This window comes from Onychomys torridus, chromosome 20 (assembly GCF_903995425.1).
Source record: "Onychomys torridus chromosome 20, mOncTor1.1, whole genome shotgun sequence".
NCBI classification, from domain to species: domain Eukaryota; kingdom Metazoa; phylum Chordata; class Mammalia; order Rodentia; family Cricetidae; genus Onychomys; species Onychomys torridus.
In genome coordinates, this window is record NC_050462.1 from 39,843,987 (window position 1) to 39,968,481 (window position 124,495).

A 124,495-nucleotide genomic window follows, 5' to 3' on the forward strand; every position below is an offset into this window, starting at 1 on the left:
GGGCCATACCCTCCCATAGGATAGAGTCCTGACTGATTAAAAAAAATTAAATTAATTAATTAAAACAAAAGGAAGAAAGCTGAGCAATAGCATTGGCCTTTTTTTTCTGAGTCCCAGCCCATTGAAATGTGAACAGTGTCAGCCACACTGGCTTAAACATCACCATGCCTACCTTGCCGTATGTACTGTACCCCGAAAACTGAAAGCCAAAATAAACTGCTCCTCCTGTGAGCTGCTTGGTCACAGAAGTAACAGAATAATGACCAACACACTGAACAGCTGCCCAAGCCTAGGTCACGTGCCTGGTTCCATGAGGGTTCCCAGCAGAAGGCACCTCCACCGGTCTTCTCCAAAGAAAACCCCATATGATAGAAGAGATGTCACTCCCTAAGGGAGAGCGGAAGTATTGTGTGAAAGGCCAGACATGCTTTGAAATGAAATGAGTAGCAAGAGACTGAGCGCTTACTCTCAAGCAGACAAATTACGGAGAAGTATTTTATAGTGGACATAAAATATGTCCTGATGACTTAGAGGAATGGACTAACTGAATTGGTGGAATAAATCCCTTCTCAGTTGAAGAACTCAAGTGGAAGCAGGAGCTGGAATATTGTTGTTGGTAAGTAGTATTGGAGGAGGTGTCTACAAAGGGTTTTATAACTGGCTATTTAGGGTTCTCCATAGGAAAAGACATTTAAAGTTCTTAACTATTTGACAACATGGGCTATTGAATGTATATACATAAACATACAGGTATCAATGATAAAGCAACTTTGTCTTTTACTCATCTTCAAATAATTGTCTCAAATTGTGAACTGCCACACTTCCAAGCCCCTGGATTCCTCTAATTGTCATCGCTAAGGTAGCTTCGTCCTGAGTGAAGGGATGGTCTTTCTTGGTCACGGAGCACAGTAAAGATCATTCTGTTCTTTGAGGCTAAGTGTGCTCTGAGGCACAGGAGCCATGGGAACCTTAAGAGCCCCTGATGAAGGTTTCCACCTCCACACAAAGCCTGTTGTGAACCGGGGACTCTGGTACCATGGTCACAGGGATAGTGCTTTGGCTTCTCTTTGAGACCCTGGTCAGCCTGTCTCCCCATCAGTTCAATTATTATTATTTTTAACTAAAATGACCATTTGTCTTTATCTCTGCTAATAACTGGCTACCTAGACTTTTGCTAAATAACTGTCCTGACCACATGTATTAGTCAGAGTTTGATACTGGAAATCGAGACTAAACTATTTAAAACATATTCAATAACAAGAATTAGCCAGGCATGGTGGCACACACCTTTAGTACCAGCACTCTGGAAGCAGATGCAGAGGGGTTTCTGTGAATTTGAGGTCAGCCTGGTTTACATAGAGAGTTACAGGCCAGCCAGGGCTACATGGTGAGACCATGCCTTGAAAATAAAAAGTGAAAAAATAAATACATAGAAAGGAATTAAGTCATTACAAAAATCACCAGAAATGCCAGAAGACTGGGTGAGAAGTCAAGATCAAGGATGACTCATATGACAATACTCTCTCTGGGGAGCCACCACCCCCCCTCTATAATTAGGAAGCTAGGGAACTGAGATTCTACCCTTAGAACTCTTCAAGTTAAAAACAAAGTCAACCAGGTGCTGTAGCTGTAACACAGGAAGTTCGAGCCTGCTTCTGCTGCCACTACAGAGCCTCTTAGCATGCATGAAACTAAGAACTCTGCATTGCAGAGACCACCGTGTGCCTGCAACCACACCTGCCCTCAGTAGAGAACTACAAGGTGGAGGAAGAGCGTGGCCGCATCCTAATCTTGTGGAGCTGGATCTCACGGATGGTAATCCATCAAATGTAGAAATCTGGGGACAAAAATGTCCGGAATTTTTGGTATTTAGTTTTCCACCTGCCGGACTACAGAAAGCCACAGGAGAAAGAAATGGAAATAAATGCAGATTGTCATGTTCTGCACACCATGCTCATGAGTAGTGGAAATCCTAGTGAGCATATTAATGTAGAAGGAGATGGTAGCAAAGCAAGAACTTGGGGTAAAGTAGATCAAAGTATAACGGTGCTAATGTATGCAAACACCATAGTGAGTCCCATTGCTTGCTATACTAAAATATTTAATTTTTTTCTTCTTTTCAGAGCTGAGGACCAAACCCAGGGCCTTGCACTTGCTACGTAAGTGCTCTACCACTGAGCTAAATCCCCAACCCTAAAATATTTAATTTTAAAAAGGAATAATATGATTCTGTGCATGACAAATTATCTGGAACCCCCAAGGACAGAAAACATTTCAAGTACCAAGTAAATACAGCAAGTCCAAAGATACAGGGACAATTTTCAATTTTTTTTTTTTTCCCCATGAAAGCCATGAACGGCTTTCAGAAAGTAATGTCAATTGTAACTTAAAAATACCATTTACAATATAGTTAGAGAACATGAACTATTCAAGGACAGATTTTTTTTGAATATACATAATACATGAACACTTAACATTTCCAGGTAGGGCTAGTGATATGGTTAGCAAATAGAGGCACTTGCCACCAATCCTGAAGACTGGAGTTTAGTACTCAGAAGTGATGTGTGGAAGGAGGTAACTAACTCCTGAGAAGTTGCCCTCTGACCCCCACATATACTCTGAGATACATATTCCTACACACACACACACACACACACACACACTGAATAATAGCTTAAAACAGAAAATTGTGAAGTATTTCTAAGAGAAGACCTAACTAAATTAAGATTTCATCGTGTTCATAAGTTGGAAGCCATTAATATTACTAAAATGTCTACCCTTCCCAAACGGGCCTTTAAAGCCAATGCAGGCCTAATCAAAATCCCAGCAGATTTTCTAAACTGAGTATTTCTAATCTGATTCAAAATTTACATGGAAATTCAAAGTCTTAAAGTACTCAGAATTATGCTGGGGGTCGGGGGAACCCTGTGGCATTTTGAATGATGTCCTTCTGTCTTGGCATTTAAATGCTCAGTCACTAGTTGGTGGCAATTTGGGGAGGATAAGAGGTGTATCCCATGCCACTTGGGAGAGGGCTACCGGGATGACCAGCCTGGTGTGGTGGTGATACATCCTTGTAATCCCAACACTCAGGAGGCAGAGGCAGGCAGATCTCTATGAGTTTGAGGTCAGCCCGGTCTACAGAGTGAGTTCCAGGCCAGCCAAGGCTACACAGGCAGACCCTATCTCAAAAACAAACAAACAAACAAACAAACAAACAAACAAACAAACAAAAGGCTCCAGCAGTTTCTAGTTTGCACTCCCTGCTTCCTGCTGGCAGTTCAAGATGTGAGCTCTCAGCTGCTCCTGATACCATATGCCTTTGCTCCGCCATCATGGACTCTAGCCCTCCAGAAACATAAGCCCCAAATAAAGCCTTCCTTCTACAAGTTGCCTTGGTCACGGTGTTTAATCACAACAATAGAGAACCTAATCACCCATAGCATTGGATGCCTTATACTACCTGAACTGAAGACATTACCGGAAGTTAACACAGCTGATACCGTGTGGCATTGGCATCTGAACAGAGGCAAAGATCAATGGAACAGAACACTGTTTCTGGAATTAGAGCACATGCATGGTACATCGATTCTTCAGAAAATTGCCAAGGCAATACAATGGGGAAAAGGTAGTCTTTTTGACAAGTTCCACAGGGACAACTAGATATGCAGTAGCTAGCTCACTATTGGACTTTGATAAGACTTGCCTGGATGCTAAATCTGCCCCACAGTTGACAAGTGTCGAAGCAGCAGACAGGCTGAAAGCAAAGCTGAGCCTTGTGTTTTCTTAAAGGTAGAGTTTTTACAGCTCTGGTCATTTCTTAAAAATTGGCAAATTAAGCCAGGTGGTGGTGTCTCCTGCCTTTAATCCCAGCACTCGGGAGGCAGAGGCAGGCAGATCTCCTAGTTTGAGGCCAGCCTGGGCTACAGAGTGAGTTCCAGGACACCTAAGACTATGAAGAGGAACTCTATCACAAACAAACAAACAAACAAAATAGATAGATAGATAGATAGATAGATAGATAGATAAGTTAGATGATGCTATAGCTAAAAACAACCCTATCATTTTAACATCACCTTTAATAAAGTGGAAAAGCAAACCACAGGCTTGGAGAAACTACTCACAGTACGTGAATCTGATAATGACCTGGCATCTCAAATGTCCAATAGTTCAATAAGAAGGTGGGTAGCCCAATTAAAATGAGCCACGTATTTGAACACTCTTCACAAGCTGATATACAAATGGTCAGTAATCGAATAGCAGTATGAACATTACTAATTATGATAATAACACAAGTTAAAGCATAATGAAATACCACTGGATAGCAACTAGAATGGGTAGTTTTAAAAATCAGCCATACCAAATATTGGTAAGGATATGGAACAATAAATATTTTTGTGTGTTGCTGGAGGGACTGTCCAATGCTACACCCCCCTCTGACGCCATTATGGAAGTTACTATATAGCCTAGCAGTTCTGCTTCTGGGAATTTGCCCAAGAGAAATGAAAACAGATATCCACACAGAGATTTAACTAGGAATATTCACAACAGCTTTATTCACGGCAGGCAAAATGTGGCGGCAGTGTCTAGCAACGGGATAATGTATAAATAGATTTTAGTGGAACCACTAAACATAACTTTGCTTCAGCCACTCATTAATCCTAAGTATTTACCTACTTATATATGGACATTGCTCTAGACATATTTCAAAAGCATTTTAAATTACATAAGCCCAGTGTAAATGAGTAAGCATCGCATGATTCAATGTAAAAAAAAAAAAAATTTAAAGAAAAATTAGGCCAAAAAAGCAGAATGCCTTTGGTGATGGGTACAAAAAGGCAGAATGCCTTTGGTGATGGGTAGAGGAGTAACAACCAAGGGGCATGTTTGGGGATACTGAAACATGTCTTTATTTTGATTGGAGCAATGGGTACATTATACATGATTTTTTTTTTTTGGTCAAAATATATCCAAGAAAATATTTCAATTGCTGTCTTTTATTATATGAAATTTCTATCTTAATAATGTTGATTTAAACTACAAAAGACGGGCTGGAGAGATGGCTCAGAGGTTAAGAACACTGACTGCTCTTCCAGAGGTCCTGAGTTCAATTCCCAGCACCCACGTGGTGGCTCACAACCATCTGTAATGAGATCTGGCACCCTCTTCTGTGTACATAATAAATAAATAAATATTTAAAAAAAAAAAACTACAAAAGACCCAGCTACATAGTATACATGTTTCCAATTATTAAACTATGTCCCAGTTTATTAATTTGTTTCATTGTTGTTGTTGTTATTATTATTATTATTATTATTATTATTATTATTATTATTATTTTGAGGCAGGGTTTCTCTGTGTAGTTTGGTGCCTGTCCTGGATCTCTTTCTGTAGATCAGGCTGGCCTCAAACTCACAGAGATCTACCTGGCTCTGCCTCACAAGTGCTGGGATTAAAAGCATGCGCCACCGCCACCAGCAGCAGCAGCAGCAGCAGCAGCAGCAGCAGCAGCAGGAGGCTTATTTTTGTATTTTGAGATAGGGTCATGCTATGTAACTCTGTGAATTTACCACCCTCCACAGGCATTTGCTATATCCCTGCCTAATCCCCGGATGATACTCCCCCAGGAGCAAATAATCCTATCACTTTTTTTCCTCTACTGATATAAACCCTGGAGATGATAAACACTTCAAAACTGTTTTCCTAGTTGTGGTGATATTTTATCTGTGTCCCCTAATAAAGTTTATCTGAGGATCAGAGGAAAAAGCCAGCCACTATATTAAACATAGAAGTCAGGTAATGGCAGCACACTCCTTTAATCCTATAACTTGGGAGGCTCTCTGTGAGTTCAAGGCCACACTGGGAACAGAGCCAGGCATGGTGACACAAGCCTTAAATCCTAGCACTAACCATAAAGGTCTGGAGGTCTGTACAGACAGACAGGAAGTGACAGAGCTGGGCTGAAAGAGGAAGTGATGTAGCTGGGTGGAGAGAGGAAGTGAGATGCAGAACAGAAAGGCATATAGGTGTGGGTAGACAGGAAGTAGGTCTCTTTGGAAGCTGAGGAGTTGGTAAGGTGAGGTGAGCTGTGGCTTTTCCTATTCCTCCAATCTCTCAGGCTTTAACTCCAATTTCTGGCTCTATGTTTTTTAATTAATAAAATCGTTTAGCAATTCATCTGCACCCAGTTACTATGGGGCACCTAGTCAAGACAAGAGATGTTGGTAAGGTTATTTATTCATTTGACTGCTGTTAAAATAGACTTTTCTTCTCTCGTCTCTTACATCTTCCCAGTTTTATGTCAATTTTTCATCCTTTGCCCCTTTCAAAAGTTAGTATTTCAGACCATTCCCTAATACTTGGGCAACACATGTCAAATTGATAATTCTTCATATATAAAACTGAGAAATCTTTATTGAGTCCTTTGACAATTTCTAGTCTGGCCATTTGGTTTTGAGTTGCTGGGTCATTAAGTTCCAGATATATTTCACGTATAATCACCTTAGAAGATAAATAGCTATAAAATAGTGTCTTATGCACCATGGGCTACCTTCTTACTCTATTTATTTCTTCCTTTGTCTTTTAGCTCGAGACAATCCCATTTACCTGTTCATATTTTGTTGAACATGGTTTTAGTGCCAAAATAATAGTGCAAAAGTCATATGAAAAGTGAGCACCTTTAATCACATCACTTCAGAAGCAGAAGCAGGAGAACCTCTGTGACTTCAAGGTCAGCCTAGTCTATATAGTAAGTTCCAGGCCAGCCAAAGTTACACAATGAGACCTTACAAAAAAGCTTTCTCTTATGATTTATGCTAATATTTATATGGTTTGGAGTCATATATTTAAATTTTAATTCACTTAAAGTATATTTGCATGTATTAAAGGCACAGGTCTCCCTTCATTTTTGGGCATGCAGACAGCAGTGTTCATAGCATCTGTACTTGGAAGAGGAATCACTTGGTCTTTAATTATGGAGTCTTTGTTACAATCTACAAATATCTATTGAGAGCAATGCCATGAAACATGTTGTACTAGAGTAAACAGGACAAGTATTTTACAGTCTTGTGAAAGATTAAACAATTCTAAAATTCTATAATCTGTAAAATATTTTTATCATTATAAGAGACATATGTAATGTTATAGAAACTTAGGGAAAGGGCACACCATAGAATGCCATGTTAATCAAAGGTTTATGACTGAGTTGTGTTTGCGGGTTTGTTTGCTTGCTTGTTTGTTGAGAAAGAGTCTTACTCTTTAACTTAGGCAGGCCTTGAACTCAAAGCAATTTTATTGCTTAAACTTCTTATCTTAGTTAATTTCCATATATATATCTCACTATGATCAAGGCAACTTATAAAGCATTTAATTTAGGGGTTTGCTTACAGTGTCAAAGGGTGAGCCCATGACCATCATGTCTGGGACCAAGCCAACAAGCAGGTAGGCAAGGCCTGGTACTGCTGGAGCAGTAGCTGAGAGCTCACATTTTATCTGAAAGTTGAGGCAGAGAGAGTCAACTGGGATAGGAGGGTTTTTGAAACCTCAAATCCCACCCCCACTGACGTGCTTTCTCCAACAAAGGCCACACCTCCTAATCCTTCCCAAACAGTTCCACCAGCTAGGGACCAATCATTCAAACATATGAGCCTATGGAGGCCATTCTCATTCAAAACACCACATCTCTCAAATGCTGGATGACAGGCATGTGGATAGAGAGCTTTGAAAGGAGATCCTGGAAGTTTGTTCAGGGTGGTGACAGGCAGAGATGGCTCTAGAAAGCTTTATGATCAGAGTCAGATGAATGATAAAGTCCAGGAGTTGAGAATGCATTGGAGGATTTCAGAAAGGAATCTGCACATCTAACCTAGGCAGAGCATTCATGAAGCAGCGTGATTGCTAGTGCAGGTTAGATTCAGGTCCAGAGAAATGTGGAGTGGAAAAGCTGAAGGAACTAAACTTGTGTTCAAAGCAGGAAGCCTGTTACACAAAGTATAACAGATGCATGTTTGGTCTTCTGTTTAAGGAGGATTGAGCTGCAAGGACAGTTGAAATGGAAAAGGAACCCCCACCCCAGATAAAGAGGGAACCTAGAAGTCTAACTCAGTACTAGGTAAATAAGCAAACAAGACCCTAGAAGGGCTGGAGAGATAGCTCCGATGTTAAGAACACTTCTTGCTCTTGCAGAGGACCTGAGTTCGATTCCCAGAAGCCACTTGGCGGCTCACAACTGTCTGTAATTCCAGCATCAGGCAATCTCCTGACCACCGAGGGCACCTACCGCACGCATACATACTTTTTAAAAAAAATTTTTATTCATTGATTATGTATGCCTGCAGGCCAGAAGAGGGCGCCAGATCTCATTACAGATGGTTGTGAGCCACCATGTGGTTGCTGGGAATTGAACTCAGGACCTCTGGAAGAGCAGTCGGTGCTCTTAACCACTGAGCCATCTTTCCAGCCCCCACACACATAGTTATACATAATAATAATAACAAAACTAACAAGTCACTGGGGGGAAATTGAAAGAGGAAGGTGAAGTGGCACCTTCAAGAGTTTTCACAGGACTTAGCCGTGCATGACAGGCACAGTAGTAGAGGGAAGAATGCAGATGTTAACTCGGCCTGGTACGCTTCAGTCCTGGGCCCACGGGATAGAGAGGGATTCAGGCAAGAACAGGAGAAGCAACGCTGTCTGGAAGAAACAAGGAGAGTATTTGTTTTGTCAACAGAAATTAGGAATCGGCTTCATTTAGATGCGTCAAGCTTAGTGCTTGGGTGGAACATTTAGATGGTGAAAGAATCTGAAAATAATCAACGGAGCTGGCAGCCACCACTAGTCATAAATCATCCAGATAGCAGCATTAGCAAGAGCTATTGAGGAGTTCACCAAAATAAAGCCTGTAGAGAAAAAGCCCCTGGGTATTGATGGCCCTCACCATCACCTTGTAGACACTGTCAGTTAATTAGTGTGCTCAGGGAACCATGCCAAGAATTGTCCATGTATTAATTATCACAATAAAGGAAAAGGTGAGTTACAACTGTGACGAATTAATTATTGATAAACACTATAAAAGTTAATTTTCCAGAAATAGGAGCCTAGATGATTTCAAAGTTGGCAGTAATGAAGAGGAGGCCAGAGGAAAGGAATGGAAAGAACCCCTGATTTTACTATCTTCTTCAAAGAATGGTGAGTCACTGCAATTGTCAATCATTAAAACAGAAATTCACAATGGGTTTTCTCCAATGGAGTGACACCGGGTATATCAACTACTCTGGGGCAGGCCTCCTCTTCAGGATTATATATGGACTCCAACATATAATGGACTCCACAGTTTTGTGTGTGTGTGTGTGTGTGTGTGTGTGTGTGTGTGTGTGCTTTTATTTGGTTAAAGTTTACTGTCTTTTTATTTTCTTTTGGGGTATTTTTTGCTTGTTTTCTTTGTTTTGGGATATTCTGTTGTTGTATTGGTTTTTTTGTTGTTTTTAGTTTTAAGAAAGAACTTAAATATGGGTGGGTAGGAAGGGGAGAGGATCTGGAAGGTCTTGGGGCAGGGGAAGGAGATGATCAAAGTATATTTAAATTTAAAATTGTTTTAAGTAATAAAAAATATAATAAGAAAGAAAGAAACAGAAATTCAGTATTATGAAAATCTTTTAAATAAATATATGTCCTGTAGTGGGCAGCCATCCCAGCCTTGGCCTGGAAGTTCCAACCCCCACTGAGGCTTCGGTAATGGTCACGCCAACAAGGCGGGGCTGAAGGAGGAAGCGGAAGACCCAGGATCGAGAGGAGAGGTCTCTCTCTTGGTTCCAGGACCCTGGACATGGAGGTAGACCGAGCAGAGTTCTCCAGAGAACACTGCCGGACTGCGCCATACCTTTCCCAGACCCTACAACCTACCCCTTCATTTGTAAGTCACCCCACAAAATAAACCTCCCTTTTAACTACGTGGAGCGGCCTTGATAATGTCACCGATAATGCCCTCAGATCACTGGATTAAAAGAAGCCTAAGTAGCTGTGAAGATACACTAGCTATATGGTGATAATCTAAGCACACAGTTCTGAAATACATACAACTTGTTACATATAGATTCTGGAAAATGCACTACAATGAAAACTATAAACAACTCCTTTGTACAAATTTACATGTAAAGGAAAGAAAAATGCAGAGATTTTAGTGACATCATTTAAAAGATAACCATATAATATATATGTTCATATATACACATAAGCGATTATAGATTTTTACTTTCAAGTATCTTTGGGCATTATTAAGTACATGGAGATGATTTCAACAACATTTAAACAACAGAACCATGAAGTCATATATTCTAGCCACATTATAATGAAAACAGAAAGAAGGACAAAATACTTCTTTTTAAAAAAAAAAAAAAGATTTATTTATTTAGTATACAGAAGAGGGCACCAGATCTCATTACAGATGGCTGTGAGCCACCATGTGGGTGCTGGGAATTGAACTCAGGACCTCTGGAAGAGCAGTCAGTGCTCTTAACCTCTGAGCCATCTCTCCAAGTCCCAAAATACTTCTTATGTTGGTTTATAGACTTAACATAAGCTCTATCAAAGTCTCGAGCCTAACCTAAGCTCCTATGAAAATGTGAAGAACCCAAAAGGGTCAAAACAGTATTGAAAAGACAAAACCGAGTAGAGGAAACAGACATCCCATTCTCAGAATCATTGCAAAGCCACAGTAATCGCAGCCGTGTGGTGACATTAAGCACAGCCACACACAGCAGGGGAATGAATCCAAACATCTACAGCCAATTTTTAAAAATCAGGGTGTCAACATCCGTTAATATGAAAAAATAATGACCTCTTGAGTACATGGATTTGGGTGGTAAATTATAAAACTATCACAAGAGACTGTGTTAGTTACTTGAGCATCACGGTGACTAGACACTTTGCAAAGGTTTCATTTGGCTTATTGTTTCAGAGAAGTGTCAGCCCACCACGTGGTGAGACGCCACAGTTGCATCTGTGGCAGTGGGATGAGGAGGCAGCCACTGTTGACAGGCCATGGGCCACAAAACCGAAGGCCCAGGCAGGCGAGACCCTTGAGTCGGTCTGCTCCCAGTGACCTGCCTCTGCCGTTCAGCCCCCCACCCCCACCCCTGTCTTAAAGCTTCCACAGCTTTCAAAACAATGTCACAAGACGGGAACCATCTTGTGATGGTCATTTCACGCTCAAACAATAACCTTCCGCCTCCGGCCTCCAATGCTCACGGACATATGATGCAAACTTCATTCAGTCTAACGTCTAAAGTCCTATAGTCTTAGCTGTCTCGACACTGTTTAGAAGTCCAAAGTCTCCATGGAGCCCCTCTAAAATAAAAAAGAAAGTTGTATACTTCTAATACATAGTGACATAGTATGCCCATTCCAAAGGCAGGAATGGGGAAATGCATGAAAAGATTGGACAATGCAAGGCTGAATCCAAGCAAGACAAGCATTAAATCCCGTAGCTCCACATCTGGCAGATGGGACCACGCGGAGGCATCGTCTGTACTCCGAACAGTCCTTGGTAGATCCTACCACCCTGCTGTTGGCAATACACCCTCGGCAAATCTGGCTTCACTTTTTGCCTACCGCTTTCCTCAGCAAATGTCTCATGTCCTGGCATCGATCATTTCGTGGAGTCTCTTTTGATGCTCCAGCATTGCCTTCAAAGCTTCACGTGTAGTCCACTCAGAAATTCCCTGGAGAGATTCTAGCCATGCGCTTTCTGCTCAGAGGCTTTTCTCTGGAACCTTGGTGCAAGGCTCCCGAGCTCCATCACTCTGACACTCTCCATGCCCGAGAAGCCTGCAGCACAGGAAGGATACCAGAGCATCACGCCGCTGCCGATGCAATCATCGACCTTCTTGGACTGGTTACCATGACTCTGCCTTCTAGTGCCTGCATGGCTGAGCCAAGGAAAGCATTTCCCTCAGTAGAATCCCTTCGCCTCTCCCTTTTTTAAATGAAAATCTTTCAAGTGGGTTTTCTTTTTTACATCCTGGAGCCTTTCAAAGGCAGTGTGCGTGTCTTTCCCTCGGAAACCCAAATTTCCTATTCTAGTGCAAAGTGAGAGGTTACTTTTTTAATGGTGCTCGTGTCTTCAACAAGTACCACCTCTTTGTTCCTGGTTGCTCTGTCTGGAACTTGAACCATATACCCAGCTCTCTCCTCCCCCAAGCTGTACATTTTCCACGTCTTTTCGGCGTCACTTTTTTTTTTTTTTTTTTTTTTTTTTTTGCCAGAACTGAGGATCGAACCCAGGGCCTAGCGCTTGCTAGGCAAGTGCTCTACCACTGAGCTAAATCCCCAACCCCCTGTGTCACTTTATGCTCCCCTTTCTCACTGTCCACCTGACCAGATACTGAACAAAAGCACCACATGATAATAATGCAACAGCCTGAAGTTAGACTTTCTTGAAATATCCTCCAGCAAAGTAAAACGCCCATGACTCTGGAATTCATTCTCGCTCCGTTTTCCAAGACAGAGGACACAGGTTCTTTGCCACGGTGCAGCATGGATGGCCTCCGGTTCACTTGCAACAGAGTATTCCCATCTGAAACTTCCTGCAGACAGTCTTTACCGTCAATATCCCTAACAGCACTGCTGTCCTCTGAACTCTCAACGCAATGGCCCACTAAGTGTTGCTTGCCGCATTTGTGGAGATTCTCTAGCAAATGGCTCCAAATTCTTCCACGTTTTCTAATGACCCAACCAGTTCCAAAGGCACTTAAGACCTCCGAAGTCAAATTTATTGCAGCCACATCCTCATTCTTTTAACAGTTTTGATAGTAGTAGTTCATTTTGTAACACCATCTTCAAATACTCAAGGGAGAAAAAGGTTGTTTTGGTTCATCACCGTGAGGTCAGTGGGGCATGGAGGCTTGAGAGCTGTGTCTGCGGCAGCAGGTCTACGAAATAACAAATTTTCACATAGAGAACAGATCAGAACCATGCACAGGCATCCTCTTCTTCACTTTTTTAAAAAATATATTTTTATTTTATATGCATTGGTATTTTGCCATGGGTGCCAGATTGCCTGGAACTGGAGTTATGGCAGTTGTGAGCAGCCATGTGGGTGCTGGGAATTGAACCTGGGTCCTTTGGAAAAGCAGGCAGTGCTCTTAACCTCTGAGCCATCTCCAGCCCTTTTATAATAGGTGTTTGCTTTACTTTGGGGGGGGGGGCATCATCTTCTAATGACCTACGTCTACGGGGAAAGTCCTGTTTCCTAAAGGTGCCACAGCCTTCAAAGCAGTACCACAACTAGGGACTGAATGTTTAAAATGTGAACCTGTGGGGGACAATTCATGCTCAGATCATAATAGAAACCAAAGGTGTAACTCTCCACCATCTTAGATTTGTGTTGTGGAATATTATTTTAAGATGTGGTACATTTGCTTATGCTGCGGAAAATTTGTTTTAATGATGCAAAGATGTGTTGCATTCTTTTTATGTTGTATTTGTTTAACTCTGTGCAGCTCTGTTCCTGTGCCTGTCTAAAACACCTGCTTGGTCTAATAAAGAGCCGAATGGCCAATAGCAAGGCAGGAGAAAAGATAAGCAGGGCTGGCAGGCAAGGAGAATAAATAGAAAGAGAAATCTGGGAAGAGAAGAAGGAATGAGAAAAAGAGGAGAGGAGAGGATGCTAGGGGCCAGCCACCCAGCCACACAACCAGCCACGGAGTAGGAATGAAAGTAAGATACACAGAAGTAAAAAAAGGAAAACACCCCAAGGCAAAAGGTAGACAAGATAATTTAAGTTAAGAAACGTTGGCTAGCAACAAGCCAAGGTAAGGCTGGGAATTTATAAGAAAGAATAAGCCTCTATATGATGTATTTGGGACCTGGGTGGTGGGCCCCCAAAAGAGTAAAAAGAGAAAAACAGCCAACTATAGATTAGCTCTTTTAATATTTTAATATGACATTAAAGTCATGTGGTAGTTTAAAAGAAAATGGCCCCCAAAGGAAGAGGCACTGTTAGGAGGTGTGGCTTTGTTGGTGTAGGTATGGAGGTATATTGTTGAAAGAAGTGTGTCACTCCGGGGGCTGGGTTTAAGTTCTCCTATGCTCAAGATACCACCCAGTTCACTTCCTGTTCCTGCTAGATGCAGGACTCTCAGCCACTACTCCAGCATCATGTCTGCCTGCATGCCACCGTGTTCCCTTCATGATGATAATAGACTGAACTTCTGAACTGTAAGCTGCCGCCTCAATTAAATGTTTTCCCTTATGAATTGTCATGGTCATGGTATCTCTTCACAGCAATAGAAACCTAAGAAAGACAAATCATAGAAATGAGAAAAAATGATGAGTTTGACTTAAAAAACTTTTATCCTTAAAAGAATACTATCAAGAAAGCAAAAATACAGCCTAACATAGGAGATAATATTTGCAAATTATATATCTGTTATGAATATATACACACTCTTATATGTATAAACACTGCGTATAAATGAATATATGTGCATATATATGTATACACAAATGCACATATATACTCAAGTTGCAAGTGGAATATAAAATGATAGAGTTAATTTGATCAACAGTCTGGAAGTTCTTCAAAACAGTTAAATATGAGATCATTGTAAGTAATCAAAATCCTAGCATTTCTTTACAGAAATTGGCAAGATAATTCTAAATACCCCTTTATTGAAAAACATGCTTGAAGGCAGTGGTTTGTATGTATGGCAGCCTCAGACCCAAATTGGATCTTCCTAACCATGGGCTCATCTGGATAGCGAAGGCCTATGAATAATGGGCATGCTGTTATATAATTCCTATAACTGGAGCTGACAGATATATGTTTCTACTAAAAGCAAAAGAAACAATTGATCAATATGTTCATGTTTCTTATCTGGAACTCACTAAGTGGAGATGTCATTCTGTGTTTTCCAGTGAATTTTGAAGCCAGGGTGTGGATGAAGATGTGAATAGACAACTTCCTGCTCCCCTAGCCATGCCATGTTTTCCTGATGTGATGGTTTCTGTCACTATGGAACTGTAAGTTAAAATCAATCATTTATTTATAAGTTGCTTTTGTCAGAGTATTTCATCACTACAACCAAAAAGTAACCATTACACCAAGTCAGAGTCCCCCTACAGTAAGTAATGATTGAGTGCCAAGGTTGTTACATTTCAACCCCACGTCATAGGTAGGAAGTCTTATTTTGTTTCTCAGCAGAATCTTACTAATTTTTTTTTATTTTACTAATTACTCATAGAAGATTTTCTTCATTCTCTGTAGTTTCTGGTTAGTGTGGAAGGAATTTGAAGGAGAACATCGTGGTATCATTTACCATCATTGTTGAGTTGAGTTCTATTATCAGCTGACATTAGTTCTATCATTCTACAGCCAAGAAAGGCAGCCTCAGAGTATGGGCAAAGGAAATAGATGTTAGGGGTTCCCCGCACTTGAGATTTTGCAAACCACAGAGGCTACCACAGAGGGTTATGTACTGGAGAGAGAGAGTCCAATTTAGTGCTTATACTACAGTACAATGATACATTACTGGCCGGGCCAGGCATAGAGACATACTACATGGGAAGATAAACGAGATTACCATAAGCAGACATCCTAAAACAACAGGGAAAGTAAAATATCAAATGTTATTTGGGCGAACAGGGGATCCAATAAGAGTACAGTGGTGTGGTAAACAGAACATGAAGATGCTCTGATCAGACAGGTAAGTCAGAAATGGAATCTTGGGCTGGGGATGTACCTAAGCGGTAGATCTCTCACCTAGCACATACAGGGTCCTAAGTTAATCCCCAGCATCACACCCACAAAATTTAAATCTCCCATTGCATCTTAGTTGCTCTCATTCCTCAGTCTGACATTCTAATTTTACCAGATGTGCAAATTTTATGTGAGCCCTTCCATCAATACCAACGTGATACCATGAGTCTGCTATTGTGTTGTCGTGTTTCTACTGTGTAGTTTTTCTCTATGATTTTCTCTTTAGCTCAAATCCACATGGTACTCAACTTCCCATGAGTGAAATTCCTAAACAGCAGGCCACTGAGATGGCTCAGAGGGTAAAGACACTTTTTTGTTTGTTTGTTTGTTTGTTTTTGGTTTTTCGAGACAGGGTTTCTCTGTAGCTTTTGGAGGCTGTCCTGGAACTCACTTTGTAGACCAGGCTGGCCTCGAACTCACAGAGATCCACCTGCCTCTGCCTCCTGAGTGCTGGGATTACAGGCGTGTGCCACCACCGCCCTGCGGTAAAGACACTTTTTGCACAGGCCTAACTGCCTGAATTTGACCCCCAGAACCCATGAAAAGGTGGAAAAGGGGAGAGCCAACTCCACAAAGTTGACCTCTAACCTCCACATGTTCTGTGGCATGACTTCCATAATTAATAAATAATATGTTTCTAAGCAGCCTTTTCAGGGATTTTTATTAAACATTTTCTTTTATATGAATATGTGTTTGGATTCAGTCTATCCCGATTCTCTCCCCTCCATTTCCTCCCCTGTCTCCCCGACTTTCCCCTTCTAACTTCATTCTCCATCTCCTCTCTCTCTCTCTCTCTCTCTCTCTCTCTCTCTCTCTCTCTCTCTCTCCTCTTCCTCTATCCCCCTCTTCCCAACCCACCCTTATCTCAGGAGCCAGGGAAAGTCACTGTCTTCAGAGATGGAGGCCCTGAGAAGCTAGCTAGTCCTTTTGAAGGGAAAACCACCTAATTAAGAGGCAAGTAAAGAATATTCATTTTCTCTTTAAGAACAGGACCACCTCTGTCTTAACCATCGGCTCTTGTTTTTCAATATTTATCTACATGTGGCCAATATGATAAAATTTATAATTATGTAGACGGAGTGAGAACAGCATGTGAGTCTATGCTGAACTAGAGGAGCTTTTACAAGGGTAGGTGAACGTTAACTCTGCATCAGTAAATGCATACTTACTATACCACAGAGCCCTAAGTTCCCCGATTACTTAATTGAACTTTATAATTTAGGTCTGCTACATCCCTTGCAAAAAATTTCACAGACCACTTAATCACAGTTATGACATAGCCCAGACCCAAATTACAGTGTTGTAATTCCAACTGTGCTCTTTCTCATAGCCTGCGTTCCATCACATGTGCCTTGCTAGACTGTAAATTCTTTCAGGACAGACTCTCGGTAAGTACTTGTGAGAGCTACATATTTAAAAAGAGATCTATAAAATGAGGCTGTGACATAATTTCATGGTGAGAATTCTAATTCTTCTATATTTAAGCATATTTCTATTTAATACTCAGCATGTATAGAAACGAGCCATAAATAAGGAGGGAAAGAAATCTAAATGAGATATGGATCTATAGTTCAAAATTATCAATAAGAAAAATATATCTGAACATAAAAATCTTCCTTCAGCCCACAGTATGTCACCACTGTCACTTACCTTCTCTATGCAATTTTATCTCAATTTGAACCTGCTGTGGAATAATCCTCTTGTACACTGTAAAGATTTGTCACTTGAACCTGTTTAATAAAGTGCTGATTGGCCAGTAGCCATGCAGGAAGTACAGGCACGAGACCAAACTAAGGATGATGGGAAGGAGAAGGGCGGAGTCAGAGAGTCTCTGGCAAACCTGCAGAGAAGCAAGATGAAAATGCTGTATTGAGGAAAGGTACCAAGCCACGGGGCTAAACATAGATAAGAATTATGGGCTAATTTAAGTGTAAGAGCTAGTCAGTAATAAGCCTGAGCTATCAGTTGAGTATTTATAAGGAATATTAAGCCTCTGAGTCAATTATTTGGGAAGTGGCTGCCAGGTATTATAAACAGGCAGGTGGGAGAGAAATGTCCATTTACATGAACCATATACAGCATTTACACTTACTTACAAAGTTAGGGGTACTCCTGCTAAATATGGGTCTGTATCTTATTGTTTGAACACTGAATCACTAACATTTGCCAGTTAATCAGTTAGGCATCCATGATTGCATAATGTTTCATCAGTCCCCCACTGTTTGATCATGTGTCTTGTTTCCAGTGTGAGTCTTAGGTTCTATCTTTATAAACCATCATTAATATTACCCACCTTACCAGGACTTTGTAAGAATTAAATGAGACGACTTATGTGCTATAGTCTGAATCTCCCAAAATTCATGCATTGAAACTTAATTATCAGTTGATAACAGTAAAAGAGGTGAAGTTAGAAGGCAATTGGGGAAAGGGCCCTTCTCTCATGAATAAATGTTAATATAAAATGGCCTGAAAGAACTACCTAGCTCCCTTTTCCCCATATTTATTGTTCAAAAAACAATCATTCCATAGTCAAGGTGCCATCTGGGAGGCAGGGAGCTGACCTCACCAGACACTGAACTTGCTCATGTCTTGACCTTAACTTTTCCGGCCTCTAGAACCACCAGGAATCAAGTTCTCCTCAGTCTCAGGCACTCTGTGATAGCAGCAAGAATGAGCACACTTGGTAAGTAAGGCTCTCGGATAGTGTGGCAGATTGTGGATCCTCAGAATGTGGCAAGCATTGATTGAACAGAGGGATGGGTTCTTCATATTACAAAGTATTAAGAGCCTATACTCTGGTGCCAGTCCACCTGGTTTAAAAATCAGTCTCCACCACTTACTGACTATGAGACCTTGATTAGAAAAATGGAGATGATAATGATTCTTATTTCCTAGGGCTGTCACAAAGAGGATGCGTTGCTAATTCTAATACAGCTGGACTACTTAGTGCCTGCCTTCTGGTAAATGCCATATGATTTTTGGCTATAATCACCTATTTCCCTGAACTGATGGTTACTCAAAAGCATTGCCGTTATATAAACTAATACACCCCATATAACTAAAAATTACAGTTTCTCAGCATAAGGTATTTTAGCCTTTATTAAAGTTTGATATAATGGAAAATGTTAAGCTAACTCACAATTATGAGCAAATCTGAACAAGGCTGGGGGGGGGGGGGTACCTTCCACCGGGAAATGCCATATCGATTTCTATCTAACCTAGGACTTCTTTATTAACATTTTAAGAAATTAAGAGTGCACTGATCATAGTTTTAATTCTGGTTACCAGACACTCTATCACGGACAGGCCACTTAATCTCATTTCCTTCTTTATGTATCTTTAATCGGAGAAAAATCATGTCCACAGCTCTTACCACAGTTCTAACTGTAGCCTCGTGAGCAGAGAAGATGGACTGCCGTTTTCGTTTGGGAAAAGTCTCTTATCAAAGAGTTGGAAATAGAAAGTGTCCGAAGTAGATACATTAAAGAAGTGGCAACGTTGCATCTGATGGAAAAATGAGTCGAAAATAATAATGAGGAAGACTGTGAGAGGGAGGAGAGAAAACACGTGGAGAGAGAACCTGGCAGGCCCCCCTCAAGCCTGGTGGGACAGACAGACGGACAGCTGCTGGGAAACTCAGATATCTGCCTTTTTATAGATATAATTCTATTTTTGTTTGTTTCTTTGTGTGTGTGTGTGTGTGTGTGTGTGTGTGTGTGTGTGTGTGTATGTGTGTGTGCTACTGTGTGAGGGTGCCCACGGGGACCAGAAGAGGGTATCACATTCCCTGGAGCTGCAGGTAAAGGTAGTGATGAGTCATCCAGCCTGGGTGTGTGGGAAGTGAACTTGGGTCTTTTGGGAGAACTGTTAAGCTACCGCTCTGGCCCTAATCTATCTACTATCATATGAAAGGAGTTGAGCAGAGAACAAAGACCTGGCAGTGGGAAATGTGGTTCACTCTCACCCCTTTCTTCCTGCGGGGAGCTTAGGAGGAAGCTTTGGTGGAGTTAAGAGCCACAGAAGACAATGACGACAGATGTGGAATTGCGGGTGGAAATGGGCAGCAGGATGCTCAGTGGGATAGAATGTATTTATCGCATACAAGAGGGAGATAACCCCAGAAGAATTAGGCAGAGGAAAAATATATATGGCAGTGATACCAGACAACAGGGTCTTATAACAGAAACAGTAGAAATAAGGTCAAACGATATATTATGAACAAGACAGGCGAGGCTTCTTTATTGGGGCTCGAGGTCTCAAGTAGAAGGGGGCTAAGACTGATCTAAAAGATGACCGGGATTCTTACTTAGCAGAGGGAGCAGGTGATGCTGACCGCTCTTCTGGTGTGGACAAAGTCTTCTCTTTGTCCACTGGTCACGGTCAGTTTTTCAAAAGACAGTCTTCTTCTTGTGCCTACTCTCCTAGTCATGAAGGTTTCAGGTTGATGGCGGTCGACTCAACCCAGGAGCTGCTTAATTGCTTTCCCAGTTCATGTCGTCCTCTGGCTTAAATGACCTGGCCTCCTGTTTTGCTCTTGGCTTTAAGATAAGAATGAGCAACTTCACATGCTCGCACTGCTAAGAAACATGAGGGCAGAGCAGAAGAAATGTTCATGGCCCCACAGGCGTTAGTGTCAGGATTCATCAGCATCATCAGCGGGTGTGGCGACCACACTTGCGTGGTCACACAATCCCCACCTTGAAAAGCCAGACGTGGGACCCCCACCCCTCTCTTTCTGTGTTCTCTCTCTGCTGTGCTCCCTCCCCCTTGCTTCCCTCCCTTACCAGACCTGCACCGCCACCACTGCCGTTTATCATAACCATCAATTAGACCTCACACACCCTGTACTATAGGGCAGGACAATGTGTCTACATGCAGGGCTGAGCAGGCTCTGTCCTGCGGGTTAGGAAAACAAAGGGGTCAGAGAGAACTTGAAGGCACAGATGCCAAACCTCTTCTCACAGTTCAGTCACCCATCAGCTACCTGAAGGCCTCATAGAAAAGACAGTATTTTCGACAAAGGTGACCTTCAAATTCCTGTGAAGTAACCTAGGCAACTGTTATCATAAGTCAGACATCAAAGGTATTACCTTACAGAAAAGCTGGTGGGAAGCTTAGAGGGTGTTGCTCAGCTGGGGATTCTCTGAAGCTGCTTTCAGGCCAAGGATAAGAGTGTCTTCTGCTCCAACAGGCTGTGTTAACATTTGAGTTGACTTGGGGAGAAGGGCAGTCTTACTAGGGGCATTTTGTGGGGTGTGATTTTTTTTTTCTTGGAAACAATCACCCCTTGATTTATTTCTTCCTTCTACTAGTTTTAGCGTGTTTTAGTCAGAAATCAATCCTACTTAGTAAATATTTTGGCCCCGCGGCTTATTTTTTTTTTCCACTGTGTTTTATGAAAAAACTGTTTAAAGCTGCAAAACACACTTTTAACAAACGTAGGTTCAGATTCCAAGATGTATTTGTATTTTGTCCCCTCTGCGGTGGCCCCGGCCTAGCTCCCTAGTGCAGGGATAAAGTCAACAGGTCACATGCTGTTCTTCCACGTGGCACTTGAAGTGGTAGTGTGTTTGTGCTTTTAATGCTTTTTTTTTTTTTTTTTTTTTTTTTTTCCCCCGAGACAGGGTTTCTCTATGTAGCTTTGGAGCCTGTCCTGGAACTCACTTGGTAGCCCAGGCTGGCCTTGAACTCACAGAGATCCGCCTGGCTCTGCCTCCCAAGTGTTGGGATTAAAGGTGTGTGCCACCACCGCCCTGGCTTAATGCTTATTTTTATTGCCTGTTTGTATTTTTTAATCCAATGAATCCTATCAGTGCTGTCTCTATGCAAGCTGCAAAAATATACAAAATAGGATTTCAGCTGATTATGACAAAGGGGATGTCTAATATCCAAGGAAGGATACCTGGAAGAAGCCAAGGGCCTTCCAGAGGTCAAGCTGAGGCTCAAGGAGTCTTGGTGATATTTGGCTTTTGATTATCAGCCGTTTCCTGCTATGCGTTTCTTGTGTGCTATTGTAGCTTTTCCATCATTTATTGGGCACCATTTCCCCTCTACTAAAGGAATATTTAGATAACCTGTGCTGACAGCTATGCACAGCCAGAACCCCAGTTCAAGCCTCCCCGTAATTATCAACATTGGCAGGATCTGGCCAGGTCCATCCCCAGATGGAGGAAAGTACCTTATCAGAGACACCTCTGTACTCTCTGAAAACAGACTTAAGTGTCCAGACTACCTGTTTGAGAAGGCCTGGCGGATGTGTCAATTAAGCTTCCTCCTTTCCCAAATCTTACTTCTAGTTCCAGATCTCCCTTTAACTATCACCAGACCTAGTGACTGAACACACCTTCCCCCACCCTGCAGAAAAAACAGCAGATAGCTTGAACAGATAGGAGCCACAGGGAAAAAGAAGGCAGTTTCTTTTTCTCCCATTGACCTAGCAATTTATAGAATCTTTTGTGTGTGTGTGTGTGTGTGTGTGTGTGTGTGTGTGTGTGTGTGTGTGTTCCTCTGTGTAGTTTTGGTGCCTGTCCTGGATTTTGCTCTGTAAACCAGGCTGGCCTCGAAACTCAGAGTTTTGCCTGCATCTGCCTCCCAAATGCTGGGATTAAAGGCATGCACCGCCCTGTCAATTTATAGATTCTTAACATTTTCTACCAAATATGTTTAAGACTATAGTTGAGCACATAAGAGCCCTCTTCTTAGATATTACCCGAGTTTAGCCTTTAGTGAATTCATTTCCCCATTAGTCACTTCCCTTTTGGGTTGCAAATGATAATTAACAGTTACTGCCCCTCTGTGGGATTCTTATCACCCCTCCATTTGACCCTGGAAGCCTGGCTTTGTGCTGCCAAGGGATTACTGCTTGTATGTGTATATATACCGGGACTCCCAGGGCATGATGGACGGAGAAGAGAAAAGTGAATGGAAGAACTAGATGGGTAAGAACTTGAGAGGAACAAACTGAGATGGGGAAGAACTAGATTGAAGGGCTAGAAGAGAGTACTGGAGGAATGAGATGGAAGATGAGGAAGAGCCAGATGGGGAAGAAGATGAGAGAGAAGGAGATGGGAGAGGAGCTGAGTTGGGAAAGGACTAGATGAATGAGAACCTAGAAGGGGCAGAACTAAGATGAAGGAATTAAGATAGAACCTAGAGGGAACAGCAGATAAATATAGAGAGAAATCAGGCAAGAAAGGAGCTAGGCATGAGAACAGAATAGAAGCTTGTAGAGAGAGAACTGTTACAGAATAATAAAGTGTATGAAATAAGGAGTTTTGTGTACATAGATTCATTTCTTGTCATAAAGATTAAATTATCAGCTGGTTGTAGATTCTTCCTGGACCCTGGGAGGGGACTATGGAGGGACTGGACCCCCGTAGTCTTTGATAAGCGACTGCCAATAGTTCCTCAGTTAGGGGTGGGGCCCGAGGAGCCCTTCCCCCTCCATGCTAGAATTTTTAACTGGTTTGATCTTGTGCAAATAATCAGAGCTGTGATTATCTGTGAGTTCCTGTAACAGCCATGTCATATCCAGAGGAGGCCACTTCTCACCACCCCTCCCCATCTTCCGGCTCCTGAATTCTTTCTGTTGCCTCCTCTTGGATGCTCCCTGAGCCTCGGTCAGATGTGGAGTTGATAGGGATGTTGTATATATGGCTGAGATGCTCCCCCTCCCCCCACAATTTCACCCACAATGGCTTATTGTCAGCACGTTGAGCAATGATGAGCCTGCATTAACCACTGCAAACTGAAATAAGCTTTTCTGACCAAGGTTGAGAGCAGCACAAATCTATGGAAATAAGTATGTATGTTTAGAAGGTAGTTTGACAGCCTGATGGTCTTCGCCAGGTTTACGATTGCTGTGATAAAACTCCATGAACAAAACAAGGTGGAGAGGAAAATGTTTGTTTGGCTTGTGATTCCACACAAGTTCATCACCGAACCAAGTCAGGAGAGGTATTCAAAGAGGGCCAGCAACTGATGCAGAGGCCATGGAGGGGTGCTGCTTACTGATTTGCTCCTCATGGCTTGCTCAACCTGCTTTCTTAGAGAACCCAGGACCGCCAGCCCAGGGATGGCCCCACCCACAATCATTCACTAATCATTCATTCATCACATCAACCATTAGTTAAGAAAGTACCCTACAGGAATCCTGCAAAGGAGGAGGATAAAGGAGTGTAGGAGCCAGAAGGGTCAAGGACACCATGGGAAAGCTCACACTGTCAACTAACCTGGACTCACAGGGGCTCTCAGAGACTGAACAGACAAGGGAGCCTGCATGGGACTGAGCTAGGCATTCTGCATATATGCTACAGTTGTATAGCATATAGGGTTAGGTTATCCAAAACTAAGGATGTATGAAGGAGCCTTATGAAACCCCATTCGTTTGTAAGCTAACCTCGTGGGACTCCTAACAGTAGGGACAGGGGCTGTCTCTGGCGTTTGGGACCTTACTCTTCATCCTCGGTGGCCTTGCCCAGCCTTAATACATGGGGAGGTGCTTAGTTTTACTGCAATTTGATATGCTGTGTTTTATTGATGCTCATGGGAGACCTATCCTTTCCTGGATGGAAATGGAAGAGGAGGGGATTAAGGGGTGGGAATGGAGGGGGGGAGAATGGAGGGAGGACAGGGGGAGGAACTGGGAGGGGAGGCTGTGGGGGAGGCTGTGGCCCAGGATGTAAAATACATAGATAAATAAAAAATAAAAATAAAACAAAAAAAAAAGAAAGAAAGAAAAAAGAAGAAAAAGAAAATGCCCTACAGGATTGCCTACAACCTGATCATATGGAGGTATTTTCTCAATCGAGGCTCCCTCTCCTCTCAGATGACTTTAGCTTGTGTCAAGTTGACATAAAAACAGCCAGCACGAAGGCCAGTTAGGAAAAACAAACAAACAATAGGTTCTTAGGACCTATAACTTCCCCAAACCATGTTTTTGACCACATTTACAGTACCAGGCATAAACGTCTTCCCGTGGAGACGGCCTCAAACTCAGCCGAGAGAGCGGTTGTTTACCCCCTTGAACAGTCTTGCCGATGCCGCTCAAGCGGAGCTGTCTTGCCTCACAGGTTGGTATTACTACGTGCAGGGCCTACCACTTGATGTCTTTTCTTTTCTTTTGTTTGTTCGAGACAGACTTTCTCTCTGCAGCTTTGGTGCCTGTTCTGGAAACCCCTCTGTAGACCAGGCTGGCCTCGAACTCACAGAGATCCACCTGCCTCTGCCTCCCGAGTGCTGGGATTAAAGGCGTGCGCCACCACCGCCCGGCTTTGATGTCTTTTCTTTAGCTGCATCTTGCGCAGTGCCTTCCAGCACTCTGAAAGCTAGCAATCAAGGAGAAAGAGTCCTGGTATATTCAAGATTGATTTCTCTGAGTCCTGCTAGCAGAGTATTCAGGGCCTTCAACAGTAGTGTCTTACCATCTAGTGCTATTGGTGGGCCACCAAAAACCAGGGCCATCACCTGAGTTGCTTAGGGTACCTCTGGGGCCTCCCAGACCAATAACTTGCGGGAGGTAGGTAACCCATGCCTGAGATTTTCGTTTAATATCCCATGACTTCTGGTAGTAGCATTGTTCACTAATATAGGATATTCCTGTTCACACTTATTTTTATTTAATTTAATTTATTTATTTTGGTTTTTCGAGACAGGGTTTCTCTGTGTAGCTTTGTGCCTTTCCTGGAACTCACTCTAGCCCAGGCTGGCCTCGAACTCACAGAGATCCACCTGGCTCTGCCTCCCGAGTGCTGGGATTAAAGGCATGCTCCACCAACACCTGGCTAACTTGATGCTTTTGATTACATTAAAAAAAAAAAAAAAAAAAAAAACACGCTCAGGGCCTTCCTTAAACATGGTGGGCAAGTAGTCTCCCACCGAGCCCCTTTTGAATCTGAAGTTTTGTTAGGGTGAACCTAGTCTAACAAGCTTTACTATAGAGCAGCAGTTCTCAAACTTCCTAATGCTGCAGCCTTTTAACACAGTTCCCCATGCTGTGGTGACCCCCAGCCATAACATTATTTTGTGCTACTTCATAACTGTAATTTTGCTGCTGTTATGAACCGTAATGTAAATATCTGATATGTGACCCGTGTGGGGGTCATGATCCACAGGCTGAGAAGCGCTGCTATAGAGTTATCTTTATCCTACCATTAAGAAAGTATTTTCCTGGAGTCCCTCCCAGCGCCTTCAGTATTCAGCGAGGTCTCTTTACAGGGCTAGTTAAGAGCTCAGTTTCTCCTAGCTCTGAAGGAGATCTGGGGACTTTTCATCTTACAGTATCCCAACCATAAGCAGCCACGTGAAGTTTCTGCCGTGTATTTTCAGCTTGGTTTTCACAGAGGCAAGACTCTTATCCTGAGTGATCTCTTCCTCTCTCCTTGCTTTCTTTTTTTTTTCTTTTCTTTTACATAGCTCTCTCCTCTAAGGCTTGTGTTATAGATCTCTTATGCCTCCGTCCCATCTTGTTCTCCTTGGAGACGTATTTGCTGTCTGTGGAGTCCATCGCCCCACAATGTAATCAGGGATGTGCCTTTAAAACCCTCGGATTTGAATAGGGTTCCTATTCTTCCTCCAGATCATTGGCTGCCTTGGTCCACGAGGGTGGAGGGAACAGGGTTGGAAGATGGCTGTGGGTATGATGGAGAAAGCCCTCCAGGAGTCAGACTTCAGTGGATCAGCTCAGCTTTATTCCAGAGTGTAAGGAACAGATAGGATTGGGGAGCCTGGGCACAAACCCTTTCAGTAAGTGGCACGTTCTATCATGTAGCTGGAACAGAGGAAGCTTGGCCCTATTGACACAGTGAGAGCATTTGCCTAATTACCATGTGGGTCATCAGGGGAAGAACGTTAGCAGGGAACTGTGTCAAGGATCACCCCTGAGGTAAGTCAGGCATCCGGGTCCTGGAGACATCCTCCAGATAAGGCTGGACAGGGAGCAGGCAGCTTTGCTGGGGAGGGACTCCTCCATGTTGCCGAGTTTAGAGAAAGCTGCCAGGCGATGGTAGACTGTGACCTCTGACCAGCCAGCAATGCCTTCCAACACTTAAATACGTTGTTCCCTTCAGTTTTCAAGTCCATAGCATTGTGCTATCTGTTGTCCAATGTCTTAAGACAATTAAAAACATTGTTTTGATTTCTAGTTGTTATCCATGGGGCGGTGAGCACAGTAGCATTTCCTCCAGTAGAGCTGACAAAGGAAGTCTCACTTCCATAATCATCTTATTAGTATTCATAACCGGTACAGTTTTGATACCTCCACAAATCCCTTCCCTTCTATATGGACGTGTATATCATAGAAACGACCGATTTTAAGTTGATGGTGGACAGAATGGCAAACTTATCTATGAGTGGTTGCCATAGGAGCACACCCAAAGAGTGACGGTGTGCCGTAGATGTCGGAAGCGAACTACCTTTATCCCACCTCGAAATCCATGGTTCAGTTTACAATCCACAAAGGAAGATTTGGGTTTTATGTTTCAAGTCATTTGACTTTTCACCCAATTCAAGCGGCAGTTACCATAAGCAAACTCATTAACCTAATGTATATTTGGTTTTTCTTTTAGAAAACCATGCACACTGATTTACACCGCACAATCTTAGCATACGTATCAGCCAGTGACTATTTACATGTTAGGTTATTTCTACTGATGTGTAGCTTAATTGATGGATTAACTGTTTGGCAAGAAAATTTAAAGAGCTGTTAATTTATCATTTTGACACGTATTTTTTGAATGCTATCCAAAAAATTCTTTTATGAATCTCCCTCCCCTTAGCTATTTTAATTGACTACAATAAGTGGACTATTTGTAGATGTTAATGTTTACCAAAGCCATTCCAGAAAGCTACATGATATAATATAAATGATAAACAACAACAAAACCAAACCAAGACCCTTTAACAGCGAAGTCAAAGCCCGGAACTGTTACAAACACCTTATAAAAACACAGGGGCGGTGTATTCCGCAGTCATTACAGTTCCCTTGCTGTGAGGAATGGAAACAGTGTTTTGTTTTGTTTTAAAGAAAGCCAGTTTTGTTTCATTTTTCTCTTTTCTTCTTAGCAAACACAGGTGGCACTGTAATGTGAGGACTGATTTTTGTTTTTTTTTTTTAACTTTAGAACTTTCATGCTGAGGATGAATGGAAAACCCCCCAAACAGCATCCTTCCTCTTTGACTTAAAACTTGTAGGCAGAGGGAAAATCAGTTTTCCCCAATAGAGTGACACTGGGTGTATCAACCATTCCATTCAGGCCTCGCAGTAAGGAGTAATTGACCAACATATAACGGACTTCACTAAATGGACTTCATGGTTTCCTTTGAGTGTTTTTAGTTGGTTACATTTTGGTGGGGGCTTTTGGGGTGTGTGTGTGTGTGTGTGTGTGTGTGTGTGTGTGTGTGTGGTTTTATTTTGTTTTCTTGGTTTTAAAGAGTTTATTATTGTATTGGGTTTTTGTTTGTTTTTTGAAAAAAAAAAACTTCAAGTTGGTTGTCTAAGGATGGGGAGAAGATCGGAAGGGCTTGGGGGAAGAGGAAGAACATGATCGAAATATACTTACATTTAATGTCGTTTTTAATGATAAAAATATAATTAAAAAGTTAAAACATTTTATGTGTAAAAAAAGTTATCCTAATTTGTTTTACTCTGTCTCTAATATCAAGCAGTGGAATCATTTCCCATTTCCCCCTTATCATAAAAAAAAAATGGTTTTGTTAAAATATGGGGATGAAACAGCATGGGCAAACAAGAAATTTTGGATGTGATTTGCAGAAGACAAGCTATGCAAGGTTGCTTGGCAATGGCACCAGGAGACGAGCAGAGCCAGACGGCTGGGGGGGGGGGTGATAAGGGGTGATAAGGGGTGCTCAGACTGTGTGCGCTTCGGTAATGAGCTGTCATGGGTGGGGATGCACAGTCCTCCGATGATCAAGTGTGTAAGAGGAGGTGCAACCCTGAGCAGGTGACAGCTGCCGACGTGGGGAGAGACAGACCAGCGGCAGCACAAAAGGAACAACACTTTTCTCTTCTCAAAAATATTTTTAACTAAAGGAGCATCTTATTAGGAAGGTCCTACGAGTGCATGAAGGGAAAGTCGTTTTCTGGTTCCTCTTCCATGCTCTAGAGATGCCCACTGGAAATTTCATGGGGTAGCATCTTCCAGATGGTATATAGAAATAAATGTGAGCATAGATTGATAGGTAAGTCTAGTTTATGTATTATTATGCATGTTATATATATTCTAAAAACAAAACTAAATTATGCATAATACTTGGCTCTTTTTTTATTTCTTTTGGTAAGACTTCCTTTCCACAGGAGTGTGCTACAAATGTAACTCAGGTATTATTGATGCCCAGTTTCCACCCCAACACCTGTAGCTACCAAGATTATTCTAGCCTGGCTACAGAAAGGCCACTCACCAGGAGGAAATCACCCTCATCTTTCTTTCAAAGTTGCCTTCCTATTCCTGTGCCTGAACAATGCACATATCAAACTTCTAAGGATGTTTTGAATGAATGATAAATGAAAAAAAAATGCTCAGAATTCTAGATGCCAGATTCTGTCTTCTAACTTCTGTCAAAAGCTGCTTATATTCTGCTTATTTATAGTTATGTGTGGTTGGGAGCTTGTCATTTCACTAATGCCGGTGCCCTGAGGGTGGCGCAGTTCTGTTTTGCCTGTTCTAGGTCAGTGTCTGTCATGCGGTGAGTGTTTAGTGAATCCTATTGGATGAGTGAATAAATTAATGAGCAAATAAACGAGGCTACAACTATAGACGATAAGCCAAGGGAGCATACTGGACTAAGAAATAAATGGGAGAGTTTTCAAAGTAAACATACTGACTCCCACATATAGACAACACTGATCATGCAATCCTGTTTTTTTTAACTAGAAACTGTAAAAACATACCTATTCTAAATGAGTAGTCTACTTTATCTTTGACTTAAAGGGGGTGGGGGGGATAAAAATTCAGCTCTTGGATGGATTTCCTATGAAGATACACTCTATTACTGTTAAAAATAGCTGATTTCATGTAAACAAAGTATGTTCTTTCCTCCTTCTTAAAATTTAAAAGTTATTCAATCACAGATTTCTTTTTTCTTCTTTGATACAGGATTTTACTTCATAGCCTGAGCTAGCTATGAACTCTGGTAATGGCCCTCCTCCTTAGCCTCCAGAGGGCTGCCATCATGGGGTGTCACGTGCCACCACATCTGGCTTAGATTCCAGATGTGTGTGTGTATGTGTGTTTGTATATGTATGTGTATATGTGTATATGTGTGTATATATGTATGTGTGTACGTGTATGTATGTGTATATGTGTATGTATGCATATGTGTGTATGTATGTGTGTATATGTGTGTATGTGTATGTGTGTGTGTGTATATGTATGTGTATATGTGTATATGTATGTGTGTATGTGTGTGTATAGGTGTGTGTATATGTGTGTATTTATGTATGTGTGTACGTGTATGTGAGTATGTGTATATGTGTGTGTATGTATGTGTGTATATATGTACTTGTGTATGTGTGCATATGTGTATGTGTGTACGTGTGTGTATGTATGCATATGTGTGTATGTGTGTATGTATGCATATGTGTGTATGTATGTGTGTATATATGTACATGTGTATGTGTATGTGTGCATATGTGCATATGTGTATGTGTGTACGTGTATGTGTGTATAAGTGAGCATGTGTGTGTATGTATGCATCTGTGTGTATGTGTGTGTGTATGTATGTATGTGTGTGTGAATGTGCACTTCATACACAGAGGGCAGGGGAGGACACGTCACTTTCCCCCTTATTTCCTTAGGCAGGTCTTCTCGCTAATGGTAGCAGTGGGCTAGCAGTCATACACCCCAGCGCTCCTCCTGTTCCGGCTCCTCAGCACGAGGCCACAGCAGCACGCTGCCTCGTCCAGCTTTCTCTTTGCTGGGGATATGAACTCAGGTCCTCATGCTTGATCAGCAAGGGTAAGAGCTCTCACCTGCTTAGACATCACATTTTTATATACCCCTAAAAATACAATATCATGTCTCCTGCGGGACAGAAGAGAACAGAAAAGCAACCATTGTTTTTGTTGCTGCTGGTGATGGTGATGCTGCTGCTGCTGCTGATAATGGTGGTGGTGATGATGATGGTGGTGATGAAGAGGAGGAGGAGGATGATGATGGGAGACAAGCTGCACTTGAATTCATTAGTAGCCTAACCTGGCCTCATTTTCATAGAAACCCTCCTGCCTTAGCCTCTGAGTGCTGGGGTGACGGGCACTTGCCACAACACCGAACAAAACAACTATTGAAAAAGGGGAAATGTCCTCATAGCGGGATAGGTCGTTGTTACAACTGCCACAGAAAATCCTCACTCTGAGAAAGCCCACTTAAGAGAGCATGTATTCCTTTTTCAGTTCTCGGCTAGTATTTCTCAAGAACAACCTGTAGAGGGCGTCCTTGCACCAAGAGCCATAGAGGACTGAGCCATAATACTACGGGAGAAAAACTTTCAACGAAAACCACACACTCCAAGCCAAAGAAAACGTCTATTCTAGCGTTTCAAAACTATTACCTGTGACTGAGTGAAGCTGGCTTTCCACTATGAAAGGGTTTTAAGTTTGTCTACTGCAGTAAGACATTATGAATATTCACTGCAACAATAAAACGAAACGTTGAGGAAAGCTCTTCCGTGTTTTGAGACAGGGTCTCAGGTAGCCCAGACTGACTTCAAACTCCGTATGTAGATTGTATTAACTCTGAGCTCCCGAAGCCCCTGCCTCTACTTCTTAGTGCTCAGGTGCTAGCCTGTGCCGCCGAAACCAGTTTAAATGTTTTGTTTTCAATGAGGAGTGGCTGTGGACTTCTGGGGGCAAACTATCTCATTTGCTCAGAACAATGAGGGATCCTTATGGGAAGGGGCTTTGAAGTCAGAGCGATCGGATCGTGGTTTGAACTCTGACGGCTGTCACTCAGCAGCTGAGTATCTGCGGTCAGATTGCCAGACTTTTAAAGAGTTTGTTCCCCATCAGTAAGATGGGAATGGTAAAGTAGCTACCGCAAAAGGAATAAACATACGGAGATAAGAAACATATGGAGAGTCTTCTTGTGAACCCTCCATCCACACATATACTCCTTCTTTCTATCAATTTGATTTTTTTTTTTTTTTTTTTAGAAACTGCACGTGACCAACATTTGTTGAACGTTGTGAAGTTTCTGTTTGCTTTTCCCTGCCGAGAAACCTGCTGCTCTACAAAGGACGAAGTGGAACACCAGCCCAGGCGGTGTGTGTGTGCGTGTGTGTGTGTGTGTGTGTGTGTGTGTGTGTGTGTGTAGTTGAAAAGCAAGTGGGTTCAAAAGCAAGCAAGCAAACAAACAAACAAATAAACGAAGCTTTTCCCGAGTCTGAAAATTTTCTGTTTTTGAAAAAAACAAACAAACAAACAAACAAAAAAAAGTTTGCTTCCACCTGCTTCCGCCTTCTCTGCACATTCAAGGAGTCAGGCAAGAGGCAAAAGCCTTCCCTGCAGGGCACTGGAAGCCACTGCCAGCTAGATGCTCTTCCCACAAGACCCTCAGTCTTGTCCCCAAGCTCCCCAAACTGGGCATGAGCTTCCATTTCCATCCCCCACCCCCCATCCAATTTTTATGAGAGTCCTACCCTGGTAGGGGGCAAGGTGTGTGTCTGGGCAGGTGGGGCGGCCAGGCACAGCTACAATCCAGGACCTAGGGAACGATCCTGGATGTCACTGGGTTGTTATCAGGAAGACAAACCACGCCACTTAGCGGGTATAGGTCCAGTGCAGAAACGAAAACTCCCTGCGAGGACCAGTTCCAACAGCAGCCCGCTAGCTTGCGGAGTCTCCGTAGTTAACTTCCCCGGAAAGTGCCAAGTGCCAGCTAGAGGAGGCAGAATTTGCAGACAGGCGCCCAGACAGATACAGTCAGAAAGTGAAGGTGGACCATGTGCGTTCAGTTAGCCACCCCCGGGATGGAAGACGGCGTTATCACCATCTTTGATGGCCAACCGAGCCCAGCTTTTTTTCCCCCCGTTCACCGCATCCCCGCGCCCACACATGTCTCTTCCGGCGGGAGAAGGATCCAGTGACGGTCCAGAAATCCCTCTGGGGGGGCTTTTTTCTCGGTGGTTTCCCCCATCACACAACCCCGGGGCGCTCAGCACGCTCTGCATTCACCTGGCGCGAGCGAGCCTGGCCTCCCCGGGACCGCGGCCCCGCCCACGCGGCCCCGCAGCGCCCCCTGGTGGCGGCCTCCCGCACCTCACCAGCTCTTAGTGCTCGCCCGCCGGTGCCAGCCGTGCGTTCCCGCGGTTCCTCCCTCCAGCGTGTGATCCACTAGCTGCTGGCACTGCGGGACGGACGTGCTGGCTCCGCCAGCTTTGCCAGCATCGTGTCTCTGCGGTCCTCTCTCCCTCCGGGGCCCCTTCCTTCGGTGTGGCGGCGCATCCACTCCCTCCTTGCTCCCTCCTCTCCAGCTCTCCCAGGCTCTCTCGCACCGGTGACCAGAGACTGCAAGCAGCCCCATCCGTTTTAAGTGGGAACGGCTCCAGCCCCGCCAGCTGCAGCCAAAAAAGAACCCCCGAGAACTTCACAAGCGCAGGTTGGGTCTCTGCGGCAGGAGTTGCACCACCAGAGAGAAGGTCCTGAGCAGCATGGCCCGGAGAAGTGCTGTCCCAGCTTTCGCGCTCCGGCTTTGGAGCATCCTTCCTTGCCTGCTCCTCCTGCGAGCAGATGCCGGGCAGCCAGAGGAGAGCTTGTACCTGTGGATCGACGCCCATCAAGCGAGGGTGCTCATAGGTAAGACCCGGGCATTTGCACCTTCCCAGTCAGTCCTCGGTCTCTCCATGAATGCACCGAGTGTGATTTAAAACTTAACTTCGAGGGTGGCTGCACCCTCCTTTTAAAACCAGTGTCTTCCATTGGGAAGTTTATGAGTTTCTTTCTGGGTTGGGGGCCGGGGGGGGGGGGGAAGCAAAGGCGACCAAATGTTCCGATCCTGGTGTTGCTTACGGGGAATCCAACATTAGCACTACATGACCTCCACTGTGTGTGTTAGCAAGCCCGGTTCTTAGCACAGACGGATGGAAAATAACTCTATTAATGTTGGTACCAAAGGCAGGTGCTTTGTGAAAAGCAGTGACCTACCCTGGTCCCCCCCCCCCCCCCCTGGCTTTTGCTTTCTGCATGAAACGCCTGTCTCTTCGAAATGCATCTGGTTTGATAAGTTTGTTTGTTATTTACACAACAGGGTTTGAAGAGGATATTCTGATTGTCTCAGAGGGGAAAATGGCCCCCTTCACACATGATTTCAGGAAAGCCCAACAAAGAATGCCCGCCATTCCCGTCAATATCCACTCCATGAATTTTACCTGGCAAGCTGTGGGGCAGGTAAGTTCTGATAAAAGAGAAACAGCGTTCTTTGGTATTTCTAGTCTCTGGCATTAAGTAGCAGTAATAACGGCGTGTGGTGTAGGAACATGTACAGTTCTATACCAGTTCTTGTCTGGTTGTCAAAGCAAATAATGGATCAATTCCAAAGTACTTAAAGTTGTCACATGCATGGAAGAATCTAAGGGGCAATGTGCCTCCGATCCCTATTTTAGTAGATTTGTTGGTGTCTTGGGGTTGTGAACATAAAGACCCCAAATATACATATCACTGTGTTTCCATAATCATTAGACAATTAAGAAAACATTTAAACATTTTAAATAATTTCTATACTAAGTGCTGATCATTTGTGACATTATTTCTACTTTACAACAAAATAAGTTTGTTAGTATTCTTGGCACACATTTTTAAAGGCTGATAGGTTGAGTTTTGTTCTGAGAAGTATGATGCCATACATTTCTGGTAGAGGTTCACAGACTCAAAAGAGGTAAATTAAAACCCTAAAAGTCAAGACTATGATTTTTTTTAAAGTGACCACTCAAAATGCTTTTCTATGAAAAAAGAAAAAACAATCTATGTTAATGAAGCATTCCTCTTAGTACTTAACATGTAATTGGCTTTTGTGTGTCTCCTTGTATACATCGTCATGATAATATTAATGGCCTCTAATTTGAGAAGGATGGATGCTTGTGTGACTTTAATGTCTGTGGCTCAATTGTCTGGAGGACAAATGGTAAGTAATACATTCTGCTCATTAGTTGGTAAAAAATTGTGTCCACTATGAAAACCATTGTAACTATAATTAACTGCACATTTTCAGGGTTTTTTAAAAAAAATTCTAAAATTGCTTAAATAGCCATTTTCAAGAAGAACGTAATCAAGAAAACACTTTATAAAAAGCAACTATGCTAAGTCAGGAAACCACTTTGGTTCCTTGAAATTGCCTGCTACAGTGCAGACATGAGCATTTCAGCTGCCTTCTTATCCTCAGTTTGTTCTTTTTTAAAAATCTTCTTTGAAAATAGATCACATCCAGATCTTCAATGTTTCTATTGCTATGCATTTTTTGTTAAGTGATGTTTGGTGGGTCCGGGCCATAGATGCTGTGGTCCCACTGCACAGATGTGTTCACTGAAGCCTCTGTTCTCTTCCTGGTGATGTTTGGTGGGTTCAGGTCATACACGCTGTGGTCCCACTGCACAGATGTGTTCACTGAAGCCTCTGTTCTCTTCCTGGTGATGTTTGGTGGGTTCAGGTCATACACGCTGTGGTCCCACTGCACAGATGTGTTTACTGAAGCCTCTGTTCTCTTCCTGGTGATGTTTGGTGGGTCCGGGTCATACACGCTGTGGTCCCACTGCACAGATGTGTTCACTGAAGCCTCTGTTCTTTTCCTGCCTGTGACTCTCTCTTCATAGACACTTTATGTGCAGTTTAGTTCAGAATATTGTGCAATCACTGATGAATAATTGGCCCTTCATTGTTTCCATTTCTTTTGCCCCAAATCTGTTTACTGGTGGCTAACCGCTTGTTACTGCACTCAACAGTCTATAATTTAAAGATACTTGTTCAGAATAATGGATCCATCAAGAGCTTTAGAAAGCTGCTCAACACTCACTTACTCCATCAGGTGAAAGGGTCGCCTAATTGAAAAATTATGGTAGAAAATGCCAAGCTCCCCAACACACACACACACACACACACACACACACACACACACACACAAAAGCACGCCTTCTGGAGAATTACAAGCAAAGGCTTAGTTCCATGCTGTCTCCTCTATCACCTGTCATTGCATATTTGCAAATACTGCCTTCTTGCTGAATATAAAACACGTTCACGACTGTCTTGTAAGGGGTTAGGGAGAAATGGCAGAAACAGCTAAAGATGAAGTGTCTAGTGTTTTATTTCCTTTGCTTAGGTGTCGATTAAAATGTATGGCTTATCTCTTTAGGTAGAACAGCATTATCACCCCAAGAAGTTAGCTTGTTCTCTGTGGAGAGGTAACTCCAGGTCATACAGCATCTGATGTGTGTTTTTCTTTTGTATGGGAGAATGTAGCATGGGGGAGAACTCCACAATGCCAAAAGAAATATATTTTAAAATCTTATTTAAATATACCTAATTTTGCTCCCTGAAATAACATGATTCCAGCACCATACATTTTGAAATGCCAGGGGAACGTGAAGATGGGAGAAATAATGACTTCAGTATCAATTAAGTGTTTTGAAAGGCACCTGTAGCGACAGCCAAACCACATCAAAACATGAAAAATGAAAAGTTAACCCCATTATCTAGTTATTTAATCCAAATGATATCAAACACTTAGACATTTCAACACCGCAGAGACAAAACATATCTGATTCATTACTTTTTAAGCTTCGGCTGTTTTAACAACATGTGGACCAAGTTTTTTTTTTTTTTTTAAAGATACAAGACCTAGTAAAAGCAACAAAGAATCATCTATTTCTAGCAAATCTTGAGTCCAGTCACCCAAAGTGTCGAGAGCCATTTAAAGCATACCCCATGATCGGCTCCAGAGATGTTCCAGGGGAATTGCAAAGAGCTTCATTTCCCCGTAGGAAACTGGTCAGATCTCACGCAAGTGTTTTCAGTATGGAGGGAATTATGCAGACGCTTATGTTGGGTGAGAGCATGAAGCTCCCGTCACAGCAGCCCCACCAGGGTGGGGAGTGGTTCTAATGCAGCCTTTACAGTGGCGCATTTCATTTACAGAAACAAATCTTAAGAAAACCGTTTAGCCATAAAGTCACTCAGAGACCCAGCGGTCATAGATGTCCTGCGACATTTTGGTTTCCCAGCATTGAGCATGTGTTGATCTGCCATCTAAAAACTCATTTTGTATTAGATGTGTACACACGAATGGATGAGTTTATATTGGATGAAGTTCTATGTCGTAAATACTTAATACCTATTTTCCCATATCATGTCTATACTACAAGAAAATGGCAGAATAAGTGGTTTTTATAGACAATCATCTATGGAGCTCAGAGAGCTCACTAATGTTTATGTGATTTCACCAGCTTCTGAGGTCCTCAATAATCTGCTTTTGAAGGCTCCCCTACCTGAATTTCATTTCTTTTGGCGGGGAGGGGGTTGGGGGGAGTAGGGTGGTGGGGAGGGTGCAGGGGGTAAGAACCTTTGCCCCCATTTTCTCTTCCATATAAAACACTCGTTTACTGGCTGGTCTTTTTCTAAAAGCTTTTAGTTGAGAAGAGTTTCCGCTGCAAAAGGTTTAGGCTGAAAGGCTTTGTAGTCACAAAGGGGAAAGCCTCTTTACTATTGTGTACAACTGTTTAACAGTTGTTACTTTTCAATGTGCCCATGCCTTAATCATGTTCTTTAAATTTGAGACAGGCAGAGACCATAAACAACCATTTTGGTTTTCTAAATTAGGCACAAATTAAACATTTTATTTGGAAAATAACACTTCCTAAACCCCAAGGCTTTCAAGTAAAAATTTTAATGGGAAGTTTGGTTAGACACATCTGAATTCTAACTTTAGGACATCAATGCTGATTTCCATATGAATGAATTTGGTGTAAGGCCAAAAAGGTTTATAAATGTAACTCCTGTGAGTAGATCTTCATGTATAACATTGACAAAGACTTGATCTTTTAATGATAACACAGCCAACATTAAGACACTATGAATCTAGTACTTAATGAGGTTTATTATTTATTTATTTATTATTTTTGGATGTATCTATTTTGATGTTTGTTGCTGGAGTTTTCTCCAGTCCCATCCAGCCCACAGTCACTCAGACCCAAATAAACACACAGATGCTTATATTACTTAAACTGGCCTAACTGCTTAGGCTTCTTACTATCTAGTTCTTACATCTTAAATTAACTCATTTCTAAAAAAAATCTATCCCTTGCCACGTGGCTCGTGGCTTACCAGTATCTTTACATGTTGCTTCTCATGGCAGTGGCTGGCAGTGTCTCCTCACTCAGCCCTCCTGTTCCCAGAATTCTCCTTTTTCTTTGTCCCGCCTATACTTCCTGCCTGGCTACTGGCCAATCAGCGTTTTATTTATTAACCAATCAGAGCAACACATTCACAGCACACTGATATCCACAGTAGATGTTGCTTTCTTTTTTTCCTTTTTTGGGGGGGGTGTGGGTGGCCGCAGTTCATGGAATCATGTTGAGACATCAACATTGGCTTTCATTCTTCTTTATGGCCAAAGGCTGAATGTCTTAGTTGGATGGCAAGGCCTGGGATAAAATTTCTGTCCATGGACTAGACATACTTTGGGTGAAGATAATCAACCAATTTGAACTTCATATCTATCATCTGAATTGTGGAGCAAGCTCTAGCCATCAGAACCAGGTGGTCCAGATCTTAGAGAAATATTTGGTAATGCACAGTACGTCAGTTCATATAGCCACTAGAAGCCAGTGGTGTGGTCATTTTCAAAATGTTTTAAGATGCCTGCTGTCCGAGTGATGTATCTATTTTAGAGGACCTCGACTGTATCAGGCTAAACTGTGGAAATGTGCTCCTTTGTGGTTTTTTAACTTATTATTATTAAGTGTATATAGTGTGAGCATACATGGGCACATGGGCAAAAGCCAGAGGACATCATGTGTCCTGCACTATCACTCTCTACCCAGGCCTTGAGGCAGGGTCTCACACAGAACCTGGAACCAGGCTGAGAGCCTGCACGTCTCCAGAAACCCTTGTCTCCACCCAGTACACACAACCACACCTGGCATTTTACATTTCCATAGATATGGATTCGGGTCCCCATGTTTGTGCAGCAAATGCTCTTACACACTGAGCCATCTCCCCCTCCTTTGCTGTTACACATGACCATTGAGAATAGAAAATATTGGACGGGATGGATAACCCAATAGTCAAGCACCAATTGCAAAAAAATTGGGGGGTTAGTCCCCTGTATCACCCAAAACAAGAATAGATAACGAATATGCTGAAGTCACAGTGCATCAAAGGAAGCATTTCTAGCATGGAAAATTAACTATAAATGAATCAATGATCCTCATTAGCTCCCTATGAACTAAAAACAGTCTTGAATTATTGAAATTACTAATTAGTTACTAATCACTTAAAATAATAGTGAATAAAGTACACAGAAAGCATGACCTCTTTGTACAGACTTGCCTTATAAACGAGTCCAATCAGTCACACCCAGATTCAGTTTTAAAAGGAGGAAAGTACCATTGAAAAAAGGTGAAAACAAAAACCGGGTTATTTCTTGGACAGCCAACTCAGGTGTTGGCTAATCGCTTTTAAGAAAAGAGAATGATTGTACAGATATGTTTTGGTAGTAACAGCTAGATGGCCCATTCCATCAGTCAAGTGCCGTCACCATGCCAGAGAGCCTGTTCCCAAGGCAGTATTGAGATGAAGCAACACTGGTCCCATGAAATCTTAGCTGCCCTTTGCAGCCTCGGGTTTCCCATTGGAGTGGCTGCATTCCAGAGATGTGTAGTCAAGTGGGGCTTTCCCCCCTGATGAAAATCAAAGAAGAGCAACAGGGGGTGAATTTTAATTGAAGAACATCCTTTCTATTTTCAAAAGACCTTCCCCTCGCTTCACCACAAGAACACTCTAAAGCATCCCTTTGCAACCCCACATTTATGATAATACTATTGTTTAGATCCCGGCATCTTCGCTGTGCGCATTTTCTCCTAATGGAGTTAGGATTGTGTGAGTAGCTCCAACCTAGTGGTTTCATGTCTTAGGACTCCTGGGACTTTACCAACCAATGTTAGTGTGTCTTTACATCACCAAATGAGGGAAATGAATGCCTTGTTTTCTGACCCCTGTTCCACTACTTCAAAAAACAAAAAGTGAATACATTTTCCATACCATGGGCGTGTTTTTTTGTTTGTTTGTTTTAAAGGAGGTACATGTCTCCAAAGGATGACTTTAAACCTTTCGTGTTAAGACTCCGCTGTGCCCTGGTCTTTTACGCTGTGTTGTGGACATGCCAGTGGGGATCAGAGAGTGACTCTGCAGAGATCCCGTTTCATTTAGCAAAGCAGGCATATGCCAGCCATCTGTTGTATCTGCTGATAGAAAACAGCAGTTCCTCAAACATTTGCCAGAAAAAAAAGGGGTAGGGGCTTTATAGCTTAGAGGAGATGAGTTACAAGGTACCTTGCAAGCCACATCTGGTTCTGTAGAGGTCTACATGGCATAAATATAAACTCTGTTATGTCTCCCTTCCACGGGCAGTGTGAAAGCGCGTAAACAAACACTTCACCCATCCTTTCTGCTCAGTCCTGGCTTTGAATTACTTGCGAAAATAAAGGTATTTTAAATTTCTATGGTGAAGCAGAAACGCCCTTCGTCTAATCTGTCTATCCGTGATGATAAGAGGGATGTGTGGAGGAAATGAGTTTGGGGAAGCTGAATTTCATGACAGCAACTCTCCTTCTGTGATGTGAGCTCCAGAGGGGTGCCTCATTGGATCAGGGCCTCATTGACTACAGAGGTCTAGCTGACTCACTCACATGCCTAGGGACCTGAAGGAATGGGCGTGGTTCTCCCACCTAGACTGAGAGCACCAAAGAAAATCCATCCCTTTTCCTTCTAGGGAGGAGTGAGGTGCTCTGAGCAGGTGCTGTGTGAATTAATTCTCTGATGGATGCGCCAGACCGGTCACTGGCAAAAGTACTAAGTGAAAAGTTAGGATTCCCAGATGCTTGGAGGTCCTAAAGGCAAAGGCAGGTTCCCTGTGACCATGCAGGACTTTACCTCATATCGGAAGGGTAAGGGGCACCCAGTGAAGAAGAGTTAAAGGTCAAAAGGTAGAGGAGGGAGCTTGGTGTGAAGGAACAGGAAGTAGACACCACTCACGTGGTTTGTCTCTCGTCTGCTTTCCCTTCCTCTGAGAGACATTACTTATTATCTTGCACATTTATGCTGGGGATGCACTGAGTACATTTTTTTTTTTTTTTATCTGCTGAATGATCGATGTCTTCTCCATCACCTGAATTCAGCTCTTTTCTCTTAGAAGCCTTGGGGAGAATTTGCAATGATTTCTCTTTTCTATCTTTCTTCCTCCTTGTCTCCCCCCACACTCCCTGATTTTGATGATATAGACATGGAACTATAAAAAAAAAAATAGTTTCTATGGGGCTGGAGAGGTGGCTCAGTGGTTAAGGGCAGTTGCTGCTCGTCCAGAGGACCCAGGTTTGGTTCCTAGCATTTACATGGTGGTTCACAAATGTCCAGGGGATCCCACACCTTCTTCTGGCCCCCTTGGCATGTAGTGCACATACATACATACAGGCAAAACACTCATACACCTATAAAAATAAAAATAAACAAATCTTTAATAAACTCTTTAAGGGAATAGAACATAATAAATGAATTTCCTAATGGATTCTCAGCCACAAAGGGGAGCGTGAATAAGGAAAGAGTGTGTTAATTTAAAGGAAACAAGTGAGCTTTCCTGCCTTTTCAATTCTACAACTATCCTGTACGTATAAAGAAAAGTAGACACAGGGCAGTAATCAAGTCTGGCAGGTGGCCTTCCCACTTAGAGAATGGGAAATTGAACACTGTATGTAGATTCATTTAACATATGGTTGACTCTTCTAATATTTGGGTTTTTTTTTTTTAATTTATTATTGTTGAAAACACAGTAAAATCACAGAACAGTTACTTTTCTTCCCCGTTTTTCTCAGATGGTCATGTGGATGGTACTTCTGAGCTGTGGATTTGATCTCTGTTTGGGATTTTATGGATGCCTTAGTCAGTGTTCTATTGCTATGAAGAGACACCAGGACCATAGCAACTCTTGGAAAGGAAAACATTTAGTTGGGGCTGGCTTACAGTTTCAGAAGCTTGGTCCCTTATCCTCAAGATGGGAGGATGGTGGCACATAGGCAGACATGGTACTGGGGAAGGAGCCTTCTCATCCCGATCTGCAGGCATCAGGAAGAGAGAGTGACACTGGGCCTGGCTTGAGCATCTGAAACCCCAGAGCCCACCCCCAGTGACACACTTCCTCCAACAAGGCCACACCCACTCCAACAAGGCCACACCTCCTAATCCTATCAAGTAGCTCCACTCTCCGATGACCAGACATTTAAATATCTGAGCCTCTGGGGGGTCATTCCTATCCAAACCACCTCAATGGATGTATTTGGTGAATCTTGGAAATGGTCAGGCAGCATTTAAAACCCAGCCCTCAGAGTAAAATCTCACAAGGGCAGTGGCATGGTACGGCCCAAGACAAAACAGTTGATGGGTAAGAGCTTAAGCTAACGATGTGAGAAAAGAGAGGCTATCATCTCTGTGGCTTGGCCAGAGTACTTAGAGCGTGCTTTGGGAGAAATACAAGATCAAGAACCCTCAAGAAAATTGAGCACCCACTTAAAAAGTCTGAAGTATAAACAGGTCATGTTGATGATACTCGGAATGTGGAACGTGATGTTGCAGAAGTTCTGAGGCATTCCCAAGGAATTACAGAGGCAAAACTACATCTGCTCACTGAGTTGACTGAGCAAAAAGAGGCCCAAAGAAACAGCTGGGGATGAGACAGAGACCAGAAATGTGGTCGTCTGGGTCTCTGGTATTTTGGGTGGCAAGAGTGTGCAGTATGATGTAGAAGTGGAGCAGGAATTGATCCTAGATGACTTTGTCCATCAGGCAACAGCCTCTGGGGCTTGGTCTATAGACAATGGCCAGCCAGTCACTGAAGAAGCATCGGGTACTGGACAGCCTCCTACTATCCTGGTAGTAAGTTGAGGAGAACTCAGCTGCAAAGACATCCGGGAGCAGAGGAGAAGATGGTGGATGAAGGGGAGGGAAAACAGATTGGAGAAAGATTTAGGTGATAAAAATCTGGAAGTCGGGGCTGGAGAGATGGCTTAGAGGTTAAGAGCACTGATTGCCCTTCCAGAGGTCCTGAGTTCAATTCCCAGCAACCACATGGTGGCTCACAACCATCTGTAATGAGATCTGGCGCCCTCTTCTGTATACATAATAAATAAATAAATCTTTTAAAAAATATTTTTAAAAAATCTGGAAGTTGTGGTGCTAATGAAGGGCCACTTGTCTTTTCCTGTCTCACTTAGGGGCCCTTCAGCCTCTCTGTGACACACACACACACACACACACACACAAAACCACCCCGAAGTGCCTGCCTTCCCCACCTCCGGACTTCCGTACGTGAAATTCCTTTCGCTCAGAATGCACTCCCTTCAGAATCCTGCACGGCCCTCTCGTGACTACCCCCTCCTACACTTCTGGTCAATAGTACCTCTTTGGAGAGGCTTTCCTGCAACACTCTGTTCCTACCGAGCACTCTTTCTCACCGTAGAAAGATGGCGGTGCTTGGTTGGTTATGTTTGGCTTTAATCACCCAGCTGTCCGTTCCACGAAAGTTCACCTAAGCAAGAACTCTGTTGTGTTTACAGTGTATCTTCCAGGGCCAGAGCATCTTGGCTCCTAGCCCATGGTTGATAATTCTATGCTGGACAAATAAAGGAGGCATGTCTAATTATCACTGTCACTGCACAGATAAGGCAACCGAGGCATGGAAAAGCAATGATCACGCCACTAACAAATGGCAGAGTAAGGCAGGATCCAAGCCCAGGCAGTCAGGGCCCAGATCCCTCAGGAAAGTACTTAAACTTTGTACGTCAGTATAAATACCAAACAGAGGTGTGACCACAGAGCTTTGGGAGCACTGAGGAGGGAGCAGCTGGTTTGGGCTGGGGGAGCAGGAGGGTACGGCTCGTCTGTGGAAGACTTGTGACTGTAGGAAGGATGTTCATGAAACTAATCAGTTGGGGAAGGCGTAAGGCTTGGGAAGAAGGGCTGGCAACAAGAGAGTCAAGGGAGTTGCAGACGTACATTCTGGGAGAGAAGCCCATTCTGCCTGAGTCTGGGTCTTAGCGCACGGAAGAGAGGATCGGGGCCTGGGAAGGGGCCCGTAGAGGAGGACATGAGGCAGGACGTTTGGTCAAAGTGAAATGGAGAAACATTGGAGAGGTCACACAGCCAATCTGGGGCTCTGGTGCTTTTATCTATCAGGACTGTGGTTTCAGTTACATCTAAACCCTCCCAAATTCTCCAGTGTGGGTCTATCTCTAAAGTCAAACATCTTCCGTCACTGAACATGAATGGCAACTTGTGTCTTTATATAAAAGACACACTCCAGCTCCAGTTTTGGAAGACAAGGCAGCAGGCTTCATCCCTCCAGTATGGTTTTATTTATTGCTAGGTTTCGAAGCATTTGCTTGAGGATCCCTCTTTGCTTATTCTGGATCAATAATAATAATAGTCAACAGTGGCCTAGAATGTAGCTTAGCGGCAGAGTGTTTGCCCAGCACCCACAAGGCCCTGGGTTCATGGCCAGCACCTAGAGAAACAGAAGCCAATCCTTAGTCGCATCCTGTGCCGGGCACTCTTGTGAACCCTTTCTGGATCACCTCTCACCGGATCCTCACACCACCCCTGCGATTCTGTACTGGTTTCTATTTTCATTACTGGGAGGGGGCTGTCTTGGCTCATTCTTGGCCTAGTGGAATTCCTGATAGCAGAAGCCCTTCCCATCTTGGCACATCTAGACCAGAGAAGTAGAGCTGCAACCAGAAGAAAATACCACCTTCCAAGTCCCCCTGCCACACACACACAGCAACCCACCTCTGCTAGCTAGCCCATAGTTCCAAAAGTTCCACAAGCCCCTGAAATGGGGCCACGGTAGGGAGGGGGGGGCGACGACTAAATGTTCAAACACAGCAGCCTGGGGAAGAACTTTGACATTAAAAGCATTACGGGTAGGCACCCTTGCTCTCCTGATGTTATAAAAAAGGACATGGAAGTATAAAAAAAAGTCAAGTTATTTACTTAAGAGCAGACTGCTAAAAATACTTCTGCATATAAGAAGTATAAATTTTTTTTGTGGTCCAGAGACTTTCTTCATATCTGCTTTGATAGTTTTTTTGGAATGTCTACTCATTCCAAAAATCAACAATTCAAAGGACACATCAATGCTTTCTGTGTCCAAGTTCAGGAAACATACATTTTAATTGCCACAGCTGCTTTCAAGAAGTCACCAGTTACAGGAAAGACACAGACATTCCTAAGGCAATTTTAACAATGGTGATATGTTCTCAGGGTCAACGTGGATAAAATGTTTCTTTGCACTCCAGAGTCTAATCTAAGAGGTCAGTGGGGGCTGAAATCCAGCCCACATTTCACTTCTCAGTCTTTATACTCAGACACAAAGTTACCCTGACCGGAGAAAGCTCCTTCATAGGATTTGCAAAGGAGTCCAAATGGGACAGCTGTGGTGTCTGCGGATGTTCTAAGGAAGGCGCTATGAGCGCATAACCCCAGATAATGTACAAGTGTCTACATTCTAGAGAAGACATTGCTGAGCAGTTTAGAGCTGAGTGGCATCTGGAAAGACACAGAGGAGGCAGGGAGTGTTCAAAGCAAAGGAGGTTGAGATGCGCACTCTAGCTGACATGCAGAACCCATGGGAAGGTACACAGACGTGAGAATACTTGGTGTGTGTGCAGAATGACAATTATCATGAATGGCTAGGGCTCATAGGATAGAAACTGAGGAATGTAGGTCTGAAAAAGTAAGCTTGGGAAAGGTTATGACAGTTACCTGCGTGCCATAGTTGACATTATCTAGTAGACAGTGAATGGGGACCACTGAAAATTTTAAAGTAAACAGTGTGGTGTTTGAGAGGGGATAATGGTCGATAGGTGGAAGTCTGACTGGAGATTTGGGGACACTTTGGAAGTTATTTGATAAGCTGTCACAGAAGGTGAGGAAGCCAGGCAGGCATTGGAGGGAGGGGCAGACTCCTGTCCTTGCTCAGTGTAACTAAGTGGGCATGGCATGAATGGAAATAAGGGGATGGAAGATTACTTCAGGTGGCTTAGTGGATAGCCGTGTAATCAGAGGAGCAGCATCTGAAGCGCGAAGACAATTCGGTTCCGTTCAGAAATTGTGGGCATATTTCAAACCAGATAGCAGAGTCTGGTAGAGCCTTGAGAATTTGAAACTGGAGCTAAGACGTGATGTGAATGACAAATACCAAGTTTTGAAGGTGACTCCTTCCTGTCCTTCCCTTCTTTGGACTTCAGGCCAATGTTTATTAAGGTCCTACCTAATGCCCATGCCTATAGAGAACACTAAGAAGATCAGAGTGAATGAATGTAAAGCTTTCTTCCATGGAGTTCACAGTCTAGTATGGAAACAGATATGAGACACAAAATAATAGCAACACACTCTAAACATTTTTTTAATTGCAGGATAAGCAAGGCCCAGTAAGTCCTGGGGAGGAAGCATTGGCCCGGCAGAGGGGGAGCAAATTAAACATGGCATTTCCAATATTCTTCGGGGTTATGTCCTGAGTTTCATAAAACCGTGACATACTATGTCGAACGAGGTTTGCTCCTCTTCATGACTTGCATGACCTTGAGCCTCGTGGATTCTGCCTTCCACTTATCATAAAATCTTGGACATGGACATGACCGGGTCACCGTTGTCACTAGGGGGCAGAGCAAATCAGCCCTCCTAGGGAAGCCATCTGAAACTACTCATGACAAACCAGTTTGTGGAAGCCAAAGATGAGCCTGAACACAGTGAGGTACCTTGTTTCCAAGGACCATGTCCGTCTTGGCCATGGTTGGCCACTAGGTAGATTCTGAAGCTAAGTCCAGGGGACATATTTTACTTCTGGTGTAACCTGCAGACTTGTAGAACACTCTGGTGTTGGTTTTACAGTTTTATATTAATTATTATTAATGAATACTAATTACTAATAATAATTTATAATATTCACTTCTATTTTTACTTAGAAGCTAATTAGAATGGAAGATTGTGTATATGTTGCCATCACTTAAAGCAATGTGAAGTTTTTTCTTGGGGGTTATTTTCCACCTTGACATTTTTTTGATCCTTAGGTGTGGTGCCTTCTGGCTAATAGACCCCTGTGAGTATTATGTTGTGTGTTACTCATTTCAGTAGCTCATTAACACCTTTAGTGTGTTGGAAGATAAACTTTCTCAAGTTTTGGCCACCAATATCTTTATAGCTCACGATATCTTCAAGAACTAATTGTCAACTAAAGACAGGAATAATTTCATTACATATTAATGACCCATTTCTTTGGCTTAAAAAGTGCTCTAATGCAGAGAGGGGTCAAATATAAGGTCATCTTTCCTTGTGCGTTTGATGTTTGCTTTGCCTTTTCTGACTGTATGATTCAAAGGAGCCAGTCAGCATCTGGAAGAGACTGGAGGGCTCCTCCAACCTTACCCCAAAGTGTCAGAGCACTCCACACTTAGGCTCTGATGGACATGTCCAGTGGCAGGGCTCTCATAAAGACAGGGCTTTTAAAAGGTTTGTGTGTGTGTGTGTGTCAAACACAGTTGCTTTTCATAAGGGATCGCGGTCTGTCTTCCTAGTACAAACTGCACAGCTCCAGCCTCTACAGCAGCTGTTCTCAACCTGTGGGTCACAAGCCCCTTGGAGGTCAAACAACCCTTTCACAGGGGTCACCTAAGACCATCAGAAAACAGATGTTTCCATTACTATTCATAATGGTAAAACATTTTAGTTATGAAGTTGCAATGAAATAACTTCATGGTTGGGGGTCACCATGACATGAGGGACTGTACCAAAGGGTTTCAACATTAGGAAGGTTGAGGACCATGGGTGTAGAGAATCCCATTTGTGTTTACACCCTCAGGTTGTTTAATTTCTTCTGCTTCTTCCCCAGCGGGGATCTCTGCTAGTTCTGAGTTGTTACCATGGCTCCACAAAGCCCCATCCTGGATGGAGATGTTTTGACCTCTTATCACAGTGCCAGGTGGCTTCCCAGGCCTGGGCACAAGCTGTTCTATACTCTTTAAGCAGTGATCTCACAGCAGGCCAAGCTGGGGTCTGTTCTTCACAGGCCTTTGGGGCCACAGAGCAACTCGCCATTCTGTGAGGGAAAACGAGTCTATCCCTTTCTATGGTTTGGCATTGAGCTTTGTCTCTTGGTACCTTAGAGCCTGCTCCTGCAGCTCAGGTCCCCATAGATGGCAAGCCCTTGCATTAGAATCGGGCCTTAACTCTCCTAGTTGTCTTTGTCTATCTTCCAAGCAACTGCATTAAAAAACAATTGTACTCTCCCATGGGTGATGAAGGGCGTCACAGACAACCAGAAGCACATCTGAACTCCAGATCCCAATTAGAGCTCTGCTGGGATGCCTGCATGGGTCCCATCTAAAATCCCTGGTTCCAATCTGCTCCCTGTTTCTGGAGCCCGAGGGTAAAAATTTAACCTCTTTCTCATTTGAGACTGGACCATAGGCTCCCCTTCCTTTCTAATTGTCCTTCAAATTCTCTGTGCCAAACATGCTACTTGGTGTAATCAGCTTTATATTTCTTCAACCTTGACTTGTATACTTTTATGAAAAGTACAAAATTCTCCCAGGATGAAACTCACTAGGACTTTACTCACTGTGCTCTGATAACCTCTTTTTGTTTGTTTGTTTGTTTGCTAGAGTTGGAGATTAGTTTATAGGATTTTGGAAGCATCTTTTGCTCTGTAATATTTATGTGATAAAGAAGAAGGTGGGAGCTGGAGAGATGGCTCAGTGGTTAAGAGTACTGGTTGATTTTTCCAGAGGTCACAGGTTCGATTCCCCCATTCACATGGCAGCTCATAACCATCTGTAACTACAGTCCCAGGGACTCTGATGCTCTCTTCTGGCCTCCATGTGCTTCAGACATGCATGTGGTGCACAGACATACATGAAACGAAACACCAGTACACATAAAATAAAAATAAATAAATCCCTTATAAGGAGGAGCCATGGAAGAAAAAGGAAGAAGTTAAAAACCAAAGAAACTGCCGGGTGGTGGTGGCACACGCCTTTAATCCCAGCACTTGGGAGGCAGAGCCAGGCGGATCTCTGTGACTTTGAGGCCAGCCTGGTCTACAAAGTACCAGGACAGGTACCAAAAACCTGTCTTGAAAAACTAAACCAACCAACCAAACAACAACAACAAAAACAAAAACAAAACAAAGAAACTGGCTTAGAACCATTTTTCATCATTATCTAATTTACTTCCCATAACCATACTATTATCCCCATTTTACAAAATAACAACTAAGTTCCACAAGGTTAGATACTGTGCCTGAGGTCACAGCTAGCAGTTAGTAGAGCCAGGAAACACAGTTAGGCAGTCAAAATCCATGAAGAAATTGCAGCGTGTGCTCTTTGAAACCCATATTTTCCTGAATCTTTGTTTTTATTATTTGAATATTAAATCACACTCATCTACTATCCTACTGTATGCTGCATGATTTTAAGACAGCATCCTGACCAGACATTATCAGAAGAGACTTTCATAACTTGGCTGATGATTTACTTGAATTTGCCATTTTTAGGATTTTTTTTCTAATTTTTATTACATTTATTATAGTGTGTGTGTGCGTGTGCGTGTGCGTGTGCGTGTGCGTGTGCGTGTGTGTGTGTGTGTGTGTGTGTGTGTGTGTGTGTGTTTGTCGGGGGAGGCAAGCCATGGTACATGTGTGGAGCTCAGAGCACAACTTTCAGGAGTGAATTTTCTTTTTCTGCAAGGTGGGACCAGGGGATCGAACTCAGATCGTCAGGCTTTGCAACAAATGCCTTTATCCTACAAGCCATCTTGCCGGCCAGGATGTCAAAATCAGTGATTTCATAAGACTTACTGCTATCATGATAACAATAACTGGCGGTCACTGGGCAGCAGCTGTGGGTGGGCTAAGAAGTTTACCTCGACTATTTCTCCTTAACACTTCAATCGATTTTATGGGTTGGAAATTTTATTTTTATCTTTTTACATTCAGTGCAAGTGAAGAATGAGGTCCAAGGAAATTGTGTAATTTTTACTTAGGTTACACATTGGCCACCTGCAGGGCATGGGTTTGAACCCTGGCAGTCAGATGAATGGGTCATAGGTATATATTATTTCAGCTTTTCATCATCATTGTATAAACATAGCACAACCTGTTCATCCAAACAATTTTAGTTTTGAAACAGTGTCTTATGTTGCCTAGGCTCACCTTGAACTCAATATTTAACTAAATTTCTGATCCTCCTGCCTCTACCTCCCAAGTGCTAAGATTATAAGTGTATACATCTGGTTTTATTCAAAGCTGGAAATCAAACTCAGGGCATCATACATGCTAGGAAAGCAGTCTATCAACTGAAACCCACCCGTAGTCCTCAAATAATTCTTTAAAAGTGAGCTTCCTTTGTAGTGATATCAAACTACCTGAGAAAGATGTAGATCAGAGGCCAAATGGATACATGATCCACTCATCTCCAGAATGGATGCCTGTCATTAATTCTGAAGATTTCTTTTTCATTGAGTAATAAACCTTCCTGGCTTTTTTAATATCTGCATCCTTGAGCTCAGTGGGTTAGTTTTACATGTCCCATGCTGTCTAGGATCTTAGGAAGCATCCACTCCTAAATCTAGGGGTAGAAATGGCTATGCTTCTCTCAGATTAAGAAGTTATATTATCAGGTGGTGGTGCATGCCTTTAATCCTAACAATCGGGAGGCAGAGGTAGAAGGATCTCAGTGAGTTCTTGGCTAGCATGTTCTACAAAGTGAGTTCCAGGACAGGCACCAAAAACTACACAGAGAAAAGCCTGCCTTGAAAAACAAACAAACAAACAAACAAACAGACAAACAGAAGTTATACTCTTATCCTGTTCATCATGGTAGACACCTCTCATGTTTATTATGCCATAGTTTAAATTTCACTTCTATATATGTTGTCTCATTATGCCCTTTCAGTTTTCTCAATGACTAGTTTTCACGATGCATCCACAAAATTTTAGATATCTAAACAGAAAGAAAAACCAACAAGTGATCACGAATGGCATTTAGCCAAAAGGAAAACAGTTCAAACCTAATCTTCAATAGTTGTACATCTTTATATGATGCACAAAAGACTTGTGTTTATGATTGTATAGAAATGCTTTTGCCTGCTGGCACAGTAGCTCAGTTGGTAAAGAGCTCGCCTCGCTTGGAGGAAGGCCTAGGTCTAAATCTCCAGTACTTCAAAAACGAGGCAAGGTGGCTCATAATCTAGGTCTATAATCCCAGCACCCAGATTAGAGAGATGGGAGAATCAGAGGTTCAAGGTCACCTTCAGTTATATGTTGAATTTGAAGCAAGCCTGGGCTACAATGGACCCTATTTTTAAAATGCATTTACCTTTTAATGAAAACAAACAGAAGCCTATTTAATGAATATTATTCCAATTACCAGGCAATTACCCAATAATTTTCAATTGAAAATCCAGTGGATTTCCATTCCATTCAATATAACGGGAACAACTGACAACTATCTTTTTTCAATATTTCAGACATTAAAAATTTTTTTTTACTTTTGCTATAAGTTCCCTGAAAGGCTTTGCATACCCAAGGCTTTGTTTGAATGGTATTTCTTTTCTTTTTTTTTTTTTAAAGATTTATTTATTTATTATGTATACAGAAGAGGGCACCAGATCTCATTACAGATGGTTGTGAGCCACCATGTGGTTGCTGGGAATTGAACTCAGGACCTCTGGAAGAGCAGTCAGTGCCCTTAACCTCTGAGCCATCTCTCCAGCCCTAGAATGGTATTTCTTTGACTATGGAAAGTTGTCTCCCCACCCCAGCTCCAACCCCCAACGTAAGAGAAATGATGGAATTCACTTGTTTGGGTAGGACACGGGGTCAGAAGTAAATTCGGGCCAGGGAGGTACTCAGGATGCCTGTATGAGCCAAGGGGATGGGTGCCTCTCTAAGCATATACCCTGGGGTTAGGGGTGGCTTCTCTTTCGCCTAGTCCAGTCCTGAGCATGCTAGCCAAGAGGTGTCATGGTTAATATTATGTGTCAACTTGACAAGGGCCGTGAGGTACCTAGAGATGGGCCCGACATTCTGGTGGGTATATCTTTGAGACTGTTTCTGGGTGAGATGAACATTTGAATCCATAGACAGAGAGAAGATTGCCCTTTCTAATGTGAGTGGGCCGTATCCAAACAGCTGATGACCCAAACAGAACAAGGAGACAGTCTACTTATAATTAGATCACAGTCTGCTGTTCCTGACTTTGTCCCTTCGTGATGAAACACTCTTGCTTCTTGGGTCTCCAGCTGCTGTCTTGCAACCTGAAATGAGAGTGTGGACTCCCTTAGGTTTCTAGCTTGCCAACTGCAGCTCTTGGGAATGACGGACTCTGTTTTCATGTGAGTTAATCTCTCTCTCTCTCTCTCTCTCTCTCTCTCTCTCTCTCTCTCTCTCTCTCTGTGTGTGTGTGTGTGTGTGTCTGTCTGTCTGTCTGTCTGCCTCTGTCTCCATCTGTATCATGTATACACACACACACACACACACACACACACACACACACACACACGAGAGAGAGAGACAGACAGAGAGAGAGAGAGAGAGAGAGAGAGAGAGAGAGAGAGAAAGAGAGATCTCCTTTTAGTTCAGTTTCTCTAGAGGCCCTGAACAATAAACCATTCAGAGATCACAGCAGTTGATCGATGCTAAGTCTTGATTAACTTCAACTCTCGGGGCCTCATATTCAAGTACTAAAATGAAATCAATAATTCACTTTTTTTTTTTTTTTTTGCGGGGACAGCAAAGTGCAGTCACATAATGTGTACAAAGTACTTGACACACAGAAGACAGCTGAAGAAGTGGGGTCTTTTCTTCTCTTGGTATTAATGAGCTGTTAGAGCTAGGTGGGAGTCATGGGGCCAGAGAAAGATCAGCTGCCAGATCCCAAGCTGGGAGTGTGCTGGCATGATGCCCAAATTCCACTGTCAGTGAATGGCGCCCTACCCTCTGAACTCAGAACGTTGCACTGAGCCGGCCTCAGGAGACCTGGCTTAGAGCCCAGCTCCCACACCCGCTATCTGGGACCTCAGACAAGTATTCCACTTGATTTCTCGTCTGTCGAATAAGGGGTTGTTTCTTTCTGGTCTAGAATGCCTCTGACTTCTTATTAGTCGGTGTTTTTTTTTTTTGCATTGTTCTTTGTCTTGTGTTTGAACTCAGATAACAATAATAGGAAACAGTTTGGACAGTACAATCACTTGTTGAAGTGATACAGCAGAGGTAACTCTTCAAACCACTGTTGGCCCATTAAATCTACTCAGCTCTGTTCAGACAACTTTTATGTCTTCTGTGATAAGCCTAGTTCCTTCAGTCTGACTAACGAGATGACTTCAGGAGCTGAACTCTCAGGCAGGAGGACAGAAGAGCCTTATTATTAATATTCAGCCTTCAAAACCATCCCCAAACCACGCCCCCCCCACCATGCTTACTCCTGGCTTGGCTTTTTGCAAAGGACTAGGAACTCTGAGATTTGTTTTCCTGTTACAAGTAGCGGCTTTCACATCTCTACTTGTCTTTGTAATAATTAGAACTTGCAAAACCCATTACTCACCGGGAACACCTCATTAGAGTACCATCCTTCACTTCCTGGGTATAACTATTTCTTTTGATGAATCATGATAGTTTTTTCTTCGTTAATTTTTTCCGTCATGAACTATTGCATTCCCTAAAGGCTTCTGGAAAATGTGGAAAAGGAGAAGGAAGATTGAGGAAAGAAGTCAGACGTGAGTAACTCATCTAGGGAAGGGCAAATTATTCGGTGCTCATCTGAGTACCATTTTTCCAGCAAGGTAGCAAGTCCAGTTTTCTCTGTTGGCTGCTTAAGGACACAGCACTCTCCTACATATTTGCCTACGTGTCTCGTAAACTTGATGTTTTAAAAGGTTACGCAACACCCCATTGCATATTTAAACGCTTTCCTGTCTAAACTATGTGTAACATTTCACTATTGTAAATAACGCCATGCAGAGCAGCATGGTATATAAAACTTACTCCGCATTGGGATTGCTTCCTTAGGACTAAATTCCAGAAGTAGAATTTCTGTGTCAAAAACTCCAGACCCACACACGGGCTTTTTGGCACACACATCACCACTGAACTTATAATGGCTACTACTCCATATACCTGCAGCAGAAGTGTGAAAGAAATGTTCTTTTTTGTATTCTTTTAATAGTCTTAAAAAAATACACTACAAGATGCTTTCCAACTGGTCCCCGGGGTTGTTGCTATGCACCTGTATTTCTGTTCAGGTATAGCAAACTCAGCTCAGCAGGATTTTCATGCTGTAGGGGGCAGCGAGAGATCAGTGTGTGGGAGGCAATTCCCTCCTGTTATACAAGGTTGTGGGTGTCCTTCAGGGGGAAGAGGCTTTAGAGCAGTGGTTCTCAACCGGTGGGTCACAACCCCTTTGGGGGTTGAATCACCCTTTCACAGGGGTCATCTATCAGATACCCTGCATATCAGATACTTATGTTATGATTCATAACAGTAGCAAAATTACAGCTATGAAGTAGCAACAAAGATAATTCTATGGTTGGGGGTCAGCACAACGTGAGGAACTGTATCAAAGGGTCGCAGCATTTAGGGAGAGTTACTGCTATAGATAGAGCACCCAGGCACTAGCAGGGTTGGTGTCATGTTTGAACCTTCCAGGTTCAGAGCCATCATCATCAACGACTAAACTAGCAACCTTTTAAAAGAGGAAGACTGGGCCGGGTATAGTGGCTCACCCCTGTGACTTTCCATTCTCTAGAGGCAGTGGCAGGGGATTGCCACAAGTTCAAGGCCAGGTATAGAAGGAGTTTATCAATCATACTTTATCAATATGAAGGAACTATGCACAAACACCCCCCCACACACACACACACTCACAATAAGAATGACAGTGAAATAATAAAAAGGCAAATATCATGTTGTTTCTCACTGAGGCGGGAAAGGGAGACTGACAGATTGGGGGGGGGGGATGGAGGGTAATGGTGATGAAAATAAGCAAAGTACAATGATACAGACATGAAATGTCATAATGAAATCTACTCTTTTATACACTAACCAAAAGAAATAGTTCATTAAGAAAATGGACTCCAGGGGTGTTCAGAAAGGAAAAGATAGGCCGGGGTGTGCGTGTACAAGATGCACAGTGTGTGATTAGTAGGGCCCTGTGTTCATTCTCCCACTACTCTTCTGCTCTACTCCCAAAGAAAAGACAAATTTGCCAGTTAGAGTCTTGTGAGCTGTCTGAGCTGAGGAGGGAGTAGATCTGGGAGAGAAAGCACACCCAGAAAGCAGCAGGACCAGCGGCAAGATTGAGCCTTCCCTTCCGCTAAGTTTACTCAGGAATCGGGGAGCCTGTCTGGTAGGGAGACACAATGGTTGTTGATCTGCCCCTGGCCTCTGAGCAGAGAGCATCTTCCTTCTGGGGCGGTCGCTTCAGAGAGCGGCGTGTCCTGTGGCTGCCATGAGCACAGCACACAGTGTAGACATGTGGTCAGCCAAGGCAAAGGGCAGTCGGCATAGAGAGAACTCACATTATTCCACTGGTTTATCCTAAGTTGTCTCATCCACAGGCTACAAAACTCACCTGTATATCCATCTGCATGGGGAACTGATAAAGGCCCAGAGCGTCTCCACAGGTATATGGACACTTGATTTCCAGCTTCACCTTTGTTTCTGAGATTGCCCATTAGATCATGCTAGAACAGAACTGATACGCTGGGCTTCAAGAACTGTGAGCTTATCAATTCTCTGTGTAGGCACATATTCAAGAGGAACTATATCTGCTCCATGCTGCAAAGCTCAGGACTCTTAGTTGAACACAGGGGGAGATTGCCAAGCACTTATACATTTCCAGAAGGTCAGGAACCTTAGGCATAAGTTCAAGCACCCCATTTTTCAGAGGAGAAAAACAAACATTGGACATGATGACAGACCTCTGGGACTAGCAGAGACTGCTACCAATGAAGCTGGTGGAAGACTGTGTTTTCTGACAGGCAGAGCCAAGCTCTCCACTTTATTTCAACCTTAAACTCTAGTCTGTGAGGAAGTGCAGTATCATCGCATCTCAGCTCAACAGTCCCATGATGTGTGGAATAAAGTGTTCTAGCAGTTTCTCAGTATGTAGAATGAAGACACCCATTGATCTGTTTTATGTTATCTAGTCCAACACATACACATATGTGTATGCATGTGTGAATTTTAGTGCTCATTTTTGAAGCAGGAGTTGGGTGGGCTGAAGGCAGTCACTATTCTGTTCAGGCCATGGTGTGTTTTACTCAGCATGGTGTCTAGGATATGAAAGGCAGCCAACAATGGTAGATGGAAACATGAGCAGGAAGGTGAGGTGGTTCATAGGAGAGTATTGGGTAGGCTTTGGATCTGGAGTTTAGCATCCATCCCTATGTGCCCTCCTAAAATCTTACCAGCTTTGGAGTGTCATGATCTACCATCTTACCTTACAGGGACACTGTCAGGAATGACTTGTATATAAGACTCTGAGATCCCCTGAAACACAATGCAGCCTCATCAAAAGGAACTACAAATATAGATTTTTAAAAACAAGATTGTTTGATAGATAATACACATCTTTAAATATAGCATTGCTTTTAATGATTTGGGGAAGTTGTCCTGACCTGGAAACATGTTTCTCAAAGCCTGTGCTCATAGATTGGCTATCTTTTATCCACTATCCATGGGGGAAGAAAGACATTATGTCAACACATACTTACTCACCCTTGTATTTGTATTGGAACTTTGGTTCTTGGATATGAGTTCTCTCTCGAAAGCCACCAATTTTAGAGTTAAACACAACCCTTCCTTCCTCTTCTCCTCTTCTTCTAGTTAGTAAGCATATTTGTCTCGTGATACGTCTTACCAGTTTTTATGGTTTCATATTTTTTAAAGATTTATTTATTTATTTGCTTGTTTGTTTATTTATTTATTTATTATGTATACAGTATTCTGCCTGCATGTGTCCCTGCAGGCCAGAAGAGGGCACCAGATCTCATTACAGATGGCTGTGAGCCACCATGTGGTTGCTGGGAACTGAACTCAGGACCTCTGGAAGAGCAGTCGGTGCTCTTAACCACTGAGCCATGTCTCCAGCCCTATGGTGTCATATTTTAACTAGTGAAGAACATTTGGAAGTCAGTCTCTCCAGAGTATTTAAACCTATTCAATTTAAGGGAAGTAATAGGCTTTTGAATGTCTTTCTATTTTGTGTATGTCATTAAACAACAACAACAAAAAAACCACCTTAAATCAGATTCCGAGACTAAAGGAATCACTATCTAGTATGTATACCTTCTAAACATAGATCTGTACGTAACTGGTGACTGAGCCATCCATTAGGATGGGAAAGGCTTAACTGTTCATTGGTCATCATGCCACGTGGAAAGGAATTGAGACGGAGTTTTGAAATCAGCACAATTATTTCTATTATTCCTGACCCTTATTTTGAGGAAACATCCATTTGGAATTTGGTCTGGTACTTTCTATTTCCTCTAATCATTTTTTTTTTTTTAATGTCTAGGTTGTTCTTCTAGATATTTTTTTTTAAAAAAAAAGCCATGAAAACCAATACTGGAGCTGACCAATGTAAATTTCCTGTTGGTTTTTCTTTTTTTAAATGAATAAGATAATGAACAAAAGAGATTCCATTCTCAGAGCTTTTCCATTTCCATACATCCACCGAATTGTGATTCAGGTCATACCAGCCTCCCTGACTTGTGTACATCAGTTTTCCTATTAATCTATCTCTTTTCTTCTCCAATGGCCTTCCATCTTCTGTCACAACTGGAGACCCTAATAAGCTCACTAGGATTTTCTTTAAAAGCGGCCAAATTGAACATAGTTAAGAGCCTAAGCCCTGGGCCCTCTGGAATTATCATCCTCTTAGATCCCCCCTTTGTACTGTGTGAATCCTTGCTCTATAAAATAAGGGGGACACTGGAAGAGGATGATGGCTACCACACCTGCCATGAGAAATGATGTTCAGATGGGAAAGAGGAACCGGGCCAAGTGTCAGATTTTCCACGCAGATGCAAGGAAGGCATGGGAAGCCAGTGATCCCAATTTTCATTTGAAAGCTACTAATGGATTTTCAAGCAGAGAGGTTCTGTGGAGGGGAAGGAGAGCCCCCAATGCTCTGTTAGCATTGCTGATTTGAATTCAGGGATCTAGACCTGTATACATCTGCTGCTAAAAACTGGTTTTTGCAACTTGTTTGTTTGTTTGTTTTTGTTTTTGTAGACAGGGCTTCTCTGTGTAGTTTTGATGCCTGTCCTGGAACTCACTCTGTAGACCAGGCTGGCTTCAAATTCACAGAGATCCTCCTGGCTCTGCCTCCCGAGTGCTGGGATTAAAGGCGTGTGCTATAATGGCCTGGCCTTGGTTTTTGCAACGTTTAAGTATGTTCCAAAAGAAAAGAAAATCCATGATTAGCTGTACCTAGACTCGCCCAGGTGACATTGCAGGTGGTCAGGGTGGCAGTCACAGGTGCTGTTAAGGGCAGGGAACCAATGAAGAAGAAACACCTTTGCTCGGCCCATTTTTGGATTGCTGTTGGCTTTTTAGTACTCATGTCTTTTTAAAGGTCTGATACTTAATCCAAAACTAGGAGACTAACCTTTCCCTATAATAGAATATATATATTTTCTATTACCAGTTGTTGCTGCAATTCAGACTTTTTGTTCCCATCGATCAAAAAATGATGGTTTTGTTTTCACACTAGTGAGGACCTGGCTTGCTTCTTGTCCACCTAAATCCTTTCCTTCATACTGACTGCCCTTCCCCCCTAAATGGAGGCAGTTAAGTTATGGCAAACATACCCATTTCCAGTTCACTAATACAAGGTAATCTATTTTTAATGAGAGAGAGAGAGAGAGAGAGAGAGAGAGAGAGAGAGAAACCTAAATCACTACTTCTGGGCTTCCTAGCCAGGTCCAGATTATCCCAGAACTTTGCATAAGAGCACATCTTTGCTAAGTGAACATATCTTCATATAGATTTCTAACAATTATTTACTGAGAAGTCTTTTTATTTCCCAGTGTAGTTTTGAAAGCACACAGGCCATGCAACTAATTAGAAGGCCACTGGCTTTGCTTAAATAATTTTGTACAAATGAGTATCTTCTGGATAGGAGAGAAAATACTTATCCTTTTAGGCTTTCAAAGAATCCAGCCCTTTAAGGTCCCACACCCAAACTAGGGGGTCTAAAGATGGCTGGCAGTATCTGTGAAAAGTCTCATTGCTTTTTATGAAAGTTCAGCAGCTGTATTGAGGGGAGAGACATGTATCCCGCGCAGGACTATAAGCTAACAGAGAGCTTGTAACATATGGAATTCATAAAGGTCCAATTACAGGGCCGTCACTGTTTGCCATGGTTTTAACTTATGTAAGTTATGGATTAGACTTTCATGAGATCATAATCAAAAGGTTATTCTTTGGTAATGGTGTGTTAGAGCTTCAAAGCCATCCTTGGAGCCCCGAGAACAAAGGCTCTGAAGTTTGAACATAGGCCAGAATCAGTCTGTATGAGTTAACGACGTTCAACTATCCGGGAGCCGGATCAACCTATCCATGCAGGCGGACTTTTCTCTCATCACATCAGATCAACAGTCATCACTAAAAGATGACACTTGATTCAGCTTTAATGCGTCCTATTTTTTTTTTTTTTTCGTTTTTTAAATAAATCCGCCTGACTAGCCAGGGCGTCTGCTCACATTTGACTCAGAACTGTTCATTGAGACTGTAAAGTACTGTCACTCAAAGCTCTCCTAGAAGTGAGGAGGGATGATTAATTAGGGACTCAGCTAGGGAAAGGAATGGCAAGTTTTGAGGAGTTTACAGAACTGCTCAGGTCTCAGAAATGAGAAAGGGACTGTGTAACTTACATAACAACTCAGAGGAGGCTGCAGTCTGTCCTAGCATGCGGGCATGCTTTAAGTCAATGACAAAGGGAGACCGTGGGATTGGTTAACATCACAAATGGAAAATCTGCCTCCTCCCCTTGGCTCTTAACATCTTCGAATAAGGACCGAAGTGGACTTAAAACCATTAGACCAAATAAGCAAAATGCTATGGTGTGTAAGCACACTGGCAATCTTACAGCTCCTTCACAGCTGGCCTGGCCTCCAGTGCAGGCTGCTTCCTCCCTGGGCATAGGGATAGATCCTTGGGCCCATCCTGAGATTTTGCTCATAAGCCTCAGGTGGTAAAACGTTCTCATTATTTTGGCCCAAAACTGTACAGGTCTTCATTCCAAGTTAACAGGTCTTCCCGGTCTGGGCTGTAGCTGGGGGAGTCAGGAGTGGGAGGGAGGCAATATGGTTGATGCGTCTCTCTAGGCTGCTTCCATTTTCTCACAGCTGGAGGACTAGATTGTGGCTAAGGCACAGAAAAGAGTCAAGAGGTAAGGAGCAGGGTGTTGGCGTGTCCTCTGACTGCAAAGAAGTTGAGAATTGAAAGAAAGCGACCCCAGAGATCGCTTTTCTGGACTCCTCCACTGGGGGGCGTGGGCTCCTTTGCCTGTGTTGAGATGCTGCTTCCACTGCAGACGCATGCTGGTAATCAGGGCGCGTCCATCCAGCCCACAGAACTTCCATGTTGTTTCCTGGACATGTCAGGAAACATGCTCCCACCCTACAGACCCGGCCTGCACTTTTCTCTCTGTGACGCTGCCTTCCCCCAGATACGACTTGCTTGTTCTGCCCTTGGGTCCAGCCTCTGGGAAGCTGCCATCTTACACGCGGTGTTTCACACCCTTCATCTCTAGAGAGCATCCCCGCCGGGCCAACTTGCTTTCTCCACTTTGCTTTCCCATGTAGCACCCGGCTCATGTCCACTCAGGCGTTTTATTTTTAATTTCCACCCTCTTCTTCACCACTTGGAGAGTAAGTTCTCTGAAGACCAGGACTTGAATTCATCACTTGCCACTGCATCCCGATACCCAAAGTCATGTCCAGCACATGTTGAAAGGGTTCAGTAAGAATCCACTGAATAATTGAAAGAAGGAATGGACAAAGAAAGACCCATTGAATGCTCTTCTTCCCTTTGTATCTCAGTTGGAAACATTTATTATTTGTCTTTGTCACGGATTAGAATTGATTTGCTTTAAAATCTCTACCATGTACAGAGCTGTTGGTCAAATTGATTGCTAAAGTGGAAGATAAAATTTGTGAGAAACAAACAGGTTTTGGGAAATCTAAACACAATACGATTTAACTACAACAATATTTTATCTATGTGTGATTTCTTTATAATCACATAGAAATATCAATGTATATTGAAGAGAACATACTCTCACTTCCTTAAGTCCAGGCAAGAAACAGTCAGAATTTCCCAAAGGGAAGGGCTAACCCTTCTTCTATAGCTCTTCCCTTGCCTGATGAGATGCTGGCCCCCATTGGCAACACTCATGATCAACCCAACCCTTTACTTTCACATTTTAATTCTGCATTTGAACGAATAGCCTCACCTGTGCCTGGGAAGCATTCTACCACCAAGCTCCTTTAAATTTTTTATTTAGGGAAAAGTGTCTTGCTAAGTCGCCCAGGCTGGTCTCAAATTTGTAATCCTTCTACTTCTGCCTCCCAAGTAGCTGGGATTGTAGGTGTGTGTTTTAGTTAGGGTTTCTACTGCTGTGAAAAGACACCATAATCACGGCAACTCTTATGAAGGGAGCATTTATTTGGGATGGCTCTCTTACAGTTTCAGAAGTTCAGTCCACTATTGTCATGATGGGGAGCATGGCAGTGTGCAGGCAGATGTGGTCCTGGAGTAGTAGCTGAGAGTCCTACATCTTGAAGGCAACTGGAAGTTTACTGAGACCCTGGGCAGTATCCTGAGCATAGGAAACCTCAAAGCCTGCCCCAACAGTGACACACTTCCTCCAACAAGACCATATCCACTCCAACAAAGCCAAATCTCCTAATAGTGCCATTCCCAATGAGATTATGGGGTGGGGGGTTACATTCAAACTACCACAGCGTGTATTATCACACTTGACTACTTTTTGCTTTTTAAACATATACTTGACTGCGGTCTTTGTGATGTGAAAAGTCTCTATAAATACAACTAGGTAAATATGAGCATAAAAACCTGAATAAATAAGCTAATATAGATTATTTGTGATATGTTGTTCTCTATGAATTGAAGAGTATTCATTCAATACAGAAGCCAATATAGAAAACCTTTCCAAACATACAATTATTAACATACTATGAATAAATGAGAATTACTTCTCACTCATGGGCCAATCTTGTTTCATCTATACTTAGTCTTTTGAAGCAATCCCCTGCAGCAGCATCTCTTGGTCCCTAATATTTCAGTGTATGAATATCTCTGGAACTTAAGAGCTTGGAAAATACCCCTAAATAGGATGAAACACATAGCTAGCATTTAAATTTCCTTTTATATCTTGCAAATGTCAGATAAGGCCCATTTTCTCTGGCCCTCTTTGGTCTCTCTTGAGCTATAGCTTTCTCCTTTTTCACCTTAAAAAAATTACTTTCAAGTTTTTCATTCTTCTAAAGAAATTAGGCTATCCCTATAAAATTTACAGGTGAGCAGTCTACTTCCGGTAGTCAAATTGTGTCTACGCTACGGTTCAACTTGTTCATCTACCTTCTCAATTTTCTGTAAACTAATAGTTCAATAGTATTAGCTCACTTATTTTAAAGCTAAGGAAAATTCTACTTTTGCCTGCACATGCTAACTAGAACTGTATAATTTTTTTGCATATGCTAACTAGGACTGTACAATACAAATTTTTGAGACCCAGGCAAAGAAGATTGTTAGGGGCTACTTTCAAAGTCCCTGCTCTGCTTCTGGATCCTGCAGCTTGTACCCACAACACAAGGATGATGTCACTCAGCACTTTAGCAGCATCCTTGATCTCACACCCTCCAGCCCTAGTTAGTACCCAGAATCCCAGGCTACTCCACTCCGTGTGCGGGTGCTTCCATCTTCCAGACTCGAGATACCCCACCCCATCAATGCAGCACTTTGCCTCGACCCTGTCAATACTGATCAGCATTTGTTGAACACTTGCAACATGTCGACCTCTGCTAATATTTTACACGATCATTGACTTTGATCCTCACAGCCTCTTTATGAAGGGAAGGATAACTGTCCCTAGATTCGCCAGGCTTGCTGACATCCTGTCAGAGCTCTTCCCTCTCTGGTCTAACCACCGCGCATTGAGCAGATCTCAGATCTGCCATCTTTCCTCAGGGCAAGCCTTTGCAAGCCCCACACATAAACCACAGTGCGCACCTCGGATCACCATGTGCATTTCTGAGTCACTTAGCTACAGTCACAAATTTAAAAAAAATTATCCAATGAGAGACTAACTTCAAACTCCTCAGGAACAAAACCTAAGTAAGGTAGTAGTTCTTAACTTTTTTTTTTTTTTTAAGTTGTATGTTCCTTTAAGAATATGAGGGGAAAAAAAAACCGTAGGGTTCATTCTTCTGAGAAAAAACATTCATATACCTATGGACACGAAGGCCATAGATTCTGAGGATGCATGGACCTACATGCAGGACTCCTATCTCAGGTACCGGTTTAAAGAAGAAAGGCACATTAAAGTAACTAGAGAATGAAGGGAGGAAGGGAAAAGATGGCCGTTGTTTGTAAGTCAAAGAAGAGAGGTTAGTTGTTTGAAAAACAAGTTTCAGAGGACGTAGAGATGGGAACAGGCTCACTGGACCTCATAGATCACAGGTCTTCACAATGAGGTGGGAAGATGAGCGAATGAGAAAGTGGAGGCCATGACTGCAGAATGAGGGACAGAACCTGCCTGTTAACCTTCTCACCACATTTGTCTGCGTGAGGAAAGATGACGTAGTTGATGGGGGCCGGGCTCGTGGGCTGCGGAATGGAAAGTGGTAGCCTGCCATTTGAAAGGACCATTTGCAGGTGGCTCAAACAATGCATTGTGGGTAATTGCTGTTTTCCTGACTCAGGTACTGTTTTGAGTTGAGAGAAGAAAGGGGGCTGAGCAAGGACTTTGGGGGGAAACAATGGACTTGTGGAAAAGAAGAGAGAGACAGTGCTATTTCAGAGAATTACCCAGGGATCTTGAGAGACAACCAGACTTGGCCACACAGATCTAGCTGGATCTCAGGGCTTCTTGGGGATCTTGGGGGACATTTGGAGCTGGCTACACAGATCTAGCTGAGTCTCCAGGATCTTGAGGGATAATCAGAGTTAGCCACAGAAACCTAACTGGATCTCAGGTTTGTGGATTTTCGTCATCGGTGTTACTCAATAAATTACTTTGATCCCATATCAGTTTCCCCTTTTCAGAAACAGGATGAATTATATACATACATACATACATACATACATACATACATATATATGGGTAGAAGAACTTACTAGAATACAAGGGTGATTGGGGGTTGGGCTTTTAGGGAGATGTGAGGTAGCTCAGTGGACAAAGGTGCTTGCCACCAAGCCTTACAACCTGAGTTGGACTTCTGGCACTCAAACAGTGGAAGCAGAGAAATGACTCTTACAAATTGTCCTCTGACCTCCACAGACACACATGGCACATGCACGCCCCCACATATACACACATGGCACACGCATGCCCCCACATATACACACATGGCACATGCATGCCCCCACATATACACACATGGCACATGCACACTCCCACATATACACACATGGCACATACACACCCCCACATATACACACATGGCACATACACACCCTCACATAGACACACATGGCACATGCATGCCCCCCACATATACACACATGGCACATGCACACCACCACATATACACACATGGCACATGCACACCACCACATATACACACATGGCACATGCACACTCCCACATACCTTACAGGGACCGTCAGAGAATGACTTGTATATAGACTCTGGAGATCCCCTGAAACACAATGCGAGCCTCATCAAAAGGACTACAAATATAGATTTTTTTTAAAAACAAGATTGTTTGATAGATAATACACCTTTAAATATAGCATTGCTTTTAATGATTTGGGGAAGTTGTCCTGACCTGGAACATGTTTTCTCAAAGCCTGTGCTCATAGATTGGCTATCTTTTATCCACTATCCATGGGGGAAGAAAGACATTGATGTCAACACATACTTACTCACCCTTGTATTTGTATTGGAACTTTGGTTCTTGGATATGAGTTCTCTCTCGAAAGCCACCAATTTTAGAGTTAAACACAACCCTTCCTTCCTCTTCTCCTCTTCTTCTAGTTAGTAAGCATATTTGTCTCGTGATACGTCTTACCAGTTTTTATGGTTTCATATTTTTTAAAGATTTATTTATTTATTTGCTTGTTTGTTTATTTATTTATTTATTATGTATACAGTATTCTGCCTGCATGTGTCCCTGCAGGCCAGAAGAGGGCACCAGATCTCATTAAGATGGCTGTGAGCCACCATGTTGGTTGCTGGGAACTGAACTCAGGACCTCTGGAAGAGCAGTCGGTGCTCTTAACCACTGAGCATGTCTCCAGCCCTATGGTTCATATTTTAACTAGTGAAGAACATTTGGAAGTCAGTCTCTCCAAGAGTTTTAAACCTATTCAATTTAAGGGAAGTAATAGGCTTTGTGAATGTCTTTCTATTTTGTGTATGTCAATTAAACAACACACAAAAAAACCACCTTAAATCAGATTCCGAGCTAAAGGAATCACTACTCTAGTATGTATACCTTCTAAACATAGATTCTGTACGTAACTGGTGACTGAGCCATCCATTAGGATGGGAAAGGCTTAACTGTTCATTGGTCATCATGCCACGTGGAAGGAATTGAGACGGAGTTTTGAAATCAGCACAATTATTTCATTATTTCCTGACCCTTATTTTGAGGAAACATCCATTTGGAATTTTGGTCTGGTACTTTCTATTTCCTCTAATCATTTTTTTTTTTAATGTCTAGGTGTGTTTCTTCTAGATATTTTTTTTTAAAAAAAAGCCATGAAACCAATACTGGAGCTGACCAATGTAAATTTCCTGTTGGTTTTTCTTTTTTAAATGAATAAGATAATGAACAAAAGAGATTCCATTCTCAGAGCTTTTCCATTTCCATACATCCACCGATTTGTGATTCAGGTCATACCAGCCTCCCGACTTGTGTACATCGTTTTCCTATTAATCTATCTCTTTTCTTCTCCAATGCCTTCCATTCTTCTGTCACAACTGGAGACCCTAATAAAGCTCACTAGGATTTTCTTTAAAAGCGGCCAAATTGAACATAGTTAAGAGGCTAAGCCCTGGGCCCTCTGGAATTATCATCCTCTTAGATCCCCCTTTTTGTACTGTGTGAATCCTTGCTCTATAAAATAAGGGGAACCTGGAAGAGGTGATGGCTACCACACCTCCATGAGAAATGATGTTCAGATGGGAAAGAGGAACCGGGCCAAGTGTCAGATTTTCACGCAGATGCAAGGAAGGCATGGGAAGCCAGTGGATCCCAATTTTCATTTGAAAGCTACTAATGGATTTTCAAGCAGAGAGGTTCTGTGGAGGGGAAGGAGAGCCCCCAATCCTCTGTTAGCATTGCTGATTGAATTCAGGGATCTAGACCTGTATACATCTGCTGCTAAAAACTGGTTTTGCAACTTGTTTGTTGTTTTGTTTTTGTTTTTGTAGACAGGGCTTCTCTGTGTAGTTTTGATGCTGTCCTGGAACTCACTCTGTAGACCAGGCTGGCTTCAAATTCACAGAGATCCTCCTGGCTCTGCCTCCCGAGTGCTGGGATTAAAGGCGTGTGCTATAATGGCCTGGCCTTGGTTTTTTGCAACGTTTAAGTATGTTCCAAAAGAAAAGAAAATCCATGATTAGCTGTACCTAGACTCGCCCAGGTGACATTGCAGGTGGTCAGGGTGGCAGTCACAGGTGCTGTTAAGGGCAGGGAACCAATGAAAGAAGAAACACCTTGTGCTCGGCCCATTTTGGATTGCTGTGGCTTTTTTAGTACTCATGTCTTTTTAAAGGTCTGATACTTAATCCAAAACTAGGAGACTAACCTTTCCCTATAATAGAATATATATTTTCTATTACCAGTTGTTGCTGCAATTCAGATTTTTTGTTCCCATCGATCAAAAAATGATGGTTTTGTTTTCAACACTAGTGAGGACCTGGCTTGCTTCTTGTCCACCTAAATCCTTTCCTTCATACTGACTGCCCTTCCCCCTAAATGGAGGCAGTTAGTTATGGCAAACATACCCATTTCCAGTTCACTAATACAAGGTAATCTATTTTTAATGAGAGAGAGAGAGAGAGAGAGAGAGAGAGAGAGAGAGGAGAGAGAGAGAGAAACCTAAATCACTACTTCTGGGCTTCCTAGCCAGTCAGATTATCCCAGAACTTTGCATAAGAGCACATCTTTGCTAAGTGAACATATCTTCATATAGATTTCTAACAATTATTTACTGAGAAGTCTTTTATTTCCCAGTGTAGTTTTGAAAGCACACGCCATGCAACTAATTAGAAGGCCACTGGCTTTGCTTAAATAATTTTGTACAAATGAGTATCTTCTGGATAGGAGAGAAAATACTTATCCTTTTAGGCTTTCAAAGAATCCAGCCCTTTAGGTCCCACACCCAAACTAGGGGGTCTAAAGATGGCTGGCAGTATCTGTGAAAAGTCTCATTGCTTTTTATGAAAGTTCAGCAGCAGCTGTATTGAGGGGAGAGACATGTATCCCGCGCAGGACTATAAGCAACAGAGAGCTTGTACATATGGAATTCATAAAGGTCCAATTACAGGGCCGTCACTGTTTGCCATGGTTTTAACTTATGTAAGTTATGGATTAGACTTTCATGAGATCATAATCAAAAGGTTATTCTTTGTGTAATGGTGTGTTAGAGCTTCAAAGCCATCCTTGGAGCCCCGAGAACAAAGGCTCTGAAGTTTTGAACATAGGCCAGAATCAGTCTGTATGAGTTAACGACGTTCAACTATCCGGGAGCCGGATCAACCTATCCATGCAGGCGGACTTTTCTCTCATCACATCAGATCAACAGTCATCACTAAAAGATGACACTTGATTCAGCTTTAATGCGTCCTATTTTTTTTTTTTTTTTCGTTTTTTTAAATAAATCCGCCTGACTAGCCAGGGCGTCTGCTCACATTTGACTCAGAACTGTTCATCGAGACTGTAAAGTACTGTCACTCAAAGCTCTCCTAGAAGTGAGGAGGGATGATTAATTAGGGACTCAGCTAGGGAAAGGAATGGCAAGTTTTGAGGAGTTTACAGAACTGCTCAGGTCTCAGAAATGAGAAAGGGACTGTGTAACTTACATAACAACTCAGAGGAGGCTGCCGTCTGTCCTAGCATGCGGGCATGCTTTAAGTTCAATGACAAGGGAGACCGTGGGATTGGTTAACATCACAAATGGAAATCTGCCTCCTCCCCTTGCTCTTAACATCTTCGAATAAGGACCGCGAAGTGGACTTAAAAACCTTAGACCAAATAAGCAAATGCTATGGGTGTGTAAGCACACTGGCAATCTTACAGCTCCTTCACAGCTGGCCTGGCCTCCAGTGCAGGCTGCTTCCTCCCTGGGCATAGGGATAGATCCTTGGGCCCATTCTGAGATTTGCTCATAAGCCTCAGGTGGTAAAACGTTCTCATTTTTGGGCCCAACACTGTTCAGGTCTTCATTCCAAGTTTAACAGGTCTTCCCGGTCTGGGCTTGTAGCTGGGGGAGTCAGGAGTGGGAGGGAGGCAATATGGTTGATGCGTCTCTCTAGGCTGCTTCCATTTTCTCACAGCTGGAGGATCTAGATTGTGGCTAAGGCACAGAAAAAGTCAAGAGGTAAGGAGGCAGGGTGTTGGCATGTCCTCTGACTACAAAGAAGTTGAGAATTGAAAGAAAGCGACCCCAGAGATCGCTTTTCTGGACTCCTCCACTGGGGGCGTGGGCTCCTTTGCCTGTGTTGAAGATGCTGCTTCCACTGCAGACGCATGCTGGTAATCAGGGCGTGTCCATCCAGCCCACAGAACTTCCATGTTGTTTCCTGGACATGTCAGGAAACATGCTCCCACCCCAGAGACCCCAGCCTGCACTTAGAGCTTAAAAAATACCCCTAAATAGGATGAAACACATAGCTAGCATTTAAATTTCCTTTTATATCTTGCAAATGTCATATAAGACCATTTTCCTCCTATTGTAAATAACGCCATGCAGAGCAGCATGGTATATAAAACTTACTCCGCATTGGGATTGCTTCCTTAGGACTAAATTCCAGAAGTAGAATTTCTGTGTCAAAAACTCCAGACCCACACACGGGCTTTTTGGCACACACATCACCACTGAACTTATAATGGCTGCTACTCCATATACCTGCAGCAGAAGTGTGAAAGAAATGTTCTTTTTTTGTATTCTTTTAATAGTCTTAAAAAAAAATACACTACAAGATGCTTTCCAACTGGTCCCCGGGTTTGTTGCTATGCACCTGTATTTCTGTTCAGGTATAGCAAACTCAGCTCAGCAGGATTTTCATGCTGTAGGGGGCAGCGAGAGATCAGTGTGTGGGAGCAATTCCCTCCTGTTATACAAGGTTGTGGGTGTCCTTCAGGGGGAAGAGGCTTTAGAGCAGTGGTTCTCAACCTGTGGGTCACAACCCCTTTTGGGGGTTGAATCACCCTTTCACAGGGGTCATCTATCAGATACCCTGCATATCAGATACTTATGTTATGATTCATAACAGTAGCAAAATTACAGCTATGAAGTAGCAACAAAGATAATTCTATGGTTGGGGGTCAGCACAACGTGAGGAACTGTATCAAAGGGTCGCAGCATTTAGGGAGAGTTACTGCTATAGATAGAGCACCCAGGCACTAGCAGGGTTGGTGTCATGTTTGAACCTTCCAGGTTCAGAGCCATCATCATCAACGACTAAACTAGCAACCTTTTAAAAGAGGAAGACTGGGCCGGGTATAGTGGCTCACCCCTGTGACTTTCCATTCTCTAGAGGCAGTGGCAGGGGATTGCCACAAGTTCAAGGCCAGGTATAGAAGGAGTTTATCAATCATACTTTATCAATATGAAGGAACTATGCACAAACACACACCCCACACACACACTCATACTAATAATGAAAGTGAAATAATAAAAAGGCAAATATCATGTTTTTTCTCACTGAGGCGGGAAAGGGAGACTGACAGATTGGGGGGGGGATGGAGGGTAATGGTGATGAAAATAAGCAAAGTACAATGATACAGACATGAAATGTCATAATGAAATCTACTCTTTTATACACTAACCAAAAGAAATAGTTCATTAAGAAAATGGACTCCAGGGGTGTTCAGAAAGGAAAAGATAGGCCGGGGTGTGCGTGTACAAGATGCACAGTGTGTGATTAGTAGGGCCCTGTGTTCATTCTCCCACTACTCTTCTGCTCTACCCCCAAAGAAAAGACAAATTTGCCAGTTAGAGTCTTGTGAGCTGTCTGAGCTGAGGAGGGAGTAGATCTGGGAGAGTCTTCAGAGAGAAAGCACACCCAGAAAGCAGCAGGACCAGCGGCAGGATTGAGCCTTCCCTTCCGCTAAGTTTACTCAGGAATCGGGGAGCCTGTCTGGTAGGGAGATACAATGGTTGTTGATCTGCCCCTGGCCTCTGAGCAGAGAGCATCTTCCTTCTGGGGCGGTCGCTTCAGAGAGCGGCATGTCCTGTGGCTGCCATGAGCACAGCACACAGTGTAGACATGTGGTCAGCCAAGGCAAAGGGCAGTCAGCATAGAGAGAACTCACATTATTCCACTGGTTTATCCTAAGTTGTCTCATCCACAGGCTACAAAACTCACCTGTATATCCATCTGCATGGGGAACTGATAAAGGCCCAGAGCGTCTCCACAGGTATATGGACACTTGATTTCCAGCTTCACCCTTTGTTTCTGAGATTGCCCATTAGATCAGGCTAGAACAGAACTGATACGCTGGGCTTCAAGAACTGTGAGCTTATCAATTCTCTGTGTAGGCACATATTCAAGAGGAACTATATCTGCTCCATGCTGCAAAGCTCAGGACTCTTAGTTGAACACAGGGGGAGATTGCCAAGCACTTATACATTTCCAGAAGGTCAGGAACCTTAGGCATAAGTTCAAGCACCCCATTTTTCAGAGGAGAAAAACAAACATTGGACACGATGACAGACCTCTGGGACTAGCAGAGACTGCTACCAATGAAGCTGGTGGAAGACTGTGTTTTCTGACAGGCAGAGCCAAGCTCTCCACTTTATTTCAACCTTAAACTCTAGTCTGTGAGGAAGTGCAGTATCATCGCATCTCAGCTCAACAGTCCCATGATGTGTGGAATAAAGTGTTCTAGCAGTTTCTCAGTATGTAGAATGAAGACACCCATTGATCTGTTTTATGTTATCTAGTCCAACACATACACATATGTGTATGCATGTGTGAATTTTAGTGCTCATTTTTGAAGCAGGAGTTGGGTGGGCTGAAGGCAGTCACTATTCTGTTCAGGCCATGGTGTGTTTTACTCAGCATGGTGTCTAGGATATGAAAGGCAGCCAACAATGGTAGATGGAAACATGAGCAGGAAGGTGAGGTGGTTCATAGGAGAGTATTGGGTAGGCTTTGGATCTGGAGTTTAGCATCCATCCCTATGTGCCCTCCTAAAATCTTACCAGCTTTGGAGTGTCATGATCTACCATCTTACCTTACAGGGACACTGTCAGGAATGACTTGTATATAAGACTCTGAGATCCCCTGAAACACAATGCAGCCTCATCAAAAGGAACTACAAATATAGATTTTAAAAACAAGATTGTTTGATAGATAATACACATCTTTAAATATAGCATTGCTTTTAATGATTTGGGGAAGTTGTCCTGACCTGGAAACATGTTTCTCAAAGCCTGTGCTCATAGATTGGCTATCTTTTATCCACTATCCATGGGGGAAGAAAGACATTATGTCAACACATACTTACTCACCCTTGTATTTGTATTGGAACTTTGGTTCTTGGATATGAGTTCTCTCTCGAAAGCCACCAATTTTAGAGTTAAACACAACCCTTCCTTCCTCTTCTCCTCTTCTTCTAGTTAGTAAGCATATTTGTCTCGTGATACGTCTTACCAGTTTTTATGGTTTCATATTTTTTAAAGATTTATTTATTTATTTGCTTGTTTGTTTATTTATTTATTTATTATGTATACAGTATTCTGCCTGCATGTGTCCCTGCAGGCCAGAAGAGGGCACCAGATCTCATTACAGATGGCTGTGAGCCACCATGTGGTTGCTGGGAACTGAACTCAGGACCTCTGGAAGAGCAGTCGGTGCTCTTAACCACTGAGCCATGTCTCCAGCCCTATGGTGTCATATTTTAAACTAGTGAAGAACATTTGGAAGTCAGTCTCTCCAGAGTATTTAAACCTATTCAAATTTAAGGGAAGTAATAGGCTTTTGAATGTCTTTCTATTTTGTGTATGTCATTAAACAACAACAACAAAAAAAACCACCTTAAATCAGATTCCGAGACTAAAGGAATCACTATCTAGTATGTATACCTTCTAAACATAGATCTGTACGTAACTGGTGACTGAGCCATCCATTAGGATGGGAAAGGCTTAACTGTTCATTGGTCATCATGCCACGTGGAAAGGAATTGAGACGGAGTTTTGAAATCAGCACAATTATTTCTATTATTCCTGACCCTTATTTTGAGGAAACATCCATTTGGAATTTGGTCTGGTACTTTCTATTTCCTCTAATCATTTTTTTTTTTTAATGTCTAGGTTGTTCTTCTAGATATTTTTTTTTAAAAAAAAGCCATGAAAACCAATACTGGAGCTGACCAATGTAAATTTCCTGTTGGTTTTTCTTTTTTTAAATGAATAAGATAATGAACAAAAGAGATTCCATTCTCAGAGCTTTTCCATTTCCATACATCCACCGAATTGTGATTCAGGTCATACCAGCCTCCCTGACTTGTGTACATCAGTTTTCCTATTAATCTATCTCTTTTCTTCTCCAATGGCCTTCCATCTTCTGTCACAACTGGAGACCCTAATAAGCTCACTAGGATTTTCTTTAAAAGCGGCCAAATTGAACATAGTTAAGAGGCTAAGCCCTGGGCCCTCTGGAATTATCATCCTCTTAGATCCCCCCTTTGTACTGTGTGAATCCTTGCTCTATAAAATAAGGGGGACACTGGAAGAGGATGATGGCTACCACACCTGCCATGAGAAATGATGTTCAGATGGGAAAGAGGAACCGGGCCAAGTGTCAGATTTTCCACGCAGATGCAAGGAAGGCATGGGAAGCCAGTGATCCCAATTTTCATTTGAAAGCTACTAATGGATTTTCAAGCAGAGAGGTTCTGTGGAGGGGAAGGAGAGCCCCCAATCCTCTGTTAGCATTGCTGATTTGAATTCAGGGATCTAGACCTGTATACATCTGCTGCTAAAAACTGGTTTTTGCAACTTGTTTGTTTGTTTGTTTTTGTTTTTGTAGACAGGGCTTCTCTGTGTAGTTTTGATGCCTGTCCTGGAACTCACTCTGTAGACCAGGCTGGCTTCAAATTCACAGAGATCCTCCTGGCTCTGCCTCCCGAGTGCTGGGATTAAAGGCGTGTGCTATAATGGCCTGGCCTTGGTTTTTGCAACGTTTAAGTATGTTCCAAAAGAAAAGAAAATCCATGATTAGCTGTACCTAGACTCGCCCAGGTGACATTGCAGGTGGTCAGGGTGGCAGTCACAGGTGCTGTTAAGGGCAGGGAACCAATGAAGAAGAAACACCTTTGCTCGGCCCATTTTTGGATTGCTGTGGCTTTTTAGTACTCATGTCTTTTTAAAGGTCTGATACTTAATCCAAAACTAGGAGACTAACCTTTCCCTATAATAGAATATATATATTTTCTATTACCAGTTGTTGCTGCAATTCAGACTTTTTGTTCCCATCGATCAAAAAATGATGGTTTTGTTTTCACACTAGTGAGGACCTGGCTTGCTTCTTGTCCACCTAAATCCTTTCCTTCATACTGACTGCCCTTCCCCCCTAAATGGAGGCAGTTAAGTTATGGCAAACATACCCATTTCCAGTTCACTAATACAAGGTAATCTATTTTTAATGAGAGAGAGAGAGAGAGAGAGAGAGAGAGAGAGAGAGAGAGAGAGAGAGAGAAACCTAAATCACTACTTCTGGGCTTCCTAGCCAGGTCCAGATTATCCCAGAACTTTGCATAAGAGCACATCTTTGCTAAGTGAACATATCTTCATATAGATTTCTAACAATTATTTACTGAGAAGTCTTTTTATTTCCCAGTGTAGTTTTGAAAGCACACAGGCCATGCAACTAATTAGAAGGCCACTGGCTTTGCTTAAATAATTTTGTACAAATGAGTATCTTCTGGATAGGAGAGAAAATACTTATCCTTTTAGGCTTTCAAAGAATCCAGCCCTTTAAGGTCCCACACCCAAACTAGGGGGTCTAAAGATGGCTGGCAGTATCTGTGAAAAGTCTCATTGCTTTTTATGAAAGTTCAGCAGCTGTATTGAGGGGAGAGACATGTATCCCGCGCAGGACTATAAGCTAACAGAGAGCTTGTAACATATGGAATTCATAAAGGTCCAATTACAGGGCCGTCACTGTTTGCCATGGTTTTAACTTATGTAAGTTATGGATTAGACTTTCATGAGATCATAATCAAAAGGTTATTCTTTGGTAATGGTGTGTTAGAGCTTCAAAGCCATCCTTGGAGCCCCGAGAACAAAGGCTCTGAAGTTTGAACATAGGCCAGAATCAGTCTGTATGAGTTAACGACGTTCAACTATCCGGGAGCCGGATCAACCTATCCATGCAGGCGGACTTTTCTCTCATCACATCAGATCAACAGTCATCACTAAAAGATGACACTTGATTCAGCTTTAATGCGTCCTATTTTTTTTTTTTTTTTCGTTTTTTTAAATAAATCCGCCTGACTAGCCAGGGCGTCTGCTCACATTTGACTCAGAACTGTTCATCGAGACTGTAAAGTACTGTCACTCAAAGCTCTCCTAGAAGTGAGGAGGGATGATTAATTAGGGACTCAGCTAGGGAAAGGAATGGCAAGTTTTGAGGAGTTTACAGAACTGCTCAGGTCTCAGAAATGAGAAAGGGACTGTGTAACTTACATAACAACTCAGAGGAGGCTGCAGTCTGTCCTAGCATGCGGGCATGCTTTAAGTCAATGACAAAGGGAGACCGTGGGATTGGTTAACATCACAAATGGAAAATCTGCCTCCTCCCCTTGGCTCTTAACATCTTCGAATAAGGACCGAAGTGGACTTAAAACCATTAGACCAAATAAGCAAAATGCTATGGTGTGTAAGCACACTGGCAATCTTACAGCTCCTTCACAGCTGGCCTGGCCTCCAGTGCAGGCTGCTTCCTCCCTGGGCATAGGGATAGATCCTTGGGCCCATCCTGAGATTTTGCTCATAAGCCTCAGGTGGTAAAACGTTCTCATTATTTTGGCCCAACAACTGTTCAGGTCTTCATTCCAAGTTAACAGGTCTTCCCGGTCTGGGCTGTAGCTGGGGGAGTCAGGAGTGGGAGGGAGGCAATATGGTTGATGCGTCTCTCTAGGCTGCTTCCATTTTCTCACAGCTGGAGGACTAGATTGTGGCTAAGGCACAGAAAAGAGTCAAGAGGTAAGGAGCAGGGTGTTGGCATGTCCTCTGACTACAAAGAAGTTGAGAATTGAAAGAAAGCGACCCCAGAGATCGCTTTTCTGGACTCCTCCACTGGGGGGCGTGGGCTCCTTTGCCTGTGTTGAGATGCTGCTTCCACTGCAGACGCATGCTGGTAATCAGGGCGTGTCCATCCAGCCCACAGAACTTCCATGTTGTTTCCTGGACATGTCCAGGAAACATGCTCCCACCCCAGAGACCCAGCCTGCACTTAAGAGCTTAAAAAATACCCCTAAATAGGATGAAACACATAGCTAGCATTTAAATTTCCTTTTATATCTTGCAAATGTCATATAAGACCCATTTTCTCTGGCCCTCTTTGGTCTTCTTGAGCTATAGCTTTCTCCTCCCTTTTTCATCTTAAAAAAATTACTTCAAGTTTTTCATTCTTCTAAAGAAATTAGGCTATCCCTATAAAATTTACAGGTGAGCAGTCTACTTCCGGTAGTCAAATTGTGTCTGCGCTACGGTTCAACTTGTTCATCTACCTTCTCAATTTTCTGTAAACTAATAGTTCAATAGTATTAGCTCACTTATTTTAAAGCTAAGGAAAATTCTACTTTTGCCTGCACATGCTAACTAGAACTGTATAATTTTTTTGCATATGCTAACTAGGACTGTACAATACAAATTTTTGAGACCCAGGCAAAGAAGATTGTTAGGGGCTACTTTCAAAGTCCCTGCTCTGCTTCTGGATCCTGCAGCTTGTACCCACAACACAAGGATGATGTCACTCAGCACTTTAGCAGGCATCCTTGATCTCACACCCTCCAGCCCTAGTTAGTACCCAGAATCCCAGGCTACTCCACTCCGTGTGCGGGTGCTTCCATCTTCCAGACTCGAGATACCCCACCCCATCAATGCAGCACTTTGCCTCGACCCTGTCAATACTGATCAGCATTTGTTGAACACTTGCAACATGTCGACCTCTGCTAATATTTTACACGGTCATTGACTTTGATCCTCACAGCCTCTTTATGAAGGGAAGGATAACTGTCCCTAGATTCGCCAGGCTTGCTGACATCCTGTCAGAGCTCTTCCCTCTGCTGGTCTAACCACCGCGCATTGAGCAGATCTCAGATCTGCCATCTTTCCTCAGGGCAAGCCTTTGCAAGCCCCACACATAAACCACAGTGCGCACCTCGGATCACCATGTGCATTTCTGAGTCACTTAGCTACAGTCACAAATTTAAAAAAAATTATCCAATGAGAGACTAACTTCAAACTCCTCAGGAACAAAACCTAAGTAAGGTAGTAGTTCTTAACTTTTTTTTTTTTAAGTTGTATGTTCCTTTAAGAATATGAGGGGAAAAAAAAACCGTAGGGTTCATTCTTCTGAGAAAAACATTCATATACCTATGGACACGAAGGCCATAGATTCTGAGGATGCATGGACCTACATGCAGGACTCCTATCTCAGGTACCGGTTTAAAGAAGAAAGGCACATTAAAGTAACTAGAGAATGAAGGGAGGAAGGGAAAAGATGGCCGTTGTTTGTAAGTCAAAGAAGAGAGGTTAGTTGTTGAAAAACAAGTTTCAGAGGACGTAGAGATGGGAACAGGCTCACTGGACCTCATAGATCACAGGTCTTCACAATGAGGTGGGAAGATGAGCGAATGAGAAAGTGGAGGCCATGACTGCAGAATGAGGGACAGAACCTGCCTGTTAACCTTCTCACCACATTTGTCTGCGTGAGGAAAGATGACGTAGTTGATGGGGGCCGGGCTCGTGGGCTGCGGAATGGAAAGTGGTAGCCTGCCATTTGAAAGGACCATTTGCAGGTGGCTCAAACAATGCATTGTGGGTAATTGCTGTTTTCCTGACTCAGGTACTGTTTTGAGTTGAGAGAAGAAAGGGGGCTGAGCAAGGACTTTGGGGGGAAACAATGGACTTGTGGAGAAGAAGAGACAGTGCTATTTCAGAGAATTACCCAGGGATCTTGAGAGACAACCAGACTTGGCCACACAGATCTAGCTGGATCTCAGGGCTTCTTGGGGATCTTGGGGGACATTTGGAGCTGGCTACACAGATCTAGCTGAGTCTCCAGGATCTTGAGGGATAATCAGAGTTAGCCACAGAAACCTAACTGGATCTCAGGTTTGTGGATTTTTGTCATCGGTGTTACTCAATAAATTACTTTGATCCCATATCAGTTTCCCCTTTTCAGAAACAGGATGAATTATATACATACATACATACATACATACATACATACATACATACATACATATATATGGGTAGAAGAACTTACTAGAATACAAGGGTGATTGGGGGTTGGGCTTTTAGGGAGATGTGAGGTAGCTCAGTGGACAAAGGTGCTTGCCACCAAGCCTTACAACCTGAGTTGGACTTCTGGCACTCAAACAGTGGAAGCAGAGAAATGACTCTTACAAATTGTCCTCTGACCTCCACAGACACACATGGCACATGCACGCCCCCACATATACACACATGGCACATACACACCCCCACATATACACACATGGCACATATACACCCTCACATAGACACACATGGCACATGTGTGCCCCCACATATACACACATGGCACATGCATGCCCTCACATATACACACATGGCACATGCATGCCCCCACATATACACACATGGCACATGCACACCACCACATATACACACATGGCACATGCACACCACCACATATACACACATGGCACATGCACACCACCACATATACACACATGGCACATGTGTGCCCCCACATATACACACATGGCACATGCATGCCCTCACATATACACACATGGCACATGCATGCCCCCACATATACACACAAGATAAATAGATGGTTTTAAAATGTTTCCCAAAAGGCAAAATAAAAAGTGGCTTTAGGCAATGGCTTTTTCTAAAGTGTAAAATGAATGTATAGAGTGAATGCTAGTCCTTTAACCTGCAGTAAAAGCAGCCCTTGGGATTGTGTAGCCATGAGGTCACAAACATTTTCCTCTTCCTGTTTGGGTTTTAGGGACAGGACAAGCTGATCATCAGAGACTAGCTTGTAGATGGCATTTTGATATATGAAATTTCAATTTCATGAGCAAAATATTTAAATTCAGGCAGCTCCCATGACCTTCTCCAAAGTGCTTTGAAAAATATTAGCCAAAGCTAAAGAAGAAAAAAATCTATTTTTTGTCTTTTTTTTTTATGAAAGAAGCAAGTTAATACTGTCCATGTGGATTCAATAAAAACATATTAAAGGATTTTTGAAAACTACCTAGACCTTAAAACCAAGGAAAACATGACCTCGTTTCAAATATTCTGAAAGTTATCACTGAGAATATTTCCTGATGTTTCTCAGTTGGTTAAAAGATTCAACCATGTTCTATCACTAGGGTGAAGTAAACACACACCTGCAGAGGTACGTATATGTCATATAGAAACAAGAAATGCAATCTCCATTTTGCCCTTTGGGGGGCTACTTACACCTATTGCCCAAGTGTCTATGCACAGTCATGTTCTCCTAGTCTCTGAAGTGCCGAGTAGATCACACATACTGCCATTTCTTTTCCCAGCTCCCCTATCTTCTGATGTTTTATTCACCCAGTGCCGTGGTTCCTCCCAAAGCCCAGCCTGTAGACAACTCAGCATTGGCCCCGACTTTACAGTTGCTTACATTGAATCTGGCATACTCGGAGGAGTAGGTAACAAGTAGCCCAGAGCTTGTTGAAGGGAAACATGAGCACTCAGAAGCCCAAGGATGCCTGCCTTCCTTCCCACTGGAAACACAAGCCGTCTGCTGAAAGCCATGTGCAGAACCAGGCTCTGTCTGCTGTTGCTTGAGTTCTGGAGCTCAAACCCAGCACCAGGGAGGCCAGCATCCTGCCAATGAGCTACGCCGCCAGCCCCAGAGAGGAGTATCACAACCACGTTTTAGTTATTCCTTTTTTTCCTTCGGCCTTGAGACAGACTGGGAAAAGTCTTTCCTACTACCCAATGCTTTTTTTTTTTTTTTCATTCTTTCCTATTTTCCTGTTACCCTTCCCGCCAAAAACAGACACCTTAACTTTGGGATCATTCACTACAAAAGATCAGCATAGCCTTGTTGCTGCCGTATCTTGAGGACTTTTGAAAGAGAGCGAGCGACCAGCCAAGGGTCTGTCAGATAGCCAGGTCTGTTTCTGGTTTGCAGAAGCAGCGGTGATTCCAAACGCTAGGACGAAAGAGGGGGAAACCGTCTTAGAAATTTCAGATTTATGTGCAGCCGAACTGTGTGATCTCTTGCCAGCTTTAGTTTACAAAACTCGCGTGGTCCCAGATGTGTTTACTTGAACTCCAAGCTTTAATGTCACCCTTTTATTCCAATAACTTCACTCCCTGCAGCCAGCGTCACTGGCTGTGGTCTGGTTTGGTGCGCATAAAAATGATTACCAGAACAGAAGAACTTGGCGGCCTGGTGCCCTCTCCCTAAGCAGCATTCCACTCAATGCCAATTAGTGAACTAACGAAGTAACTATTCTACGTGGAAAGGTGCTTTTCCTTGTTTGGATTTCACACAGACACACACACACACACACACACACACACACACACACACACACACACACACCCCACACACACAGAGACACACACACTTCTGGAAGCCAGTTGCAAAAGAAGGCCTGGGGGTGGGGGGGGCATTGTTGCTATCCCACAATTCCCAGCAGTACTACAATCACAGATTGACAGTTGTGGAAAGCTAGGTGGCTAAAGCTCTATGCGGGAAATGTGAACCGGAAGAGCATGGGGACACAGTTACTTTTCAGAACCAGACCCTGTTTATACTACCCATTTATATTCTTTCCATTGAGTCTCCTTGCCAAGGGTTTGTTCCAGAATAAGCACAAAACAGCGACAACCTACGCACGGAGTAGCCGGCTATCAAATGTCGGGATTTATCTGTTTGGCCTTAAAACATGATTCATATTTTCTACGTGAGCAGCAGAGAATGACCATGCGGCTAAGTCAGGGAAGTTCTGGGACCCACAAATAAGTTAGTGACTGTCTAAACAACAGAGAGCTTCTGCCAGGAAATAGAATCGGAAGCTGATGCCACCATGAGGTGTTCTGGAATGCAGTGGGTTTATGCTTCTAGTCTTTCTCATTCATTCATTCATTCATTCACCAAATGTTTTTCAAGTGCTTTATGCATGAGTCTCCAATAATCTATTGGAGGAAAACATACCCATATTCCATTCTTATCCCTAAGGAATCCACAACTGTTAGGGGCTGGACACTTTGCCTAGCAGTCAAGTGCCTACTTAGAATGAGTAAGGTAGGTTCTGTCCCTACCACCAACAAAAGCTCTGTTTAGCTGACAAGAAATGATCTCTATTTGTGAACAGTTGAATGAGATTACACAGTGGTGTATGTGTCATGGAGCATGCTGGCTGAAGACCAGAGAACTCAGGCTAGGTGAAGGCAATAGAGCGTGCCTGTGGTATCACAGAGGCCAGCTGAACTCCAGAAGGTGACACCCATTGACAAGTAAGAGATGAAGGAAATTTGACCCAGATGGTGAAGATACAGAAAAGACTATGGACCTTATCCTGAACGGAAGAAGCGTTGGGGAAGGATTGAGACATGGCAAAAGGATGTTTTCAATGAGAATGGCAGGTTTGTTTTGTGGTAGATGTTTTTTAAAGGAAGGTAAGAAGGATTTTATAGTGATGCTGATATGTGGAAGAAAGGTTAGAGTTGAAAGAGCGGGGTAAAAACAATGGACACAGAGAAAGCTAACACAGGAAAGGGGAGGGTGATGTTCCCGTGCCCAGCTACAAAGAGATGAGAGATAGCAAGAAAGGACAACAAATAGAGGGCAGGGTCTTTGTTATTGGAAAAAGGATAGGACCCTTCTCAGGCCTGAAGGCATCAGCAGCCTTGGAAGATAAAGAACCAGGCTTCCTGAGTATAAGCATGGACGTGGCAGGAGGAGAGAACGTTCTGTACTTTGCTAGAAGGATGTTGAAAGTACACAATGAGCCATCAGCTCATCCACATTGCTACAGTAAAATATCCCAGGCTTTTAAGGAAGAAAAAAATTATTGAACTCATACTTTGAAGAGTCCATAGATGGGGCCTCTGGAGAAGGCAACATATTATGGGAGGAGGAGGTAAAGTTGACTGTTCACATGTCCACTCATGAAGCAGATGTGTGTGTTGTGGGGAGATCAGGGATCTTGAGGGTGTGTCCCCATGACCCAAGGATCTCCTACAAGGCTCTATCTTTACAGCTGCTCCACCCCAGTCCTTTAGGGGATGCTCGCTCAACCAGCACAATCATCACCGCCTAAAAAGGTGATGTAAACTCAACGCAGATCATGAAAAGGAAGAAAGAACCAGTCCTCGTAGGTTGGCAGAGATGAAGTCATTCAAGTGTGGTCACAGTGGAGGCCGCTTATTAGCGGTTTGCTAGGATCAGAGGAGAGGCGTGAAGCACTGATAAGGACAGGCAGGAAAAACAGGAAGTGGGCGGAGACTCTGCGGTGACGCGATCGAGTGGGCGGAGACTCGGTGGTGACGCAATCCAAGGTTAAGTGAGTTCGGGGTTTGAAGGATGATGGTCTCGCAGGGAGGTAATCAAAGGAACTCAGAAGAGTGAGAAGTCTGGCAGCCTTCGGTCTAGACATGCAGGCGGCAGATTATTTTAAGCATTGGGCAGGCTTATTCATTTTGTTGGGCTTTTAAAACTTGTTTATTTTAGTAGCTGTCTTCCTACCCTTCACATACAGTCCTATTTTGTATCCCTTTACACTTCTCATACCTAGGACCCTGATAATCTGAACTCTTTTGAACACTATAATCATTGTAGGCTGTTATAGTAACAGGAGAGAGCTCTGAGAGTTGTGATTGGGGTGTAGCAAACACTCAGCAAGGATTATTTAAAAATTGAACCCACTGCCCGTCATATGCTTTAGTGTCTGTGCAAGTTTGAAATTTTCATTGGGACAAAGATGATACCTTTAGGGTCTTAGTTTTCTCCAATGGTCACTTGGGTCAGCATCATGATAGAGGTCAATGAAGGTTTTGGGAACCAGGGTTTTATGAAAGACTGACCCGGAGGTTTTTTCAATTATTATGTTTATTAGATTAAGTATGCACTGCAAGCCTGGACGTTCAAAGGTAGAAAAGAAACACTAGATTCCTCCCATAGTTGGCATGGGTCTCCATTTCTCTGTCTACCCTCCAAAGAGCCTCAGACCAAAGGCCTTCTGAGTTGTTCCAATTTGCTGTGTAAATGATGTCTTCATCGATTTAGAAGGAATGACTGTAATTTCAGCCAAGTCAATTGGAAGCAAGGTGAATAGCCTCCAGCACTCCCTCCCCTTGATAATATTTGGGTGCCTTTTATATTTCTACACACACACACACACACACACACACACACACACAATAATAATAATTTACTGTGTGGCAAAGCAGTCCAGCAAAAAAATTTTTTTTCAGCAACTTAATTTAAAAGTGAATTAATTATTCCCCTGAATAGACCCATTCTTGGTTTGAATACAAAGCACTCTTTTCATGTATTTCTCAAATAACTGCCTTCCTCCCTCTACCTGAATTTTTAGTAATGTTATTTAATAAAACGAAATGTACTTTTTCCTAATAGCAGTTTCCAATATAACCCTGCTGTTACAGTTCATGCTCTGAATTCCTTTTATCTAAGTAATAAATCTGTAATTTGTGAAACTTGTTCCCGAACTTTAAAGCTAGTTCTCTGTTCTTTTTGGCATAGAATTTGGGTTTTATTTGCCTCCAAATAAATTTTTCCAATGGAGAGATTGGGGTCTAGGAATATTTATTATATTATAAATAAGGTAAAAATGGAAAGTTCTGTCTAGAAGTTAGAATATGACATAAATCTAAGTCTAATATTCATTTGATCAACCATTTTATGACTTTTTAACTTAAGTCGTTAAGTGAAGGATAGATTTACTCTCTGTTGTGGTAATGCTTTTATGTATGTGTAGAACTATTTACATGGTAGTGAAGGGTAGACCTCTTTACAATGGTAGGTTAAATTTTCAAAGAAGTCAGTGTCAAGATAAAAAAAAAACATTGATTAATTTCTAAGTGACTTTCAAGTTAGACTATTTAAGAAGCAATTGAAAGAGTTAGTGGGAAAGATCCCTTCGAAAATACACACATATATAAAATAAATATGGGACAAGTGAGGCAGTGCAGCAGATAAAGGCTCTTGTAGCCAGTCTGGACAACCTGAGTTTAGTCCCCAGGACCCACATGCTGGAAGGAAAGAACCAGCTCCCCAAAGTTGTCCCCTGACCTCCACATGTACTGTGTACCACCACACACTAGATGAATAAAAAGAAATTTAAAACATAATAAAAAAATTTGTAAACCATCAAAACAAGCATGAAGGAAACTGCATGATTTACAGACCTGAGCACCGTTACTGTCCTCAGTAAGAAGGACAAACAGACAAGGTTTGCTCCAACGACTACCTTCTGCTGATAAACTCCAAGAAACTTGTGCTTGGAGATATCTTAGATACAGAGTTAGAACTACAGTAAGGAAACCATAATGTGTACCGACCGTCCAAGAAATTAGATCGATACCCTAAAATCAATAGCATGGGATCTGCTACGATAGGGTAGGAGTGTTGACCATCTTCTCCACAGTCACGCTAAGGCTAGTTAGAAGAGAATGAACCTGAGAGATCCGCACCTCCCTAGCCTGCATTTTATAATGCCATGGAGAACTAAGAGTTCTTTAAAGTTGCATTTCCAGGACCTGACTGAAACCATCCCAGGCTCACCATCTTCCAACGTCATTGAAAAATTTTTGGAAGAAACATTCAAAAGCATCTCTGATGTTTATCGTTCTTGTACATTCCAAGGGCTGTGCCAAGGAAGCGTTGTCTGAGCACAGATGCCCTCAACTGAGATCCAGTCGGAGATTTAGTGTCTGCCACTGGCCACATGGAACTGACAGTGGGGTCCCATGCTTATGTTTAAGCTAATGAATTAAATTTCACTGTAAAATTAGTAGGACCACTTACTGAACGTGTGGAGGAAGCAGAAAAGGAAAAAAAGAAAAAATTCGTTATTATCAATCCTGGTTCAGTAATGTCTTCATCTGGGTGTTTCAGCTTTCTCCTTTCTAATCAAACCAGTTTAAATACTCTAGCTTCTTTTACAAAATGGTCTTGAAGTTTTACAAATGGAACTTGTAAGCATACCACACACAGGAGGACAGGTTTAATTTCCAAAGCGATGAAACTCAAAGATGTGCTTACGGAGGAGCCAAGGGTAATTTATGAAGCAGGATTTGAATTTTGGTTTTGTGGGGTTCCTGCTCTACACACGCAGTTCTTAACTGTCATTCCAGAACCCGTTAATAAAGCGTTCCTATTGACTTGGGACACACGATGTGTATTACACCGGGATTTGCCCTGCCATTGTTACTTGGTGTTTTATTACCCTTGGTGGCACAAATAACCAGAATACAGTTAATTATAACGGCATTCAGCACCAAGTCCTTTCACTGAGCCACTTTGACTGTGTTTTAAAAATCAAAGGTTTTAGTGATAAATACTATGAAGTAAAGTGCAGAGTCGGGGGCCGTGGGAGGGGTTGATAGGAGTCATTGGAAACACCTGGATCTATGGAAACTGGAGTCTTTTTCATTGATTTTTTTTTTCCAGAAATACTGTTCATTCTCTCTCTCAAAGGAATTTGTTGCAAATTGAATTACCTTTCCCGACAGCATCATTTTAATGGGCTTCCTTCAGATCTCTGCCTTCCCTTCCATAGGGGAGCAATCATCTGTCTCCCGAACTGACCCTCTCCCGTTATAAATTCACCCAACCCCGTCACTCTCAAGGGAACAAACATCGAGGTCTTCTGGAACTTTTGCAATCATTGCCACAAGCCAAAGAAGGGGATTTGGTTAAGGAAGTTGCTTTTTCGGCTCCATAAATCCAGGGAGCATTTCTTAGCTCACTGCAAATGTGGACAGACTCTCGAAGGGAGCTGAAATTCCGTCAGTGTCCTCCCATGAAGCCCTTGGTAACTGATGGATTTGACAGTGACATCAAGTCGAGTGGTTTGAATGAGTTCTGTGCACTCTTCACAGATTCCATGTTATAAAATCAAAATTATGCTGATGTAAGTCCCATTATCAAAACCAAAAAACCTCTCACTCAGTCCTCACGTCTGTACTACAACTCATTTCTACAATTAATTCATCCAAAACTCTAGCTATCTCTTTGGATATTGGCAGAACCACTCAACTTACCTATTTCACATGTTAGTGTGTGTGCTCTTTATGAGTTGCCCATCATGCCTAAGCAAGAAAGATCGTTCTTAACATAAACCATTTTTGACGATTGTGTGTGTGTGTGTGTGTGTGTGTGTGTGTGTGTGTGTGTGTCCTCAGAAATCAGAAGAGGGCATCAAATGCCCTGGAGCTAGAGTTACAGGTAGTTGTGAGCCACCATATGTGAGTCCTGGGAACTGAACTCTGGTCCCCTGGAAGAGCAGCTGCTGCTCTTAACCACTATCCATCCAGCCCCCACAAACTGTTTCAATAAAGATGTTAAGCACCAAAGCTCCATGGTTAGACTGTCCATCAATTTTCCATATTGATGGCCACCTGAGTAGCAAGACTTTTTCTTAACTACTGACGTAGTGGGAAAAGGAAACTGTTTACAGTGTAAAGTTTTATGGCTTGTTGACATTGTGATGTCTTTGTTTTGTTTTAAGTTTCTGGGCTTTTCTCTCTATTAAATTGAGACCTTAAATATAAACCTTTCAAACTTAATGGCAGGATCCTTAAATTTTGGTCTTTAAGTGTCTTCTTTGTCATTAGGTTTCTATCTCATTAATCATTATTTATTACAGTTCTACCAATTCTAACCAAAAGATTCCTCTCAAATTAAAAAAAATAGTACTGGCTCAGGCTGCTGAATTGAGCTTTTCAAGGGCTGGTCACTAATTGTTTTGATATGTCTTGTTCCCCTGTTTTCCCTCCAAATCCCTCTACAGATGGCAGCTAATGATATTGCTGAAGTTAAGTGACCTTTTGAGCAAGCTCTAAATAAATGCTTTGAGCACTTCAGGGATTCTCTTCCCTCCAGGCATGGTCCCATTCCATAGGTACACATCAAAGAGGGTGAATTCTGCCTATGTGATATTTTAGATGTTCCCGGAGGGAAAAATGATTGCTCTCTCATTACATGGATTGTTTGTTAAGAAGTGTCTTCTCAATCACCCTGGTTTCCCTGGTGCTGACTGGCAATGCCTTTTGTTGTAGGCAGAATACTTCTATGAATTCCTGTCTCTTCGCTCCCTGGATAAAGGCATCATGGCAGACCCAACTGTCAATGTCCCTCTGCTGGGAACAGTGCCTCACAAGGCATCAGGTGGGTGGCCATTGCTTTGGGTAAAAGTCTGTTCATAAGCCTTAATGGAGATGAGGATATATAAGGTACATATGTCATCCATTAGAGGGATTATGGGATGTTTTCCTGAGGAGAGCTATTGCATTGAGAGCAGCTCTGTCATTATCCTTCAGGCAAAGAAATAGGATGAGAATAAAGAAATGATGGATTCACAGTTTCTTAAAAGGCCAAGATAGCCCAGGCTAGACTCATTCATTAATGATTATAGATTTTTTTTAGGAAAGAAAAAAGAAAAGAAACATGGCTGATGAGACAGATGTATTCACCCAGTGAATGTGGATTAGCACAGCACACACAAATGGGGCAAAGATTCAAAGTAGTTGGGGCAAAGGATAATCAGGAAAAAGTTCCCCAATGTTAGCGTAGTGTCAGACAGCCTTTAGGAGACAGAGCGGCATCAACTCAAGCTTCCAGATGGAACCATCCTGCTTGGCTGAGAAAACCGTGTATGTGACCTCTTGTGTGACACCCTCTGAAGCATTATCTAACTTGATCACACTAAGACCAGAACTACAGCTCTATTTTATAAGCTTAAAAAAATGAAGGGTCACACAGCTTAACCAATTTGTCCAAAGTCAAATGTTAGTCATAGACAGTAGAGTCAAGACCAGAGCTCAGGATTTCTGGGTTTTGGGAAACACAAAGTGCCCCTGTATTTCCTTCTAGTCCTGTTTCAAGGATCTATGTTCTTACACTGGATACTTCATGACAAGCTTGCCATTGACAGGTCTTTCCGAAAGCTGTTCTTATCCTTGTTAAGACATGAAACTTTTATAACGTTCTAGTTTATGGGATATGCCATGATTTGTTTCTCCATTCCCTCAGTTTTTGTTAATGAGATTTTTTAAGAGTTTTTATGCTATAAATATCATGATAAATATCCTTGGAAACTAAAAAGATGCTCGCTGCTATAGGGGAAGGGGCCCCATGTGTCTTATTTACCATGACTCCTAATGCAATGCTCAGCAAACAGCTAACATTCAGGAGATCATTGCTGGATTAATATGGATGCCAAATTCTTAACTTAAAAAGAAAAACTATGAAACTGCTCAAATGCCAGTAATACTTTCCTACAGGGTCTATCTGTTTGTACCCTGGCTGTAGTGTGGGAAGATGCTTAGTTCTCCATAATCTCATCAGCACACGTTACTAATTACATTAGCTACTTCACCAATTTAAGAAGTGAAAAGCGGCCTTTTCATACTGTTCTTCAGTTTGATTTTTAAATTTTCCTACTGAGATAGATAGAACACCGTCCCTGAATTTAGTAGACTATGTGAAATATCGGTGTGTCCCCCTTATTTTTTTTAATATTGAGATAATAGTGTTCTTATAAGTTTGCAAAACTTGTGACACATTTTAAATAGTTTTTCTGACATTTACTATGCTTTTATCAAGCTACTGTTTGTTTATTTAATTGGTGAGAGAATAAAATTCATATTGCCAAACTTATTTTTCCTTTGCAATTCCCCCCCCCCCCCCCCGTTTCTTTTATGTCTCAAAATCAAGTCCTACTCCAGAAAGCTGTCACGTGACCACTTAAACAGCCGTGACCACTTAAACATTTATTTTGGCAGCAGTAGGAAAGAGGAGCTCTAGCCTGGGTTGTTCTTGGTAATCCTAATGGAAGAGGTTCCACTGATATGCCCCGTAATTTGCTTTTCCATACACGGAGTCAGCCGTGGCCATGGCTTTCCAGCATTTTGAAATAAGTGATAGTGTCTCCTACTTTTAATCTCATTCTTCCAGAGGAGTGATAAGAAATTTGTCAGGTGCCAAATAAGAATCCCTTCATGAGCTAATTTGAATCTGTAGAATGATTAGGCATTGAGGCCCCTTCACGGAGACTGGGTTGCTACCACCCGTCATTTCCATCCAATGGATCTGTGTGATGTGGCATGCTACCTCGATACTTGAAGATAGTCTTTTTAGATCCAGGGCATCAAAGCCATTGTGGTTGCCAACAGGAGGAGAAGGGTCTTAGTTCTTTGCAATCATCTTCCCAGTGCTGTTGTGACCAACAGCCTCCCAGGGTGTTCGCTGCCCATCTTCAGGGGTGAAGGAGCGAGGGTTTGTATTCTGGAGATTCAAGAGCCTGAGATTTGTCACCCTGTGGACATGGACATCCTACTCCATAGATATGGATATTTAGATTCCATTCAGATAGCATCCGCAGGCCTTTACCACTTCATGGAGATGAGCAAAACACCCTGACTCTGGCCAGGTGGTGGTGGCACGCCTGTAATCCTAGCACTCAGGAGGCAGAGGCAGGTGGATCTTTGTGAGTTTGAGGCTAGCCTGGTCTACAAAGCAAGTTCCAGGACAACCTCCAAAGCCACAGAGAAACCCTGTCTCAAAAACAAACAAACAAAACCCAAAACAAACAAACAAAAAACCCCACCCTGACTCTGAAAGGTCTTGAATAAGGTCACTCCATAATCTGCCATGGGATATGATATGCTTTTTTAGCCAAAGATAATTTTGTATAAACTTTTTCTTGATCATTCCTCCCCACTTAAAAAAAAAAAAAAAGCCAAGAACGAACACAGAGCATGTTTCTCAGCATCCAATGTACATTTTTAAGTTCCCCCTTGCCTTTTTCTGATTAGTAAAACTCATACAGAAGCTCACTGCAACTCATTAAAATTCATCAGCTCAGGTAATTACATTGGCCACTTGTGCTGAGTCTCCCATAAAACCCAAATCGTTAAATTTCTGACTTAATGCCTGCATCCCGCATCTCCCTACCTTTAACCGGTTTTAGTGCCTAGTAAAAATTCTACTTTTGAAGCTACTGGCACATCAGTTATTGAGTGTGTGATAAGAGAATTCCTTCACTGCGAGTGCTTAAGTTCAACATTCCTTTCTAACACTACAGAATCTCAAAAAACAAAACTTAGAAGCTGGGGAGATGTCCCTCTTGGGAAAGTGCTGGCCACACAGACCTCGGGCAAAGAGCTGAGCTTGGCGGTGCCCAATTGTAATTGACAAGCTCCATGTTCACTGAGAGACCTTGTTTCAAAAAAATATGAGGGAGGGCAACCCAGGAAAACAGCTGATGTCAACTCCCGACCTTTACCTGCACACACGTGAACACATGCACACACATATGCACATACATAAAAATAATAAAATTAGAGGGAAAAGCAGATGCCACTTGGGTCAAGGTGAGATTTTTCAAAAAGGAACAGGTTTTCTTTCGAGACAAAGTGACACCCCCACATGTGTGTGCACACCTCATTTTGTCCACTTAAGTCCTTTCACCTCGGTGTGCACGTGCATTTTTTTTCTTTCTTTCTTTTAGAAGCAGATGTAGGTTTGTTTGCAAAACCGCAGGTGTAAGACGTTTATGAGGGTTTCAGATCGTTGCGGGGCAGCGATTCATTAGGCTCATTAGCTGGGTCACCACAGTGGGAGAAGTGAAGGCACCTTGAATTATTAAAAAGTAACCAAATCACTGTGTCTTTGCTCCTAAGCATCCAGGTACATTCATTATTGTGCGGCGCTGTTTTATACCCCCAAGCTGCTAAGCTGTTCTTTTATCCCACAGGCGCCTTTGCGCCTGGACATCTCTTGATCTTTTAACAGTTACCAAGGGCCTGCCTTCTGGCATTTGAAGAGAACAAAAACAGGAAATGCAAACCATGGAGTGGTTCAGTAAAATTACTGAGTTATATGCATAAATATATATTTCTTTCCCCATAAAACCAGGGCTCTGCCCCTTTGAACACTGTCAATGCATGAAAGCCACAGAACGGCAGTATGTCTCAGGAACCCGGTGTGGAGAAGTTTTTAAAGGCATGTTAATGTTGGAGGGATACCATCTTCTTGATGGCTCCAGGCCAGAATAAAAATGGTCAGGATTTGCTGAGAGACGGGATACCACAACAGCTGGAAGCATGGAGTACTTATGCTGCGTACTTTTTATATACGTGTGTATGTGTGCATGCACGTTCCTGTGGGTAGGGGGTGCTAGAGCACGTGTAAGTGTGCAAGTGTGAAGGCCAGAGAACTGCCTCAGCTGTCATCTTCCGGGAACACTATCCACCTAATTGGAGACAGGCTCTCTGTCATGGCCCTGGGGTTCACCAAAGCAGGCGAATCCACCAAATTAGCCAGCCAATAAGCTTCAGGGATGCTCCTGTCCCCGCCCCTGCCAAGCAGGGATTGCAAGCACAGGCCACCATACCAAGCATTTTTTAAAAAATAATATTTGTATAGTTCTTTGAGAATGTCATACAACTTGTTTTGACCATATTTAGCCCCCTCTCTTGGCTTCATCCGAGTCCACCCCCACCTACCCGCCCACCCAGCTTCCTGTTCTCGCTTCCTGTCTTTTAGAAAAGCCAATCAAGTCTAGTTTGTTTTTTTTTCTCCAGTGCTCTTGGGTGTAGAGCCTGTCCAGGAGCACGGTCCACCTCGCAGGGGGTCACACCTTGAAAGAAAACCGACTCTCCCTCTGCCAGACGTTATCAGTTGCCAATAAGTCCTCAGCTGCGGATGGAACTCTGTGCCCACCTCTTGCCTCAACCCGGGCATTTTGACTGGCATGAGCTTGCACGGGCCTTTGCGCATGCTCTCACAGGCTGCAAGTTGGCATGTGCAACTGCCTCGCTGTGTCCAGAAAACAAGTTCCTCGTAGTTGTCCACCAGTGTCTGAGATCTTCCTGCCCCCTCTTCCCAGGGGATCCCCGAGACTTGAATGAATGGGTGCCCCCACTTAGTGCTAAGCACTCCAGTCCATTTTAATAATTTTCTAGACCTCCACCGTTTGTACGCACCCAGAATTTTGGGGTTCTGAGGCTCAAACTCCGGTCTCCATACTTACAAGGCACTACTTTACCGACTGAGCCCTCATCTAATCGTGGGACAGTTTAGAATTCTATGACATTGAGATTGAGTTCCTGTTGCCTCTCAACTGCTACCTTCTTGTGAGGGAAGTGGGTCCCGTGAGAGGCTGTTCGGGGGTATAAAAACCACGTCCATCTGCGTGTGGAGGGGGTGTTCAGTTAGAATCGGTTTCCACTTACTTCTCTAGGAGAGTTGTTTATGTGCAATCAATTGCGATTGTGTACGGATGTGTACTTGAATGCCATGTGAATTCATCTGTCTTAGTGTTCCGGTTTAGCTTATACAACACAGGCTGCACTGGAATTCACAACATCTGGGCTTGTTTTCACTTAGCCTTTGGTAAAAGCGGCTTATCATTGCCTAAGGGCGCGAGTCTATTTCTACGATCTCTTGGCAAGGCCAGAGAGCCTGCAAGGGAACTTTTGATCTGCAAGCCCGTTAAGAAAATGGTACGGCCAGCTTGGGTGCTGAGGGGGGCAATTCCCGGCTCTTTTCAGTTCTAACATTAGGAGGAAGGTGTAGTCACACTTCAAAGGGAAAAGGTTTGTCCTGCTTTAATATAAGCTCGTGCTTGGTGGCTATACCCACCATGCAAAAGCTCTCCGTACACTTACTGGCAGTATTATTTATTTATTTATTTATTTAAGGAAAAACTGGAGTCTAATTGTCAGCTAGATCAGTCTTTCTCAGTGGGTGGCATGATAATCCAGTATATTCTGGAAAGTTCCATAATCATTCTCTCATCCAATAGCCAATGTCTGGTTAGCCCATTCCAGCTAGTGACCCGTATTACAGAATTGGTGGCCTCCTCATCCTCTTGAGTTTCCACATTGTGCCTTGTAGCTTTGTCATCAACACCTGGACATGCCAAGTACCCAACAGATGCACAGGAAGTCCCAGCAGAATCACAGGAAGTGGCTCTACATCAGGAAGCTGAATCATGAGGTCTAGCCTACCCACCACATTAGCTCAGCCCACCAAACACTTCATTATGTCAACAGGTACCTTGAGAAAATAGCAACCTGGTTAACTCAGTCACTACTGGAGTCCAGGCTGAGTTTGCAGAATATCATCAAAGATTTTGTTTTGTTAATTTCAAACCAGGGAAATAAAACATAAACCAGTAGGCTATTAGTCCAAGGGCTTACTAAATGATATTATATTATATTATATTATATTATATTATATTATATTATATTATATATTATACCTTTTTCTGGCTCTTTGGGAATGGTAACCATACCTACAAATGTCTTGTGATAAGTTAATATAGTTATGCTTCCTTTTTGCATCTTTAATTTGCAGACCAAAAAATAAGACATAAAAAAACTCCACATCTTTTTAAGGCATGGTACTAGAAAGATGGCTCAGTGGTTAAAAGCAGTTACTTCTCTTAAAGAGGACCCAAGTTTGCTTCCTATATTAGGTGGCTCACAACTGCCTGTAACTCCAGCTCTTGGGATCTGACACCCTCTTCTGGCCTCCACATACCTGCGCATGTGCCCATATACACATATGCACACACACATACACAGAAATTAAAACAAAATCTTAAAGCAATATACAAGCTAAGATTATTAAGCCAAAGATATACAAGCCAAGAATCTGTCTCAAAAAAAAAAAAAAGTTTTGTCAACAAAATATACCCAGTTCTGCATTAGCAAGAGTTATTCATTCTTTTAACACCTAGTATGGTGCATATGTTCCACAGAGACTGTCTGGTTAATCAAAATACCATCTAAACTCCAGGAGAGATACACAAAAATCAAAAAATGTGACCCTTTTTGCTTCTTCTTCATCCCCCTGCCATTTCTGTCAAACCAGGGTCAATTGGTTGGATTGATTTCACGGACTCTCTTTTCCCCGTAGTTGTTCAAGTTGGCTTCCCATGTCTCGGCAAACAGGATGGGGTGGCCGCATTTGAGGTGAACGTGATCGTCATGAATTCTGAAGGCAACACCATCCTTCAGACCCCTCAAAATGCCATCTTCTTTAAGACTTGTCAACAAGGTGAGCGTGGAGAGCCACTCAAGAGAAGGCTTTGGCAGTGGGGAGTCACGGGGTTTGTTTGGTTCTTTTCTTTGTATATATGCTTTGTAGGGAAGGGGTAGTAAACACAGGGCCCATTAACAAGGACTTCGATTTTCTCAGGCTTTGAACCACTTCGGGACTCCAGTGTGCTGTCAAACATGGGCGTTCCTTCCCCCTTTTCTGACATAACATTTAGGAGTCCCCATGCGTATGTCACCCACCGCCACAGACATCATCTTTCTTGTTCCAGTTCCTCATTGCAGGCGTCAACCATCACCATTTCTTCGGGTCGAAAGCCACACTACCCATGCCCCTGCCAAATGCTTGGTACAGTTCATAACCTCAGAAGACAAGAAGTCGAGATCACACAATGATCCTATCACGCGGGTCTCAGGACCTCACTGCTATGCCCTGGGTACCCACTAACCACAAGGGCATAGCTCCTTCCCCCTTCCAGCATCAGGTTTAAACTATGAAGCATGTCAGTGTTCTAAGCATATACAAAAAAGCCATCTGCTCTCTGGCAATAGACCAGGCTGGCCTCAAACTCACAGAGATCCACCTGCCTCTGCCTCCCGAGTGCTGGGACTAAAGGTGTGGGCCACCACTGCCTGGCCTCCGGCAGTGAATATTAAAGGCAATACCCCTCCCTCTTCAGGTGTGACTTTACAGACTTAAGCATGGAGGTGGGAAAAAGTAAAAGTTAATTTCCTCTCCTCAGGCATGTTCCCTACTGTTGTAAATAAAATTGCAGAAAGAACTGGGTGAAGACCTAGGGGGCTGTGGCAGGAAGGTTAAAGATTGTGGGTATTCAATCAATAATACAAATGACGACTCATGTCTCACCCTGGCCTTGTTTCTCTTTGGTGCAGCCGAGTGTCCCGGAGGGTGTCGAAATGGAGGTTTCTGTAACGAAAGGCGGGTCTGTGAGTGTCCTGATGGGTTCTATGGGCCTCACTGTGAGAAAGGTAAGCAAGGGAGTTGGCCAGCCTGGCTTGCTTCCCAATGAACATGGAAGCCACAGATGCCCCCACGGGGGTCTTTTGTTGTTTGTAACACGTCTCTTGAAATTACTATTATTGTTTGATAATATTTTAAGGATCGGTGAAACGTTAAATAGCCCCAGAAGACCTGTTGGAAAGTCGTACTTCCGTGGGTCGGTTTCTGTTAATGCAATCTGTGGCCAGAACTTGGTCCAGAGAACTTGGATCTAGGGCCCCTGTTCTTCATGATCAAGCCTCCAGCTGGCCTGTGTTCACAGTGTACTTTGTGATACTCTTATGAAAGTTGGAAGGTTCCAGCATCACAACTGATTTGAAGTTCTTCCAATTAAAAATAGCTCAATTCACAATTAAACCCATACCTGAATATAAGCTATATAACTTAGCATAAGTTGAAAATAATTTGGGCAGTTAAGTACGTTTACTTCAGAGGTATTATTTTTGAGACCATTATATGAAAAGTAAAATGAGTATTAATCACAAGATCTTTAAATACCAAGAACTTATTTGACCAGAGTAAGCAAAAAAATATTTTTTACTCTTAAGAGATAAGAATATTTTCTTATTTGCACTTATTTAGAGTTTAAAGATCAAGGAAATGGGGCAGAAGAAAATATTTGCAGTTTTTTTAAAAATCACATCATAGTCAAGTTGATTTTGAGAAAGATTTTTGTTGTTGTTGTTTGGAGTTTTTTGTTTGTTTGTTTTCCCAGACAGGGTTCCTCTGTGTAGCCCTGGCTGTCCTGGAACTTGTTTTATAGACCAGGCTGGCCTCAAACTCACAGAGATTCCCTGCCTCTGCCTCTGAGTGCTGGGATCAAAGGCGTGCGCTACCATGGCTGGCCTGATTCTGAGGAAGATTTCATCAGGCATTCAAAGTAGAACAAATTCAAAATTCTCGTCTAAGAAGTTGGCTGAGAAGTTGAAAAAATAGCCGAATTAATACCACAAAGCAATTTTTTTTATATAGCAAAACTGTCTTTCTAAAGAGTAAACATTTCAGACTCTACCTCAGAGTTATATGTTGTGGAATCATTGACATTGCAAAGTGATCCTGCTCCAGAGTCCTGTTTGGCTTTAATCAGAGCCCTCTCCCCCTGTAAGCTCTCTGCATACCTAGATGTATGAACGGCGGACTTTGTGTCACCCCTGGGTTTTGCATCTGCCCACCTGGATTCTATGGCGTCAACTGTGATAAAGGTAACAGGATTTTATTATTTTTTCATTTTTATATTTTTTTAAGATTTGTGTGTATATGTATGTGTATGTGTGTGTGTGAGAGAGAGAGAGAGAGAGAGAGAGAGAGAGAGAGAGAGAGAGTATGTGTTTGCACACATGCATGTGGAGGCCAGAAGAGGGCAATGGGACCCCCTAAAGCTGGAGTTACAAGTGGTCAAAAGCCTCCATGTGGGTGGTTGGAAGCAAATCCTGCCCTCTGGAAGAACAGTGTTCTTAACTACTCAGCCCTCTCTCCAACCTCCCAAATACACATTCTTTTTGTTTGTTTGTTTGTTTTTTTGTTTTTCAAGACAGGGTTTCTCTGTGTAGCTTTGCGCCTTTCCTGGATCTCGCTCGGTAGACCAGGCTGGCCTCGAACTCACAAAGATCCGCCTGCCTCTGCCTCCCAAGTGCTGGGATTACAGGCGTGCGCCACTACTGCCCGGCTCCAAATACACATTCTTAACATCATCACTTCATAAACACTGTATGCCATGTGGGGTAAAGTTGACTGCTGTAATACCTGGAACCCCAGTTTGAGTACTGCTTAACCCAGCAGAAGAAGTTTATTTTTACTCCCAGAGTGCTCCAGTGCAGGAATATACAGGTCAGTAACTTAAGCAACATCCATCTGTGGTCCCCAGACATGGTAGGAAGACAGGAAAATCTATATGAGGACCAGGAACACCTCTCGTCAGCTGAAGAGCAAGGCTCTAGCACAGTTAATATTTGCAGCGAAGGTTGCAGCCATGCAGAACCATCCCTTTCCTAGATACTTTATGTTAAAACAGCAGTGAACCTGACTTAAAGTCCCAACGTCTATGACCTTGTGCAGGGCTCATTCAATACTCTATTTACAAGAGGTCGGGCGTCTCTTTCTAAACATGACAGCAATACATCAGAATTCAATCACAGGGAGTGGATTCAAACTTGGCCATGAAAAATGACCTGCCTACTTAGCCAGTCCACAACTTTTCAATGGGAAAACCTTTTTAAATACTCTGTAGAGTATGTGGATTGAATGAAGGTATCCTAATATCCATAATGTTATTCGTCACAGACTACTGATTTTTTTTTATTAATAAAATATGCTTTAAACGGAATAACAAATACTGTTTTGAAGCAGTGTCTCTTGTGGTTAGTCATTCAGCATGGAGTAATACTGCAGTGCAGTTTTTTTGTTCGGTTGGTTGGTTTGCTTATGTGTGTGTGTGTGTGTGTGTGTGTGTGTGTGTGTGTGTGTGTGTGTATGCACAGTATTAGGGAAAGAGTCCTTGGCACTATTAGAGGAGTGATTTACACATCTGTTGTCTTGGGCTATACAAAACACTTCCATACAATTATCTGGTTAGATTCTTGACAACCCTTGAGATGAGAAAAGCATTAAACATTTCACTCCCAGAAAAGCGTACTGAGATTTATATAACTTGAATCACTTGACCCAGTACTTGGGGGTGATTCCCTCCACTGAAGCCCCTTGCCTGTCACTGACTAATCAGGTCCCCCGCTCCCAAGTGACCTGAGATTTGAGCATATAACTTGGGTCATGAGTTTTTCCTCTTTACCTCCTGAGATAATATCTGAAAGCGTTTGCATCTTTTTTATTGTTAAACCACAGCATTGAATTAAAAAGATTTTAAATACATATTCCTAAAGACTACAACCTAGGGGTGGCAGTCATTTTTAACAGCAAGTCAGTAAAATTACTCAAGAGTGCGTCTTCATTTGTTCAGATTAGCATTTGGCATCTCTACGATTACAAAGCCAGGCATTTCTTGGAATGGAGTAAAAAACTCAGGCTACAACAGACTTTTGAAAAATCAAGCAAACCTTCAGAGACTTAACAGTGAACTGACACTCACCCAGAATCGATGAAATGATTATTGACATCTGTCTGTTCAGCTGTGGCCATTATTGTCCAGGCTTATTCGATGAAAGATCTACTGAGGTCTTTTTATCCAACCTGGGCTGGCTCACCACTCCTTATGCAAACCTAGTGGTTCCCTGCTCCCAAGAGGTCACCATAGTGATGCTCAATTTAATACAGACAGCTGACAGGCATAGAACTCCTGGACTTGAGAGATATTCCTGTCCCCAAAGTGGCTGAAATGGCAGGCACACACCACCGCACTGGCTATTGTGATATATATATATATTTCTCCATGTTATACTCTAGTATAATTTTTTTAAAAACTCATTTGGAAAAATCTGTTGAAACTTCATTTGGTCTCTCTGGAGACCTGGGAACATACAACATAGTAATTTTTACTGGCTCAACAAAAGATTCTTTTATTATCCACGAAGGAAAATGGAGCTGCTGAAAAACAGTTTAGTTACTGGCACGGAGCTAGACTTTAGCGCTATATTTTGGGACAGACATTAAAGAATCACGTCCATTGGCCTTGGGGACATCTGCCACAAACTGTAGGAAATGACTAGTTAAGCCCTGGCCAATCTGCCCTCAGCCACAGTGACGACATTGAGTTAGCCTCTCTGGTTCACATCAAGACCAAATTTGTGTTAGTTCACTTTCTGTTGCGATAACAAAATGCCTGTGACTCAGGGTTTACGAAAAAAGTGAGGCCAATTAAGCTCACAGTCCTGGAGTTTCAATGTGACCCGTCTGTCTGTCTGGCTCTGATGAGGGCCTCAGGCTATACCACTGACGTCAGCCTCATGGTGGGAGTGGCTGCCAGAAGGAGAGATTTCAAGGCAAGACACATCCAGAGACCTTGGAGAGCTGGGCAGCCCTATAATAACTACTGAGGCTGACGAGCCCAGTGAGCTAACCATATTCCTTTAGATCCCACTTCTGCATGGTCCCACCTCTTCTCCACACCATGCTGTGGTAGCCAAGCTAACAGCATGGGAACGGATAACCAAACCATGACAGAAACGTTAAAAACCTTGGTCAGGATGGCAAAAGTAGCTTGAAAGTCCCAAGAATAAGGACAAATTATTCGAGTGTTGTCCTATCAAGGTTACTGTTGCTGTGCTGAAACACCATGACCAAAAGCAAACTGGCTTACACTTCCACCATCTTGTCATCATTGGAGGAAGTTGGGCTAGGAACTCAAGCAGGGTAGGATCCTGGAGGCAGGAGCTGATGCAGAGGCCATGGAGGGATGCTGCTTCCTGGCTTGCTCCTCATGGCTTCCTCAGCCTGCTTTCCTATAGAACCCAGGACCACCAGCCCAGGGATGGCCCCACCTACAATGGGCTGAGCCTTCCCCCATCAATCACTAATTAAGGAGATGCCCTACAGCTGGATCTCATGGAGATATTTTCTCAACTGAGGTTGCCTCCTTTCAGATGACTCTAGCTTGTGTCAAGTTGACACAAAATGAGCCAGGACAGATGTGGGATCCGTGCTTGTAATTCCTCATTCTGGTGGCTGAGACAGGAGAATCATGAATTAAAAACCAGCAAGGCCTGCACAGCTGTATGTTAACTCAAGAAGAAGGGGGAAAGGGGGTGGTCAGTCAAATTATAATACAGCCAAATTTAGCAAGTTCTATTTCAAGTGTGCTGTCAAGTCCATTACCGTTCATATATCAGCGAACAGCAGGGTGGTGGAGGAGAGGGATGCTATAGAATAACCCTCTTATACACTGTAAAGATTTGTCACTCATGTTGGTTTAATAAAATACTGATTGGCCAGTAGCCAGGCAGGAAGTATAAGAATGCTGGGAAGAGGAAGGGCAGAGTCAGGAGTCATCAGCCAGCCACAGAGGAAGCAAGATAAGAATATCATCATACAAGCCACATGGCTAACCACAGATAAGAATTATGGGTTAATGTAAGTGTAAGAGCTAGGCAGTAATAAGCCTGAGCTACTGGCCAAGCACTTATAATTAATATAAGCCTCTGTGTGGTAATTTTGGAAGCAGCTGCTGGGTATTTGGGAATTGCTGGTGGGACAGAGACTTCTGCCTACAGGGAGGGGGATGGGCCAAGTGAGCATTGATCCTAATGTTCTCTCACCCCCTTCTATTCTGGGAAGACATATGGACAACAAGTGTGTGTGTGGGGGGGGGGGAGAGACAGGACTCACTCATGAAAACAACTGCTCAGCCCTAACAACACTCTCCAAGTGAAAAAGAGAGGGCTTATAGGGATGGATTTTCTAAACTCTAAATCCTGTACCAGAATAGGACTATGTTCATTTTTACATCAAGATGCTCAATGCACTGTTGCCTTCAGCTGGGAATCTTGTGATCTTTGAATGCTCTTTAATGCGTTTAAGAAGCCCGGGGTTCGCATAATATTCTAATTGAACTTGTCTTTCCCAAAGCTCACACACTTTAAATTTTCTGACTTTCACACTGGAAGTCTTTAGTCATCCGTTTTACATGACGCAAGAACAAAACTAGGACACATGACTGACATTTATTTAAGCTCTCATCTTTAGGTTTTGACTTTGCTTTTTTTGTTTATTTGTTTGTTTGTTTGCTTGCTTGCTTGTTTGTTTTGAGGCAGGGTCCCAGATAGCCACATACCTCAGGCTGGCCTCAAACTCACAGTGTAGCCAGAAACGGCAGTGACTTCTCCTTGTCTCTGCTTCCCTGGATTCTGGGACTGCAAACGTGTGCTTCTACCCCTGGCCCAAACTCTCATTTTAATCTTCCTTACTGAATGAGCCAGGCTGCCTCCTTTCCAGTATTTCCTCCTTCCTCTTTCCATTCCTCTATTCTCCACTTTAAACGCCAAAGATCAGTGAAATTCAAGAAACTGACACCAAGGGGGTGGGGCTCGGGATGAGTTACAGCACGTTTACCCACCCCCCCAGGGGTGTAATTGGATTTTCAATGTCTCAAACCACCCCACTTCACCTCTCAGGCTCAGTCATGGCTCTTCCTCATCCTTGGGACCTCACAGGGTCCACAGCCCGTCTCTCTGAGTGCGATTACTCAGGTCTTTCTCCAACTACCATGGCAGTCCCTTTTAAATCCCGTTCGTTAAAACGAACCTCCGTTCGTCTGAGAGTTGGTTCCTCTTTGTTGGACCCTGACACGTTGACACCGCTCTTCCCTTTATCTAATCCAAATAAGTTTTCTCCCTTTATCTTCCAACTTGATGCTTTCAAAAAGTACCTTCTTGGATTTGCAGATTCTTCTTACTTAGCACATAAATTTTTATTTAAAAAGTCTTTTATTTCACACCTATTATATCTTTTTTCATTAGGAATGCATACAATGTGCGATACCCTGTTCTCTCTTATGTTCTGAAACGGAGTTTTTGTGATTTGACTGTAATTCTAATTTGAATCGGTTATTTCAAACGATGGGGTGTTTGGTTATGACTTTTCTCTTAACTGTAAAGTGGTTTGTTTATTATGTAGATGAGAATGCGTTAGATACAGTCTGGAGAAACAGCGTTCACTCTAAGTGAAATTCTGCTATGCGTAACTTCCTGTCTAATGAATGCCATTCATTCTAACAGCAAACTGCTCAACTACCTGCTTTAATGGAGGTACCTGCTTTTACCCAGGCAAATGCATTTGCCCTCCAGGACTCGAGGGGGAGCAGTGTGAAATGAGTGAGTATGCACCTCTGCATTCTTTTGGGCTGGGGGAAACGGACCTGAAAGACTGACTCATGCTTCTTTTTGCCACTGAGAAAGCTGAAGCCTAGATAGAATGGAGACCTGGTGTGAAGCCTTAGGCCAGTGCTTTCTTTGTCCTAGATTCCTCTACGGCTCCCTTTGTCTAGAAGTAAGGCTAAGAAAGGCAGCGCATACCCCCCACAAGCACAGAGGGTTTTCTTCCGCTAATCGTTACTAATATCCTAGAACAGACTGACCCATCTGAGAGAGGAGGATAGAAGAGGAGGTAAACAGCATGCAGTAATTAAAACACCGCCACAGCCACCTGAGGGACTCCCAGGGCTATATTATATCAAAGGAGGCAGACACATAAAAGGGGTCTCCCCATGAGTCCGCAGTTTTCAAGTTCAAGAGGCAAACACAAATGGATGAAGTGGAAACTGGAGATGCTATTGGGGTCCAAGAAGGACTTTATGGGGTGCTGGGGATTCCTGTGTCTTCTACAGCAGTGTTACATGAGTGCTCAGATTAAAAAACAAACAAACAAACAAACAAACAAACAAAAAACAGCTGAGCTGTGAACTTAAAACTGATACCCACTCTGCCCACACTGAGTTGTCTATCATGCATCAATGCCTAGTGCCCAGATCTCTCTTTGAAACTCAGAAATGAGCCAATTCAGTCTAAGCTGCACTAGGGCCCAGAAGACAACCAGCATGAAGGGGCACGTCCAGGCAGGAGCCCAAGGTGTCAGGTGTGCCTGCCCAGCTTCTGCCTTTTGGAGGTGTGTCGAGGGCAGTCCTTCCCAGCTGAACGTCTCTAAAGACCCCGCTGTGCTCCGTGCCGTCACTGTTTCCAAAGCTGAGGTAGATTCCAAATTGAATAATGCTACGTTCCTATTTTAACTTTCCACCTCTAATTTATTTGTGGGGTTTTGTACTTTAATGAGTAGTTGATGAAGTAACCGTTTTTTATAGAGTTCAAATGGACTAGCTCTGAAGTTTCCATAGAACATGTAATTAATTGTCAGGATGTGGTTTCTGTTCTTATTAATTACTCTTTCCTGATAAAGACATCTTGGGCTAACCCCCCTCAATTTTCTCCCTGTGCTCAGCCCCAGACAGCGCATACTTTGTTTACGAGTCTTTGTGGGATCATTTAATGTAAGGCTGCCTTTTCATGCCTTTGTGTTTATGAACTTTCCTTTGGCAAAGGTGCTCTCTCTCCCTCCCTCTCTCTTTCTCCCTTTCTCTCCTTCTCTTTCCCTCCCTCCCTCCCTCTCTGCCTTTCTTCCTTTCCTCCCCCACCTTCTCTCTCTGTGTTTTTTTGTTTTGTTTTGTTTTAATTCTAACTGGACCAAAAATGTAGGGTTTTGAAACTCATCATAGGTCCAGCCACAAGTATTATTCAAATTCCTTTAGAACACTTCCTGTTTTCTGTGAAAGGAAACACTACCAGAAAGTGTGTGTTGGGGGGGAGCAGACATAGGTGTGGAGCTGAAGTTGCTCTGAGTGCACAGACAAAAGGCAGAGTTGAACCATTTATTCTTAATTTTTTAGTGAATGTCTAATTTATGTACCATAAGATTCAGCATTTTACAGTGTATCACCCTGCACATCCACAAGTTATGCTGACCCCTCGATAGGATTTCAGAACAAATTGTGACCACCCTAAATAAACAGTTTATACTTATGTTTATTAGAAATGTCCCCCAAGTCCCCTCATAATCCCAGGGCCTGACAACTATCAATCTACCCCCTCTCTCTCTAGCTTTGCCTGTTCTGAACACCTCGTATAAATGGAGTCCTACAAGAGTTAGCGTTTTTTTGTGCCCAACTTCTTTCCTTAAAGGCCATGGTTCTCAAGGACTGCACACGGTGCAGAATGCCAGTCCATCACTCCTTTCTGCTGTTGAGTAACATCCACTGGTGTGGAGAGAATTCATTTGTTATCAGTTGAGGAACATTTGAATTGTTCCCACTCAGGAAAAGAAAGTTAGACTGTCGGAGAAAATAATCAAAAAACTACTCAACATTCCAAGGCCCACACATGGTGGGTGTCGGCCCTTGAACACCTCTGTACAGCGCTTTCCTCTTGTTGTCTGTGAAACAGAGTTACGGCATGAAGTGATCCCACAGTCTCACTGGTGGAGGATGCTGGGTGTCTTCACTCTGGGGATGCCTTATGGTCTGGCATTGTTCTCACTTCTCCAGGGGTAACACTAAAACACTGTTTAAACTTAGTGAAATCTTCCTTAGGCAACACGTCACCTCTACAAATAGGTTGACTCCTTGGGATCTCAGTAGACCCATTTCCAATCAGTATAACGTGGTTGCAAAGTATTTTCAGGCAAAAGAAGCCAGCATTAAAATGTTTGGGGTATTCTGAATACTAAAACAATCAGATGGTGATATCTGATACTATAGTCACTGCACTAGCTGTGGCCTAACAGTCCCCTACTATCTCATTCTGCTGGGTAAGAACCTGGAGAGACCTTCCTGTCCTCCTCCTGTGGTCTTCCTATTCTCCTTCTCGACTAAGATGAACCTAAGAGTCATCATTTCTCTCTCTCTCTCTCTTTTTGTTTTTGGAGCTGAGGATCGAACCCTGGGCCTTGCACTTGCTAGGCAAGCGCTCTACCACTGAGCTAAATCCCCATCGTTTCTCTCTTACCAAGAACACGATGGGACTGACAGAATCAGAGGGAGAACTCTCTACCAGTTAGACTGCATTGTTCCCCATCACCAAGTTCATCCCTGAGTCCCTCTACCCTCCCCCCATCCCATGGAGCACAGAGCTCACCAACTCTTCACACGGAAGAACAGTGTATCTCTTCCACTGAGTAATGATCATCCCACATGGAGCTGTCTTGATCCAGTTTTGTGGCTGTGCTGGGGTCACATGCTTTTTTTGGAAGTTTGGGGTTAGAGCCTTTCCTACAAATGGTGTTATTTAGAAAAATGGGACTCTTTGGGACTTTCAGGGGTCAATAAAAAGGTGGTCTTTGAGACCGAGAATGTAGCTTCAGTGGGACAAGAGTACTTGTGTAACATGCACAAGCCCTGTGTTTGATCCCCAGCACTGAATAAAACTGTCTGTAATGGTGCACACCTTTGAGCCAGCACTGGGGATATGGGGATGAAAGGATCAAAAAGAAGTTCAAGGCCATCCTTAGCTACATAGTGAATTGAATTGGAGACCAGCCAGGCCACATGAGACTGTCTCAAGAAAGAGGGGGTGGGCTTTAGCAGGGGAAAGGCAGAATTCTAGTCTATGGCAGAGCCCTTAACCTTCCAACACTGTTGTGTGTCTGTTGCCTTTGTGACTAAATGTGGCTTTGTCCAGTTGATAAACAATAAATTTATTTGGGGTAAGTAAAAGGTAAAAACTAAAAGTATTTGTAGCAAAACAATTTTCACATGGAATTCAATTCTTTTGTTAAAAACAGTGCTTATTAGTAAAAAGCATTATAGTTTGCTCTGTTTCAAGCTTTCTTTGGCCATTAAAAATAAAATCAGTGAGTGAAAGGTGAGTTTGTTAATGATTTTATTAGTAAAATAAAATAATAAAATAAAATAAGGATAAGAACAAAAAGCCCAAACTGGGTCACCACTGAAGTCTCCTGGCCGCTGACTGTCTTTGGGACATCACCATGCACTCAGCAGAATGTGGGTTCATCTTTGGGTTAACAGCCCCTTCTAAGGGGCTTCCTTCTAAGAAGCTGTCCTTTAAAAATAGAAAATTCTAGATTGTAGAGGAAAATAAACACTTGTATCATAAGACAGGAGGACATCGTGGCATAGTTCTTGCATCTCTGGTCCTGTTCCTAAAATTCTAGGGTTTGAAAAACATTAGTAATGTTCATTCGATGCAGAGTTAATAGGGAGAAGGGCGCATCCGTAGGCTCTCAGACAGTCCAAAAAAATTGGTAGCTATGGCAACAGGGACCAGCCCCTCACTCCACCCTTTTCTGTAGCAACCTGTCCCCTCATCTGACCTGTTCCATCCATGTTCCGCCCACCCAGGGCATCTCTGAGTCCTTCTGCATTACATGCTGCCATTCGACCGTGGCAGTGAGAAGATGTCCCCTCCAATGACAATAAACCAGCGGTGTCAGATGCCACCAAACATACGCTCCCCTCTGCTCTTCCCAGCCAACTCTCATGTGCTTCTGATCTAATCCTTGGGTGGACATACCGGCAGGACAGGGTCCAGTTGCCCATCGTGGTGATGGACCCACAAGCACACTTCATGTTGTCTTTTCCTTCCTTCTCTGCTGCATGCTGTTCCTGCCGCCCCCCCCCCCCCCGCCCCATCCCCGTCTCCAAGGTCCCCTTTTCCCCGTTAAGCTACTGAAATGCAAACTCGCTTTCTGAAAGACCAGGCTCAGGCTGTCATCAGGTGTGGGTATAGACAGACTTACTTCCAGCAAAAGGGGTATGCAAAAGCCAGGTGTTGTAGAAAAGCCCATGTTGTGAGTCCGTCATGCATGAAGCCCCAGAACCATGTGTATGAAAGGACAAGCATGCAGGAGCCAGGATAGTTTGAATTTCCTATTTTTTGTGCATTTGGCAGCATATTCATTACGGAAAAAAAAGAGGCATTATGTATAACATAATATAATATAGTTCATATAATCATACCGACATATTAGCTTGTCTCCAAGACAAAAACAATATTAAAGCCAGAAGGGACCTAAACTAGACAGAAATGACTGCCGTTTCAAAGCATCTCTCCTCTCAAAGCCTTGTTACTCCTTTGAACGATGTAATTACTGTTGAACAAAGCCCTTCCTTACTTAACTAACTTCCTCTCTACTGCAGGCAGATGCCCACAACCCTGCCGAAATGGAGGTAAATGCATTGGTAAAAGCAAATGTAAGTGTCCCAAAGGTTACCAAGGAGACCTCTGTTCTAAGCGTAAGTACCATACATGGTGGCGGTATGGGTGCAGGGCAACCGCATTTAGTGTCTTCTCTGGATATAACGTCCATGCCTGCTGCATTTTGTCTGGACATCAGGGTTGACATTTTTCCCCTGATGTATATGCTTCCTTTAATTAGACCACAGGTGGGGGTTCCTGCATATAAAATATTTATGCACAAGCTGAAAACTTTCATTTTTTTTTTTATTTTGCTTGTTTTATCTATTAGGGATTTCTCGAAAGGAATGCTCTCCCACCATCATCCAGTAGTTTCAAAAATCTCACTGAGAGTCTTTGTGTATGAGAAACAGGATGCTTAGTAGAAAGATCATTCCTAAGGATATTTTTTTTTTCCAACTTTGAAGCTGACTTTTGGCTGGAAAGTGACTTAGACAAAAACAAACAAAAAACAACAACAAACAAACAAACATCCCCCCCCCAAAAAAACAATAACCAAAGCCAAAACTAACACATTCTAAAGAACTAAAGGAAAAGTAACTACATAGCTGTGTTTAAAAGAACAAAACAGGGAAATAAGGAAGCAATAGCTTTGCTCTGCTCTGATTCCAGCGGTCTGCGAGCCTGGCTGTGGCGCTCACGGGACCTGCCACGAACCCAACAAATGCCAATGTCGAGAAGGCTGGCATGGGAGAAACTGTAATAAACGTGAGTAGAGGCCATCTAGGGAGCAGGCTCTTCGGATAACCTGTGCCTCAGCCCTGTGAGCTCCGTCATTAGCGACCATTTCCCTGCCCCCCTGCCCATCTCCTCTTTCAACTTCAAAGCCAACTAAGCCATAGAATAGAAGAAGGCATGGGAAATGCCACCAGATCTGTAAAACATCACAGATATTCTCCAAATTAATAATTCAGGCTGGTTCAGTAATTTGTTGTATTGAGGGAAGAAACTGATTAGCTATATAGTGGTGAAATTATTAAGGCCACTCCACGTAGTTAAAAGGGAGGTTTATATTGTGGGGTAGCTTACAAATGAAGGGATAGGTAACAGGGTCTGGGAAAGGTATGGCGCAGTCCGGCAGTGTTCTCTGGAGAACTCTGCTGGGTCTACCTCCAGCGTCCAGGGTCCGGGCCCCAAGAGAGAGCTCTCCTCTCCATCCTGGGTCTTCAGCTTCCTCCCTCAGCCCCGCCTTGTGGGCGTGACCATTACCGAAGCCTCAGTGGGGGTTGGAACTTCCAGGCCAAGGCTGGGATGGCTACCCACTACAGCTATAGTTCTTCCTTCCTCCCTCCCTCCCTCCCTCCCTCCCTCCCTCCCTTCCTCCCTCCCTCCCTTCCTCCCTCCCTCCCTTCCTCCCTCCCTCCTTTCCTCCCTCCCTTCCTTCCTTTCCCTTCCCTTCCTTTAACTATAGTCCTGGGGATCCAACCCCCACCATGAGCTTTGCTAGGCAAGTGTGCTGGGCTCTAAGCTACAGTCTGTCCTCAAGACATTAAATGAACATCAGTACCTATTGCCCTCTGGTTTCCAAAATCAAGCTTTATCAATTTATATATCATACGTGACACGTTTCGTTTTTTGAAATCTTTTGGTGGCATTGGATATAATGTTTAGATGAGTTATCTTGGAGGAAAGGACAGGCCCTCAGAAGCCCTCCCTGGGAAAGCGTTCTAATATATTTGTGTCTTTTGGATTTACTGACTCCCTCAAATGAACTCTAGTGACGAAGATAAACCATAGGACTATTTTATACATGAAATGATGCTTGATAAATCCACCGTTCAGCACCAACTGCTGACCTTCCTCTGTGCTAAGCAGGAATCCAGGCATTGGGACTCTATGAACAAGTAGAAGGAAAAGACCTTGTAGGGCTGGAGAGATGGCTCAAAGGTTAAGAGCACTGACTGCTCTTCCAGAGGTCCTGAGTTCAATTCCCAGCAACCACAACCATCTGTAATAAGGTCTGGTGCCCTCTTCTGGCCATACATGCTATATACATAATAAATAAGTAAATCTTAAAAAAAAAAAAAAATACCTTGTGGGGAACAGGGTCCAGGATGGGGAGAGGGCCAATCAACAAGTGTGCAAAATGGCAGCATTTCAGTCCATCTGGCACCCAGAACAGTCTCCCGTACACACGTCTACCACTACCTACCTTGCTTTAAGGAAAAGAAGGTTTGGGTCGTGAAACACTTCTACAACCAATTATCTCAAACCTGTTGCACCTCCAGAATAACAAGATCCGAATCTGAATAAGTCACTTTCAAATCCATACTTTTTTTTTTTTGCCGGAGCTGAGGACCGAACCCAGGGCTAAATCCCCAACCCCACTTTCAAATCCAATATTTTTCTAGATCAGTCTTCAGAGGGCAGTGCATGCAACCCAGTGAGCATGCCCCATGAGCTGGGTACAAAGGTACTGTCACCCATCCAAAAATGAAAGCCCGTTAGGAGCCTTCCTGTCACAGAGCTATGAGGAGACCACCATGTAGCACACCAAGTGGAGACCCCACTGGTTCATCCACCATCAGCATCTCTTTCAGAGCAAGGCGTTGCACCAGAGCGAGGTGCCCTGGTGCGTCCATGGCAAACCCGTTCTGGAGCAGCCTCCCAGCTCTTATGTACATCAACAGAGGAGAATCGAGCTGAAAGGATGGGGTTTATTTTGACTAGAGGGAGGTAACAGGGAAGCTCTGAGTCACAGAGTTCTGGTAAAGAGCAGATTCCCAGTGGGGTGGCATGTTGGGAGGTCCTAGGCACCCAGGCATCATGGAAGGGAGGAGGGTCCTGGAGACAGACCAACTCTGTGTCTACTTAGGCTCTCCCACCCTAGCAGGGAAGTTGGGCTTCATGGGTGGCAAGCCAGGCAGCATGGGAGGGATTTATTCCAGGGCATTGTTAGCTCGTGTTTTGACCATTCCGAGAGCTAGTAGTCTACATACTGACAATTCAAAGCAACACATTCAGCAAAGAGGCTCTGTTCTCAAGAGCTGTTGAACAGCATGCTTGCATTTAAAAACCACAAGGAACATATGAAATGTTGAATTTGATTGACTCTGATGCACAGGAAGACGGAGACAGACTTTTTTAAAGATGTAATTGCTGTCTTGGATCCATTTTAGGAAAGAAAGAAGAAAAAAAAAAAAAAAACGAGCCAGTGTTCCCAGCACCTCCAGAAATTCACGAATGGAAAGAAAGGAGGCTCACATTTCATAAACAGAGTTGGAGATGGATGGATGACCACTTGGAGCAAAATTTACAAATCCGACCAATAGGAGTTAGTTCAAATCAAATAGCTCTTCTTTACCATACAGAGCAAGGTCCTAATTCCAATAGAACGCCTGTGTTGTATGAGTGGGATAAACTTCATCCAGGGGTCTGTATAAAGATGTAAGCTGTTATGCTGAACTGCTTTAACATAAGTGAGGCTGGTTTGGTGATGGATTGAAAAGAATCCATCACCAAATCCTCAGCAGGAACATTGGAGACCTCGGTGTAGGACCAGCCCTTCCATTCGGTCATCTTAACAATAGGATTAGGCAAAGCTCACTTGGTAGAGTGCATGCCTGGCATGCACAAAGCCCTGGGTTTGAGTCCCAGCACCAAATAGTCCTGGCCTGGTAAGGTGCATCTGTCATCCCCGGCTCTCAGGAGGTGGAGGAATGATGATCAGGAGTTCAAGGTCAAGCTGGTTTACAAGAGGGGGGAGGGAGGGAGGGAGAGGGAGAGGGAGAGGGAGAGGGAGAGAGAGAGAGAGAGAGAGAGAGAGAGAGAGATTCTACACAGCCAAAATACACAGTGAGTGGCAGGTCCAATGGAAAAAGATCTAGTGGAGTAAGTAAAAAATAGGTTTTTAGTAAGCAGAGACTCGAACCTGTCACTCGCCATTATTCAGAGAGCCCTGTGGGGTCACTACGGGTCTCACTCAGGGTTAAAAAAGGGAAAATGGTTTCCTTCAAGTGGTTAATGAAGAATCTGAAGGGCCTGCTCTTGGAGTTTCTTTTCTTCTAAGCTGTGAATAATTTTGCAGGGTATGGAGCCAGCCTCATGCATGCCCCGAGGCCAGCAGGCGCCAGGCAGGAGCAGCGTACGCCCTCACTTAAAAAGGCCGAGGCGCGGCGGGATCCACCTGAATCCAATTACATCTGGTGAACTCCACCAGCTGAAACGGTTCGAGTTACACCAAGTTCATAGCCTTTGTTAACCTTTCATGTGTTGAATGTTCAAATGATGTTCATTACACTTTAGAATACCGGCCTGAATTTTATTAGCTTCGTTATAAGTCACTGGGCTGATATTTACTCTTCCTTTTAGGTTTTTTAAGTATGTCTAGCATGATGGTATAGATTTTCCTCTTTCAGTCCTTTGGAACAGATCTTGCATCGGTTGGTCAGGTTAAAAATTTGTCTTTTTGGTGCGTAGTTGGCAGATATTTGCAAAATTCCAACACATTTGTGGTATTAGGGTGGGGAGGATTAGAGGCTAAACTGAGTATGATACATAAATCACAAGGGTTAGATAAAGCAGTTAATAGTATTGAAGCTACAGGATTTCAAATTTTATTGTCAAATAAATATCTGGACATTTGTCAAAATTAATATTCCAATTGCCCTCCCTGATCTTGAGGTGCAAACAATATTATCTCACCCTTACTATTATTCTAGACAGTTTAGTTTTGAGGGGGAACAAAGTAAAAAAAATTACACTGTGTTAGTGGCATTTAAACAATATAATATATTGTAAACACAACGAAATAAGGAATATAATGTATGAAGTCTTTTCATTGGATGGAAGCAATATAATATATTGTAAATGAAACACAGCTCTTACGTAATAAACATTTTATAACTGTTTGTATGTATAAAAAAGGCACTGCGTTCATTTTCTGAGTGTTGTGTGGGGTCTTTGTTTGACTGCAAGCTTATGGAAATAAAGTTGGTTGCTGTATCCTGGTGCTTAGTATCATCACAAAAGAGAAGAGGTTGGCCTCAAATCTCCCTCCTCCCTCTTCCCTCCTCCCTCCCTCCTCCCTTTTCCCTCCTCCCTTTTCCCTCCTCCCTGCCAGCTCTCTCACTCCACCCCAGCCCTGCTCCAGGGCACACTGTCACTGCCATCAAGACTCCCACTCACGTTGCATCTCAGCTTGTCATTTCTTTCAAGAAATCTGCTCTACCTGAGATGGACTAAGCACATTTCCACTTGTGTTTTCTGTTTTATTAATGTTACGGAGCCACTGAGACTGCTCATGGATTAGGAAGTAGGGATGGCAGGCACACAGCTGCAACGTCCAAGCCTTCATCATGGCGGTCATGGTGGAAGGCAGAAGGACAAAAAAATGAAGACACAACAAGAGCAAGAGGGAGCTGAACTTGTGTTTGCAACAGCCAAACGCTGAGGCAGCTAACCTGCTGTGCAAGAACCTTCACCGATGACTTACGATGGACAGGACCCTCAGGGGGCAATCACTAAGTTGAGGGAGACCAGCTCTCTCTTTGTCCCCCAGGGTCCTCTTGAGGAGGGAGAAGTGAGAAGTATACAGACAGAAATATAGAGAGAGACGTTAGAAACACAGGGCAGCCTCAGGAGGGCCTGAGTCAAAACCCACCAGTCCCTTCTGTCGCTACTAAAGGGCTTTTAAAGGAATGCCAAGGGGTGAAGCAAAGGACCCCCCCCCCCAGCACAGCCAAGTGCAGACCATCCCAAACACCTGGTGACTATGCACGTGGTCAAGCCATACCCCGATGCAGCCCTGCTGTGCAAAGCAAGCTCAGATCTCACCAGGAAACCTTTGTGGGCTCCCACACTAAGTGCCCCTCCCTCCTGACAGTTGGGTTGGGAATTACACTTCCGACATTAGAATTTGGGGGGATCACCGCGAGCCATTGCAATAGCCCACCAGTGGGAGGCCTTCTAAGGCCGGTTAAAGGTTTCAGAATTTCACAAGTGTAAAGCACCACTAATTCATTATTTAACCTACTGCCCCCAAGTACCCAGTGGGTTATTTTACTATCCTATAAAGCAACTATTACTGTGTCCTTTACTGTAGATAGGAAGTCCAAGTATGGAGACAGTAAGAAATTTACCCTATGTCACCAGTGATAGGCACAGAGTTTAACCTGTGCCATCTGACCCCAGGTGAGAACAGGCTGCTTTCCGCCTTCCTGCATGCACCGCAAAACCCCAAAACTCTAGAGAGCGGCTTCCCAACACATGCTGCTCATCCTCTTTCTCTAGGTGGGGAGTATAGGCTTTATCTCATAAATAAACTGCATCAAACAGTGTTTCTTCCTGCTAGGGAGTGGCATGGCCAGCTGTTTGGTGTAGGATGTGAGTGACAGGCAAAGAAGCCAGATGACACGCAAAATTACAGACTGAAGTAATCTACACTGACCATCTGCAGCCCTTTTTAATTATGGACTCCACTAGAAATTTGTGGGTACGGTGGCTGGAGATGTGGCTTGGTCGGTAGACGGTTTGCCTGGTGCACATGAAGTGCTGGGCTCCGTTGTCAGCACCACAGAAAACTGGGCATGGTGGCACACATCTGTATCCTCAGCACTCAAGAACGGCGGCAAGAGAATCAGAAGTTCCGAGTCATCCTTGGGTACATAATGGAAGATGTGTTTGAGTGTGTGCAGGGGGGACGGTATGCTAGCAGGCCAGAATAGGGTATCAGATCCCCTGGAGCTGTGTTAGCAGGTCCTTGTGAGCCATCTGACATGGGTATTGGGAATCGAATTCTGGTCTTTTACAAGAACAGCAAGCCTGCTTAACAAGTGAGTTATCTGTCTAACCTCACATACTGAGCTTGAGGCCTGCCTCTTTCTCAAAGAGGAAGAGGAAGAGAGTAATATGGGCACCATAGAAGCCAGAAATGTTTAAAGGGCAGAAAAATATATAAAAATAAAGATAAACTATAACATTCAATATCCAAGTCACAAACCGAAATGTACACATGCGCACACATCCCAAAGGACACATCATATAACTAGAGAAATACCTGAAATAACTTTAGAGTCAGTGACTCAAAAGAGGTTTCAGACCTAAGCAGAGCTGGATGACCAGCTAAAGATAGGGTTCCCACTGGGCGGTGGTGGCGCACGCCTTTAATCCCAGCACTTGGGAGACAGAGGTAGGTGAATCTCTGAGTTTGAGGCCAGCCTGGGCTACCAAGTGAGTTCCAGGAAAAGGTGCAAAACTACACAGAGAAACCCTGTCTTGAAAAAAACAAAAAACAAAAACCAAAACAAGCAAACAAACAAACAAAAGATAGGGTTCCCAATAGGGAGACACCCAAACATCAGTGTTAATGATTGGAATAGGGTACAAGAAGAACATATATGGGGCAGGAGTAAGTGTTTCTAGAGATGTTTGGTTTAAAGTAACATTGAAATGTCTTATTGGAAATGCCTGTCAGGCACTTGGAAATACAAATACAAGTACGTACTCAAGGCCATATTATAAGTGAATCATACTCATTATATATTGACCACTTTAGATAAACACACACACACACACACACACACACACACACACACACACATACACACTCAGCAGGTCTCGGACTGAGCCTATGGTCTAGCTAGGTGTGGTTTTATTCCTTTGTGGTTTTAGATTCTGTATGTAATCAGCATTCTTTGATACCTATATATAGCCTTTATTATTTAGTTGAGGATTGAGGGTTCCTGGCTACCAGGTGTATTATGACTCTTCATCCAAAAATACATCTTTGGTTACCTTGTCAATATGTGTAGAGCCACAACACTGGAAACCAGCTTTAAAACAAAGGCTGATTATTGTTACTGTATAGGATCTGAAATAATTGGTTTTGTTCACACAAAGTTACTCATCTGGGAAGTAGGAAGGCAGGGAAGGAGGAGAAGGAGGGTCATTGCATAAAACACCTCTATAAATATTTTAAGAGTTAAAGACTAGGAAAACGGTTCAACCAGTAAAGGCTCTTGCTAACTGACAGCCTAAGTTCAATCCCCAGAAGCCACAAGGTAGGAGGGGAGGACTTTGCTGGTCTGAATGAGAACGGCCTCCAGAGGCTCATATATTTGAATGCTTGGTTCTCAAGCATTGGTGGGAACTGTTTGGGAAGGATTAGGAGGTGTGGCCTCTGTTGGAGGAGGTGTGTCAGTGGATGGTTTTTGAGTTTTCAAAAGCTTATGCAAATCCCAGCTCGCTCGCTAGCTCTCTCTCTCTCTCTCTCTCTCTCTCTCTCTCTCTCTCTCTCTCTTTTATACTTGTGTATCCAATGTAAGCTCTCAGCTACCATTCCCAGAACATACCTGCCTGCCTGCTGCCATGCTCCCCACCACAATGGTCATGGACTCACCCTCTGAAACTGTAAGCAAGCCCCCAATAAACTCTTCTATGAGTTGTCTTGGTGTTTCTTCACGGCAATAGGACAGTAACTAAGGTAAGAACCAACCCTGTAAGTTGTCCTCTGACCTCTACATGTTTGCTAGGGGTATGAGTCCCTCCTCACAAAAAAAATAAATAAATAAATAAAAAGTAAAAATAATGCAAAGTTAAGGCATCCAGGGAGCAAGAAACTCTGAAGAGGTCTGAAAAGACATGGACTGCATGGCATGATGAAATATGGAGGGGAAAATGAGGAAATAAAATGAAGTTTAGACCACAAAATGAGGCAGAGTGAGACTAGTCCAAAGGTAGGCATGAGCCCTTGCCTCTAAGCTGTTTCATCCCCCTCCAAGAGAAAAACCACAGCTGACTAGGCTGGAAGTCCCAATGAGCGCAAATACAAGGTAGAGTCATTTCTCAGATGGTAAACCACAGAAAGCATTTCCACAAAGGAAACAGAGATTAAGAGATGCAGACCTGGGGCTGGGAAGGATGGCCCCGTGTTTAGAGCACTTGCTGCTCTCACAGAGGACCAGAGTTCAGTTCCCAGCATCCATGTCAGGCAGCTCACAACCACTTGTAACTCCAGTTCAAGGTGATCTAGTGACCTCTTCTGGCCAGGTATGCACATGATACACAGACATATAGACATACAGACATCCATGCAGGCAGACAGACACACCCATACACACAAAACAAAAATCAATATTTTTAAATGAGAGAGGAAAAGGGAGAGGGACTGTGTGTGTTGTGGCAAAGCTGCCTCTTGCTATAACCCTTGTAGGAAACACGTCCTCCTCCATGTTCACTTCCAGAGGATCTATATGAAGAAGAGGTGAGAAAGAAAGCTTCATTCAGGGTTCTGCTTCCCAGTCATTATCCCAAGACTATCTATTACTACCACAGTCTCCAGTAAAGTCCAGCCAACCTACCCCAAGGGGAATTTACTAAGTGTTTTGGGTTTTGAACACATTCCTTAGTTCTTAGCACCGCCACCACCACTCTGAGTGGTTTCTGTTCCTCTCAATCATATTCAGCATGCTTCTTGAGAGGAGGACTGGTAACGAGGCATCTTCCCCATCTCAATTCTTACCCAGTTATCCTTGAGATAGAATGGTACCAGGTATGTTGGTCTTAAGTTTTCTCTAAATGAGAGAAGAGAGAAATGTCTCCTGTGGGTTCTCATGATTCCAGTGGCTCACCTCAAAGCCTTTCATGTGTTATCCAAATTCTCTACCACTGAACTAGATCCCCAGCCATTCCCTATGGGTTCTCAGAAAAAGGCCAGAACGCCATGTATTACATGACACTCCAAATAACATGCACATAAAGCAGTAACAAGGCTGTGTCTTTTCATATCCTTCCAGAAGTCACAAGTGTTCACAGTAGGGTACAATTTAGTGAAAGCATTTCTACCTAGAACGGTAACAGAGGGGTGTACAGCGGGATGAACAATTTTTCAATTGGGCTATGAGAGATGTCCCCTTTCAAAAGATTTTTCTGAAAGCAATAAAAAAGGAAAGACAAAACAATGCCTGTCCGAAGACTTCTGTCTTTGGAGTTCTGTTGTAATAATTCCTAGGCAGTTTGTACAACTGGTGCATATATAAAAATTTAATAAGCACGTTGAGCAAATGTCCTCCATATGGCTCAAGATTAAAAAAATAGAAACCCCATACAGGAAACTGACACCATAAAACAAAATACTCAGGTGTTCCATAAGCGTCTTATTTTTTGATTTTTAAGGATACTAATGTAAATGCCAAATGTAAGTTGATTCTTCACCTGCTTACTGATTTATTTATAATTGATAAGTATATAAAAGTTAGAAATGAAAAATATTTCAATAAGCACAGGAATTTCAGTGTTTCTCCTGAGAAAGATCTGCTTTCCTAATCACGTTCAGCTATTAAAGTTACCTGATGTTTCTTCAAAGTCCAAACCAACTAGACATCCTCGGGTGACAAGAAAAGCTACCCAGATGTTGAGAAGCTGACAAAATCCAGCAGAGAGTCACTGAAAATGGACTCAGTTCAGAGTAAATACTCAGCTCCCTGCTCCAGGTCCATCCCTGGGCTGGGTCTTGAGGCTGGACCTGATGTTACAGCTGTCGGGGTGGAGACCAGAACAAGGAAGCAGAACTCTAGACAGCTATAACCTAGGAGGAAGATGAGCTACATCATTTGAGATGTCCAAAGCCAAAGGAAACCATGGATCTCCTTGTTCAAAAAGGAAGAACAGTTTTATGATGGACACAGCTGACCACAACACAGTTAATACTGGGGCCTGCTTAGCACAGGGCCATGGGGAGACAGACGCACAGTTCATCCCAAAGGAAACTGGCCCTATCGACAGCAAGTTCATAAGTCTGTATATAGACTGAACATTCCTCATTCAAAGAGCCAAAATCTGAAACTTTTGGAGAGTTGCCATGACATGTGGAAAGACCTCACAATAGACTCCACATGACACACCACAATCAAGGTATACAGAAAAAAATTGTACAGAATTATCTTCCAGCTGGGCACAATGTCTGTCATCCCAGTACTCAGGATTCTGTCACTAAGGAGCATAATGAGCTCAAGGCTAGCCTGGGCTATATAGTAATATAGTAAGATCCCAACTAAATAATAGTTTGGGGATATATATATATAAAGAAACTTTTTTTAAATGTTTAGACTTGATTTCCAAACCCTAAGATCTCACATCATGTGCACTCAAAAATTTTTTTTGTTTTGTTTTTAAAGTTTGCAAGGCTGGAATACATCTTCTGGTCCCAAGTATTTTGGGTCATTGCATTGCACCTGTCGGAGGGAGTTTCCTTGCTCTGCCTAGGCACTGGCCTGATAACTGTACCTTCAGTTTCATGGCAGACAGTAAGCACCCAGGCCTTGAGAACAGAAGACTCATTAGTCATCAAGCTAGTTATGTCAATGGCCATTGCAAACATCTTCTGGATTAATGTCACAAAGACCAAACACCGGAAGGAAGAGAGAGGGCAAGTTAAGGGGCCCCAACTCATTGGCTTTGGTTTCATGTCAGTGAAAGTCTTTGAACTTTGGTTCCTGCTTAAGGAAGAAAAAGAAAACTTGTAGTTTTGAATTTACAGCTCACGGGAGGGGGGATACTTTACATAATTCTGTGAACAATCCACTATAACCAAATAAAGATCAGTTTGGACTATTCCATCTTCTGGCTGCTGTTCTCTATTAGGACACAGAAACATGGAAACCTGGCTGAACTGGGATCCCATGCCTTTTGACACACAATGAGTTCATCCCAGCCACGGAAACTTAATTCAATGAAGAACCACATGACACTCTCCAGAAACCTCACAACAAATGTCCCCAAAGCCCCAATTAGTCTTGCCTCAAATTAAGGAAACACCCAAAACTAAAAAGAAAAAAGAAAGATGAGTTGCCACACCCTCTGTTTCCCCCCCTCCCCACACACTCTCTCTCTAAAGATAATTAGTAGCTAAGAGTTTGAACTTGAGGCTAAGGTGGAGCATGCTTTGGAAAGACCAAAACTCCAGCTCTTCAGACACAAAGCCACCATGAGCACTGGGCCCCCTCTTGAACAGTGAACTCTGGGCTCACGTTGAAGGAACTGAACTGCCAGTATTCCACTAGAATTCCAAAGCTGCGTTGCTTTTGGTCATTTAGATGTTCTGCCCTGGCTTGTTTATTTGGCTTACATACCGCCTTTCTCCTAAACCAAAACCAGACTAAAGGAAGAGCTTCAGAGCAACAGGCCGAGGTGAGCCATCCTGGCTCCACATGTAAGCCACCCTTGAAATCACTATGGGAACACAAGGCTAATCCGTGACAACTGGCCTCCATGTAAGCGACTTTAAAATGTACTAGGGAAAACAATGGTTGACCGGTGTGCTTTTAAAGAAAACAGTGACCTTTAAAACATATGATCAGGTTGAAAATGAAGCAAGTCGGCGCTTCCCTGGCTCTTGCCATGTTATCGGTTGATGGTTTTACACAGACATCCGCCAGGGCTTGGCATTTTAGCCACGTGCGTGACTGAGACTCCTGGCAAAATGGGGGGAGGAAAAGAAGAATTGGTAAGGGGACTTTCAGCTTGCCTGCGTTATTCCAGCACAGAAGGAGCATCTTGGACCTTTAAGAGACTATGGACATGCTCTATGAGGGGGACTCAGACATCCTAAGACAAGCTGAAGGCTAGGGGTTTGTTAGAGATAATGACGTAGTGTAGAAGCCGAAGACACTTAGGTGGAGACGCCAAAATTCTGTTCCTCAGAATGCTAGTTTCTTAAATGTTCATAGAATTAGATGGAAACAGGATTCTGGGGTCAAAAATAGTATAGCAGATAAGGCTGGAGGTTGTCTATGCAGTGGCACTTTCCAGGGTCCATATCTTACGACTCTGTGCTGTGTATCTACCAAGAGGACCAGCAGGCTGGGTTCCTAACTTATTTGATCAAAGATGCCTTTTTCTCCCCAAAAGCATTTTCTGGTAACAAAACCCCATACAGCATACCCTGGGGAGCACACCCCAAACTGAGTAGTTTGAAGTCGCTGAGACTGAGTCGTTAGTACACTTTGTCCTCTAGTGTTTTCATTCTTAGACTGTCTGAAGCTAACTCAAAGAGAAGTGAACCTTGTAATTCACAACACAAAGAAACTTCCGGTTTGAATTGTCAAATCAGTTGGTTTTAGGCACTTTGCTTTTTCCCCCCTATGTATTTCAAGAGAAATTGATCTGTTTATTCCAGATTTGTATAGGTATAGGAACACTGGAAAACTAATTCTTATAAGTACTTTTTTTTCTCAGACAAGGTCTCACTATGTAGCTGACTAGCCTGGAGCTTGTTATGTAGTCCAGGCTGGTCTGGAACTCACAGAAATCCACCTGCCTCTGCCTCCCAAGGGCTAGGTCTAAAGGAGTCATGCCCCTATGTCTTGCTTATAAGTATTTTAAAACTTAGATTAAAAAATTTAGTTTATTAATTTAATTAAAAATTCATTTTATCCAAACAAGGATAAACAGATCCTTATAATGCATTCATTTTCAGGGAATGTTTTAGCCCTGAAATTTCTGTCAGCGTGAAAAATACCAGAAGAAAAAAGAAAAAAATGAAAGGAAGGAAGATTAATTTTTGGCTCGTGCTTTGGAGGCAGGCTTTAGTCATGGTTGGATAGTTCCATTGCTGTGGGTCTGAGGTAAAGCTGGAATGTCATGGAGGAAGGGCATCACAGAGGAAAACAGCTCAGCTTATGGCATCCAGGAAGGGAAGAGTCAGGGTTTGGGTAGGGAGAGAGAGGAGAGAGAGAGAGAGAGAGAGAGAGAGAGAGAGAGAGAGAGAGAGAGAGGAGGGAAAGGTTCTTGCGTCAAAGATACACCCTTAAAGGCAGGACTCTATGATAATTTCCTAACTAGGACACCTCCTAATGGCCCACTGATTCATTAGCGAGGTACCCTCATGATCACTACCAATAGCACTGCCATTTAGGGACCAAGCCTTCAATACAAAGCTCTCGAGAGGACACTTCCATGTCCAGACCTCAACAGTACAGGAGGAATGTCCAGCCTGTAAGGAGTCCTGTAGACTCCTGACAAAATGCTTCTTTAACTCAGGAATGTGCTTCTGGGGATTTCTCCAATCCTTCATCTCCACGGGATCTTTTTAAGATTATTCAACTTCAAATCGAGGGTGGAAAGATGGGCAGAGAGCAAAAGGTCACCATTCAAAAAACAGTAAAGAGGATGGTGTGCCAGGAGAAAGGCAATTCTACATTCTCTCTTTCATTCTTACATTCCAGTCCGACATTCTCTCCCTGTGGGATCTTCTCCTAAAGTCTCAGAGTGGTACACCTTAAGCTAGATGTGGCCATTGTGTCCCCTGGCTGGGCTGTGTCTGTGTCTGTGACAGTTCTCTCCCAAGCACTGAACAGCTAGACACATGAGCAATCTGATGGAGATGGCAATCTTTCCTTCACATTGCTTCCAACTCTGCCCTCAAACGTGCATGTCCTTAGAGTCTTCTAACGGCAATCAGTCTTCTTTGGGGACCAGACATGGGGCTTCTATCTACTTTTAACCTTGATAAATCAAAGCTCACTAGCTGAAACGGTATGGTAATGGCATAATTAATGCACTCCGCTTAACCTAAGGGTGGCAAGGCTTTGTTCACAGTTCATAATACAGAGTAAGTGAGCTGGAGTCCATGTCCATCAGTTCAAGAAAGACGGTTAACAGTTGAAAGTTGAAGGGAAATGAATGAACTCGTTTTTGAGCTCAGTCATTAGAATTTCTACAAATATAATCTCATAAATTATTTTTGAAAGTAACAACTACTCAAGGCTAATCTCTTTCCAATTATTTTACTATCTATGTCATATGTATACATACATACACATATATAAAGATATAGAGATAGATGACAGATAGATAGATAGGTAGATAGATAGATAGATATGTATATACCAGTACCAGGTACCAGAGTCTACAATCAAGTAATAACAGTAAAAGGCAGAAACCACAGTTCTAGAGATTGATGGTGAATGGCTAATGGGTAAATGGATGCATTTCATTCCTCAGCAAGGCTAACCCTGAAGCTAGGGATTCTGTCCCTGTGACCTCTACACCCCCTACCCTGCCCCCGCCCCAGTCAGCACCATGATTTAGCTCTCAGCTTTGCTCCATCCCTCCTGCCACGTTTAGCAACTGCGTTGGGTTTTATAGAAAATTACCAGGAACTCGGAGCTCCAAGCACAAATCCCCTCACAGCTTTGGAGGACAGAAGTACCAATTTAGTTTCACTGAGCAGAAATCAAGGTGCTGTTACATCTGCCTGGAGGGTCTTTGGAGAGAATGTGTCCCTTTTCTCCTTCGTTTTCTGGAAGCTGCCAACAGCCCTTGGCTTGTGAGCCCACCTTTCTCTGCTGTTTGCACAGTCTCTTCTCTTGTGTGTCCATGTTCAATCTCTAATGTGTCCCCTTCTAATAATATTTGTGGTGGCATTTAAGACCCACTTCAAATTCCAAGATAAGTGCCTCAAGATCTTTAATTATATCTTTTGCCATATAGATCCATAGTGTCAGCTTTCAAGAATCACAATAGGAACACATTTTTGGAACCACCACTTAGCCTACAATAGCCCTTATCCTCAGCAAGCAGGAACCTATTCCATGTTGACGGTTAGGTCTCAGGCAATATTTCTCTCATCAAGAAGCCTCCAGCCTATAGAGGGAGATGAAACTCCTACCAAGATGGAATTCCTACCAAGAAGTCATTCACTAGAAAGATAATTTGATACACCACATTGGAAAACATCGTGACAATGTCTCAAAGAAGTTAATGTAGACTGACCATATGGTCCAGCAATTCCACTCTTAACTGAACTTATCTTTCTGGGAGCAGAGGAAGTCCTAAGTAGATGAAATCTTGAGCACATGAGTATGGTTGATATGGGCATGGCCATGTCCAGGACCTAGCCTCAGACCCACAGGAAATGATAAAGACTTCCCACCAGGGTGAGGCTCAGAGGGATAGCAAAGCCATCCTTTAGTCCTGGGTGGAAATTGATAGTGTGTGCAGAAAACGTCCACCACAGGGTTCCCCCCACCAGGGATGTTTACAGCCTGAACGCTTCTTCCCTAGAGAGATTAGATAACTCCGCCTACTTGTTTATCTGTGTACCATAACCCCACCTCCCCGCTCAACTGGATACAACAAACACACTGCACTCCCAGCCAGCCTCTCTGTTAGAGAACCCAGTCTACTCTTTATCTCTTTGGTGCACCCAGTCAGGTCAAGTCTCAGGAGCCAAAGAGGGCTTAGCATATGTTCATAGAAAGACTTGCACATACATACTCATAGCACTGTTGCTCATGATAGCCAAACAGTGGCATCAACCCAATGACCATCAGCTGGTGCCTTGCCATGGGTCAGTCTCGAGACATCTCCTATGGGCATCCTCTCAGAAAAGCTGACAGACCTTTCAGAGATTTAGAGTCTATTGCTGCCAGTTGTCTGAAAGAACTTTCCAGAGTTTGAACCAATTCAGTGAAGCAATTCAGCAAGCATTTGAGTGCCATACAAGACTTTAAAGACAATATTTTGTGTTTAGTGAATCATCTTTTCTGATAATTTCTTGTATTGCCGGCTAAGATGGCACCAGAGACAAACTTGGGACTTTTTCTCTCTGAGAACAACTGGTGACATCTTCTAAAAGGGCCTTAAGACAGACTTTAGCAACTAGATACCTGCCACTAAACTGCAGCTTAGCAGGGCTCCAGATTTATCTCGGATTTGGGGTCATGTGTTATGACTATATGAAAGCCATCACATAGTGGGAGTCAGTTTGTAACACATACTCTATTAATAACCTCTCTGGGCCCCTAAAATGCAGAGGTAACTTCTTAATAAGGTTGATGAGGGATAACATGACCTATAGATGGCTGGGACACAGAATGCAGTGTCCACCAAGAACTGTGGGGATGATGGCACTTATTCTCTAAGTATAAAGAAAAGAAGTGGGAAGATACACAGTCAATAATCATTTGAAAGAGCAGCTAATGTCCTCAGTTAGTGTCAGTTAAAGACAAATTCAACCTACAGTCAGATTCTTTTGGTTTTGGTTTTGGTTTTTTTTTTTGTTTTTTGTTTTTTTTTGGTCATTCTGGCATAGTTCAAAATGTGGCACATGAACCGCATCCCCTTACACTCCCCTGCTAATGTGACTATAAATTGATACAGCCAGTTTGAAGAGGAGTGTAACATGACCCTGAACATACTCTGTCTCCCTGCAATTCCTCTCCTAGGTAAATAGCATAGAGAGGTGGCATTTTTGTTTAAAACAATAATTGTCCATCTGCACAGCACTGGATAAATAAATGGAATATACACATGAGAGACTATTATGCGGCAGTAAAAACACAAACTATAGCTATGGAAATATTGATCAATCTTAGAAACACAGCAGTATAAACAGTGAGATAGAGTCCAAACAGTTTCTTTCCATTTTCAAAAGAGGCAAAAATTACACCCTGCTCTATTTGGAGATGCCTAAGGAGCACATAAAAGCATTGAACAATAATGGCTGCTTAGTGTGACAAATATTCTACCATCTGGGTGTATCAGTGACCAAATAATTTCAAAATGTGTTTCACCACAAATAAATGATGATTATGTGAGGTGAAGAGATCAGAGGCAAGAGGTGGAAGAAGTCAGTTCACTGAAGGAGATAAGACGCCCAAGAAGCGGGCTGTTTGGCTTTTCGGGTGGTGATGGGAAAGAGCTGGTTCCACAGCCCAGGGGCACAAGCCCGAGGAACAATTAGAGAAACAGTCAAAGGTCAGTGTGGCTGGGATGACCAGAGCAAGAGGGAGGGAGGAGGAGATGACACCCCAGAGACAGCTGGGGACAAGTCTCCAAGGCCACCATAAAGGACACAGCTTTGACTCTCA

At 43.0% G+C, this 124,495-nt stretch overlaps 1 protein-coding gene across 1 annotated transcript; it reads left to right on the forward strand.

Moving 5' to 3' along the window:
- The first annotated feature begins 33,063 nt into the window (after positions 1-33,063).
- On the forward strand, positions 33,064-111,547 carry Wif1 (WNT inhibitory factor 1). Its single transcript, XM_036170008.1, has 10 exons — positions 33,064-33,560; positions 34,012-34,151; positions 87,012-87,120; positions 93,880-94,020; positions 94,914-95,009; positions 96,147-96,242; positions 101,703-101,798; positions 106,628-106,723; positions 107,298-107,393; positions 110,713-111,547. The coding sequence occupies exons 1-10, from the start codon at positions 33,416-33,418 to the stop codon at positions 110,832-110,834; spliced, it is 1,137 nt and encodes a 378-aa protein (XP_036025901.1). The 5' UTR covers positions 33,064-33,415; the 3' UTR covers positions 110,835-111,547.
- Positions 111,548-124,495: the final 12,948 nt, after the last annotated feature.

What these genes read in the sequence shown, in the direction of transcription:
- Wif1 (XM_036170008.1), top strand. Translation starts at nt 33,416, where the DNA reads ATGGCCCGGAGAAGTGCTGTCCCAGCTTTCGCGCTCCGGCTTTGGAGC. An exon ending in CCTGGCAAGCTGTGGGGCAG is followed by an intron (nt 34,152 to 87,011) that starts GTAAGTTCTGAT and finishes CTTTTGTTGTAG; the next exon opens with GCAGAATACTTCTATGAATT. An exon ending in TGGGAGAAACTGTAATAAAC is followed by an intron (nt 107,394 to 110,712) that starts GTGAGTAGAGGC and finishes ATAATTTTGCAG; the next exon opens with GGTATGGAGCCAGCCTCATG.